Raw genomic sequence first — 139315 nt, forward strand, 5'->3', positions numbered from 1 at the left:
CTGACAACACAACCCTGCTTTATCAATGGAAAATGTTTGTTTCACACATGGAATTGTGAATAATTAGTTTGAGATCATAACCAGTTATAGAGTACTCTCGTCCCACACTTTCTCTGTAAAAGTCATGTCTAGACCAAAGTTTAATTTTGAGAGAAAAACTAACTGCATGAAGCCTAACCACACAGCTGATACAGCTCGCCCTCTTTCGCTACTACCGTCTCTCAGTCTTCACAGGTCAGCCAGCGCTGGAATATAATGACTCACATGTGTGTGAGAAGCATTTGTGAAAATACACGGAGATCGTATAAAAAACTCCAGGTTACCCATAATTTGGCTGACAATATGTTTACTTATGCGTCGAGACTCTACGTTGCCAAGCCCTGGACTGTAATTACAGCCTAAGCTGTAGGTTTTACCTATTTGAATAAAACTTGCAGTACATGCCTAGGAAAAGTGAATCTGAGGTTCACATAACCTACACACACACAGAGTCCTGCCACAGTGCGTTTTCACCAGTCATTGTTCTCCAGGTCTGGGGTTGGAAAGTGAGTCAGGCAATCTGCTGCTGACACCCTCCGCCACCTCCCCCACCTCAGCGGCCCCCACTGCCACTTCCTCCTCAGTTTACAAATATACAACCCTGTGGGTGTTTTCAAGAGCGGCTTCTTTGAACAAACAAAGTTGAAGGGAAAGCGCAACAGTGTCTGCATGAGAGATAAAAGTGAAAAAAAAGCGTCAAAGAGTGATAAGGCTTTTGTATAGCTCATGTCAGCATGCTTGTCACGATGGTGATGAATTGAAAACAATCTATGTCGTAAACAGTAAAGGAATATACTTATGTGAATGTAGAACAAATTACAGTATTACAGTAGGAACAAATTCTGTTTAAAGGTGGCTGACACACTGACACTATACTGTTATGTGTCACTGTGGCAATGAAGAAAAAAAAAAAAACCCTCCCTACAGTACGTGTCGTGTGGTTGGGCTGAGTGATTGAGACACTTGGCTGCTGTACTGAGACCACTCAGCAAAAGCTGCGTGGCCTCACCTGACACAAGTAAGCTCACTTTAGCTATGTAACTGAGAAACGGCTTGAGAAAACCGGCAGACTTTTCAATCAGCTGTTTATTTCGTTATGCTGTATACAATATTGTACATAAATATAACAGACTTAAAGACGTTTTGTCATTCCTTCTTTTGCTGAAGGACTAAATAAATAGTGAGCAGTTTATCTTACACCAAGAACAAAAAGAAACGTGCAACATTACAGTTTCTAATGTAATGTTACACAGTTTATTATGTTTTGATTTTTGCACAGTAGCAACATGAAAACTAGAAAGACTGAACAATGTACATTAATTTTTTTTATCCATCTATGACGAGACATTGTGTAACATTCAGAGATTGAATCTAAAGTAAAAATACAAGTAATCATATAAAAAGTCCCTGATTTGAAAAGCTGTTTTGCTATGCTGTTAAACATAATTTAAAAATTGTTTTCAACCAGTAAGAAAACCACTACCACAGCCCTGACCTTCATTATGCTCTGGGGCTGAAAGAGGCTTTCACATCTGCCTCTCTGACTGGTTATGGACCTGCTTTTGCAAAGCAAAGACAATCATTACTCCTCATGAAGATTATATAACATTTCTTATCCAATTTCATTTATTCTCACTCCAAACCTTCAGTTTCACGGTGGTGATGATGATGATCAGTGTGATATTTAGATCATATATGCACCAAAGATGTTCTCAAAGGATTTATGTCGATCGATTTTTGTGGTGTTGCTGACTTCCACATAAACAGCATCATTTTTGTAAAGATGAAACACTCCACCCAGGTAACTATTGGATCGTATTTTACTCGACTTTAGGGAGTATTTCCTGGACTGCAGGAGTGTAATTCTTCCCCCAGCGTACTTTTCAGTATGCATATTGACAGAATGGTGAAATACACCATTGTCTGTGAAGAAAACCTTAGAATAGACATAGTAATAACCCTCCTTCTGAATGATTAGTTTTCTGTCTTTGTAGTCCATTTCATAGAGGAGAGGGTCTGCATTCATGCTCCACGCCATAATCTTTTCTTCATGAATTACATCTTGTCCATCTGGAAAAAAAGCAAAAACAAACAAGACAATAGTAACAAGTACTTTACTATGTATCTTGATAATACACTGAGACTTACGGTAATTATTACAAAAGGAACGTTGGTCTCACCTGTCAGATGTGCAACTGGTTTGGAAGGAGGAATCTCATAACTTGGCTTTTTAGTGGGAGAAGTATCATCTTCACCTGTGTGAGAACGAGACACAATGTCTCTGATGTGGACTAAGCAACAGAAGATATTCATAGTTTGAGTAAAACATACTGAGACGTACCTCCGGTGTGCTTAGAGAATGACGCTGAGGGAGCCTGCAATGCAAACCGAAAGATTTAGTTCTTAGTTGTTTGTGTATGTGTGTTTGTGAGCGTGCACATGCAGATGCAAATGCATTGGTGGATGTGCAACAAAATTGTGAAAATAAGATGTGAAAGACTTGCAATCTTTACAAAGTACTGCACATCATAAAATCTAAACTGTGTTTAAGGACCACTTTTTGGTTCCTTTTTGGTTGTCTAAGGCTCAACTTTATGAAAAACAAAGTAGGACAGGTCTTTGTTTCTTGGAACGAGCAAAAGGTAGATCATAATCATGTCACAGGAAACAGACCACTTCCTTTCCTTCACCATCTCCTATTCAGTAAACAGAGTCAGACCACGAACGCTATGTCCTCGTCCCCCCCACCCCCAACCCCATGACTGGTGCCCTTACACAGAGCATCAAACAAGGACGGGAAACTGAGTCACGGAGATGCAACAGTGACCATTAGCCATCACGGAACATTAAGTCTGTAGTCCCCTGCCCCCCAGGGACGTCAGTGGAGTTCTCCATAACTGGGCCTGGTTTTAATGTACTTCTCTATCTGTACTCCGCTCTCTTCCCCATAATAGTGAAATTATTTCACCGTCAGCAGTTTTTGGAGAAAAACAATCATTCATATGATTGGAATAAATGTCACAAGGGTCCTTTGGTTTACTCACACACTACACACTGTTTTACAAAACCCGAACAAGATCCCCACATGTAAATGTGTAAAGAGAAGTTTTGAAGTGTGGGCCTGCTTTTGTCTCACGATATGCTAATGACATTATTTTTTTAAGCCCCACCATAACTCCATCATGACTCTATTAAATCTGCGATCAAAAACTGATTCCAGGACAAGAGATATTTCCACTTTGGTTATTGAAGTACAACATCAAAGCAGAACGGACAGCTTCCTAGCAGTAGCATGTGACTCTGTGAAATGCATTCTTTAAAGTTGTGTGAACAGTGGAAACTGCCCTTGCATTTCTAACTTGTATTGTACACTGTTGCCCATAAAGTTGGAAAAATTTTGTTTTCAAACACATTCATCTTTTTATTCCTATTTATGCACATCAGTAAACACATTGGAAGAGATTGATCAATAAAGTTTTGAGAAGATATACACTTAAATTACGTCGTCACAATCATTTCATGAGAAGAGGTAAAATATATTATATTCCGACTTTATGGACAGCAGTGTATGTGTAATTATTAAACTCACAAAGACATTCTTTTATGTTCCAAGGTCAATAATTTTAGTGTTTTTGCTATTTTTTGTTTTAGCATTTTACTTCAATAGTATCATTTTATATTTAATTTACTTCAAGTAATTACATTTGAGCATGAAAAAATCAAGTATAAATACATACGACTCTGGAAAATAGAGAGTTAGAGAGTTTTGGCTTGAGCGTGACAGAAAAATGTAAGAGAAAACTATTTAGAGTAAAAAAAAAGTGAAAGTGAGAGAAGGTGTTGAAGCAGAATGAGCACTTATAAGGACAGAGAGATTCAAAGGGGTAAAAAGGAACATGTAATGAAACAAAAAAAGAACAACTGTGACATTCATTTGATAAGAGATCATGGGACGAAATACAGTAAAGTATTGTAGACAGGTGTAGACTCAGAGATGAAGCTGATACTCACGGTGTCAAGTTGGTAGAGATGGTAGATCAAGCAGGCTTCAATGATCATGCCACACAACGCCACGCTGACCAGCATGAACAGCAGGGTCTGTGCCACCCCCATCCGGCACTGCCGCTGCCTCAGTTTGGGTGGTGGATGAGGCCAGTCGGCATGGCTGTCCACCACATACACAGAGGGATACTTATCACTGGCCATACCTAACGTGCTCTTTCGGCAACTGACAAACGATTCAGTGTGGAAATATCCTTCGGAGGTTGTCAGAGGGTGTTGCTTCAAAGGGGCTGTCGATGCAAACAGAGACTTGAGAGACAGAGAAGTGTGAAAAAGTAGCAAAATGGGTGGGCTCTCTTGTGGTTGGTTCAAGCGGAGCTGCTAGTCAGATAAAGAACATACTCAAACATAGAAGTCCTGAGATGTATCACCAAGACACCTTTGGAGGACATCATGCACCTGTCTAAGCTCAGCAACTGCAAACATGAAAATGATAATGTAAATTTGTCTAACTCAACTGCAGAACCTGACAAACATTCAGTTACGAAGCATCAAGGTAGAAGGCGACAATCAAAGTGGGAGACAAAGCAAAGAGCATTTAACCTCTCCTTCAAACCCTCCCTCTTCACTGTAATAGCAATGTTGAAATTCTCCGTTCACACTTCCTCTCTCGCTTACACACTCTCTGTGGCTTGTCTGTTTGTCTGATGGAGATCAAGATTCAAATCTTAACCACTTATTATTTTGTTATCAAAAAGGTTTACTTTTGCTGTTTGTTTCAGAGGATAGCGTGGAGCTGTGTGTCATAGACATATAAAAATATATACTAAAGCCACCAGACTTGCTGGGGTAGAGTGAAGGTGGAGTGGTGAGATTAGATGGTGTCAAACCCCTCTGCCGTTTGATTTAGCGAATGAATTGAAGAAGTATTTTATGGTGCAAATGCTCCTGTGAGCTTATGAGACAGATTATTCACCTCCTAAGAGAATTGTGTTGTAACGTGATAGATGGAACATAAGAAAAAAATGTTTTTTTGGAGTGAAGGCTTTGAAACAGGTCAGAGCTTACCTGTCAGATTACTGTGGACTTTATAATCTATTTGAGAAGTAATTCATAGCTACTGTTAGTCTTGTGAGGTGATGTGATGGTGAAGAGTCAGACCTCCAAGAAGTGGGGTGTCTGACTAAAGAGGACAGATACTCTGTTGTTGACTTCTGACCATCAAGTAGATTTCTCCTACAAAGATGAAAAAAAAAACCCAAACAAAACTATCAAGGCCATGGTCTGCTGTCTGTCCGCTGTTACCCACAGCTCCACCTATAGGATATAAGGGGACATGACAGGGTACAAAGTGTTAGAAGGAATTAATAGTTAAAAAGCGCTTTTTTTAAAAATTCTTGTTGAGAAGAAGAACAAGTATAAATCAGTATGAAAGTTTTTTTTTTAATGTGATGAATTAAAAGAGAAAGAAAGAAAAAGATGTACCTTTACAGTAACCGTGCAGGCCTATATACTCCCAGGTGTAAACAGAGCACATTGCACCTTGGTACTCCTCGGCTTTTCAGTTTTGCATGTGGCACTCTATTGGTTGACACAGATAGTGGCTCCACTCATTCAGCTGTGATCAGGGATCCAGTTACTAAAAGGCTCTTCTCCACCCGTCGGAGTATGAGAGAAAGAAAACACAGATATACACTGAAAGTATTTTATTGTGCACGTGTAACATAGGGCAGAGCTGGTGGAAGTGGAATAAATGGACTATGCACTGCGACAGGATGATGATGAATGTGTCTGCATGGCTCTGTTTGCTGACATATTTCATGCTGACTGTTGACTTGACTTTGGGTTTGGGGCCAAATCAAGACATGGAATTTACATTTCTGTTACCTGCTGGCAGCACTGAGTGTTTTTACCAAACCACCGTGAGGAATGACAGCATGGAGGTCGAATACCAGGTAAATGTAATTCTCTCCCTCTCTTTCTCTCTCGGTTTAGATTTTTTTTTTATATTGTGTCTCGTTTTGGATAGCTTTGTTAAAGTTTGTGAGTCATGTCTAACTGAAAAACAAAGCGAGTAGGCACTGGACTTTGGTCTTCCATGCTGAGAGATAAGGACATCCACTACTGCTTTTTTTAGAAGACGCCCAAGAGAATGCATAGAAGTAGACTAAAATATTTATCTGCTTACCCTTAAAAAAAATTTCAACAAAAAATGTTTTAAAGTATTCAGCATCCATTAGGAACAAGCACAAACACACAACAGTTACTGACAAGGTAGTGTTGTAAATACAACCAAAATATATGATGGCCAGCAAAATGAATATAAAATAAATGTCTCATATACACCAGAAATATTCTGCCGATTTTTTTTTTTTTTTCAAAAATACAGCTGCAATTTCAAAAGCACATCTGTTCTCAACTCAGTGATTATGTGTTGCTGGCCTTCAGTCGTTTTATGGTCATGACCTTTGCACTGCCTCACCTCCTGCCATCACACTGTAGTCATCATACTGCTTCTGCGCCCTGTGGCAGCCGCAGGACTGTGTTAGTGTGAAGATTTAGTCCTGACTGCCCCCATGTGACTCCTTCCTGTTGTTGCTGAGCGTGGAGTCAGAGTGTCTGGGGCATCGTCGCTGATGCAGTTGACGCTTGATGCTCTTAAGGCAGATGCGTGGATGATGGACGTCTCATTCTGTAACTCCTGTAAGGTCGAAGGCTGGTTCATGATGTGGAAGTGTACTTTTTGACACAACATTTTGACAAAGTTGCAGCATGCCCCCCCCAAAAAAAGATCGGGAAGTCTGTGAAGACTGTCAGTCATTTGTGTGGGTTTTCAGAGAATGATAAAAACAAAACCACACTAGTCAACTGGAGAGCACGATGGAGGCAGTGGTATGTAGTGACAAAAAGAATTTCCAGACAGATACCCAAACTGTTCTCTTATTTTCACTGTGATGTATTATGTGAGATAGGTTGCTGCTGTGTACCATAAGGAGCGTAATTTGAATGTCAGACAGCCGTTGACCACATAGGCTGATTAAAGCTCGCTGCATGTCTGGAATGAAAATGTGAAGATAACAGTGGATATGTGAGTGAATTCTGGGTATCCTGAATATTCTGCCTTACTAACCTCTTTCTCTGTGTTGTTCTCTACCACAGGTCATAGCCGGGTCGGGTCTGGATGTAGGCTTTGCCCTCATCTCACCCAGCGGACACCGACTGGTCTCTGACTTCAGGAGATCTGATGGCATCCACACGTGGGTCACCTTAAAGCTTTCCAACAATAGCCTCCTTTTGATATGATGCTCAGCCCCTGTAATCCTCCTCATTTGTATTTTTTCATACCATTTTTTTCCTGCAGGGTGGATCCCACAGAGGATGGAGACTACCGGCTGTGTTTCGACAACAGCTTCAGCAAACTGTCAGAGAAGATGGTGTTCTTTGAGGTGACCATTAATAGTCAGAGCAGCGCAGGTAGAGGCCGAGAGGAGTGGGCGAATGTGGCCACGACAGAGAGCATGGTAGAGTACAAACTGGAGGACATCAGGGTAAGAGGGAAATGCAGAGACCCATTACATCTGCTGCATCTGTGTTTTCCCTCCAAACAACACTTGAATTATCTGATGTCATTCTTTTTGTTCTCTTTCTTTCATCTCCTCCTTGTCTGCTCTTTCTTCCTCCACCAGACGAGGCTGGACTCTGTGTACCAGCACCTGGAGAGGAGCCGTCAGGTCCAGACGGTGCTGCGGGCCTTTGAGGCGAGGGACCGCTACCTTCTGGAGGACAACCTGTGGCGCGTGTCCTTCTGGTCCTGCCTCAACCTGCTGGTCATGTTCGCTGTCGCTGTCACACAAATCTACACCCTGCAACGTCTCTTTGACAACACCAGGCGGGTCTGCACATAGTTGCAACAAAACTGTTTCATTAACCTCCAGCCAACAGAGTGCAGAGCCTGAATTCTCTCACATTTGAAAGTTTGAAACTAAACCCACAACTGACATGTGCCTTTTGAGCTGATTTTAAAGGGGTAGTGCACACTTTTGGAAAACTGATTGATCATGCACTGGGAACTTTTTAATTACAGCCAAAACGTGTTTGCTTCAATGTTTTGTGAATTGTAGTTATACCAGCACCTGAAAATGAGATTTACAGTACTGTGTAGTATGCACACACACACAGACACACACTGTATATACATAAATAAACAGACACACTCACACACACAAAATACTTGTAACGCTGATATTTGTTAATAACGTCATCAGGGAAGCTTTAAAACCAAAGCTGTTCTCACTGGAATGTTGTTTTATTGAATTTGATATATTACATTTTACATCCACATTTATTACTCTAGCCTATTCTTTAGCAGATCAGAAGCTATAACCAAGCAAAATTATATCAGAAACCTCACCTCCTAAAACAAGTACATAGAAAAAGGCAGTTTTTTTTTTTTTACTAAGCCTCAAGCTGTTTAAAAAAACAAAAACAAAACTAAAATATTTACTATGATAAAAAGACAAAGACATGCAGTCCCCCGATCACTTTCTGGAGGTTAAATAGGCAGGAAGCAGTGAAGCCATGCAAATGGCAAGTTAGTTTTAATTCTCTTTGCCATGATCTGTTTGACGCAATTGCACTTTGTGGTAAAAACATACATAAAAGCAGCAGACATGACCTATTGTGTTTTCAAATCACTTCCACTATTTTTTTTACACCATTGTGGAACTGAGTGGGACATCTCTTCCTTCCTCAGCCAGCGAGAACATGTTCTGTCATATATCATATTCAGTGGTAACACTCCACCACTTGAAAGGCATTTTTCTTGTCATCACAGAAGAGGTGCTACAAAAATAAATTCTCACGCTGAACTGTTCATGTCTTGGTTCCGTATCTGGTAATTTATCTGTCAAAGTTAAATCATTCTGTATCGCAGATTGAAGTTTTTGTTGAAATTTATAATCAACAGTCTTCTGGGAAATTGTGCGGTATAAAATAGGGAATGAGAGATATCTGCATTGGATTTATGTGTGAAATTGCGAAATTATGTGTGCAGCTTTGCTCTAACCATTTGTGGAAACACTAAAATTTTCTAGTGCACAGAACTATTTAAGACATTCACTACAGGAAAATTAACTTACTTTGGTTTAAAGTTGGATGCCTCAGTACTTAATGTATATTTTACTGACAGTACCAGACTACTTATGTGGGCCTGTTAACATCATTGTTGGGGGTTTTTGAGTGACCTGAAAATAAGATATGTAGTTCTTCTGTAGTCCTGCTGTTGTCTGAGATTGAAGTCATTTCGTGTCCACTGCAGGCCGAGGTCGAGGTCACCACTGGTTTCGACGGGGAGCCGGGCGCCTGTTCAGGAACAATCAACCAACATTAATCTCTTAACCTTGTGACATGAACTCTTGACAGGTAACACTACAGCAGAGGTGTCCAAACTGTTCCACAAAGGGCCGTGTGGCAGGTTTTTGTTCCAACCAATCAAGAGCAAACAGTTTGACCAATCAACTGTCTGAAGACTGAGATCAATTGATTAAATGAGTCAAGTCTGGTGTGCTGCTGCTTGGTTGGAACAAAAACCTGCAGCCACACGGCCCTTTGTGGAACAGTTTGGACACCTCTGCACTACATGATCCAGTCATTAGAACAGGGGCATTTGAATGAGACAATCCCTGTTAGTGAGAAGGCTTAGAGACATCATCCTCCTCTTTCCACTCTGGAGAGTATGATTAGACACACTTATACTTGATGCAGTGACTCAGAGAATTACATTTAGGCAAAATGATACTGGGGGAGACAAAACCGTTTTATAGATGTTTGGTAAAAAAAAAAAAAAGGGGTAAACTCTATGTACAGTGCCTATAAAAACACTCAACCCCCTTGTAAGTTTATTCCACTTTCACCAGCTCTGCCCTATGCTTAATTGTTGTACAATACAGTTTTACATTGGCATTAGAAGGTCTTTTCCTGTTGTTCAGTGTCAAACGACACACATTAAATCAGCACTGATTAAATGCTGTAACAAAACATCCAAGGTGGAAGAATTCTTTTTGTAGGCACTGAGAATGTTGATTTAGTCCAAATACACAGAACAAAAGTCAATTACTATGACTACTGATTGTTTTTCTTCATCACTTTACATAACGTGAAAACGCATGTGCTGATTAACGGTGATCATTGTTTGAGCGATGCGTCTCTGCAGCAGACGGCCTGCCAGTACAAGGTTGCCATAGGAACATGTATTGGTTTAGATGTAGAAAGGCAAGTGAGGAGAGAAAACACAGGAGGGGGCTCTACGTTATCTGAGATGGAGAGTGAGAGTGGATCACACAGGACACAAGGAGACACCAACCACCAGAGCCAGTCCCTTTATTGTACACAACACCTCTTTATTTACTCTCCTTTCTAAATTAGTTCATTTTGTTTATTCAAATCAATTAATTGCTACAGAGGCACTTGACAAGGCTTTGCAAAACAAAAAGAAAAGAAATTTTTGCAAGTTGGTTTCCAACCCCTTCTACCAGATCCAGAAAGGGAAGGGAAAGAGGAAGGAGGCAGGGTACAACCTAATGTATCACAGGGCATTTACAGTCCTTGCTTCTCAAAGGCAGGCTGAAGTGACAGGCACAAGGGAATTGGCCAATAAGAAATGAATGAACCAAACTTTGTGAACCAGGGAAAGATCTAATGTGAAGGCTTTTCAATCTGAAGATTCAGGGCTGTTTTCTTAGAACATTTTAGCTTCTGGCACTGTCACTGAAAGCCAGACCTGCAGAGAAATGCACTGGGAGAAAAAGCACATTCTGTCTCAAGAGTCTGTGGTTTGGGAAATTCTATACAGCTTCTTTGTCTTGTCATACTGCCTGATTAAGTTTCTATCCTCTGTAGTGAGAATGGAGAACAGTCTAGACAGCTTCTCATGACAGGATGTGCCTTCATTCACCACAACTCCCACCACCCGCTCACCACCTCTACTGATCAAACCAAAAACAGAAAACATCCCAACATCACTCCCCACCTGACCGGTTTTCCCCTTAATACCGAAAAATGTTCCAGAAAAATTGGTTTTAAATGGTCAAAGAGCAATCAAAAGATCATTATCAAATAATCACAGCTGTATAAGTTCAGCCCCAAGTGCCCTCCCAACACACAACATGTTTAGACAGTAGCAGAACCCCAAATAACAGTCCAGTTGAATCTGGGAGGCTGAGTAGCATTTAGTTATACAGAGCTGACACAACTGCAGCCCAAAACATCAAAAGAAATAACAAATGCCCAGGTTATAAATAATGCATCAGAAGATGACCAATCTTTTTTTTCCCCTACATCCAAAGCTAATGAAATGACAGTGTTAGTGCTCCCGGTAAAGACACCTACAGCTGCATTTTAACATGTTGGGCGTTGGTTATAATAGCACGTTTTTGTGATCATCCCTGCGATTAAATGAAATACAAGTGCTAATTCCCCAGTCTAGCCCAGCTATATACAATGATATTTTTAATGCATGGAAGCAGAACTGAAAGCAATAATAAATGTCCAGAAAGAGATGTGCCAAATCCTCAATGCTAAATACCATCTTTGTACTCGAAATCACAGATCCGTCCTTATCGACACCCCCCCCCCCACCGCTTCACTGAGTTTTATCCTCTCTGAGAGGGAACTGTACTGTGTGCTCCGTTCTATATGAATCAGCTAATCCAGGAATGAACAAAGTCTAACCAAAGGCTGAAGGCCTCATTGGGGATCGACTGAGACTAAAGGGATTTAAATTCATGGCTTGAACAACTCAGAATTAGAGGAGAGAACGCTTCCTCTCCTGGGTTTTTGTGCATAGTGTCCTGCATCCCGTTATGTGTGGCTTGCTATAAGACTAGATGGTTAGAAGTGCTTGGATCATATAGGTCAGTCTGGCTGATGTCTTTTCATTGGGGAAGGATATTTTACAGAGGGGGAACTGAAGCTACTCTCTCAGTCTCGTGCCGCCCTGCCATGTGTCTTTTTATGCTTTGTTTTTGCTGAGATTGGGATTTCGTTTTTAAAGCTACATTTATGACGGTCATTAAAAAGGACAAAGTCACTCAAATAAAATAACATGGGAAAAAAAAATGTAATCGACACCACCAAAATAATAACAGTGATAATGAGCTATTGTTTCTCAGTATGAAATCAGTTTGGAAATGAAAACCCAGTAAAACATTAACAACAGGTTTAAGTGTGTATATTACACAGTGATCTAGACTTGGGCGTCAGGGCCAATCTAAAAAGGTGGAGGGAGGGGAGAGGAAAGCCAGCCTGTAACAGTTATTAAGTTATTTAGTGGGCAGCTCCAGGAATCTTGTCAGAGGAAATAAACCAGTTATTACAGTTAAAAAAAAAAAGCTCTTGGACTAAATTTGATACATCATCTCCAACTGATAGAAGCTAACGCATCCCACTGATGAGCTGTGTATTTATTTTGTATTACACAATTTCCACAGCAGTCAAATGCAATATTCAAGTGGTTAAGGGCTTTCTTTCGTTCATGTGCACTGATAAAGACGGTATTAGCAGCTTATTAACATTGCTTGAACAGACATGTATACGGCTGGACGATGCACTTTATGCACCGCTATGAGTTGGCCCCTCCCCTCGAGCCCCTGCCCTGCAGTGTGCAGATACACACACCCACACACAAACACACACACATGGGTGGGCTTGGCCACAGGTCTAGTCTAGCAGGGAGGGCTCAGCAGGGCGGATAATGGTGGGCCGGTGAGAAGGAGCGCCGGGGGGTCTTCGGCTGCAACGAGGAGAGAAGATACAGAACAAGGAGTGAGACGTTCTCACAAAGGGAAAGTGGAGAAACCAAAACAACCCGACAGAGAGGAGATAGGGAAGGTGAGGACAGAGGGAGAGTGAGAGAGAGAACTAAGAGTGAGAGGAGAGTGAATGCAAAGAGGTGATATTAAATACAGAGATGGGGAAACTGGTGTGTGTGAGAAATCACACAAACGATGCCTGTGACTCTTCAAAGACAGAAGATGATGTTAGTGACAAAAAAAAAATTACACAATAAACACAAAACACTGGTGTCCACATCGTCAAAGAAAGTCATACCTGGGTACACCTGGTGGGACACGGGCTGGCCGGGAGGGGATCTGTGGGGGTGCACTGAAGGGATCCTGGCTGCTGTTGAAGGCATTGATGGGCTGGCCTGGGCGAGAGGGAATTGGTGGTGCACCGAAGGCAGGAGAGGGGTTGAGTGGAGCTCCAAAGGCAGGGGAAGGGTTCAAGGGTGGTCCTGGTGTTGGGCCCCGAACAGCAGCCGGGCGGCTGGGTGGCTGGGCCGTTGAAGGAGGCGGCCTACGTTGAGGGGTTGGACTAAGAGGAGAATATGAGAAAATGAAGCACATACTGTGATATTCGCATAAACTGTCTGATTGATTCTCCTCTAGAGGTGGAGGTAGGAGAGTTGTATCTGTTGTTTGATCCTCTTGTTTGAAATAAGATAGATTGCAAATTCAGGATGCTGGGCATAACACTACAAGGTGAAAGATTCGTTTCTTTTTCATTTTTTAAAATATTTCATATGAAAATTGTGCTCACTGTGCAAAATTGGGTGTCTCATTATCTCATCTCATCTTTCTGCATTTTCCAGATGTTTCCAGCTTCCACCCAAAGCTCATCTAAATTCTGGTTACCCCTCTCACCTGGCTTCTTGGATCCAGGTGTCATTGACGGGTGGGGGCACTGGGGTGGAGATAGTGTTGGCGCTGATGTCACCAATGATGTGCAGCGCCTCCTTGAGCGCATGATACATGCGCAACATTTCGTCTCTGCGCTGGGCCTGGTCAGCTGACTCCTCCATCAAGCTGTTCTGATCCCCAGATGAGTAGAGGTAGGCCAGCAGCTCTGAGTGGATGAAATCCTTTGCCTAAATGGAAGTTTAGATTATTAAAGCACAAGATAGGGGCAACTTGCGCTGATTAACAATGAGAATGTGAAGCAGCAGTAGACAAATGGGAAACAATCACAATGTTCAGACACTGGAAAATATGGCTGAAAGAAGTGAAGAGCTAGGGACGGAAAAGGAACGGACTAATTAACCACAAGAGATAAACAGTTTATAGATTGGAGATACTTGCAAAATCTTGGCAAAGGAGATGCTAAGTGGACAGTGGTGCAAATATTGGTTGAACGTGTGTGTGTGTGTGTGTGTTGCATTGCTGGAACACATCAAGTGAGCTCACTACAATAATAAAACATAATAAATGGACAGGGGCCAAGTCGCTGTGCGCACGCATCATAAACTCGAACTAAAGACTATTCCTCAAAAATTTGTGGTACAATGACATTTAGGCCTAACTAAGAGGCGGCTCATGCAATCTGAGCTCAGTTTACTGGTTTAATCGGGTGCTTTGACAACTTTTATAGAAACGCACACTGCTGATCATGAGATGCATGATGGTCTTGGGCACGAGGTCTCTGATGGATTTGTTGATGATGCCGATGTAGGAATCCACCAGGTTGCGGATGGTTTCCACCTGTCGCTCTAACTGAGGGTCCATGGAGAATGTGTCTACAGGAGCAGCCTCTTCGTTCTCCGGCTGACAAGAAGAACAACACACACAGGAAGCAAAGGTGAGGTATAAATATAATCATACATACAGTACCAGTGAAACACAGAGGTGCATGTGTTAATGACCAATGTTAACTAGTTCACAGCTTTGAAAGACACACAAAGTAGCACCCACATACCTGGTCCTTCTCGGGATAAACTCCTGCCCTGAGGAAGGATGCTTTCCAGCTGTCCACATCCTCTTGAGAATCACAGGCCAGTTCTATTTGGCGAAGATCCTTATACACGTTCCTGCTCAGATAAACAATAGAAAAACACAAGTGCTTGTGAGTGTGTAGGCTAACCCAGGACACATAGATGTACATGCACACAAAAATAAGGTCGATGTTCACTCAGACTGGTCGAAAAACATATCTTCAGCAAACAACATAACCCTGACCTTTGTTCTGTGTTGAAGATTGCGAAGATGTGCTTTGTGGACATAAAGCCTTTCTCCACATCTCTGATCTTCAGATTATCCAAAGGCAGCATATACTTCTTTTCTTTTTCCTAACATGAGACACACAAAAGTATTTTGTATTTACAGCAGACACACAATGGAAAAAAAACCCTGAAACCTGTAACATGTAACAGAAAGAAGTTACTTCTTCACAAAGTGAGCTTCTGTTTGTATTTTGGTAATGCAGGAGAAAGCAGAGGACAGCAGTTCTGACACTTCTCCACCAATGAGCAGATACAATGGAATGCATTTCCTCTGTGTGGATGACCACCAAGCTGGTGAGATGGAGAAATCTATGATGACGAGGAGGAGGAGGAGAAGAGGAGGAAGAGGAGGAGCATAAGGGAGTTCTGGGGGGGGATGGGGTGCCAGCTTTCACTGCTGAGCAGAGACATCTGGAAGCATTTACGTCGGCACTAACACAGAGAGAGGCGCAGGCCCAACAGTTACATCACTCACAGTTCCCCACAATCCCCCACCCCTGCCACACACACAAACCCGCACGCACACACAAAAAGGGCCAAAAACTTAACTGCACGTGCAAAGACAAACAAACACGCATGAGCCTGAACGGACTGAACAAACACACATCGTAGGATTTGGGTGTGTGCATAAACACACACACTCATACAGACATGACCAACAGCCCAATCACTAAAAGATACAAGAGGACTCATGTGGACAAGCGCCTACAGACATGCACACTTTTACACACACAAACACACAACCCTCCCCCACCCCCACCCACCCCCCACCCCTCGGCCCCCGTAACCCAGTACGATTTCCTGCGAATTCCAAAGTCAGATCCCGGCTGGAACATTTCAGCCCGCCTGCCACGTCAGTTTGCCTCCACCATCCTCCCTCTCTACTTTCTTTCTTTCTTTTCGCTTTTTCGCAAAAGGCGACCGACATGAAAATGTACCGTTTCTAGTTGGGGTTTGGGCACACTGAGGCCACGGGACTGGAGTTAATCTTAAGCAATGGTTTGTAGTGATATCTTTTATTGGTCTTTTTATTTTGCAGAGGAATGGATATGACTGAGGCCTTGGGAAGAAGATCATACGGTAAGTAAGTATATTATAATGCTATTTCTGCATATCATGCATTTATGCTCACTGGAGGCAAATTTTAGTTTAGTTTAATCAGTGAATTTATGATCAGTAAAACTAGACCATTTGATTTTAGATCACGTAACCTTTATCCATCAGTGCATGTGTACTGAATGTTACTCTCCCAGTCCTTGAATAGAACCTTTGAAAAGGTCTAATATAAACAAACTGGAGAGCTAAGTTAGCTGAGTGTTCACTTACTGTAGTTAATTAGTCATGTCTAGATTTATTTACCCGAATCAGTTGAAAGTAATGTTATAAAGATGATATTTTTCATGTTAAGTTTTATTTATCAATATAAAGTAAAGAAGCATTGTGGTATTTCAGCAGTATTGGTCCCTGTCAAATGTGCAATTATTCCACTGAGGTAATGTTTGCTCTCTGTGCCCTCTGTACTACTGTCCTAGGGTAGCGACCTGCAGCTGCAATGACCTCAGGGTCCTTCCTCCCATCAGAGTCCTAACCCCCCCGTCTGCCCAGTGTTCAGACTACCTGTTCATCAGGCTACAGCTGAACAGTAGTCTGCACATTGGTTAGGCTGGGCTGGGACGCACACACCTCCAACCACAGTGGGTGATGACTCCAAATCTCCAAGTGGAATAGTTTATCCCAACTGTGCCAAACATAGTGTGTGTGTGTGTGTGTGTAATACAGTAGTGCTGTGCCATCTCATCTTAGCTAGCCATATCCCAGTGTGTCCAGTGAAAAGCAGCACTGGAACTGAAATTCCTCTCACCTCCTCATCTTTGTACCAGGACAGGGACTCAGCGGTCAGGACAAACCAGTACTCCTTGGATCCTCCCTTCATGATGCTGATGTTGATGGTTAGCCAGCCTTTCCTGATCACCTGCACAGCAAGGAAAATGTGTGGAAGAAAGAGAAGGGTGGTAGGGAGAGAGGGGTACCAGGAGGATGGAGGAAAACAGCTTTATCAATCAGGCTTATGCACTGGTGACACAAGGACCCCATTAATACTGGGAGTTGGCCGACGCTAGTAAAACCTTACCTGCTTACCTGCTAGGTCTCTGTGAATTTGGTTGGGGATTTTTTTTAATCCTTTTTACCATAATATTAAACACTTTTGCATCTGAGTCAGAAATTACTTAAATATGCACTACAACACAGAAGCATGGATTAAATCTGAAACTTGATAGTAATATGGCTAAATGTATACAAAAGCATCAGGAGGATTCTTCACTGAAGAAGGATGTATTCCTTATTCTTTTTCAGTCAACAGAAAAGAAATCTTTAAAATCAACAAACAGGACCAGATGGTGTCCAGACCATGCTAGCCTCAACACAGAGTGTAAGACCAAGGGTCGACGGTGGTATGTTAGTGCTAGCAAGTTAGTAAAAGCTAGACTATGTTATGCCGGTTAAAAAAGAGCAGGGTTAGTGGGTTAATTAGACTTAGCTATATGTGTGTATGTGTGTGTGTGTGTGTGGGGGGGGGGGGGGGGTACATGGATAAGTACAAGATGGGGAGAGATGAACGTTAAAGACAGGGGTAAAGGAGGAGAAAAGAACTGCAATTAAATGGAGAAGTTAGTAGACTGACAGAGAGGGTTCATGGAGGGACAGAAATCTAAACAGCAAAGTGAAAGTGGAGAGATGGAGAGGGAGGAAATACATCAGACCGAGAGGCCGGGTTGAGTGAACCACTCTAGGGAAAATAAGCCGTGAATTTTGGAGGAGCCCTCTTTGCTACTCTCTCTCCATTTTTTTTTTAAAAAGACTCCCATGTATTTCAAGTACAATGGGGGAAACTATCTGTGAAAAATGTGCTCTCATGCTAAGAAAAGCTAAGTGGAAATGTCAGTTTCAAAGCCTGCTTTAGACCTCTCTCCTGAACTCCCTCTTCATCCAGCAGAGGACTGGAGTGAGTTATGGAGAAAAAAAAAAAGGTTCATTAGCTCAAAAGTGCCAACATAAACATGGGAGAGGAGGCAAGAGCGTAGAAGCTAAACTGGTAGTTTGCCTTGGCGAGGAAATAACTTCTCAGGAACAAGGAGTTTTAATCCCCTGTATTCAAGTCAGTTAGAAATGTTATAACCAAATTGATATTAAGAAAGAGGAAATGACAAGATGTGAGAGTGTTTCAGATGAGATGCTTTTGATGTGATGCTTTTTGTTTCACTTTTTGTGCCAGTGGTAGACAACTGTGAGGTATAAGGTTCACTCCATTTCTGTACATGAAAGTGATGCTATGGTAAATTAAAGGTGTTAGATTACGTCTGAGATTTACTGAGGATTCAAAGCAAAGAAATTAAAAATGATTAGAATGAAACATGCTCTTTTAAATTTGTTTGGATGGCCAGTAAATTACGACTTTTGATTAAAACAGTGAAATACAACCCAAAGCCATGACCAGTCACCATATTAAAAAATAAGCAATTTTGATCATCTCTGAATACAAAAATTAGAGACTTGGAGAAAAGTGAGGGGTTTTTTTTGTAACAAAGACAAATTGGATATGAATGTACTTCCAACAGGAAAGTATTTTAACATGCATTTAAACTAGAAAAGGAGAAGAAAAAAACACTAGAAATCAAAGACAATTTCAAAGAATCATATAGTTTATGTGTTTTGTGGTTGCTGATTTGATCGCTCCCCATTCCCTCCCCATTTTGTCCCCAGTGATGTTTAGGATGATTCTCACAAGGCAAACTTTTGAGTCACCATGCACGAGGCAGCAGCAGAGGTATAAAACCAGAGACAAGTCAGAACTGATGCCGTCCACAGTCGCTGGTGGAAGATTTGCTATCTCCCTGTGGTTTTCTCACTGAAAACACATAGCGATGCTACAAAACAATCTTTGTCAAACAATCGCGGGGATGAAATTAATCATATCTTGTTTAAAATATTTGGCGGAAAAACAGTCAAATGTTAGTAGCAACCCAGATGTGTCTGATTAAAGACAATTACTGTCATATTATGATGAAACCAAGAATTATGAGAGAAAATGTGCCGAGTGTTACTGTAAAGACAGTCCAAATTACTGGCAACTGCGTGCTGACGCTCGAATTGTAACTGATATCAGTTTCATCAGTATGGAGACTCTACCTTCTCCTCGTGGACCTCTCCCAGTCCGCCAAGCTGCAGAGGAGTAGAACAACTTATTATGGTGAAAAGCATTGACTCCTGCATTTTCAGGAGTCGACTGTTTCTCCTGTTATCTCACAGCAGTCTGTCTTTTCCACCCTAACCATTTTGGCTGACCTGTGTGTGGATGGCCTCAGTCCCTCTGTGTGGCCTACCACTGCTGCCCCCTGGCAGGGTGTGGTTTAAATCTGTGGGGTACTTACCAGAATCTCACCCTGCAGTAATAGGAAGGTGGGGAGGGGGGGGGGGGGGGGGGGTTAAAGCAAAGGGGGAGTCGTGTAAAATCATAGCAAAAGAAATGAGAAAGCAAGCAAGCAAAGGTGGGGGACAGACAAGAAGTAGGAGGAAGGGGAGAGGAAAAAAGGGTGATAGGTGGAGGGTTGGAAGGAAAGAAGAGGTTGAAAAAAAGGTGGGCAAAACGGTAAGAATGACAGGTTTGAGGGAGGAAAAATAGGAGGAAACAGGAAATCCATAAGACAACCAGAGAAAGACAAGTTGAAGAGAGGAAGAGGAGAGAGGAAAAAGACAGAAAAGAGAGAGCAAGAGACAGAGAGAGAGAGAGACAGAGCAAGAGAGTTACATGCAATTAGAATTACTTCAAGTATACCACAATTTGGTTATGTCATATTTGTTGTTCAGTTGATAGGTGCGAGGTCCATGCACATTCTGAATTTCAATACAAAAGATGCTTGTGAGTTAATGGGACGGCAACAAAACAATCAACATAATTCTGTGATTAATTGTTTCTTTGCTGTGGAGCAACATGCCTGGGTCACATGCAAACAGCAATTAATAATAGCCATGGAAACAAATGCTCATTTCAGAAAAGCAGGGAAACAGGGTCTTCTTTAAGTTCACTTCGCCAACTCTCCCCTCACTGAGACTGCAATCTCTAAAGCCGATTAGCAGCATTATAATCGTGTTTGAAGATCTTACAAACACACTAAAATTCAACAAACTTGTTTAAATGTCAGTCTGAATAAAACAGAAGAGGACAAGTACCAGCTTTAAAACACTGTGGACAAAAGACTGGGTACAGTCAGCAGTTAAAATATTGCACAGGGGAGGTACTGTTAACAGTTAGGTCAAGACAGATTAAAGGCTGTGGGCCAAATCATTGCTGGAGTCAGTTATATTCCTATGGTTGATTAATAGGCTGGTAATGGGAGGCATCAGTCAAAGGAGATTAAATCTGGGATTGGTGAAAAGGCCAGAGCTGGGGGATAAAATGTACCTGGTTGGGTATGGCCCTCTTCTTGTTTGCAGCTGTGTTCCTCTGCTGGGCGCTGTCATTACACAGAGACGGAGAGATAAGACAATAAATATAGATGACAGCACACCGAACACAACCTGTTTAAAATATTCACACTCAATATTCATGTGCCACTTATGTTTCAGTAACATTCTATTTTTTCCAACATTATGTTTGATGATGTTTTATAGCCTTTATTATTTAAAGTAAATAAGCTGTCTGGTTTTAGATAAGTGCAAATTCCAAAATAAGTGCAACTGTCTCTCACAAACATACTGCCACACAACCCTACATCCTCTCTGTCAGCCCACCTGTTGTTGCCGTACCCTGGGGGGCTACCATCATCCAGCCTTCTGTAGTCAAGACTGAAAGTGACGTCATGAGAACCGTTAAACAGCCCTGGCTTACCTCTGACACATTACAGCAATCCATTTGCCATGCAGAGGCTCGGCATAAACCCTCACACACGCACACAGGGAGGTTTGCTTTGTTACTCAGTCAATGGCACGACCCACACAGAGGCAGGGAGCTCCACTCCATTCCACTACATGCTACTCTAGCTGCTACAACACAGGACTACGTGAATTCAACCACGGACTCAAAACCGCTTAGAGATATAGCACAAAAAAAAAAACAGTAAGTGCTTTGCAGTGTGCAAATGAGTTTCCAGTTATCAACAGCAGCTACAAGTGAAAGCAGTAAGACACTGTCACTGCACTGTCATCTGATACAGTAAACATTCTTTCTAGTGACAGTCAAACAGCCTGCAGCAGAGAGGAAGTTTATATGTCGTTTATAGGTCAATCAAGCATGCTTGATTGACCTTGTTTGAAGGGGAATTGTTGCATGCAGGGGGGAAGGGTTGGTAACTAATGCAACCTTCATCACTACGTCAGAGAGAAACATGCTCTGATGTGTCTGGACTGGCTGGATCATTAATTATCATGCTACATCACACTGATGCACCACAGCTTTTACAGCATGTGGCTAATTATAAGAAACACTTTGATTCAGTGTAGCAGTGAAGTGGTGGTGATTCTGTTAAGTTTCTGAGACGGCAGCTGGGTTCCACACATATTGATGGCTGAGAGTTATGGGATTACAGGGCTTTCCCTCTGTAAACCTACATAATCACAGGTACACCGCAGATAACAGGCAACATGTAGTTAATCGGGATAACAATGCCGGTGCTGAGACTGGGGTCCCCGGCAACAAGCTGTAAATCAGGCTAGAAAAGGTGGGGGTAGAAGGGGTACATACTTAGCAAAGCCTATGAAGTCCTCATGGTTGGTGTTGATGTAGGACAGCTCAATGTCAATCAGCAGCAGAACCTTAATTAGAAGATAATCATGATTAAAATGGAGAGGTCTCAATCAGACACCACTTACAGGAAGTCTCACTTCTGATATTTCACACTTGTGAAATGAACAAAAATAGCCCTGAGAGAGATAATGTGTAAAACTAAACATAGCTGTACCAATATCTCCTACCAAACCGATATAATCAGTGCTGCAAATTGCAAATGTGGTGGAGCTGAAGATATGATTTTACTCAAAAGTTTCGCTTCATTCAACCTGACTCACTTCCTGCCTGGCAGAGCTGTTACCAAACCGAGAACTCTCATTAGTCTTGGTTGGTATGGAATTAATGATGGTTACAAGGCTTCTCCATCCTGACAAGAACAAAGTTCTGAAATCACTTTTTCGAAGGGAAGAATGGTATGTTTTGTCTTATTTACATACTGAAAGTAGGAAACACCACTGTTCAGACTGAGGTCATAGATGTCTGATTAATTCCTCTTCTTGTTATGCCTTGAAATGCTTGAGTGATCTGTAATTTTATAGCTGGAAACTGCTGCTGTGTTATCTTTCACAGGACTTTGCTGTGTTGATGGAAGGACAGTGCTGTCAAAACTGTCCACGTAAACCTGAAACAAACTGAATAAATCATAGCATAACCACTTTTCTATCATGATCTTTAATTGTGCTTAGCTGTGCTTTATTGTAATAAAAGTGTTTTATTGAAACTGTATCAGAGAATAGAAAAAGCAGATAAGAATCTGACCAGATCAAACATCACTCAGACAAAAACCTACAGAACTGAGTAACTTGGTTCCTAGAAATAGCACTTTCAAGGTCATCCAAGGCCTTATTTAATTTTCTTAAATTTGCAAACTTGTATGTAGTTTCGAGGCTTATAGAAAACTTTGAATATGAATTCAAAAGCAAATAAACGTTTATCACTGAATGAAATCAATGATTCTGGGACGATGCAGTAAAATTACACAAAACTTAATCTAATAATATATTTTACAGTTTATAATGTTTTTGACAGCTGCTAGAGAAAGTGCATCTGATGCTTGGGAGGATCATACCATGCACATGTTTTTTGTCCTATTGTTGCAGATGGAAGATCAACAGATGCAGAAACTGACAATCCCAGATGACACGACACTCATTATGAAAGATAGAGGTGGGTGTTAAAGAGTCAAATTCATCTAAGGTTACATCTTAATACATTCCCCTTCCCCAATTAAACGATAACTCTGGAGCTGTGACTTTTTCAAAAACTAACCCTAACTGTATTTTTTCCTGTATATAGAAAAGGTTAACATCAAAGGCTGACCTGAGTGAGAACCATGGATCTATTTAATCAACTTATGCAACTCACCTGGTCCTTGGTCTTCCCTTCTCTCTCTCTGACGTGGGTGGTGACAATCCTCTCAGTTTCCTCTCTCAGTCTGGGGTAAGAATTGAGCTGAAAAGAAACACAACACACAACTGCAGCACTGAACGGAAACACACACACACACACACACTTACATGTGAGCTTGAGCTTAGTAAGACTTACCAATAAGTATCAGAGAGAAACAGGTGTGAGAAATGAGAGTAAGTAAAGAACAAAGAAAAGGGAAAGAGAGAGTCAAGTGACATTTCAGTGCCACAAATAACAACTACAAACCAACACGCACACAATCACTTTAAATACATAGTGATCGTCTGTTCTACAAGGTGGTAAGGCATTTACTATCAGCCAGGGATGACCTCATGAAAAAAGAATCAATGTGGTATAGTTAGCCATTGTCTTAATCATGCAATGTTTTTAGTATATCAAAAGGTAAATGGATTATAATTGAAAGGAACAGACCAATGTCCAAATCTGAAGACATTTCAATACAATACAACTGTCATCTCTAGCTGATGATAAAGTTTTGGTAGTATTTCAGATTAGTGAAGACTGGATGAGAAGGGAGAAGTGAAAGAATAACGTGAGGCAGAGGTAAACCTGAGAGACAGAGGGGAAGGATGGCTGGGTTCTGAGTTTATGTTGAATTACTTCATGGAGTGATGTGCCCTTCTCTGTCCACAAGGTGGCAGTGAAGCGCCGTTGCTATGGAAACACTTTCATTCAAGCTGCCACTGCACCCACAGAGACCGTGGGCTATTAGTATCATCTCACCCCTGTCACATCACTCCCCTTCCATCCGCTTCAACAGATAGCAGAATGTCAGTCTGCCACGTGGGTCAGTGAGGGAGCGTGGCTGGGCTCCGCTCTGCCCAGAATGACAGAGCAGGCAGGGTCTTGAGGAAGGATAGGGGGAGGATGAAATGTGGAGGTGGGGGAACAAACAAATGCTTTAATGAGCTGATGCTGAGATCAAACACCATGTGTGGGAGCTGGCTGGAGGAAATTTTAAGTTGTGCTTAAAATTTCAGACGTGATTTGTAAGTTGATGCTCAGTCTGAATGCTATGGGGAACACCAGAAACGGGTTGGGGTGGGACATTACACACATTTGAAGCAGTGAGCACGGATGGTGTAGTGGCAAGGGTTGGGTCTGATTTTACTGGGGTGACCATTGTACTGGGATGACAGACATACATATTTATAGAGAAAAGGAACCCCTTGTCTTTTCATGCTATCATCCCAGCAGCTTTATCCCTGGTTACCTTAACGGCACACTTCATGACGAGTGCGGTGAGTTCGCACACCACAAGGTCCACACATTTGAGGCTGGGCTCTTTGAGTTTGAGGATCTGCTTTTTGACTATCGCCTCGAAAGCCAGGTCAGGGGTGAAGAGCCCCGTTCTGAAGGGTCATGTGGTCAGAATGCATTTGGTTGTGGTGGCAGAGATACAGGGATAGGCAGACATTAAGAAAAGAGAGAAAGAGGACAGACATGAAGGAGAAAGAGAAGAAATAAAAAGACAAAAAGTCTTTGTTCAGTTAGTCATTTCTAGTTGTTGCCAGACAAATCAAGCAGTGGAGAAGGACAAGCCACAGGTTTTTCACATCCTCATCCCTGAATAGCCACTTCCTCTAAAGCAAGGTCAATATGGTAGAGTCTGAAAACACCTCAAATTCTAGACCAAATTAAGGCTAACAGCCCCCGCTCATGTTTTACTAGCTATGTGTACTGAGCTGTGAGCCCTGCAGCTTGTCCAGGAGAGACCAGAGATGCTCAGACAGGTTGAGTCCCTGAAACATCTCATATCCACGACGACACGTCACCCGTCACAACACTCCACAACACGACAGCGCTGCCTGCACACAGGGCACGGAGGGCTGGGCTGGGCTGAGGGCACAAACTGCACAGAACATCTCTCTCTTTCAATGCAAGAACTAAACTGATCCGTAGAGATGCTGCAGGAAGCAGCCAGCTACATTCTGTGTCAGCGTACCCTCTGCCACACCCACGGTTGCCCCTGCCCTATGTTTTGGCTCGGTCGGGAGATGCTGGACACCTGCAGTACCTTGTTGGTGCACTGCCTGACTGTGTTGATGAGCTCCTGAATGACCAGATCGATACATTTGAGACATGGCGTTTTCAGCTTAACGATCTGCTTTTTCACGATGACCTCAAACGCCAGGTCTGGAGTGAACAGCCCCGTTCTGAGGATTCACAGAGAAACAGAGGCACAGCGGCAGACAGATGGAACAATTAACAGACATGTAGGCCGAAAAAAAAAAACCAAACAGATGAATCAACAGATGATTGGGTACACAAAAAGACAACGGGTGACTGGAAAGATATGAGGTTAAGGAGAAAGGAAAGGAAACAGAAAATTAACATAATGACAACAACTACATGGGGATTAAAGATAAAGCGCCAAAGATGGCCAGGTGTAAATGTAATTATGCTCACAGCCACAAATGAGGTATGACAGACAGAGTATCAATGAGGGACACATGACAACAAACACGTGGTGGACAGATGCATGTAACACAAAACCTCACAATAATTGAATGTTCAGCAGACAGAAACAGAAAAGGAGTGGGTGGTGTTGCAGTGAAGAGATAAGGGGATAGGAAGAACAGTGAGGGAAAGTAGAATAGAGAAAATATTCACATACAGAAGAAGACACTTTATGAATACACCACACTTTTAGTCTGTGATGGCAAGGCTTGATTATAAATACTTAAATTATCGTAGAATAAAAGCTTTGATGAAGGGAGAAACGCGAAGCATGTGGGTGCAGGAGTATTTCATGTTAAAACAGAATACAGGTGTCTATTGAGTTCTGTGGGTGTCTGCTCTGGAAGAGGGATACGTCTTTTTTTTGTCTCTGCTACACTTGCCTGACGCCATGGACGTTCTTGATTGCGTGACTGATTTCTCGCCTTAGCTCCTTCTCATCAAACACAATCTGGAGGACAAGGGTAGAACATGCAAATGATAATTTAGAAACTCTAACAGTTCAATCTTTGCGAAGACTCTACATTGTACTTTCAAATCATTATATAACACCCAACGTGTCACTACTCTTGATGGAGAACTAACCTTGACCAGTTCGAAGGGGAAGCGTTCGTGGAAGATGCGGTTGATCTTGGCGCCACCTGAAAGCTCGTTGGTGTCCACCTGGTCGCCGGAGCCTTCAATGCACTTCTCAAAGTCCACACCAAATTGCTGCACCATCCTTGCAAAGGTGAAGCACAAAAGACATGAGGTTAATGGCTAATCAACACGCTACACACAGAATAAAAGTATTAGTCTATATTTTTAAGACTGAGAGTCAAATCTCTGTCTCTGGCACAGCTGCTGTAAATACTACATGTTTGTGGTATTTTTGTGAGGAGCGATTTTCAGATGCACTCACTGCAACAAGGCCTTGGTCTTGCGTGTTGGGTCATCTGGACGGAAGTTCTTGTACTCCTCCACCTCCTTCTCCAGGGAGAGGAGCTGGCTCTGCAGCTTACTGCGCAGACCAGGCAGGGTGTCTCTGATGTGGTTGGTCAATTGCTAGAGACAAACAGAGGAAGTAGAATTAATGACATTGGAGGGAGGAAATTACATTTTCCAGCTGAAAATTATACATAAATAGATAGTACAAAGGAGACCTGGTTGAGGGCCTTTTGTAGATGTGGCGTGCCCATACGCTCTGCCATGTGTCTGTAGGCAGGGTGGGACAGGAAGAACTTCCTCTCTGCAGCCAGCGCTGCGCGAATGTCCTTCTTCCCATCAATGTCTTTCTGACTGCGGTTCACCACACCAACGTAGCCTGCACACAGCAACACATACAGTCACTCCAGAGTCACAGGTAAAACCTGGAAAGGTGTCTTTGTGTGTGTGTGGGGGGACAATCCTCACCTCTACGCAGTGGCAGCAGTTTATTTTCAAGAATGTCCTTTGCATCAGTCCCTTCATCCATCAGGTCCAGTTTTGTTATAACACCAATGGTACGCAGACCTGCACAAAATTATAAACCATAACTGCATCACTTCACACACCTCTCACCATCTTTCACTACTTGCATCATTTCATGTAAAACAGAATACTACAGAAGATTAAATGAGAGGTAATGGATATAATAAGATGAAATATTTAACATGTAATGCCATTTTTTTCAGTTTCATGGGAGTTTATGGGCATGCTCTCTGACCCCCAAACAACTTGAAAGCTTCATACTTACCCTGTGGGTCCACCTCCTTGGCGATCTTCAGAGCATCTGAGTTGGCCAGGTCAGTGTTGGCAGGAGTGACAGCCAGGATCAGACAACTCTCCTTGGTGATGAACTGCATCAGCATCTCCCTGATCTGGTGCTCGATGTCGGCGGGCTGGTCTCCGACGGCAACCTTAGTCATTCCCGGGAGGTCAATCAGGGTCAGGTTCAGCACTAAACCACAAAAATGAGAGATGCAAGTAAGTTGTTCCATCCCTTTCCTACACATATCTCAACAATACATTGTTAGTCATCTAGGTAATGTGTTTCCATCACCTAAGCTGTTTATTTTCATTTAGCCTTTTTAATTTGACATGTCATTAACTTGACACGGCATTTGAATGGAAATTCAGGCAGTTGTTGAATGCGATATGGATGAAATAAATGTTTGGTTAATCAAGAGCATTCTCAATGAAAGGGCAATCACTGTGTGGAGAACACACACAGCCTATTCATAGTGTTGTTTATATGTTCTTTTACATGACAATCTGAAGTTAAATACAGTCCTGTGTTTTTATCCAAGTGTCAACTTCATTTTCCTTCTTATTCATAAAAACATCAGCAGACATCAACACTATCAGCCTCAAAACAAAAAAAAAGTTAATGGGTGTGTGTGGTGGGAGGGGAAGCTTTCATCTCACGAACAAGACACTTGAGTAGGCAGACTTTTGCTGTTGTAAAACTCAGTCTAATTTGCATTTTACCTCATAAAAAATGAACACCCTCTGATGTCTTATTACTTACACGTGTTAAATTTACTGAAAGTAATAAACATGAAAATGTCAAAATTTGACTGCGATGGCTCCAACACAGAGATGAATAGATGTTTGTGACAGCAATTCAGTGAATGTGTTAGAACATCACAGAAGCAACTTTTAACTTTTTAACTTTTTCTGCTGTCTTACAAGGGTCTTGTTTTGTAAACAGCTCGAAAATCTTGGTTGGCTGTTTGTATGTATGTGTGTTTTACAATGGGGCTTGTGTCCATTACCGTGTGGGGAGTAGACTCTCAGGTTAATTGGGACTGGAGAGATGCCTTTGTTGGAGCCTGTTATCCTGTCTGTCTCCGCCTCAATTTCCGCCCGCACTTCATCAAAATCGACAAACTTCTTCCCTTTGCAGTGCAGAAATTCAGCATATTCTACACAAATGGGGACAAGGTGACAGTTAGGACGGTAGGGTAGACGGAGAGAAAAGGACAAAGAGGAGGAAATAGCGAGGAAGAGAGAGAAAAGAGAATATTAAATTAAAGAGATGAAGGTAGCAAATAGCAGACAGGGTGCTTAGCTTGAGGCAGTGTGACAGAGAGGCCATACGCAGGGCAATGATAAAAGGAGACAGGGATGTGGCTGTGCATCCCTGTCCCTGTGGACCAGCACACTCACCTGCTTTATTGTTGACCAGCTGCAAAATGAGAGGTCTGCGGGTAACAATGCCTGATCCTCGTGGAAGAAAGTCCCTAAATGAGAGAGGGAGAAAAATAAACACCAGAATAGTCAGGAGTAAAAAAAAAAGGATGAAACATGTTGGGTAAAATGAGGGCAGTTTAGGAAGAGTTTGGGAAGATTGACAAAGCAACAGAGAAAGAAAGAAAAAAGAGTAAGAGATGGGGAGAATGTTCAATTATTCATTACACTCAATGTCCATTTCCTCGCAGCGTGCCCTCTAGTAAATTGATGGGCACAGGGGAATTTCACGCCTCCACTTTGTCTCACAACAAATCAAATGTGACAAAGTCATTTTCTCTCATCATTAGAGCTTTAAAGATCAATTCACACACGCCCACTCTTGGTGTTCTGGGGAAAATCCACCCTAAAATAGAATTCGCAGATGTTACATGTACACTATTCTACACTTCAGTTCACTTTTAGTTTATGTTTTTAAACAAGTCTCTCCTTAAACTGAAACAGACTGTAATGATAATGTCATGTAAGGACAAATCCTACAGCTACTCCACAGATAATGAATAATGGAACAACTCCTAGGACACTCTGACAGCACCAGTGGTGATTTTACTGGGATATGAATACATTTCTTCATTCACAGCTGAACGGCTCACATTCAGATGACACTCATTTTGATCTAATGTCTCAAACAAAACCGACGGGACCACAGACTCAATATCAACAGACCAACTACAAAGTGTCATTTCATGTCATCATTAGTTTTGACAAAGAGATCTCTTATTTGGGAAGAAAGCTATCCGTGTTTGTAAAGACTGATTTTACAGATCAAAGCGTCTGGAGAAACACAGTAAGAATTCTGTTTTAAGGTGGATTTATGTTTGCAATGATTCTGTAACGTGGTGTTTTTCGATAGATGGACTTGTTCTGTGCTGAGCAATTAAGTTTCTCGATTTACTGCCTATTTAAAGGACGGGCGAGGCCCATGGTTTCAGCTGGCCTCCCTTAGCTTTTGTGTGAACCCAGGCTGTGTCAACACAAGGGTTGTCACCTATAATAACAGCATAGCCACAACAGCCTCAGGCCTGACACTTGACGCTGTTTTGCTGTGTGTTTTCGACTACAAACTTAAATCATGCTTCTTAATTGAACAAGGTGGTGCTTTGCCCAAAGCATGAGATGACAGTAAACAAACAACATCAAGTGCTATCAGTGCACACCTCCTGTGCACCCCCTTCTGGCGTATTGAGACACAAGCCTACAGGAAACAATGAGAATTTTTTCACAGTTGGCTTGTTTGTTGCTCGTGAAGTGACATGGTACCTGAGGAATTTATCACAACGAGCTCAAAGTTGCTTAGTCAGCCCTCAGATGAGGCTCCTCCACCCAATCTTGTGCACTGCCCTCCCATTTCAGAAGGCCCCTCTGCTGCTCTGCAAACATGCTACATCTGGTGGTAATCACCAGCCCCGGCCCTGGAACAATCTTAGCAGGGCTGAGTGTGTCACTAACCCACATTCTCCCTTTTCTCCCTACAGCCAGACCTACAAGCCTGAGGGACTATGGCGGTGATCAGCCTGCCTGCTGACTTCAGACTGGAAGCAATATGGCAGCCACAGGACAGGGGAAAAGAGAGAAGCTGCCACACTACATACTGCCTCCTATTCCTAGGTTGTGTTCCTGTGGTGAAACAGTGGGGAACATTCTGGATGTTCCTTGCATCAGCAAAAATCAACAGGTCTGTGGTTCAGCACTGCTGCTGTGTCATGCAGGCATTTGTCCACATGGGCAGCAGTATGGAAAGCCCTGGATGAGGAATGGGAGCATGGGAGGGAGGGAGATAAAAAAAAAACAAAGCCACTATAGGCTGAGGGAAAGGACAGATAAATTAGACTGATTGTGGAGAATGCTGTTAATGTATTAATGTGTCTCTCCAGTTACAGGAGACTCTCGCTGGATTTTTAGCAGTCAAATGCTGCCTCACTGGCTCAACAAGTGGCTACTGGTAAGCAATCAATTCACAGCAATAACATAAAGCACAAATAAAGGTTAGGTGAAACACACATACTAAGAAGCTGTTTGTTTAAAATGCTCTTGTGCAGAGAGATAACATGAGGACAGAATTGAACAAGTCGGTCTTCATAGACAGAATTGGATAAACAGCAGTGGCATATTGAAAAGAAGCAAGGGGCCAGGATTCCATTATTGATGCTCTGTAAATGATAGACGAGGCTGAGCAGATTGTGTATCATTTCATGCATTATGGATGGCCGAGCAAAGAGCATCAGTCTGTGAGCCTCCCTCCCTCCAACACAAGAGAAAGCAAAGGGAAGAGAGAGTAGAGCAGGGAGAGAGCAAGAGAGCCAACTCCCCTCCCCCTGCCAGCCTGCCCCAATAGACTCTGCCTATTACAAACAGGCAGAGCAACTCTGATGAGCCATAGCCCACAGCTGATCCTCCTTTTCCTCCAGTCTACAGAGGCCTGGCAGGGGTTTCCAAACATGGGAACCGGTGTGTGAAACTCTTAGGTCATAGTATGGTCTCACTGGAGGGTGTAGTATACAGAAATGTGTTTGTGGTTAGGTGGGACACAACCCACGGGTCTATGGTGTGGCAACGAACGTATAATTTCGGCTACCCGCATACCCGCACCACAGCCTGTCACTGTGGGTATGAAGAGGCATCACTAGGCAGCAAAGCCTCTTCAAGCACTTCCAAAATCCAACTGCTTAGTGGAAAATCCCTTCTCTCTCTGCCACTCAGCTGTTTGTACTTCTTCCTCACAGGGATGTCCATGGTGCTACACACACACACATCTAAACTTGCAGACATTTCTATTCAAATTCCTTTATATAGCTATGCAGCCATCAGAGAGTAAGTCTGCTGCTACAAAAGTGGCATGGAATTAGAGCAAGGCTGTCACATTTAATTCTTTGTCAAGGTCAAACCAATTTTAATAATGATCTGGTACAGCTTACAACAACTGTTGAAACACTTCAAAAACTCCTGGTTTCTCAGGACTCTACTTGTCACAGATCTGATAACAACCTCCACCCAGGCCAGCTTGCAGAGCTAGATATGACGTCTCTCCTCTGAGACAATGATAATGAATTCTAAACTGAAAGTAAATTGTAACTTGGAACTGATGCAGGTATTTGACTGTGGAAAAGCCAGAAAAATAGCACTGAAGAGTTAAGCTAAATGAAATTCAGCATAAATAAGTTTACTAAAATCAAGTTCTTGCCTCTAGTAACAATTACTTTCATCATCTTGTAAACTTTCATTCGTCTTGTTTTCTATTCTTTTGGTGTCATTTAACAAGTTCATTAAGTGTAGACCAGTCGGGAGATTCTAACAAGCACTAAAGTGTACTTGTAGCAGTGGGTGGAGAAAGATAAGTGCTGGCTTATCTTTTATGATATCCATCCTGGACCTTTTCCATAGTGGATATTTTGACTTGTCATAGAAACAGCACAGGTATAAGGAACAACAACGATGATGGTTCTGGTCTATTTAACTGCATCAGCAAGCCATGCCAGTAAAGCAGCAGGTTATCGTTATTGTTAGTTATACAGGCATCTGTCCTTAGAAAGGTCTATTAAATCTCAAACACAGTTACCATAATGTACAGCTGATTTTAGAGAATATAATGTAATTAGTGTGTGTTTGTAGGTTGCCTTGACACAAACCTAAACAAGACAAAGACACATACACACCCACATCCCTACCCAAAGACAGAAACATTCACAAATCCGTGAGGCTGTTGAGCCAGCATGATTTGATTAGCTTCTGTCCAGCAAAGTATGCAGACCAGCCAGCCAATATGTGCTAGTCTCCATGAACAAACCTGGAGAGAACACAACCGCAAATCACATCAATAAGATGGGTCACACAGGAGAGCGAGCAATCTCAACCTCACGAGACCTACTAGAGCTGAAAATAAAAACTGTAACCAGTGAGAGACAGTAACTACATAGCTAATATGGTCCAGCCCTAATTTCCCCTTTCACTCCATCACAACCAGGAAATGTAAAGCAGAAACTCAATGTGCATGGTGATGAGAGTGCAATGAGAAACAGAAGCAGCACTAAGTGACTGCATTTCTATTGTCATTGGTGCCGCAGAAAGGGAAAGAGGGATTATTTTAATGCCTGGGGACACAGAGTTGAAGCCAGCGCTTCACACACAACTACTACTCACCAAAGAGTAGTAGTTAAAAAAAAAAAAAAAAAAACTTCAGCCACAGGAGAAACCACAGAGACAGTGACAAGTAGCTCAGCATTCATGGTTAAAGCCTTTTGTCACCAGAGAGACTTCTCCATTCAATTATCTTACAACACTTAACACTCATAGTTTTTTGCAACAGATGACATGGTAAAGGGTTTAGGTATTGGCCACTCCTGAGCTCAAACAAACCCTTAGATCAACAATGAGTCACCTCTACATGAACACGCCTGTTGCTATAGAGATGTGCAGCTTGCGACCTTGCAGCTATGAGTTTGACTTCTACTGTTCCACCTTGTTGTCCCTCAAGTTCACCTGCACGGCAGCAACAGGCATAAAGAGTAGCTGTTGTACTTTGTATTGTACAAAAACTATGGTAAACACTTAAGTGTACCACTCACATACTTCATAAGAGGATGAGACTGCACATGTTGTCATGCCACGGCATATCAGTAAAGTGCTTGTGTAACTTTTCAGCAAATGGATGTACGTCAGTTCTGTCAACAAGCAGAAAGTGGAAGGCCAGCACAGGTGTGAATCTGAGGTCACCATGAAATGTTTCATGTTAATTACAGCTGATATGTGTCAAGTGCTCTCACAGCGCAAAGTCCCACTCATCTGAATTAATGTGCACTGAGTGGCAGTCTAATCTGCATGTGTGTTCTTGCCTGACAGCAGTTACGACATGCTCTTGCAAGTGTGTTTATAGCGAAAGGCCTGTCTGCATGCCATCTTAATAGCCAATGTACTTCCTCTTCTCTGTCGGCTGGCCTGTGTGTGATTGTTTGATCACTGTGTGGGTTGGGTTACAGACACTCAGTGTCTCTCTGTGGAATGGAAACCCGCTAAACAAGCTCCTTTAGAGCGTGCTTGTTTTGTTTCTTTATCTGCAGGGTGATCTCACAATGCTGATGTGAGATAGGGCAACAGGACCAGCCTGTCGAGGAACGCTTTAGCTTAACCATCACACTACAGAGAATGGAGAGACTTCAAGCCTGTTTCCTTCATTTTTAAAAAGCAGCAACAAAAGAGCAAAAGAGGAAGATGATAAAGGAAGCTGTGTCTGCTAAATACGTAAGCTTGCAGTGGTTGAAATTTTTACTTGCTGCATCATATAAAAAGGCACTGAAGATAAATTCAGCTGCAAAAATCTGCATCCCCAAAGAAAGGAGGTGACTCATTCTACCTCCACTGCTTTACTCTACTGGATTTCCAAATAACAAATTTATAGTCCCGCATCCAAAAGAGCAAGCATGCTAAACAAGCAAGAAACTCTCATGTGATCCAATAAAATTCAAATCAACAGCTGCGAGCTGCAGACCAAATAACAATTACTGGTACAATCGCTGGTTTGCCACGTAAAGGGCGTATCTACGTCAAGTTGTTGAACCCGCAACCACGACCAAGGCAGCTTTACGACACTAACTTAAGATCGACGTTACGTACCGGTAGAGTACCTAACGTTAGCTTTGCTTTATGGGGAATGTCATTTCCACACCCACCGTGGCTGCTGGACAACGGAAAACACAGTTTGAAAATGCCACACCAGATTACCTATATAAATATGAGATCGTTGTAAAGCTTAACTTCATTAGCTTAACCATACTCACTCACCTGCCAACAAAATTTTCCAAGACTGAGCTTTTTCCAGCGCTCTGTCCACCGACCACAGCAATCTGGGGAAGGTCTAAATTGCAACTCTGGCCAATGGAGCTGAAAGCGTCTTGGAGCTTGTTGATCAGGGGAATCAGGTCTTCCATGCCCCGGTTCCCCATGGCTTCGTTAGCTCGGAGAGCCCCCTCAACACAACACAGACCGGAGACTAACGCTAGCCGCGCTAACTAGCTAGGTAATGTTAGCTTAGCAGCAAGGTGCTCTCGGGTTACTCTGTTGAGTTCCGCCGCTTCAAACAGCTTGGGCTTTTACTCTCTCTTGAACACTTGAGCGGTTACCGGTAATGCAGTTCACACTAATATCATTTCGTGTTCTTTTAAGTGCATCAGCTAAATATTCTGTCAATCGAAACGGACGGAAAACTCGCAAAACAAAACTTCCTCTACACAAACACCATCCGGTCAGGGGAGACGACATCCGATCGAAACCGGTGAGTATAGACCCGCCTCATGTCTGAAAATCCTACCAGACTATTGGCTAATTTTGTGCCTCTCCACCAAGATATATTTCTGATTGGATAAGTAAAAGGTGTGCGCTTCATTCTGATCAAATTGCTGATTTCGGATTGGTCAATGCTAATGTCAATTGCAGCCGATTACGTCACATGTTCACTGCAACATGGCTGCCTCTGTAGAGTGTGGAGTTGATTCAAATACTCCAGAAAACCACATGTCCCTAAAGAAAGCTCTGTCTGCAGGTGCTCCTCTCTCACTGCGAATCGTTGCTGAATGCTCAGTGACAAAAGCAAGAGCTTGTGATCTAATACTGCCACACTGCGCCGTCAGCACCCCGGTTTTCATGCCTGTCGGTACTCAGGGGACTCTGAAGGGAATCACTGTGGATCAGCTGGAGGGTCTTGGATGTCAGATTTGTCTTGGGAACACATACCACCTGGGCATGAGACCGGTAGGTGACACTATTATAACATCAGTCCCGCTTTTCTTATGATTTATTTGGCTTTAACTGTTGCTGTGCGAATTCACGACATCTATTTCTGTAGTAAATGTGTTTTTCAATTTCAACTCTGGACACAGGGACCTGATTTGATCGAGAAAGCCAATGGATTACATGGGTTCATGAACTGGAGGAGAAATCTTTTAACAGTGAGTGTGGCTTTTTTAAATAAATCATGAATGATGAAAGAGTTGAAAGCAACAGGAGATTTTTTTTTGTTTGTGTGTTCACAAAAGCACAAGTGGTCCTGTCTTGCTTTGTGCTGAAATCTTGTGTCTCACTTCCTTCATCTTACAGGACAGTGGAGGCTTTCAGATGGTGTCTCTTGTTGAACTCTCAGAGGTCACAGAGGAAGGGGTCAAGTTCAAGTCCCCCTATGATGGCAAAGAGATCCTTCTAACTCCAGAGAAATCCATCAGCATACAGAACAGTTTGGGTCAGCACGGAGTAAAATAATTTGAATCAGTGTTAAGTAACAAACAACAATTTGCCAGTGGCTAACAGGCTGCCTCTCCATGTTTCTCGGTGTTTTTCCAGGGTCAGACATCATGATGCAGCTGGACGATGTGGTCAGCAGTACTGTGACAGGACCGCGGGTAGAGGAGGCTATGCACAGATCCATTCGCTGGCTGGACCGCTGCATAGCAGCCAATAAAAATCCAGACAAACAGAACCTTTTTGCCATCATACAGGGAGGGTTGAATGCAGACCTGCGCAAGGCTTGTCTAGATGGTAAAAAAATCACCTACCTTTGTCACTGTAATTTGGAAAGTGGCCATAGAAAGGTTACATGACATGTTTCTCTGATCCATGTGTCCATGAATATAAATGAGCTTTTACATCCTGATCCAACAAGGAAGTATGTATGAATCAAACAAGTGGGAGGTAGCTTAGATAGTAACAGTCTTGTTCAAAGAGTCAGGATATGAAGAGGAATCCAGTAATACAGAACTGTTTACTGTCACATTTAAAGGCCGTAAACACTGTCCAAAGATACTGGCAGAATTGCATTTTGGCAAGCCCAACAGAAATTCACACAAATAGTTGTACTCTAGACTCTGATGATAAAAAGTGGAACTTGCACGGTAGATATCTTATGCCCTTCATGTAGAAATGACTCAGCGCGATGTTCCTGGTTTTGCCATCGGAGGCCTGAGTGGAGGAGAGGAGAAGGATGACTTCTGGAGGATGGTAACGCTAAGCACTGACCACCTGCCACGAGAAAAGCCTCGATACCTCATGGGTGTGGGGTACGTTTGCAGTAAAAGATACAGTACAATTCCCAATGAGAACTGTGCTGGCTATGATGTTATTAATTGACACAAGAATTTAACTCTGCAGGTATGCAGTGGATTTGGTGGTGTGTGTCGCTCTGGGATGTGATATGTTTGACTGCGTGTTCCCCACACGCACTGCAGTAAGCTCTCTTTACCCCACAGACTGATAAATCTCTTTTAAATTGTCATTTAATAGTTATAATTCCATATCAAGACCTGAGATTTTTTTTTTCCCCCTCAGAGGTTTGGTTCTGCCTTGGTGCCTTGGGGATCTCTCCAGGTAAAACATAAGCAGTATGCCAAGGACTTCCAGCCCATAGACCCAGACTGCCAGTGTCCCACCTGCAAGAGGTAAGTTGAGAACAAACAACAGATCATTGTGTCAACCTGGAGGTTTGTCTTACATGATAAGTCTTGCAGGTTGTTCTTCTTTGGTATATCAAAACATTTAAAAGTAAATAAAGGATGCTTTTTTTTTTATTTTTAATCTATGATTTTCAATGTATAATGTCTAATGACACTATGTAATAGACTTACAGGTACCTTAAATAACTGCTTTAATTTCACATGGTTGAAAATATTCTGACAATTTAAGAAGAGTGTGTTGTGAGAGAAGTATGTATATTTGCAGATAGGCATATTTTGTCAGTTCTGCACTTTGTTGGCAGTGAATGATGCCTGGTGTTAAGACATTTTGTACCATGGATATGTTGTGACACTGTATTACTGGAAGGCAGATGTGAATAATATTCTTGTTTTCTGTTTCAGACATAGTCGAGCTTACCTGCATGCTCTGTTTAAGAGTGACACTGCAGCCATGCATCACATCACCATCCATAACATTGCCTACCAGGTGAGTCTCAGAAAGGTTAATATAATTGCTTGATTCCAAAATGAACACAAAATGTATAAAATTCAACATAGAACATGTAGATGTGACACAGTACACTGAAATGGCTCAGTGGCCACTTTACTGGGTACACCTGTACAATATATTGCAATGTAATACATCATATCCTCCATAAATTGTACTTTTCTGAAGTTTTTTAATTTTCCGTATTTGATGACTTTATCAGAAATGTGTTTAATTCAATTATATGTTTGTCACTGTGTATGTTCTTGATGCTGATTATAACCACACTATTAATCCATTTGGCCAAATATATATATCTTTTTTTTTTTAACAATAAATTTACAAACAAACTATTTTGAAATGGTCTGCATTTGTGTTTTAAATTTATATACGTACATCAAATCACCACAGTTTTTTAAAAATATTTTTTAAAAATTATTTTCATATTTTCTTTAAAAGAGTTGATATATCTGAGAAACACTTCACAGATCAAGTGTGTTTTATCAGTTAATTCGTTTCCCGTGTGTGTGCCTCATATCAGCATATCAGTACTCTCTGTACCCCAAAATAGCACGAACTAGCTCTGCTGCTCTGGCATAATCAAAACACTGAAGCCGTTCTAGCAAGGGGGCTCTAGGGATGCCTGTGTTGGTTGGCCTGTGGGCCGTCACTCTGCCACTTCAGCACTGCTGTGCTAAATAGTAGCATGTAAACATTTTTACTGTGTGCTCTGAGGACGCTGGCCTGACCCGTGGCTGACTGATGCATGCATTATTATAATCAATATAATGTATCAATATACATTATTTTCCCTCTGTGCACCAAACATTTCTGTTTTTCAGCTCACCCTGATGCGCTCTGTGAGACAGAGCATTGTGGAGGGCCGCTTCCCCGAGTTTATACGGTCGTTCATGAAGCGGATGTTTCCCTCTCGTGACCAGTACCCCAGCTGGGCTGTGGACGCTTTTGCCTCTGTCAATGTCACATTGGAATAGAACTTGGAAGGAGACAGTTTTACTTTAAATGGACATAAATGTCAGTGACTGAAACATTTTGTATCTTTTAAATGACTTGTTTTTAAGGATGATTGTTTTCTACTCTTTGTTTATATTTGTATTTGCCTCGCCCGTTTTGTAGGCGGTGAAGCAAATGGCTTTTGATCCAAAGGGATAAAGCCTGATTGCCTTTTACAACAACCTTCTTTACTCAGCCTCTGAAAATTACAGAGTATATATTATGAAAATGTGAGACTGAATGGGGTTTAAATGAGGTTTGAAACACATGAACTATCTCCTCTGATATGCTCAGACACTTTTTGTTGTTACCATGGCTACACAGCTAGGCCCACCCACTTGAAATGAAATGTTTTTCCTTCCTGTCAACCTCTTTGTATTTTTTTTTTTTTTGTGCCTGAGCATATTACAGATAAATCTATGTGTATTCTGGTGTTTTAACCTACATCCTAACTGACTAGTTGTTGTCACCTAACTGTTTGATCACATAAATGAACCTAGCTCACAATAGATTGTGTGCTTGTATCATGATGACCACCAGAGGGCAAAATAGACAAAATCAGTGACAGTAAAACTGAATGATATTCAGTATAAATTTCCTAATAGAGCAAGCAGCAGTTCAGCTGTCTCTCGGTAAAAATAACATATGATTACAGTTAGATTAGGAATATGAGCTGAAATGTAGGAGGGTGCAAAAACACTGACAAAAGAATTATTCACAGTCCAAATTCTGCATCTATCTAAATAGAATCAAATCATTCTTAAGGCCCTTTGTTCTTTTTTTCCTCATCAATTCAATGGGCAATAATGCTTTCTGACCCTCTGAGTGAATGTCTTGTTTGGAGCTTACAGAGGTGCTGGTCTGTCAAGGCTCATTTGTGCGTGATTAATATTAATCATTGGAAGTTAATTTGAATAACACCTGTTGTCTGTGGCTTTGAGTCAACAGTGCTCTTAAGCACCATATTTGAATTTCATTATGGCTTCTGTTATGGCTACAGGCTCTACAAGATTAAACCTGTGACATGTACTGAGTGGCAGGCAAACTCATATGTAGCACAGCAGTGTAGTACCACAATACAAATACTGGGTTTGGTGCATAATGAGAGTAGTTTACAAGTGGTTAAGCCTTAAGTGTTTAGTAATTAGTCATAATATGAGTGGAATTAAATATTCATGAGAGGAAATATGCTATGATAATAGTAGGTCCAAATTGTGTTCTTACATTATAGCCCACATTCACTTTAACTTCTATTTGTGAATGCGATGATTGCATTGTTTTTAAACAGCTAATGGCATTTTGGTTCTTTTTCCTGAGAAGGGATGTTTTCCCTAGAACATCCTCAGCCTCAACTGTGTATTTTGATTATATTTAGCATATGGATGCTTAGTGAGAGAGCAACAGCACTCAGAGCTCAGTTGGCAAGCCGTGCAAAATCGTGTTAAGTGTCTGAAAATGAATGTAAACGACCAAAGCCTTGCTCTAAACAAATTGGATGTGTTCTCACACAATACTCAGCTTGTCATATGTGCTTCCTTAAACTGACTCTAAAAAGAACTACAACCCCATAATATTTAGTGGAAGTCTAGTTAAAATAAGGAAAACTACAGCTCTCCATGCAGAAATAATAAATGTACGTAAGCGTCGTTGTAGACTCACGACTGAGATACGCGCAGGTCTCCACAGAAGTATGATAGACATTTCTTGGGATCACGTGTGTATGTGTAACAATTATCATTCAGGATTGCAGAGAACAGTACTGTGTTCATAACGCAGCGCAGATGTTGATGGTTCATTATTCTGGATTTTTCTAGGGTATTATTGTTTTTTTTTTTTTATTATTGTCGCCTTTTTTTGTTATTTCTGAGATGAAAAGTCATCGCAACAGTACAGTATTCCTCAACGGCTGCTTGCACATTTGCTGTCAGTGCGTCCATGCGGAGCTCAGGCAGGGAGGATGCTGGTGTTGAGGGAGACAACCAGTTGCTCTCCAGCTGTCACAGTAAAAGTGGAGCCTCCCCCACGCACCGACGGATGAACAACCTCGACCTGTTGCCTCGGCTGAAAGAAAAGTAAAGCTGCATTGTGACGGGAGCCAGAAAAGAGAGAAGTTGATTTTTTTTTCTGTTTAGGAGGGAGGTCGAAAACGAAACCATGAGGTGTATCAATGTGTTCTTTATTAATCTACGTTTATAGCAGAAAGAAGAGGAACGGAGTTGGATTTGTGGGGTTCCACCTCCTCAGTGTGGAGGTGCGGTTTGCGGTGATATCAGCCTCTGTCTCTGGGCTCTGAGGAGGGAGACCATGGTCGAACTGGAGAAGGAGGTCCTCCCGCTGCCCCCTCGGTACCGGTTCCGAGACCTGTTGCTTGGGGACTGGCAGACCGACGACAGGTAAATACTTTCACCGTTTACGCACGGCGCACTGAATCCCTTTGCGCATCTGTGCGCCACGAGAGCACCCCATCACCTTGTGTAAAAAGTACTCATTTGTTCTGCGTTTGTATTTTCTCTCTGTCATCTCATGGATTCAGGTGTAATAATGTGTTGGGGTATTTTACTGTCAGCTGTGCAGCTCTGTTATGGATGCTGCAGCAGGTTTATTCGTTCCCCTGTGAGCGCAGAAGAGACTGTGGCTAACACTGATAATGCAATACTTTCACACCAAAAGCAATATACTCATTAGACCATATATATAGAAAAATACTCAAAAGAGATTGAAAGACTAAATATGAATTCAGGAATTTTTAGTTCATTTATTTTCAAACATTTGAAACATTTTTTTTAATCCTCTGGTGGCATCCACTAGGAAGGAAATGAAGACCTACGGTATGTCACCATATTTGTGTTACTCCTCATGCCATAATTCCTGAGATTTACAGTGAACTATCTGCCACCTGGACAGGCAATTTCGAGAGGGTGGTCTCCGTAACTGGCAATTAACCTTTGCTTACACTCTATTTACAGGACTGCAGATTTGACGTGCCATATGATATGCATTGCTTAATTTGGCTCTTTCATTATGCTGCCTAATGGAAAACCTTAACCCTCATTTCACGCGTGGTGTCTCCTGTTGCTAGGTGGAAATGTGGACAAAAATGCTTGTGAACTTGAGTGGGTGTTTCGAATCAGATAATAGGTGGAACCTGTTACTGAAAGCATGGAAGAGGTGACCTATTCAGTTTAAGCCGTTGCCAAGATTTATAACAGAGACAGTGCTGCTATATTGTACATTAAATATTGGCCCCGTCTGCCAATAGTGCTTATATTATTGAAACTATCAATGCTAAATCCCACAGTGCTGTCCTTTTATGTGATAAATCAAATTATTTTACGATGTATCTGTTTCCCTGACTTCTTAAAGGGTCTTACTCTGCACAGCTGAAGCCTAAACAGGCCTGCTCACCCTGGTCGTGCTCCTCAGGCCATCTGTAATTTGTCGGCTACTGCCCAAGGACTAATGTTTCCAAACCGGAGTGTAGTGTGATCTCAGTCACCTGATTACAGAGGTTCAGTGATGGGTGCGTGGGGGGGTTGCTGCTTTTTTCTGGGAAATCCATGAGACATAAAGGGACTTTTTATAGTCTACATCCTCTAAAGAAAGCGAACAAAAAACAATAACAGCTGGCAACACAGTGAATGATTTCACTAAATGAATGTCACAGAAGCAAAATAGGTGTACAGTGGCCATGTGGTTGTGATTTATTTGGTTGGTTTGAAGGCTGCTGAGACAATCGGAAGGGATGGTGTGTCAGTACCACAGATGTTCTGTAATACCCTCCAAACACATGTTTTTCGGGGATATCCTGTTATTGATCACTTTGAAAAGCTCTAGAAGGCTCAGAGGTTCCAATTAAACCAGTGTGTGGGTTGTGTATGTTATATTTATTTTGTCACATTGCAGAGCTGCAATGTTCAGCACAAACATGCCTGTTTCATAACCTAATTATGAGCATTTGTATCTAGCATAGTATTGTGCATCTGATGTGTGTAGTTTCAGTGTTAAATCTCTGAGTATGTGTCTAAGCATCGGTGTGCATGCATGCTTTCACATACAAACATCTAGACACTTGAGCGATTGAGCGATTGTCAGAGGGTAAAGGTGTTGATCTCAATGCCCATGGAGTATTACATGCAGTAAAATGGACTGATTCGAAGGAAAGAACTGTAATTGATTGTGACAGAAAGCTTAATTATGGCTGAATCACACAGTTTGTCTGCCATGGTCCATTAATCTAGGAGTAGCCTTTAAGTAACCCCCCCCCCCTTCCCAAGAACCAGATGCTCCCAATGGGCGCAGGGGTACAGACAGCACCATACAGTATGACTGCAATGGTCCCAGCTCAAACACACTCTCATACATAAGAATGTCAACATGTGTACGCATAAGTTATCTCCTTGACACATATGGCTGCAAACATATATTACTGAGCACCATAATCCCTCTTCTGTCACCCTCTGAGGGCCTTCTCCCTGCCCTCCACTCCTCTCCGCATGAATCCGTCTGGGTGTGTGTGTGCGTGCTTTTGTGTGTCTATACGTTGCCCTCCATTAACATCAACCCTCCACCCCCCACCCCTCCTCTGCATCTTAGTTCTGATTGAAGTGCCTCCAATACCATGTTTTTTACCCTTTCAAGAGCTCTCCTGTAATTCAGTGGAATACATTTTGCTGGAGCCGTTGAAAGGCTCTCAGGTGAGGCAATTTTCAGCACAGACTTTTAAAGATGGGAGTTGATTTGATAATTTTATTTCACACATAGGGATCTCCTGTCCTCCTGATTGTATTGTTGCTAGTATCCATAGTGCCTAAGGTTTGTATTTATTTATTTATTTTTAGTGGACCTGTGTCCTAGGGCATTGTGGTTTGTTTGGGTGGGGGATGCCCTGGCCCTCATGCGTATATTAATGAATATTTTACACTTTAATTTGACACTGCTCTTTATCTTTGAAAATCCAGCATACCAAAAATAAATTTTGCTCGGTTTACTGTGTACAGACTGAAATTTGAATAGGAGTCTGCCACTGAAACTTTGGTTACAACAGCCAATTATCCTTATCTGTGTAGTTCCCTTAATTTCAATCAAGGTTGTGCCTGTTAATTGATCAGTAAGTTAATGTGTGTCCTGCCGTTACAGAAATGTGTCAAGGACAGAGAAGTAGGAGCATTTTAATGCCACTGTTCCAGTTACACTGACACAAGTTATATTTTCTGGCAGTGAGTCAGAGGCTTCTGTTTTGAGGAAATGCCAGATGACTAAACAATTAAATACAGATATTTTGAAGACTGATGATGAGGCTTTTGCCAAAGTGCTTCTTGGTTTTCCCTAAAATGAACTTGATATCAAACCCTGAAATGGATTAATTTCTTTAAGCTGTTAAGCTGTTTAAGTTGTTGCTACTAGCATTAGTCTTATCACAGCCAGGTTAAATCTGTTAATCTGCTCCTACTGTCTATGAATCTTCTATACCGTCATATTGTCATATTGCTCTTTTTGTTCACAAATGAACCTGTTTTCATACATTTTGAGTAACTCATTTGAGTTTTTTAAAGTAATTATGGATGAATGCATAGCAGTTACTATGTTACAAAACATTTCAGAGCAATTTACCATTCTCTTCAAAGTCTATAGCATGTTCAGAACAGTCTATAAGTGCACACAAAATTTCCAGCACAGCTCCGCTTGTACATCTAATTTGTTAGAAGTGAAATGAAATACAGAGTCTTCATTGCTCCACAATAGACAGACTCAGCAGGGGCTTTCCTCAGAGCCCAGGATTACCATACAAATGACAGCCTTTTGTCCTTAAAACAATCTCTTATTGGCTGTCGCCTCCACATCTTCCCTCAATCAATCTCTGTCTCAGTCTACTCTCTGCCATCCTTTCTACCCATGCTCCTGCTCCCTTCGCCTTCTTTTTAATTCTTCCAGTCAAGCCTTAATCTACTAAGGCCAATGTGGAGCATGATCCATCAATACTGTCAATATTCATGGCAGTTTTACTATGACTACACTAAGAGTCAGAGTCAGTCCTTTAGGGAGACTTTCAGAGCCCATGTAAGTTTCAGTCATACCATTTAGAAGACAGGTTAGAAAGCTGATAGTAATCTCTGACAAGAATTGTAGAATTGAGGATGTATTATGCATCCTGTCTGGAGAGCCAGAGCTAGCATAAAGGGAGGTTATTAGCGATACAGATGACTTGTGTGATGAGAAGAGTCAGACTGTGAAAGGGTGATTTTATCAGATTTGAAGCTGGGGGAGAGAGAAGGGGTGACGAAGGTGCAGGCAAACCTCATAACTTCTTCCATGACTCTCGTGTATGTCCTCACAGACATGCACGGTATTCTGCAGGTAAACAGAGTTAGGTCAACTCAAAAACACCCAGTTGCTAATGAAAATTCATTGGAATGGGATCTGCATCCTGGAGGCCTGGAGTAGACTAATAAAACCACAGCATCAGGGCTGAAAAAGGTCCCTTTCTATTATTTAAAAAAATAATTCTGAACAACATTTTAATTAATATTGGCGAAGAGGAACGGTTGGCAGCAGGGCTGAACATCAAGGATAGATCTATCTGAGAACAAATGAGAGGGCATGGTGGGAGGATGAAGGGCTCATATACAGTCTGAGCATGATCCTGTTGCAAAGAATATTGTGGACATGATGCCTGGTGAACATGAGCAGCCGCTCTTTTTCGTGAGAAGGCTGTGTACAGTACAGACAAGACAGTACCTCAAGGCAGAGTGAGAGACACTTCAGTTTGGTCGTGCAGTCAGAGTTTATTAAATTTGGTTCTGTGTTCCTTGTACTCCAGCAACGCCTGCATCCTGTGGCAAGGTGTAGATAACCTAAAATACATATATATACAGTAAAAGGTACAGAATATATTGTATATATATTAGCTGTGTCCTTTTTCACTGTTGTTGTTGAGCGATAGCCCAAGGCTGTAGAGAGAACAGAGTCAGTGTAGGGTGTGTCTCTGCTGGTCATCTAGACTCATGGTTCTTTCATGCAATTTCCCCACTGAGGGACTAATAAAGGATTATCTTATCTTATCTTATCTTATCTTATCTTATCTTATCTTATCTTATCTTATCTTATCTTATCTTATTTTTAGAGATTTTTCTTTTGCTATCACTGGGCTTTAATAAGTTGGATACTGAATTCCCTATCCAGCCTTTCGGTTAGACGAGCACTGTCAACACTTAAGAGCCTTCCTGCTGTGGATACTAACACAGCCATGGGGCTGACTAGCATGTGTCTGAGTACTTTTGGGCTCTTGCGGTGTTTGATGTTGCTGGAAGGTCTTCGTGGCATCAGGATGGGGGCAAGGAGCTGCTGCGCCACACTGTTGTGGGGGGGAATCACAAACGCAGTTGTCCACTGATCGCAGCTCCCCTATTCCCAAACTGAGTTAGCTTAATATACCACAGGAGTTGTCTTTCAAATCCATGCAGCCCCAGAGACAAACAGGGACAGGCAATAGAGATAATTCCTCTCATGTTTCACTCCTTTTGAATTGCACATGTGATCCTCAAAGCAGTGATTTGAAGATGACTTTGAAGCAGATTGATATCATTTTGGTTTGATCAAATCTTAAATGTCTGTACACATCTGAGGATAATGTAATCGGAAGGGAGAGGGAGATAGAATATCATTGGATGGCTTTGAATAGAGTTGTGCACCAATTCAAGCCGTATTATATTTCAAGATATGGCAGATGAATGGGTCTTTTAAATTAGTTTGTAATGGGCCCAAGTAGTGCTTTTCTGTGATTTCAACATTTAAGGAGAATGCTTTGTCCTCCACTGAAGCCTCTTTGTTCTGTTCAACCTTCAGGTAAACAAAGGGGATTATGTGAATGTGTCAGCAGATCCTCCTATAAGCAATGAGTAGTGAATAATCACTTCAGGAAAGGATGAGGCAAGGCTGGTTACATCAGGGAGCAAAGGGGGAGGAATGACTGGAGCACTTCCACCAATGATGGATGGAAAGTTTTAATACACAGGAACCCAGAGGTTGTTCAGGAAATGCCTCTGAAAAAAATCTACAGGTCACGCTTACTTACTGTCATTTATTGTGGGTTACGTTGCATATTCCTTCAAAATAATGACTGTTATTTTCCTGCTGTGCTTTGGCCGGGCTACTGAGTCTAGAGGTGGAGTGATTGTTGGAGGCAATAGACCTGTATGTATACTCAGAAGATGAAACAGCAGATAAATCAGTCACGATATAGACTGAACACACACAAAGAGACAAGCAGAGAAAGTGAATCTTGAAAGGTCTCAGTCATCATTAAGCTATTATCAAAGTACTTGCTTGTTTCATTGGAGTGTTAAAATCAATTTTTGCGGCAGTGATGAGTGCTATTAAAGACATTTGATGTTTTTTGTTTCATCTGACTGCAGTCGGCATGAAAATGGGCCTCTTACCACAAGGAATGGATCTCTCTGTAGCGGGTGTATGTACACATATTCTCATTTTTCAGTTCTTTTTCTTTTGTATTCCTTCTCCACCTGCCATCAACACAGTAATGTGTCTGTGTATCTGGGTCAGGGACAAGCTGTCCTGTCGACCAATGGCTGAATGAAGCAGAGCACTCCTTGCCTCTCTTAAGCTGTTACAGCAGCCCTATGGTGATGTGCAATTTATTTGCCTCTTGCCATCCCATTGAATTTCCCCTGCTCTGATTTGTAGTCTGTATACATTTTTATTATATGTCTTTGTCTTCTTTTCCCATTCTTTGCTCTTTTATCTGTGCCCTGTTTTCACAGAGGATCCCCTTTTTTATCCATTCATCTTAAGCAGTACAGTACGCTGAGTAATAAACTTCAAACTGGTTTATGGCCAAGAGCAATTTTCCATGGAATGGTTCCTCTGAAGCTACACGTTTCTTACGGTCGATGGGACCAGCTTCTTAAAAAAAAAAAAAAAAAAAAATTCCACTGTTCGCTGATGTCAGTCTACTTTTATAGGTTAAAAATATTTTCATTCATCTTGGCTCTTGCCTTTTCCAGTCTGTAAATCTAAAAAGGTTTGTGAAATAAATGCCAGCACAGTCATTTGTCCTCGTTTCCACATCAAAGCAGTTAACATTTCACAGTATAGACCTGGCAGGAAGCCTCTAGCTGAATTTGTATCCATATTTATGATTTAGATTTTTCTCTTTTAATTGTGGCTATAGAGATTCATCCCTTCTCTTTTCTTACACTATGCTTTAATATTCATTACAGATTTTTTTTTCCAAAGGCTTGCTTGGTTTCCATTAATTAAACTGAATGAACCTTGATATCTTTGATTTTCCTGAGGTTGACCAGGTAGAATTTTTCTCTTAGTTACCTTATTTCTTGGTATGAATGCTATTTCTGAGTTTTGTATGGAGGTTGTGATGAGCTGGAGCGCAGTGCTGCGCTGCTGTGTATGCATAGAATTGGGTTTCTTTAGTCTCTTCCACTGTGTCATTAGATGGCCAGTGCTGTGTCATTATGGAGCACAGGCATGGGTGGAAGCAGCAGGAGAACAAGGTTCATCTCTCTCTCTCTCTTTCTCTCTCTCTCTCTCTCAAAGATCCTCCTCCGCATGTCTCCCTCTATCTGTCTGTCCATCTGTCCTCGTCTATAAATTTGTCTGTATTTTTGTCCTCTCTGACTTTCAGACTTCAACTCTCAGAGTGTACATGCAAATGCACAAATGCAAATTCCCTCCCTAGGCTCAGGTTTGAAATGTTACACCATGCCCCTTTCTTTGTGTACTCTTGTTTCCAGCTGTTAAACCTGCTGGTTTTGCTTTATTAAAGCCCATGAGAGGATCTTTGTTGCCTGGCTCAAAATAATTAGTTTGATAAACCTATATTTTGAATGAGGAGCAGGGGAGTGAGAGAGAGAGAGAGAGAGAGAGAGAGAGAGAGAGAGAGAGAGAGAGAGAGAGAGAGAGAGAGAGAGAGAGAGAGAGAGAGAGAGAGAGAGAGAGAGAGAGAGAGAGAGACCTCTTTGGTGTTATTCTCTCATGGTGACTCTTAAAAGATACACTGAAATGGTTGTTCCTTAATCCAGTGAGGTTTTTTTTTTTTTCAAAAGCAGATTTTTTAAACAATTACTTAATCATTTATTTTCCTTGTGCTTTTTGGAGACCCTTGGGGGGGCTGATATGTGGCGTTTGCCCAGAGGTGCCATCGTGATGTGCTTGTGTGTCTTTTGTTTTGAAATAATGCTCTTTATGAGTTTTTAATGTGTTTTTCTCCCCCATCCTCCCCTTAGATTAAAGATACCGACTCTCAATCTATCCCACAGCTCAACTCTTTATTGGGCTATATTTCCACTTTACTTTTCATCCTCTGTTGTACACTCAAGTGGAAAAGCTCTCGCTTAGAGAAACACATCAAGGGCAAAATGACCTCTGAAATTATCCTCTTCTCCTGGAAAGTTATCTTCTCACAGAGCTTGAAGGGGCTTTAAGGACTTTGATGAACAAAGAAATGCAGGGATGACTGGATTTAGGAACGTATGTCACTTTAAGTGTCCTAAGACGATAAAAAAATAAAATAAAAAGAGATTTGGCATAGGATCGAATAAACACTGTTATTGTTGGACATGGAGGTGCAGGGGCCTGATGGATTTGGTTGTAAAACAGGACATTATCTTGATGGAAATTGAACATTTAAGCATTTACTTTTTTTCTTATTTTTCTTTTCTTTTTTTTATGAGGATGATAATCCAAAACATGCCACACTGGAGCTTTTCACAAGAAGTCAACACATGAGCAATGATCACATCAGAGCCAATAGAGCTGTAGCATAGTATAGCTGTGGGAAATCTGACTAAATGCATATTTCTAGTTATAATATTGGAGGAAGTTTTCACCGACAGTCCTCTAGCCTTTCATTTGATTTAAATTTTTTTCCACCAATAAGTTTAAGTTGTTCTTGCTAAAAACTTCAAAGTAAGAAGGAAACAATATCCGTATCAAATCAGCCTTCTGTAAAGTTTTAACTGCCTGAACTTTTTCAAATCTTTTCTCATAGGATGAAAACCCATTTTTTCTCAGGTTACCTACTTTAATTTTTGCAAATAAATGATATAATGCCATTGCAAGTATTCTGTTACTTACCAATCCTGCTTTTTTAAATGGATGAGTAATAAAATTTCCTACAGAAACTGATGAGAATGGTACACTGTGCTCATTTCCACCATGATATTGGCTATTCAATTGCTCTGCGCATAAAAGAACTCATGCAGTCATATGGTCGATTAGCTCAGTACGACTCACCAGATACAGATGCACACACACCGACATATACACACACAATCTTCCCCTACTTTCCCCAGGGTCTATGACTGCAAATACTACAGGGCATCCCATCTCTCCAGCAATTCAAACAAAGTCATTTTCTAATCAAAAGGTGCAATTACACACCCTTGGGCTTTTTCAAGCCTGGGGAGCTGAGCGTATGTGCATGTTCTTCTGTTTTCCATCATGTGTGCAAAAGCATTATTGTCAGCAGGCTGCTCAGAGCGAAGGGAGCTGTCAACAAGTTGGAGCGGGGCTATCGGCTCCGATGGCTGAACACACTTTACTTGTGTTTGCTCACATCTGCTCATGTGAGAGGGAGGGAAAAGACAAGGAATCCTGTGTTGCCATGGCAACCCTGAGGAATAGTTACCCCCCACCCCCACCCCCAAATGTTGCTGGGAATGTAGTGCGTTTTGGTTTTGGTCTATGTGTGCCTGAACATGTGGGCTTCTATGGCGCCACTCCCAGGAACCCTGGGCAGATTCCCCCCCAACACACATACACACACACATACACAGACACACACCGTCACCTCTTCCTCTTCCTGCAGACAGGAGAATAGATTGCTGTTGTTCTGCCTCTCTTTCATCTGTTTTTGTGTTGTGAGGAGACCACCAGCGAGCCAGACCTGCCGTTTTTCATCTTCAACCTGAGTCATCCACTCTTCCCTCCATAGGATGAAAGGAGAGAATTCTCCCCCGAGGTGGTCAGACAGGAAATACAGTCACCTTCAATCTGTCTGCTTATGTGTCTGTCTCTACACATGTAAGAGCTGTCTGGAGAGTGTCTATTTGTCATTTTCATCATGTCTCTTCATGAGCGTCCATGTCAGATAGCTGTGTGAATGGTCTAATGAGCCTAATGACCTGGTTGCAGGTGTGTATTTTAGACCTGTGTGTGTACAGTAAGTGTGTGTGTGCATGTCCCTCTAACAGGAGGGTGCCAGAATGGAAAGGGAGAAAGAGCAGTAATTATGGCCTCCCATGTTCAGCAGAAACATCAGAGGGAAGTAATTTGTTGCTCTATATTTAATCAGTGGAGATAACGAGACTGACTGCAGCTGTCTGGGCCTATGGGCAGGTGGACAAGCAGGAGCACCATTTCCTCCAAAACCCATTAGTCTTTAATGCAACCAGCCAGTGTCTTATTTCCATAGTTTTCAGTGTTCAAATAACCATTATCACCCTTTCTATCTCCAATTTGCTCAACTGTACACTTTGTCTTCCTCACCTTTATTCTATTCTTTTATCTTCCAGCCTTCCACTTGTGTTCTTGCTTCTGTCCCTTGATTTGACTCCATAAAAGAAGTATTTTATCTCTTCAGTCACCTGCAGCGCCTCCTGTGCACATTTTCCTCTTTTGTCTCTTGTCCCCCTCTTTACCCCTAGCTCTCTCTTACTGTCTCTGCACATCTCTCCATTCCTTTTAGGGTGCAGGTAGAGTTCTATGTGAATGAGAACACTTTCAAGGAGCGCCTCAAGCTGTTCTTCATCAAAAACCAAAGATCCAGTGAGTTGCCTGTGTTTGGGTTCTTTGTCTGCAGTTATTTGGGTGAATTTCCTGTCTGCTGTCTTTTTTGTTTCCACATGAGTTGCTCTCATTTTTGATTGAAGAGACGTGTTTCATTTTAGTGCGTGATGTGCTGTCACTCTTGCGCTGCATTTCATCAGCAGTTGTTCAACTTGTCCACTCCTTGTGATTGTTTTATGTGTCTGTGTAGTGATTTAGATCATCTGAGGACTCGCTTATAGAAATGTCAGATGTTTTCTCTTGCATAAATAAATCAAGAAAATAGTTATTCCAAAAACCTTTAATTTGAAGTAGAAAAATGTTTACATCTTAGGTTTATTTTATAGTTAATTATAACCTTCAACATTTTTTCTTAAGGGCCTAATCACTGCTTAAATAACATACTGTAATAGTATCATAAACTGAGGTGTTAGGGATATAAGATTAACTTTCAGCAGACAAGACAAAAATTTCTGCTACATCAAACCAACCAGTGTCAGTCAACCATAGCTGCAAAGGCTTTATTGAGAAGCTGTGATGAGTCGTGTTTTGGAGAACAATCTGACTTTCTGGTAGTGGTGATAAATGGCTTATGAGCTGCTGTTTCGCTCCCCAGAGCTAATCTGTGTTTTCACCGTTTGTGTCGTGTCTTTTAAACCTTTTTGTCGTGACTTAGGTGCATGGAGCGCTAAACTATTTCTAAGAATCCTGCAGAGTTTTATTTAGCGTCACAATTTGGAACAATTGAAGAATATTAGAAACTATTAAATCATATTACATTTTTAATTAAAATTTTGTCTTTTATAAATTCAGCTGCTGATATTTCTTTTTAATGACTGATTATCTTCTTTTTGCATTGCAGGTCTGCGGGTGCGAATGTTTAACTTTGCTCTGAAAGTGCTGAGCTGCCTCCTTTACATTGTCAGAGTCCTACTGGACAACCCGCAAGAGCAAAGGCAGGACTGGTGAGAGAAATGGTGATAACAGGGGCTTAATGAGGTGACACAAAGTCCCTGTGAGTGTGGAGGCCTGATAGTAGAAACAAGTGCACCAGGTCAATAGATGAGATAACAGTGTGTATAGAGTAGCCCGTAAAAGGATTGAGTGTGAGATTATGGTGGGAGAAGAGGGTGGAGATGCAATCAGGAAAGTAAACTGATATTTGGACCAAGCAGAGGGTCAGTCCAGTTTTGGTGAGAGGAGCTAGACAAGAAGTTACTCTCTTAGCCATTTTGTGTTTTTCTTTCCCCCCCTGCAGCGTCAGCGGAGTAAACTGCACCAAGCAAAATACATCATCCCGTCCCTGGAGTGAGTTTGACTGGTAAGCATGTGAGTCTCTAATTAGGAGTGATGGCTTTGGCCTGCAGACAAGGACCATGAAACCACATACCCTGGAGGACTGGCATCTCCAACACCGGCCCACCGGTCGGAAATGTTGTATAACGCAATCAATGCAACTTCACTTAACTGATGCAATTCACAATGCTGATATTGAGCATGACAGATCCACATTCATTTGTCACAATGCAACTCTATGGATTAGCTGTCAACATAATATATATGTAGTGCCTGTGCAGCCTAATCAACAGTGATCTAGTGGAGATAAAGTATGTAATATACAACAACAGAGAGGGGGAGAGAAACCAGGAAGTGAACATTTACTTCGGTCTACGCCATGTCTCCTGCTCAGGGACCTATTGATCTAATTGGTGGCTGGTGACACTGGCTAAGCTCTGGCTCCAAATGAATAAGGAGCCTGACAGAGTGAGCTCAGGAAAGGGATGGGCCACCTCCTGCTCCAGGCAGCAGACTCGTAGGAGCAAATCAGAGCGCAGGCAGGCAAGCAGCCAAGCAGCCATGATAAGCCCCAGGGTGTCTTTGAAAAAAAGGAAAAAGCGCCTTTCTCTCACAATAACGCTGTAAATTTCCATTTGACTGTGTGAATATTACTTTTCTCCTGCAATATGAGTGTGTTGGCAGCTGTGCACTCCACTGCTGTTCAGTTGTAAACAGCATAATTAAATTTAATGTAGTGGCGTGAGTTGTGGTTATGGTCCCTGTTGAGTTCTATTGTGTTGGGCAGAACAGAATTTTAATATCTTGTCCATTTTAGCGACCACTGTCTAATTTTGGTCTTTCTTTGCCTCGTTTCTCTCCTCTCTATTCCTTTCCTTTTCCGCTCTATAGGAAGCTGATCATCTGGGTGGATAGACCTCTACCGCTGTGGGCACTGCAGGTCAGATATGTCAGTACACTCTTGTGTAAACAAGGCCTCCATCTGTTTACACACATTTGTGCACACATGAATGCGCACACAGGTGCATGGCAAAATTTCTGCACTCCTTTCATTGGTCTATGGGCAATTAATTCACTCCACATCGTTTCAGGGCTTGAATACATGAAATGAGATCATTGCACTTGACATGTATTTACGCTTAAAGTATGATTACAGGCACACATATATGTACACAATCAGACACCAGGCTGTCTCTTGCTTCACTTAAACCTGTTCCCTCTGAAGCTCAATCATCAGCACTCCTACTCATTCCTCCCACGCTCTCCTCTTCCATCTCTGCGACTCCTAATTTCTCTCTGCTCTGGTCTCTCTCTGACTACCTCGTCTCCTCTCCGCTCTCCCTCTCTTTCTGTTTCTCTCTTACTCTTCCCCTCTCTCTCTTTTCACAGGTGCTTGTGGCTTTCATCAGCTTTTCAGAAACTATGTTGCTCGTGTATCTAAGCTACAAGGTGAGTTACGTGTGGCCCCCAAAGGCCAGTCTGAAGCCTTTTGTGATGTCTACACGTGCGGCGTGTGTGTGTGTGTGTGGGCATGCATGTGTGTGATAGGCCTGAGGAGGGTGTTTGTCCTCTTTGCACTTCTCTGCTGCGTGTTCTCTCTGTTAAACTGAAGTTTTTTTTTGTCCTCCCCTGATGCTGCTCCTTCTCTCTTCCATTTTGGAAGGCACCTCAGCAGGCCTCGAGGCTTCCTCAGCACCGTCCTGTTATTGATACATCAGAAAGACTTTAGGGGAGGCCCCTGTGTTGCTGCAGTGGGGGGCCGATCCAGCAACGGGTTGCCCTGCCTTTGATGTACTTGACACTATAAGCCTATGAAGGGGTCTCTCTGCAGATTACTCTGGAGGCTAGAGGCCTTAGCATTTAGAGCTGACTGATTCCTGTGGACATACCCCGTGCCTGTCCACCTACGCTAGTCAGATTCAGGTCAGCCATACGCAGGCGGCAGACACATAAAAACAGCCATGGCTGACATCTTAATTGAACGGCAAAGCTTAGTGGAAACTGAGTAATGCTGCTTCTTCTCTCAAAGGGCACAAGGGAGTTGTATAACCCTTATGCATCCCGATCTATTCTATGGCACAAAAGCAGATCAATTTCTCCCCGCCTTCTCTCTGCAACTTGGCCTGTTATGTGGTAATCCCCTAAGGTCGCCATGACAATAGAGGTTCCTGACCCTTGTGTGTGGTTTATGTTTCCAGGGCAACGTTTGGGAGCAAGTATTACGTGTCCCCTTCATTCTGGAGATGATCAGCGCCGTTCCCTTCATGATCACTGTGAGTGGAAGGATATGCGTTACTGAGCACTGACAGCACGGGGAGTCTCTCAGGCAGCCATTTGTTTTTGGCTCTCACTCGCCACCACCCCCACCCCCCCACTACCGCACTTCACACGTTTAATACCTGCTACAGTGATACAGAAAGGATATCACAACAGACACATGCTCACACAGTCCCATTCCTTGTGAGAGATCCTGTATACAGCATATTAAAAAAGTGATGAGACATGGAGCCAAGAAGACTGAAGCTTTCTCCTCTTGACAGGTGATTTTACCCTCCTTCAGAAATCTCTTCATCCCCGTATTTCTCAATTGCTGGTTGGCCAAACACGCTCTGGAGAACATGATAGTGAGTGAAGCACTTTCTTCCTATCCAATTTTTCCATTACTTTCGTCTCAGCATCTCTGTTATGTTATTTTGTTGGCATGCGATCGCCCCTCTCTGTCTCTGCCATTTCAGCTCACCAGCTTTATCTTAAACATTCTGCCATACAGGTAAATCAGTCACAACATATTTAAACTTGCAACATGGGTTAGATAATGAAGTTTTTCACATCCTCGGCTTCCATCTGTTCCATCACATCCAGCCATGTTCACCTACTTTTCTTTTTTCCTAATATCCATCAACCACATTTTATCCTCATTTTGCACTTTAACAATACAGCACTTAGGTTGTTGCCGTTACCACACATTTCCACATACGTGTCTCTCTGTCTGTCTCTCTGTCTGCAGAATGATCTCCACAGGGCGATCCAGCGGACGCACTCAGCCATGTTTAACCAGGTGGTGATACTCATCAGCACGCTGGTCTGTCTCATGTTTACATGGTTGGTATCCTAGCTGCTGATGCTGAACTGAGAGGGGTGGGGGGCATCAAGGAAAGAAAGGAGTGAAAAGAGAGACATTAAATGGATGTTGGACAGGAAGTGAAGGGCATTACAGCCATGGACAGGATGCAGAAAAGAGAGAAAGGATGAGATGGACAAGCAATAGTGTGATTCAAGAGAGTAAAAAAAAATGCTGCTTCTGGAGCTAAGAGAGAAGAAGACAGAGAGCGGGAAGGTAATCAGTAACTGTGAGAGTGAGATAGGGCTCTGAAATGACAACTGGCGATTGCTTCAGCACAGTGGAGGATGTGTCAGCTCACTGCATATCTGGTGTGAAAGCTTGAGCTAATCCAGAAGATCCTACACACAGCATGAATTAAGTTCTCTGACCATTTCAGGGTTGACATTTGCCTGCTGATTCATCTGTCCCTTAAAGATCACCATAACATGCACAGCTTGAGCTTGCACACCTATATATATACAAATATACAGTGTCCCACAAAGACGCTCAAGCATGCATCCACCCCCATCTCCACACATACAAAGTCACACATATATATGCACAAGCGTGAAAGTGAGCTCTCCATGCATAGTTGCCCCCACAAGGCAGCTATACTTCACCCAGCATTTCTCACTGATGCTTACTTCCTTTTCTTACTTTCTCCATCTCCCCCAACCTGTTGACCTCCTTCAGCATCTGCGGCATCCAACACCTTGAACGGGCGGGCAACAACTTGACCCTGTTCGACTCGCTGTACTTCTGCGTGGTCACCTTCTCCACAGTGGGCTTTGGAGATGTCACCCCTCAGATCTGGCCCTCGCAGCTCCTGGTGGTCATCATGATCTTTGTGGCGCTCATCGTGCTTCCCATCCAGGTGAGAAACAACAATGATAACCTTTAATATAAGAACAAACAAGCAGATGATAAATGGTGGTTGATGGTTTGACAAGTTGAGGATCCCTGAAGGACCCAGTTTTATTTTCAATTTAACTTCTGGAGCAGCCAACAGTGCACTACCAAGCGCTCCTCCAGCTTATATGGAGGTAGAAAAATCTCAGATAAACTAAGCGCCGACACACCTATAAAGTGATCAATAAAATCTCAAAATCAATCCTAAACTAACAGATGGGCTGTCTTTGCAAGCCACAAAAAACAATTTGTTTTCTTTGGTAAACTGGTTGCAGAAAAGTTTTCTCATTTAGATTAATAATTCTTGTGTTTCCCCCCTTGCACAATAATGTGATGACTCATCTCATCCCACGTAGATTTACAACACTATTTTTATTCAAAGACCAGTGAGAGTATCTTCCTTATTCGCTCAATTCCCCAAATCCCTCTCCTGTCATTTAGCTGCTCCACAGAGGGAAGCTCGTGACGGAGAACTACAGGAACCGTTTACACGCACACGCACAAACACAAACGCCTTGACAAAGTTTCAGTTCCACTGTATCTAAATGGTTGTTCCTCATATTTGTGTAAACCTTTTATCCCTGAGGTAGCTGGAGTACCTGTGTGTCTAACAAAAGATGTGGAGGTGCTAACGGTGGGATTGTCCTCCATGTGTGCAGTTAGATGAGGGTCTCGCTGGGCAGCAAATCACACAAACACACACACACACACACACACACACCACTCATGAACAATTCACAGGTGATTTGGTTTACTGCCAATCTTGTTTGGTGTAAATTGGATTTCCTTTGCGATGACGCTACACAGCTTTGATAGCTTTTTGTTTTTTAATTGTGTCACATAAGCAGTAGGTGTAGGGCTGCATCCTACACACGCCTGATCGACCCGCTATTGAACACATTCTCACTGTCTTTGTTTTTTTTTTCTCCATCAGCTGTGGCCAGGTGGTGGCAAAAAGAAAAACCTTCACACAGATACTTTCGCTGAACTTTCATGAGTTGACTCATAAAGAAATGGCGATCGGCGCATCACCAACATGGATGCCATGTCATCCTCCCCGCTCCCTCTCCCCATCTTTCATCCATAAATACCCCTTGACATTTAGAAACTGGCCCCCCTTAGCCCCAACCCCAACCCCCACTCTGTGTGTTTGTGTGTATCTGTGTGTGTGTGTGTGTGTGTGTGTGTGTGTGTGTGTTTGTGTATGAATGTGTTCGTCTGTCTGACTCTGAGTCCTGCCATGACCAGTCTCCAGGCTGCACAGGGGAGCCACAGAGCACATCAGGATTCAGCTGCCGTCTTTTTTTTTTATTGTTGTCTCTATTGGTTTTCCTGAAACTGACCACAACACACTGCAGCACTAGAGGAAATGTACCTCTTGGAGTCATTTCTGTGTAATTTTGAACCTTAAAAGGATATCGATTTGAAAGTAAGATGAAAAGCCAACCATTTAGGTAAATTCTTGTTTTCAATTCATTTTCATCAGTTTGGAGACTTTCCTTAAAACAAATTGCGATGCACTAAAAATAGAGGTCTGATTGTTGTGTCACAAGTCTGCCACAGTTTGTGCCATTGAGAACTGGCTGCTTACATATGATGGTTTTATACAGACGGATGTGTATGGCCTGATGATGTTTTCCAGCTTAAATGACCTAACATTATGTCTTCACTAAATTCATGAAATTTATCTTGGGCAAAATTATTATGAACTGCGTGTACTGAACTCTGTCGCTATGGCTGAGGTATATATTTAGGAGCATCATCAGTCATTCATCACAGGAGCTCCATTACAGCTGGCAGAGAGTTCAGCTCGTCACCTCTTTTGTACTGGGGAAAAAAATTGTTGAAAATTAGCAAGATGTGTGTAATATGACCAACTAAAGTCTCAACACCACTTTTGTATGAAAGAGGTAAGTTTGGGGTTTTTGGGAAACTGTACTTTTCCTGCTTACACGAGGTGAGATGAAGTTGCATCATGATGGTTCTTGCCGACCAGCCAAAACAACAATGGAAAAAGAGGAGCAAGAGGAGGACATAAACTTTTAAAAACAAGTTTTTACTTTCAGTTTTAATGAAGATTCAGAGAGCAAACTATGAGTAGCCTCTGCCACTGAGTGAAATTTTAACTGTAACTAGGGCTGATAATTTCACCTAATCATCAAAGCCTTGATAGTAAAACTGGGGTAAAAATCTTTTCGTTTTTTGTTTTGTTTTGTTTTTCATTTTCTCAGCATTTTTGTTGCTCAAAAATCTTGTGAGCTCTGTTTGTTGGAAAGACACATTGTTCACTGTAAACTACAGTGATCAGGATCTTTCTGCAGCAGTAAGTACAACAGAATTTGTGCTGATATTTAGCTTAAACTAATGTATTATCTGGGTATTTTCAGTGAAGATCTGTGAAAAAAAGTCTGACTCTTTCTGGCACATGTTCATCTGTAAAATTAAAACACTTCTCACCACCCATCTATCCACCTGGCCCTCGCCAGCACTTTAAAAAAAAATCAGTGCAGTTCTGCCCAGGCCTTAAATTATTTCCATAGTCTGCCTTCCTCTGTTAATCTCTGCTATCACATTCCATTTAGCCACATCCTGAACCAAATCTCCACTTATCTTAATTCCATCAAAACACTCTCCCTAATCAAACAGAAACACCATACAGTACAAGGCAATGTTTTCCTTTCATATGCCACCTGGCTCCTCACTGTATTTCAGCTGACTTAATCCAATTTCCATCTGTTGAATGTGATGGATGTCGTCCTGAATGCAGTTCGAGCAGCTGGCCTTTCTGTGGATGGAGCGGCAGAAGTCTGGGGGGAACTACAGCCGCTACAGGGCACAGACGGAGAAACACGTGGTGCTGTGTGTCAGCTGCCTCAAGATCGACCTCCTCATGGACTTCTTGAATGAGTTCTTCGCTCACCCCCGACTACAGGTCTCTCCAAATGGTTATAAGTAGGGCAAGAGGGTGTTGGGGGAGGTCTTTGTGTGCGTTTCTTTGTTTGTAATCATTGCCAGGAGCCCAAGCAGCTGAGGTTAAAGCAGAGGATTAATTCAGCGATAGCGCGGATCAAACTACTATGTTATTCATGTGAGCGCAGATGTGTGTGTTTGCGTAAGGGTGCACCCATGTGTGCATATTTACTTGTTCAGTAATAGTGTGTGTGTGTGTGTGTGTGTGTGTGTGAATGTGTGGGGCATTTTGATTGGTCCTTATCACTTTTGTTGTTGTTGCCAATTCAGTTCTACCCCTTGACTTGGAAACTTGGTGTTCACTTGTATATAACTAAGTATATAACTTTGTCTCTGTTCAAAGGTCCTTTTTTTTCTTTGGTTTTTTAGTATTTAAATAATCTTGTTAAGGCAGGAGTTAAGGTTAGTTAACCAACCTTTTGAGGCCTATCAGCCAATCAAGTTCTCTTCTGTTATTTATTTTAAAAAAACATGCTTAGGTCTTGCTTGTGGTTAAATCTTCCTCAATACAAATTGTTTGTTTGTGTTTGTGTAGGACTACTATGTGGTGATCCTGTGCCCAGCAGAGATGGATGTCCAAGTTAGGCGGGTCCTTCATGTCCCTCTGTGGGCCCAGAGAGTCATTTACCTGCAGGGCTCTGCCCTCAAAGACCAAGACCTGATGAGGGCCAAGTAAGTCCCTGTGTCCAAAAATAAGAAGACTCAAGAATCCAGCATTAAGACATCTGTTTGATTTTATACATGTATTTTAGTATTACTCTATCTATCTATCTATCTGTGTCAGTCTCTCTCTGTGTCTGTTTCTCTCTCTCTACAAATCCATTAGAGGTCTCATTGTCACAAATTGAGCCCTGAAAAACCCCAGTAAAGACCCGAGATAAGACACCTAAAAATGAAAGGCCTCACATGTAGAAGCCGTTCATAATTAATACCTATCAAGCACCTACAGCCTTGAAGTAACGGCTGTAATTACAGTTTGAGTCATATTGCTTATTGTTTACCCCCTGGCTTCTGATAATACAGCCGCAGCACCTTAGGCTAGCTTTGTCACAGGGAACGAAAGGGAGCGAAAGCCTGTTTGTTTAATCTCACTGTCTCCTCGCCTCCTACTATCTCATCCATAAATGGCGTAGGCTTGAAAGACACATTGGTCTGTTTGTTGTTCTATTGTCCTGCTTTTTTCTCTTTTGTCCTGTCCCTCAATAACATGACAACAGCCTCCTTTCTGTGTCTTTTCTCCTCATTGCTTCCCTGATTCTCTCTCTCACTCTCTCTTTCTCTTTTTCCCTCTCCTTATTTATTTATCTATCTCTCTTGCTCCCATGGTCACATGCTGTACTAACCGCCTGCAGGATGGACGATGCTGAGGCCTGCTTTATCCTCAGTAACCGGTTTGAAGTGGACCGCATAGCTGCTGTACGTTCCTCCCTGCTACCTTGTATCGCCATGACTCCTCACACAGCAAAACATCCATATTAAGTCTTCTTGCCTTGTTATGCCTGGTCTTAATATTTTGTTTTTCTCAAAACGAATGAACCAAAAAATCTTGTAGTTTGCTTGTAATATTTGTGTAGAGTGAACAGTTTTTTTCAGAACATCACTTCTTAGAAATTCAGTAAAGCAGCATTTGATAAAGGCGGCTGCACTGGCTGAAAATGTTCTGTACAACTGAAACTTAGAGTAAAAGAAACACAGGTATGATATTAAAATGACACTATGAATAGGCATGTGTGAAAAACACAGGAAACAACGGTTTTATAGGTGGCGTGTTATACAGCAGTGAGAGAAACAAATTAAACATTATTAGGGAACCAAAACTGGTTTATTATCAGAAAGCTGAGATATTTTTACTTGATCTTTTGTCTAAGCCTTGCTGGTAATGGTAACAGCATGGCCCTATCAATGGCAGTGTCAGTCAGTCAATCCATGCTGTTGTCCACCTTTTAAATATCTCAACAACTACAAGATGAATCCCAACGAAATTTAGTACAGACATTCATGTTTGCAAGACAATGAATCCTACTGGCCCAGTGACCCCATGATTCATCTAGCACCACTGAGGTTGACATTTGTCCAATACTTTTGACACCTACGTACTAAAGTATTGACATTGCCATCAGCTGTACTTCTAGCAAATGCTAGGGTGCTAACATACTAAATTAAAATGGTAAACAGCTAAACATCAACGTTTTAGAAGTGCTGCCGTGAGCTTGTTGGCACCTGACGTAAGCCTCACAGGGCCAACAGCATGACTGTGGACTCTAAGTCTTGTTTTTCCCTTAAATGAGTTTTCAGTGCCAGTTTTACTCAGTTCACTCTCCATGGCCTCGCCACATGTTTTGTGCAGCCCTGACTACTTCTCCAAAGAAAGATGTCAGAATTGCATTACTCTGAGAGGCTGCGAGGGCTATTCAATTGCTCTGTGCAGTCAGCAGTTTAAGAGCCTTATTAAAGAGGAGCTGGAATCTGAGGCTGCTAATGATGGGGTTCTACCTCTCTTTCTCTCTGTGCCACACTTTTCCTCTCTTTCTCTCTCCCTTGTTTTCACTCCATCCATCTCACACCATTCCGTCTCCAATTTTTTTTTTCAGGATCATCAGACTATACTCCGAGCCTGGGCAGTGAAAGACTTCGCTCCAAACTGCCCTCTGTACGTCCAGATTCTCAAGCCAGAGAACAAGTTCCACGTCAAATTTGCAGGTAGGCAGTGGGTGTAAAGTCAAATACACTGGCAGTGACTTGACGTGTCAGCTAAAGGTGTGTGTGTTGTTTGGATGCAACTACTGTTGCTTGATCACATCAGGATGCAGGAAATAATGGGATGACACCTACTAAAAAAAAAAAATACATCTTCCCGGCTCAGTTTGACAGGTTATTTTGCTCAGCCTGTGACCAGAATTGTGCTGTCACTAGTCATGATACATAACAATGCCGAAGATGGGTGATTAGGTAAGCAATTTTATTTTTCTACTGCAGGTCTGCATTGCAGTGACAAGGGGAACTGAGCTTTCCTGCCTGCACTTTATTTCCAGTGTGTGTCATCAGCTGTCATGTCCCATTTCCTACCTGAGTTTGTCCGCCTGATTTGTGAGCCTTAAAGATGTCGCTTCTATCAGCGTTCCTGTGCAGCCGCAGCAGCAGGCCTCTCTGTCCTCCCAGCTCTGAAAAAGTGCTGGACAGATTGGCTCGGCTTGGCTGTAAGCCTTCTGAGGGTTTCTGTGAGTTTTTACTTTGCCTTTTGGAGAGCTTCCCTTCTTCTCCTGCTCAACAGAAGACGCCAGTCAATCATCTGCGAGTGAAAGAAGAGGAAATAAAAACCCTCTCTCACCCTTTCCTCTCTCTCACACATCCCTCTGCCTACAGCCCTGGAGAACGTCAAACTCAATTCTAGCTCGCCGCCCTCATCCCAGCTGTCTCTATCGATGATTAACGTTTTACTTTGCTACCTCTGCAAAGAAAATCCCCGTCTTTTGATGAGTTCTGCTGTTGCGCTAACCTGGCAGTCAGGCTCTCCCCGCTGGCAATCCTCCTTTGCCCTGACACTGCTGTTTAAACACCTCACTGCCACAGCCAGGCGGAGGCCTTTGTTATTAGGGAGGCAGGAATGTTCATCCATGATAACTCTGTCTATATTATACGATTATCAGTTAGCCCCGTGGGGCGAAGCTCGTGGTCTTGTGCTGGGAATCAGACAGCTGTAACGTGTATGTGAATTGCATGGTGTTGAATGCAGCCGTACTGTGCTGGGCAGCAATGTGGATATTGTTTCTTATGAAATACCCCACAGCCATTCCCTCGCTGACGTAACAGCTTCTCAGTTCTGAGCAAGAAATTCCCTGTAGAACTATGAAGAAAAGCAAAGTACCCCTTTAATCACATAAAACACATGAGCCTGAACAAAGCAAGAAGAGCAAGAGCCCTAATCAACTGACTTTAATGTCCCCCTAATCCTGAAGTCACCATAGGTAGATTCAGAGAGCAAGTCGGCATGTAGCCAGTCACACGGGCATTACTGTAAGTACAGATGCCATGTTTTGACACTACTTGGAATACATTCTCTGAGTGCCAGTGTGGGAGGCATTAATGAGCAAGAGATACAAGATTTAATTTGATCCGCAGGAATAGCTTAATAACAGCTCAACGTTCATTAGAAAAGATCTGTCGGTATGATGGTGCAGCAGGGCAGGAAACCCTGAGGCATTTTTGTTACCAAACTGAAATGGGTACAGAGTGTAGATTGATTTTCTCCCTAGTTTATGTTTTGAATGACAACAGCCAGTCGCCTTCCTCAGCTCAGCTCATTGTGGCCACGTCGTGTTGATAGCAGCTCACTCATTGAAACAATAAGGGGCCTACTGATTTAATTAGCTCAACCGGTGGACCTGTGGTCAGGTTGTAATTGCACTCCGCAGAGTGTGCAAATAACCACATCTGCACAGAAGTACACACTCTTATTCACACTGACAGGATTACACCTTTAATACCAGTCTGTGATAGAAAACATCACACAGCTTGAAGAAATGGGTCCAAAAACCCAGATCTTTTAAGCAAGGGCGACAAAAAGTGTGTGTGTGTGTGTGCGTGCGTGCACGCGCGCGCGCACAGTGTGGCAAGATCGGTAATTGGTTTCTCTCCTGGTCTGGGTCCAGGCACCTGAAGGATTGAGAGCAGGATGGAGGGCTGGGGTGAAGGGTAAGCAGAAAAGAAGATGGGAAGTAAAGGAATCACAGTGGTGAAGAGAGGAGCAAGAAGGACATTGGAAATTGGATATTGGGGAAAAGAAAGACACAGTTTGGTGTGTGACTACTGTGCCTGTGCTCTGGGAGTTAGGGATATGTGTGTGTGTGTGTGTCAGTGAGTGTGTAAGAGACAGAGAGAGTGGAATATGTGTGTTACAATAATGAATGCTGTTGCTCCGTAGATACGGCATTGATGTTTTTGTCTTTTCCTCTGCAAGCTTCAGATGCCCAATGCAAGCGTCTGCTTTGACAGAAATTCACAGGCTGAATAGCAAGAGGCTACTGTGTGTGTGTGTGTGTGTGTGTTGCATTATGATGTACTGTTCTGAGCCAAAAGAACATTGGTACTTCAACACAAGATCCACAATCAGGAGTCTTAATTGTCATGTCTCTCACCTGCTCAGCTTCAGCACACACGGATTTGACCAGTTTCTGAAAACCTGCATTTACATCTCAGTTGGCCTCGTGTTACTCAGACTGGCAGCTGATTAAGTTTGATTATTCATGTTAAGCTCTGACATTTGTTCTTCTATTGTTCTTCTAGGACCTCGCTCAAGCCCTAATATGCTTGTGTGTTCATCACTTAAGATAATGCAATCAGGAGTTACAGCAGCAGGGGAAATGGATGCTCCCTGATTCACTGATTGGCTTACTACAAACATTAATCGCTCTCTATTGGTTTTTCCTTTCAAAGACAAGGCTGTGTGGCAACAGGTAAACGAGAGACTGTCATCTGTGTTGTTTCAGAGTGGTTTGGTTGGCTCACAGGCAAGGCTGTGTTAAGCGTTCGATGATGTGAGTGAAAGGTGGTTCAATAAAGCTGACACCGAATCACTGGCCCATTGCTAGGTCTTCCTATCACACCTGAAAACTGTGGGGTGAAGCCACAGCGGTGACGGAGACCTGATCCCATGGGCGGAAACAGGGAATGTGTCGACACAGGGGCAGGAGGGTGATGGAGGATTTTTTTGTCACAGCGAGTCTGTTTGACTCAGCTGTGTTAGATAAACATCCAGTGACATGTAGGCATTTACCAACATGAAACAGTGACACATTTGATTTTGTGTGTGCGTGTGTCTTTTAGCACTAAGCACAGAGCCAAATTAACACAGTTTAATAAATTAAATGCATGAGCCACCGTTGTGAGCCACAACAGTGACAGATTTTCTTGGGAATATTCCTTCAGAAGAAAGTGGTTACCGGGAAAACAGTCCACATTATGGATTCTTCAGAGAAACTGGGACATTGACTATGGAAGGGCATGTTGCTGTTGAGTTTTTCAGTGCTTTAAGCTACTGATGAAACATGCAGGTAATTAACTGATAGTCGATTAGCAGAAAATTTACCAATATCAATTTTGATAATTACTCTTTGTGGTATACGAAGCAAAAATGGCAATTAGTCACAGTTTCCAGCTCTGCAAATGTGCCGTTTTTCCGCTGTTTTTTTATAATTGTTAATTGAACATCTTTGGCTTTACACTGCTATTTTTCTTTTTTTTTTTGACAAAATAAATGAATCAAAAATTTAATGAAAAAAAAAGTAATTGCAGCCCCACTTTGAGCACCACAGATGAAATTCTGTTTCATCTCTTCATGGCCAGACACTGCTGGGAGTAAATGAAAAAATGAGGGGGGGGGGTTTGTGTGTGTGATCTTTGTGAATTGACCCTTGAGGGACTTAATTAATCTTAGGCCCTGACCCACTGATTTAGGTTACACTTGGATTAATGAAGTGACATTTGAGAAAAAACGATCAGCTTCTGTCACTCAAACACACACATACACACATGCATACTGACCAAGGCCAGCAAAATGTTTTCCAGCTGCACATTTGTGGAGCACGATGCGAGTGTTTGTGTTTCACTGAGGTATATGTGACCTTGGTCTGTGTGAACCTCTTGTTTCCTGTGTGTGCAGATCACGTGGTGTGTGAAGAGGAGTTTAAGTATGCCATGCTGGCTTTAAACTGTGTGTGTCCTGGTACCTCGACACTCATCACCCTATTAATCCACTCCTCCAGAGGACAGTGAGTACACTCGCTTTCTTTCTCCTCATCACTCTCTCTATGTCTTGGAGTCAAATATAAAGTAGATACAATGAAAAGAACTGAGTTGCTTCTTGTCTCCTCTCTGTCACTCCTTTTTGTTTTGTTTTTTTTTTCCTTTCTCAGAACGGCACCCCAAGAGGCCTTCAAGCAACGTGTAGGAGCCTTCCAAGCCCTCAACAGGTAGGATGCATCTTATCTGTATTCTCACCCAAATCTTATGTCAACTTCCACAGTTTGCATGCTGGTCTGTGTGATTCTGTGAGGAGGTTTAGGGGAAAAAAGAAAAAGAAGCTTGTTATTTTGAAATTGTGGTTAGAAGGTTTTCATATGATGAACCATTACGGTTGTTTGAAATATCTGAATTCAAACACATAGAAATTAGGGCATGTGACATCAGTAAACTGCACACAGCATGTTATGTGCGTGAAGCTTTTCAAAGATCTGTGCAAGAGAGGCAAAAGATTAAGTATGAGTGCATCCATGTTTTATTAATCACTTCACGCAGGAGTGACCGTAATCAGCACCAGAATTTTATCTGGAAAGACTCTTTGATGCACAAGGTCTTACTGAGTTAGTTACACCTTTTGATGTTCATGGCCTGATAGAATAAATATACCTGTGATTAAAAATTTGTTCTAATTTAAAATAGATTTTAATAGAATTTATAATATAATAATAAATATAAATATATATAAATATATATAATAAAATAAAATAAAATATTAGATAATAAAATAAGATTTTTGTTGTGGTTAGAAAATTGAGAACAGGTACTGTCCAACAATAAAACAGAAATTATCTTTTTTACTGTAACCTTTCTTTGGGTAGCATCTTACATACCAATGTAAACAAGTCAAGCATTCAAGTCGTAGGTTGGAGAAGATAAACAGCAACCTAATCTATGTCAATACTGTTTCCATTATTAAAGAACTCTTAGTGAATTATGGATAGCTGAGAAACATACACTTATATGTAAAGAATACTAAATGAAATACTTCAGAATTGGTAATGAGTTCAACATTTAAAAGCAGGGTGTTTCATAAGTATGTTTCTATATCTGGACCTGGTGCCATTTGGTTTATTGGCTGTGACAATGCAACATGACGAGGATCTGTCCTCCTCCTCCCCTGCCTTGCACTTTGTTCCTGTAAACTGCAAATTTGCTACAACACTTGTTTATATAATGCAGTCTTTGTCGCAGGCCACCCACATTCACACTGCCCCCACAACCTTGTTTCCTGTTATCACCTCTTGAGCCTCCGCGTCTAAAGCCATATTCCCCTGAGAAAACTGTTGTCCACTTAACTGTGTGAATGTGTACATCTGGGACCTATTGATCAGATGGGCTTGGGTGTCCTTGCCTACATCCGTGTGCTGATTGAAGTATTGACCAGCAGCTCTGACAGAGATGTAAGACGTTACCTCTGCAACCTTGAGTGGAAAAATCTTCTGATGTGGCCCTGGTGCTGAACTGGAAGCTTTGCATTATGTGTTTTAAAGGTCAGTGGCCACATAGCCAGTCAATCCTCTTTTTCTGTGTCAGGGATGGCGGGGCATGTTCAGCAGACCAATGGCACCGAACCTACCGCCGCTGCTCAGCCAATGAGGTGCACCACATCCGCCTGGAGGAAAGTAAATTCTTCGGGGAATACCAGGGCAAGAGTTTCACCTTTGCCTCCTTTCATGCTCACAAAAAGTAAGTCATGACATGAAAAAGACAAGAAATGAGAACACGCACCGACCTGCACAGTTCAGAGCTGATCTCTTCTCTGTGGTTGCAGGTATGGAGTGTGTTTGATTGGAGTACGCAGACTGGACACCACCAACATCCTGCTGAACCCTGGTCCCTGCCACATCATGGGGGCCTCTGACACATGCTTTTACATCAATATCTCCAAAGAGGAGAACTCTGCATTTGTCAGGGGCCAGAGAGAGCCATCATGGGGCGGCACAGGGGGAAATGCCAGGGGAGTACATCAAACCATCTACCATGGACTCACCCGCCTGCCAGTCCACAGTATCATCGCCAGCATGGGTCAGTTAGATGGTCACAGCACAAATACTGTGTAACATTTACCCACTGACCTTCTTTTTGCAGTTTTCCATGTTGGTCAAACATGCAAACCTGTCACTAAACGCAGCAGCATGGTCAAAGCTGCTAGAATTATGCGGTTCTCAGGTTTATAACCTATCTGGGTGACTGAAAATATTCATAGCTTTGCCGAGGAATTAACATGTATCTGATTATAAGTCACACCTGATAAGCAGCCAAATGAACTGAAATGTCAGATACTATGGTTTTACAAACATACCACCTGGTGGACAACAATGAAACTGTTCAGCTCACTGCTCTTCAAAGCTCTCACTACTGTGTGGTTTTCTCAGATTTGTGCGGATACGCAATGTTCTGTGTTTGAACCCTCAGCTTGATCTCTGCCTTGATAATCACTGTGGCTGTGTGTGTGTTTCAGGCACGGTGGCCATCGACCTGCAGGACTCCAGTGACAGCAGCCCAGAAGGCCAGGACCCGGGGAGCACGGGGATGGGCAGCGGAAGAGGCAGCAGGAGCAGCTCCAGGACAGAGATGAGTGGTGCTAACACCTTGGCCCTGCCTGCCATGGGGGACTCAGCCGAGGAGCGACGGCACAGCATTGCCCCCGTCCTGGAGCTGGTAGATGGGGTTAACAATCCCACCTTTGACCTGCTAGGAGACCAGTCGGAAGACGAGGGAGGGGAGGAGGGCAAGGAGGACAGTGACAGAGACGAGAGTGCCCACTGGTGGGGTCGACAGTGCGAGTAAGTACTGAGGATGCTGTCAGAATCTGTGTTCACTGGGATGTTGAAATGTAAACTTATTCAGAGGTAACTGTGGGCTTGTGCTGCAGGTGGGTGAAGGGCTACCCGCTGAACTCTCCATACATCGGCAGCTCGCCTGCACTGTGCCACCTTCTCCAGGAAAAGATGCCTTTCTGCTGCCTGCGTATGGACAAGGTACAGGATTTAAATGGTTTGCTAACTTTATTTCATAAGTTCACATTACTGTCATCTTCTGCTTTCTGTTTCTCCAAGGCCTGTCACCATATCCCTTTTGAGGATGCCCGCTCTTACGGCTTCAAAAACAAATTGATCATTGTGTCTGCGGAGAGTGCAGGGAACGGCCTCTATAACTTCATTGTGCCTCTACGGGCCTACTACCGACCCAGGAAGGAGCTCAACCCCATTGTGCTGCTGCTGGAGAGCATGTAAGGACACATCTAGATTATCTGATGTGATGCGGTGGCCATGCCCGGTACACCCAGCATCAGTAGGTTACATGTTATTGCTGCCAAAAAATTGCTGCTGTGAGCATGAGAGCTGCAATACAAATCTAGGTTGTGCAGCATGGTAAAATGGGTTCCTCCTTAAATAGCCAGTGGAGGAGGAAAAACTGAGCTATTTAAGGTCACAGTAAACATGATTTGTGAAATGCGGACTGCTTTCAGGACAACGCGCTCCACAATCCTGTGTCGTTTCTTTGCGGCCGGTACACAAACGTAGTCAGCCAAATGAGAGTGGAATCCAATAAAAAGGCAATAAAATGCTGAGTCACTCCAGTGTAGTGCTGATATTTTCAGCTTTCTCTGCAGGCAGTTTGGCTGTGTTGTATTTCTCAGGCTGAGGTGTGTGCTCCCCGTGTTAGCTTTTCATCATGGCACGTATAAATCTCTACTGGTGGGAATCTCAAATCTCATTTGTGTTTTGATTGGTCCAGACCTGAAGCAGACTTCCTGGAGGCAATCTGTTGGTTCCCCATGGTGTTCTACACAGTGGGCTCCATCGACAAGTAAGACAGGCAGAAGCTTCAAAGCTCCAGCCCAAAGTTGTTTTTATTATTCACCTTCCTCTTTTTCATCTTTTAGCAGTTTCATAATCTTTATTCATTGAATTGCTTCTTCTTTACCTCTCAAATTACTTAGATTGCTCTTTGATTTATTCTTCCCTCATCATGCCCCCCCCCCCCTTTGCTCTGTCTGGTTGTCAGTCTGGATAGTTTGCTTCGATGTGGAGTGACTTTTGCAGACACCATGGTGGTGGTTGACAAGGAGAGCTCCATGATTGCAGAGGAGGATTACATGGCTGATGCAAAGACTATCGTCAACGTCCAGACCCTCTTCAGGTCAGCTTTGCCCAAACTTGCTCTGCAATCTCACACACTGGTTTAAAGTGAGTGGGTTTTTTTTCACTCGTAATCTCTGTGCTTCTTCTTCTTCTTCTTCTTCTCAGACTATTCCCAGCTCTTAGTATCATCACAGAGCTCACACACCCGGCGAACATGCGCTTCATGCAGTTCAAAGTCAAAGACCACTACTCTCTGGCTCTGTCCAAACTGGAAAAGGTAAAAGCTTCACACCTTCAAACTGCCACTTTATTTCTCTCTTATTTCCCTCAACCCAGACTTCAGAAGTCCTATTTAGAAAAACTATGTGGACTCACTCACTCTTAAAACCTGGACCAAACTAAACCTTAATTCTCCTGCTAGTCTTGTGCAGTGGATATTGTCACATAGAAAATTTTTCTACGCTAAAAAAAAATATATATAATAAAAGAAAGAAAGAACTATAAACAAACAGTGAATGAGTGCAAACTCAGTTTTGCGTTATGAAAGTCATTCCTCATTTAGCATTCTGAGTGGATTTAGAAATACATCCATCGAATGGCTGCTAATGTTTTGCTTTGTTTTAACATAATAAGCTGCAAAGATCTTTTTTCACAGCCATTGTAAAGTTTCTAGAGAGCATTTGTGACTGATTATAGCCTTGTAGTTTTTATTCTTTTCACCCCATTGCTACTTCCCCTTTTTAATGGCTGTTGTTGTTAATGTTGTTCTCTGTGCGGCAGCTAATGAATTCTCCCCCTGGGCATCAATAACATTTATCAACAAATCAGTAAATTAGTCACTGCTTGACATCGCGTCTGGAAATACATTTCAATCTGGTATTGAAATGTATTTCCACAGAGGATGACTTGTGGATCCTCATCTACCAAAGGTCCTTCCTGCTGCAAGGAAACACTGCTATACATTTCAAAAGGAGTTATAGCAGCATTTCCTTGCGGCAGGGAGGACCTTTGGTGGATTTCTAGCCTTTTCCTTATTTTAGCTTTTTGTAATCATGTGTGTTTTCTTGGGGTTTTATGGTTTAATCCCACATTGCAAGCACATGCAAGTCAGATGCTATGGGAACTCTGGACTGGCTGTGAGAATGAAGGTCTTCCCTTCAGCTCAGTGCATGCTGGGAAAGGCTTGATCCCTTGACTTTGTAAATTAACAGGTTCCTAAACCTGCATGCAGGTTTCTTGATGATGCTTGCAAACTGTGTACGTTTGAAAATCACACTTACAACACATCAACTCCACTATCTCCATTACATTATCTCATCTCCTCGAGGGCTAGTGTAATCCCGAAAATGTGTGTGTGCGTGTGTGTGTGTGTTTGTATGTGTCTGATTGATCTGCAGAAGGAAAGGGAGAAGGGGTCCAACCTGGTGTTTATGTTCCGCTTGCCCTTCGCTGCAGGGAAGGTGTTCAGTGTCAGCATGCTGGACACCCTACTCTACCAGGTGCCTCAAACACGCTCTCACTGAATGACAGAAATCCGTCTCCGGAGTATTGGAAAATGCCAAATGTGATCTATTCGTGCTGACTTGTTTGCTGTGTTCTCCCTCCAGTCATTTGTGAAAGACTACATGATCTCCATCACCAGGCTGCTGCTGGGTTTAGACTCCATGCCTGGCTCAGGTTTCCTCTGTGCAGTAAGTAGCTGAACACAAACAGCTTGAATCCAGTCTGTTTGGACAGCAAAGGGCCTCTGAGGCTGATTATTGTGTTGTTTGTTTTCATAGATGAAAATCACAGAGGATGACTTGTGGATCCGCACCTACGGCAGGCTCTACCAGAAACTGTGCTCCTCCACTGGAGACATACCCATAGGCATCTACCGGACAGAAGCCCACAAGCTTCCGGTCTCTGAGGTCAGCTGCTGCTGCTTCAGATTTTTGGCCTTAAAACCCCTGATTAAAGTCACTGGACTAGCTGAGATAATTGAGCTGGACACTTAAATTAGCAGGTCCCTAGAGGCTACGATGTTCATCACACCGCACAAAAAGAGGGAACTGACGATTTTTGTCAAACCTTACCAGCAGTGCATCTAAAAAATATAAAGAGAGAAAAGGCCACAAGGTTCATTAAATCTCCCATAATTAATAGACTCTGGATATTTCATTAACTATGATTTATTATACAGAAAATTGTTTTTTTTAAACTAAAAAAAGATAAAGACAAAGATTTTCTCAGCTGTAAAAACTTGACTTTCACAAATCACAATTTCTTTAATTAACTACAATAAAATTACTGTACGATACAAAAAAGGATTCATTTAAATTGAGTCTTTTCTCCAAATCCTGTGTCAATTTGTTCATGTTTTGCCAAAAAACGGGTGCATGGCTTTGAAGACACAGTCAGATATGAAGACAGTCAGGTCTTAGTTTTGACGTTTGAGCTAGCTCAGCTCCATGTGTTAAAATAAAATAAATAAATAAATAAATAAATACAAAAACAACTTGCACAGTCAGAAAAAAATCATATCATATGTTAAGCATGGTGCAGTGACAACAGTTTTCCAATTGTGGAATTAATATTAATTAAAAAAAAAGAGAACAAAGGAGCCGCAATGGTTCTTTTGGTTACACAAAAGATACTTAAGAGTGTTGGACTATTCAGACTATGCAGCAGAGTGGATCTTGTTCATCATTCATTTCTACTGTGATAAGAAAGTATTAATTCCTCTTCATTGTAAGAAATCAGAGACAGCACTGGGGAGGAACTGATTTAATAAAATCGGGGTGATAAAGGGTTGATTGCACTGCTTGAGGAAATGAAGGGTTTGTGTTTGTGAATGTGTGGTCGTGTGTGTTTCAGTCCCAGGTGTCCATCACAGTGGAAGACTACGAGGACACCAGAGAACCCAGAGAACCCCTGTTGTCCCGGTCCGGTGCACATCGTAACTCCACCTCATCAGAGCCCATCTCCACCTCCTCCCACTCCTCGGATCACCCGCTGCTCAGGAGGAAGAGCATGCAGTGGGCACGGCGGCTGAGCAGGAAGGGGGGTCGGGGGTCCAGCGGGGCCAAGGGGGGTCCGGGTAGTGCGGCAGAAAGGATCAGCCAGCAGAGACTGACCCTGTTCAGGCGCTCAGAGAGGCAGGAACTCAACGCCCTGGTGCGAACGAGAATGAAACATTTGGGCCTTTCTCCAACTGGGTTCAGTAAGTCTAAATCACTTTGTGTATGATAACATTCTGCTTCTGATCTCAAGTACAGATCTATATACAAATATTTGTGCAGCAGAACTTTTCTTTCCTTTCCTACCCCTTTAATAACCCCAGGGGACCCGACCCCTAGATTAGGAACCACTGGACTAAAGCATCTAACTGTATTTCAAGCAGTTAATCTACAACAATAAATAGCTGCTTACAAATTAATGTATGAATACTAATATTATAGTAGCGATCGCATTTTACTTTTGGTACTTGAAGTGCATTCTACTTTTTGAATCACAGGACCTTTATTTGAAATGGAGTATTTCTTACATCTGCTTTTGTACTTTTACTTAAGTGAAGGATCTGAGTACTTCTTCCACCACTCTTTGTTTACCGTCTCTTACTCTCTACGTGCTCTGCCTGTGTCCATTTTTATCTTAATTTGCCTTCCTGTCTTGTGACTAAACTAAAAACGTAGCCCTCTATTCAGTATGTACGGATGTAGCTCAGCCTGCTGTATATCCTGTGCCTATTTTATTTCCTGCCTCACTCACCTCTTTTCTTCCTGTGTCAGATGGGATGACAGACCAAGGGAACAGACTGTCGTACATCCTCATCAACCCTTCTCCAGACACCAGACTGGAGCTTCACGATGTTGTGTGAGTACACAACGCCAAATGTAATCGATAGCACTGTAAAAGGAACACAACTTGGAAACTACAAATATTACAGGATGCTATTTGTCGCCCCTTTTTGTGCCCCATGTGCAGGTACCTGATCAGACCAGACCCTCTCTCTCTGGTGCCCAATCAGGGGAGCAGCAGGAAGTGCAGCGCCGGTCTCTCAGAGAGCCACAGGTTTGATACGCAGGACAGCACCCATCTGTGAGAGACAAAAAAAAAAAAAAAACTCTCAAAGCACTGCCAGGGAGAGGAGAAATAACAACACACTCTTGAGGGAGAAGCAGAAATCAAGAACTGGTTAGATGGAGTGGGATGCAGCCAGATGGCACATAGCCCTCATGTTTTCTCCACATTCAGTCTAGTTGAACTCACAGGTGCCCGGACATGCATGGACCTTTTCTATAACGATGGGAATGTTTTATTTATGCACCTTCCTATTTTCAAAGCAGAGAGCTGCGGACACAGAAGTGCATTTAATGAAAAACTGTATGTATTTATATCTGTGTATGTGCATGTTATGTACCACATCATGAATGTGCAGTGTGTATGTATGTTTGTGCTGTATGTATCTGCAAGTGCGTGAATGAATGTGTATGTTTGCTTCTTATGGACCAAGAGCAAGACACTGCCAATTTTATCTGGACAGCCAAAGGAATCTGCTGCCAAATGAAAGTCAAGGGATGTATTTTTTGTGTCCTTCTCCATGTCGTAGGTGTGTTTCGTCACACTTAATGTTGTTCGACGTATCTGAAAGTGATGCTACAGTGCATAAACCCTGTGAGGTTTTCTCTTTTTTTTTTTCATTTGGTCTTCATAAAGCCTTTTTGAAACTTTTTACCTGTTGCTTACACCCTCAAACGCACACATTAATTTTACCAGCAGTGGAGGAACCCAAAGAGCACCAATCCCGATAATGGACACAATCAGACAGTGAGCGCACATGGTCAGCGCAGGGCATTTTTCTTAAAGTCCCGCTTTCTCTGCTTCTGTCAGTCGGCGTGAGCCATCCAGCCACCAGCTTGCTTTTGCTGACATGCATGTTAGAGATGCAGGGGGCAGACAAAATAATATAAAAGTAATATCCTGTAATATCATGCTATCCACTACAGTAGCCCTTCAGTAAATACCACCTTTGTAAAGCTTATAATGCACCATTTTTGAGACAATGTCAGAGAGGTGGTGGCTCAGCTCTGAAGCCCTGCTATAGGCTTTACAAGTAAATATTTGCCATATTTATTGCGCACTGCTATAAATATCCACTTTAACAAGTAAGTAGTTTTCTAATTTAGTGTAAAAATATTTAATAAAATTTAGTTTTCAGTCATTGAAAGTCTTGTTTCTCTGAAAAGATCATTCTGCTTGTTTATCAGCCCTTATTTCACAGATTCTTTCAGTTGTTTAAAGAAACATGAGATTTCACTATGTTATTAATTATTCACTATGTTATTAATATTACAGAAAATCACTTGTTAGGGTGGACATTTATGCTATTTGTTCTACCAAGGATTTGCAAGCCTCTGTAAATCTTTTGTAAGAGATTCTTTAAAGTACCGTTTCCCACAGAAATGGTGCAGCCACATGGTGGGTATGCTAACCGACACCCCTGCCGGACACCACTACCACTGCTGTAGCTTCAGTGCCATTAAAACAGATGAAAACATGTATATATTAAAGTCAGTCATTATAGCTTGTCATCGCTTTATTGCTGTTTTGGTGTCAATCTGTGCAGCTGTAAGTGGAATCTTTTCAGACCAATTCAGTCATTAGATTCATGGTTTCACGTACAGGTTGTCACATGCGAAACCACTTGACATCAAACTAGTCACATTATTTTAATTTCTAAATGAATCACTTGATTGTGTGACACAGTATGTCTTTTGTGTGGTTTACCAAGCTCACTTTACTGAGCTATTTTTGATTCTACATCAGCACTGCGTATGACTCACACTAAATGGCTCTAATTCATCTACTGTAATGTGGCCCACCTCACCAAAGACCACAGGGTACTGCAACATGTGTGACATCAGTTAGTCTTTGCACACGTGGCTTAAACAAGCAAAGTCTAAAATGACTGTCCACACGTGTACTGTTAGGTAAGATTGTGTCAAAAAAAAGGAGGGTGTGTTTTCAACCAGCTCACTGGACTTTTCCTTTGCTGTTGGTGTGTCTTTGCACCCTGGTCCTCAGAGAAAAAATCAAACGAACCACACTCCTTCACTTCATCTAGCACGTTTAAAATTCACCACTTACCACCAACATCATATTTACTTCTTTTATTTGTTGCCAAGAGAGATCTTTTGTCCGCTGGAAGTTTATTTCACTTCATTTTATGGACAGGCTTCTTCTAGTGCGCAGCTCCACAAATGCCTGACTTGTCACAGTGACTTGCATAATTTTGAAATGAAGTAGAGCGGAAGATAGAATAAACAGTGCAACGAGAAAACCTGGGTGTGGCCAAGCTAAAGAATAAACACCGAACAGAGGCTGAATGTAGAGCTCAGACGGAGAACTGAAGCAAACTGAGGCAGAGGAAATGGCCACTCTACCAGTCAGCGTGCTAATCACAGGAGCCAACAGAGGCCTGGGTCTGGAGATGGTTAAGCAAATGATGGAGGCCCCCCATCCAGTGAGAAAACTGTTTGCCTGTTGCAGGGACCCAGATGGACCCAGGGCTGAGGTGAGAGTCTTAACTTTCTCTCTGACTCAGTAAGCTCAGCATTGCAACTCCCTAAATTATGCATAGTAAAAGAAAAAAAAGTTTTAAAATGATCTTACAGATGACAAATTTGCTGGGATTTGTTTGAATTACAAGAAGCAAGAATCCTGCAGGGATAAAAGTGAGTACAAGTATGTGGAATTTGTCTTTGCCTCTTCTGGATGATGAGACTGTTTTCCCTGTATTTACAGGCATTGAAAACGCTGGCAAAGAAGCATCCTAACAACATCTTCATCATCCGTCTGGGTACGATCTCTGTTCCGCTGCTGTATTTTGTTAAACCCTCTATCCCACTCCCATGTCCAGGAATGCACTGGCCTCAACTCTATGAGGTGCCCTGTGTTATGATACTTATCTGTCTGCTATTGACCTCCTTTCTTTCTCTCTCTGTCAGACGCCACTGACCTTTGTAGCATAAAACAGTCTGCCCAGCAAGTGGGCGCTCTGCTGGGGACGGGAGGTCTCAACCTGCTGATTAACAATGCAGGGTTCCTGGCCAGAGGCACCCTGCAGGACACCAGTCCTGAGGACATGCAGACCACCTTCAACATCAATGTCATGGGCCCTATGAACATCATTAAAGTGAGGAAAGAGGAGGACAGAGCTGTAATACTGCATTTTTTCAAAATAAAAGAAGGAAATTGGGTGGCGTCATCCCACTGAACACTGAAACTTTTCTGTTTCCCCTCGCCGACTTTCTCTCTTCCTCCCGGTGGTCATCATAAGGAGTTCCTGCCGCTCCTTCGTGCAGCGGCAAAGGCCAGTGATATGCCTGGGATGTCCAGCTGCAAAGCTGCCGTCATCAACATCTCCTCCTATCTGGGTTCATTGGAGGCCGTAAAACACTCATATGCCGCCTTAGCTGCCATCTCCTATCGCATCAGCAAGGTAAGCGACAGCCTACTGTCACCTGCTACTTCATCTTGCATTTATTCACCCGTCACCTCAACTGCTCTGTCACTGCCTCTTTTTTGTGTCCCCTCCTTTTCCTGCCACTCTTCTCCTCACAGACAAGCTTGAACATGCTGACACTTTGTGCTTCAGAGGAGCTGAAGAAGGACGAGATCCTGTTTTCTGCGTTGCACCCTGGCTGGGTGCGCACCGACATGGGTGGAGAGGAGGTGAGTCAGCAAGTTTCCACTGACCTCACGGGTTCGTCCATGAAATATACAGTGAAACAATGAGGAGGAACCCGGAGTTGACTCTGAATGTTTAGTTTATTAACTGAGAAGCACAATATTAACATCATGTTGTATGATTTCAAATTTCACACACAATGGTTGAATGTTTATGCAATCACTGTGTGAGTTCTGAAAATAGCAAAGGAACAGCTGCAGTAGTTATTCTTGAATCAACACAAAACACAAATAAAAATCACAAAACCGTACAGTTCTCATGGTGACAGATCTTGTGGGCCTCATTCACATTAAAGGATTTTGGTATTCAATTAAGAATTTTTCCAAAGAAAAGATTTTTTGATTAGAGTTTACTCTCCTAATGCATTCAATATCTCATATCAGTCTGAACAGATTATCCAGATTTTTGTAACAGTACCAAAGAGGTTAGACAAAGCAAGATTATCAAGTGAGACAGGTAAATGTATTGATATGTACCTACAATAATCAATGTACAGTGTCTGCCAGAATTTCAATTTACAAAGATTTAGCAGAACTACGTATTTAGCCAAATGTATTGTGCTGATTTTCTTATTCTGCTTTGTGAAATAAACTGGGAAAACCTGCTGGTGTCATCACACAGCACCAGTGTCTCATAAAAGGGATCTACGACATTTAGTTTAAATTTAGTTTGAAGTCTTCAAACTTTGCAGTTCCATCATGCTCACAATATTCCTGCGAGCCTGCACTGACACCTCTCTTTTCTTTTTTATTGAGATGGCATTTTAAATAATTTTGCAGTCTTATATTTCACCATCCCTCAAATGAACCACTGTGACTGCAGCTGCCAACACAGTGACTACAACACTGCATCATTTCTGACGGTTAAGACTGGTGTTGTATTGCCACAAATCAGGCCAAAGTCAGAACTGAAAATGTGCAATTGAGTGTGATTTGGTTTTTTTCTGTTTACACTGAAAACAAGAAAACAATCAGATTTGAACCATATTTATCATTTGGATTTTGAATCTAACTGTAGATGTAAAGTTATAACTGGTCTGCACTCAGAAAACAGACGTCAGTGAGATGAATTCAGCTCCCGTGTGAGTCCTCATAGTAACTGTGCTGTGTGTTTGTGACCACCAGGGGGAGATTGATGCTCCGGAGAGTGTGCAGGGGATGCTTAGCGTGATGGCCTCCCTGACTGAGAAGCAGAATGGAGCCTTCCTGGATTATAAGGGCAAGTCCATCCCCTGGTAGCTTCAAACAGCTGCTTTGTGCTTCATTAACTGCCACTCAGTCACTAAATGAACCACAGTGAAATAAACCCATTATTGTTCTAATCACTCTCCTTGTGTAATTTTACACACAAACATGTACAGACATCATCTGCTCAAATGATCTGATTTTCACTTGGGTAATTTGCTTTTCAGTACACTAATGTTCTGTGTGAGGTGATCTCAAATCACCACGTCGCACTGTTCCACACAGCAACTTTGGCAGGGCAGATCTTAAGGGGGCTGGGGTTATTTCCATTGATGTTGGCTCCGGGGCAGAAGAAGGGGTACATCTTCTCAGTGAAGAAGTCGACGAAGGTGTAGATGGGCGTCATGCTGACAGGGTTGGAGAAGGTCACCTCTCCGGAGTCGAAGTCCAGCTGCACCCTGACTCGGGTCAGCTTCCCCTCCAGGTGGAGAGGAGTGCTGGGCCTCGTCATGGCCGAGTACTCGCCCTCGTAGTGCGAGATCATCCAAAAGCCGCCCTCGGGACAGCCCGAGATGCGGCCTTTCCTGTCGATGGACTCCTTGACCACCCCAAGCATCCAGTCCACTTTGTCGCCCACCTCCACCTCCCAGGCGTGGCGGCCCGAAGTGAAGCCCTCTGAGCCCAGCACGAACACAAAGTGGCCAAAACGTTCCGGGTTATCTGGGAGCTGCTGCAGGGATCCACCGTTGGCCACACTGGTCAGGTCTGGGGAGAGGGACAGCCAGGAGTAGGCAGTGTTGGGGTCCAGGGTGATAGGCGCTGAAAGGAAAAGAGAGAAAAAAAACAGATGGTGATTTAGTAATTTACACACAAGAGGGGATGAAGTCCTCACACTGTTCTTTTTTAAAACTTTACATTAGCAAATTTCACACAGTCAGCTGAGAGCTTACTGTACTGAACCAGCTCCGCCATCTTCTCCCACACGTGGTATCTGAGGGAGCTGATATGCTTGGCCACATTTATCAGAGCACCTGACACTTTTTCTGGATCCTTCTGTGGGATCTGTGCTCTGAGAGGAAAGTGACATGCAGGAGTGTAACTAGTAAGCTGAATCTAGTATGAACAGACATTGCAGAGGATTAAAAGTTTCTTACCTTTTCTTTGTGGCAGTATAATTCTGAAATCAAAAGAGAAGGTATTATAAATGCTGTTTGCGAGATCAGATGAATTCAGAGAGGAAAACTTTTTAAATCCTCTCACCTGGAGAAAGAGAGCATCGCTGGAAGCGATCTCGTTCTCGACGGCGATGATAGCATGAGAGAAAGTGAGTATATCTCTTGTGAGGCCCTCGGCCTTCTTCTTCACCAGCTGTTTCCTCTCCTCGTCCTCCTGCTGCAGGGCAGCGAGTCGTGCTGCCTCCTCCTTCTGCAGAAACTCATGGAGCTGCTCAAACTCCTCTTTGATCTGCTTCTCTGTGGCCTGAGTCTGATTCTAGCACAGGAGGAGATAAGGGTCATCATGAAAATACTGTAGTCTGTTATCTCAGATTTTTCAAAAATGCATTATCTCTGTTAACTTCTGCTTATCTACATCTCATCCTTTAGGATGGGAGTGATAAGTGATCATTACTTATACTTTCAATTTTTAGATTATGTCTTGAAAAGCAAGTGTCCTTGATATTTTGTAGATTAAATGTATTCCCAGTCCACAAATAATAATCACAATAACCCTAATGTAACTCTTTTAGGATCCTGTACTTTCCTTCATTTACTGCAAATATCTCTAAAGGCATAAATATGATTTGAGTGACAAACCTGCTATCTTTGTGTTATTGTTTTTTGAAACAAACACAAAATTACAAATACTGTAGCTCTGACTACTCTGCCCGAAAAACATTTCTTAACTTGAACTTAAAAGCAGCCTAAAAGAAAACTGGGTGGCTTTTCTAACACCTTGGCTGACGTGTTTACACACTAACAGTGTGCGGCTCAACTTCAGCGATGATGCAGGTCCTCTAGTGTTTCGTGGATCTTTGTGTTTATTGATACCTTGATGTGGACAGTTGTGTCATCACACTCCTGCTTGGCCTCATAGAGGTGACGCAGGTTTTTCTTCAGAGGAATCAGCTCTTTCTTCAGCTCTGCCTGAGGGATGAGGGCAGAGAAAGTGTCAAAATGTCAGAGAACATGTACCCTACAGTTAAATTTGGTAGCGGAAAATGATCCTAAGATCATCTTGACACTGAGCCTGATAATGGGAACCATTTTCGAAGCTCCTGACTTTGCAGAGATACTTCAAAGGGGCATCAAGATTAACTGCTTCTTGGAATTTCAAAGCAGTGGTTTGAAATTTTAGAAAGTGGACGGTTAATGATTGTAAGAAGGTAGTCTGTTTAAAACCACGACAAACCGCAGATAAACAAGATCACATTACCTTGAGGTCCTGAGCTCCCTCTTCCAAGGGACACACTCGATGTCCCTGGTGCTTCTTGGAGGTGTGACACACACAGCACAAGACCTCGAAGTCATCTAGGCAGAAGAGCTTGAGAATTTCCCCGTGTATGATGCACTTCACCTCCACCATCCCTACTTCCTCCCCTGTCCCGCCGGCCCATGCCCCCGTCCCAGCTGTGGCCGTCTTGCGTTCCTGCTCCCTCAGGAAGGTGTCGGCCACGTTCTTCAGCGCCAGGCTGACCGTGGGCTCCGTCAGGGAGCATTTCCTCCTGCAGACGGGACACTCGCGCCTGGCCTTCTTCTTGTTCCAGAACTGCTGCAGGCACGCCCTGCAGAAGCTGTGGCTGCACTTGAGCACCACAGGTTCCTTGAAGATCTCACAGCAAACAGGACAGGACAGCTCCTCTTCCAGCATGGAGCCTGAGCGCGAGGAAGCAGCCCGTGGCCGAAGGGCTGAAGCTACCTTGGGACTCTGGAAGAAGGAAAGTTTTCCAGGCTGAGAGGAAGCTCGTGGGCGCAACGCCATGGTGGGTTCCTGTTGGCGGGAGGCCGCTGTTATAGCTGTGGCTCTTTGTTAGTGAAAGTGCACTCTGTTAGGAAAAAAACAGTGCTCCTCTCTGACTGCAGTCCACAGAATAATCTGGACACAGTTTATGAGCAACCAGGGTTATAGATCAACTGGGACTTGAAGAACTGGTTTACTTCACTTCTAGTAAATACAGGACATGTCATCACCCCTCATCTGCCAGTCACAGCAGGGCTCTGTGGAGCAGGGCAGATTCCAGCTGAGTCAAAAGTTTTTCTTCTTCTTCTTCTTCACAGAAAAGAAGAAAGTGCTCGAGCAGTTTTTAGTCTATTTTTGAGTGAAAAGAACAGCAAATGCAGGAGGTACAGTTTAGCAGGACACTGGGGGTTGTAGAAGGTAAAGAGAACTAAACACAGCTGAATAAAACTTAGCTGTTACAATTTTAGAATGTAAACATACAACAGATATATTCTGTGTTGGACTGGGACAGATCTCTTCAGTTTGCCACCTTCCTTGATTTACACGTGAGGCCTGAAAATGACCCCACTGAGCTTGAGCAGCACTATCAAGTTTACCAGAGTAGATCTTATTACATTACCTGTGATGGTCTGCTAACACTCAAAGTGATTTCGCTGTCTAGTTAAATGTCATATATATTTCAGGAGGAGAAGTGTGAGAAGAAACACACAAACACCCTTGGGGACAGTTGCTGTGAAAGCTGGAAAACATTCCAGCAGATCACAGCATCGACTCTCCTTCTTTTTAGCAGCCGAAAACAGCTTAAACCTCATCAGAATAAATGTTTTTACAGACCAAACCAGTGCGATATCTGAATGCCCTCCCAGCTTCAAACTGCAGAGCACTGTGCTGCATTTAGGAAAGACCAGACAGAAGGAAAACTGCCATGTCGATGTTATTATTGCATTATAATTGGACAATGACAACAGTGTAATACAAAGCCATTAAAATAGCGTGTTCTTCTCAGTGTTAGTGTTCTAGCATCAGTTTCATTACATAACCCCATGTAGATATTTATTAACTCTAAAGAAACAAAACTACAAAATAGCTTCATAGGTTTGGATACACTGAAAAGGTTAACACCAAAGGTTTTTTTAAGACGTGTGTTTACCTATGCTGAGTAGTTGGTGCAACATTGCCTTTTTTTTTTTCTCTCTATGAACACAAGTCACTGCGGCACGCCATGTAATTAGTTTGGTATCATTCTGCTCCAATGACAATATACTTGTTTTTTCAGCACCATGCACCAGAATGCATACTTATAACAAAATGTATAAAATGCATGAAATGAGAGGAAATGAAGGCATTTTGTTCTTAACATCCATTTTTTTTTCTTTACAGACAACTAGTCCATCTTACGACTCTCTTCTTTAATACTGTTCTCTGTAATGCTTCAAAAACAATAAAGTAGTTCCAACACAAGATCAAATTCATCTGTTCCACAAACCTTGTTTTAAAATAGACATCACATCACTTTATATAAAAACACTAGCTATAAAAAAAATAATAATAACAAGTCAACACAATCCACAAGCCCCGGAAACCAATCTGTTTCTCATTCCCACATAATGACCTTCAATAAAAGGCTAAATTAACACTGATTCTTTTTAACACTGTCAAATGTATGAAAGTAAGACAGGAATGTGCTGCTGTCTGCACAGCTGCCTTCATTACAGCATGGAGTGTCTTAACACTGAAGTTTTAGTCAGGAGCTACAGTTTTACACTATGACCCTTCTGCAACCACATTTTTTTTTCTTTTATCAAAGAAACAAAGAAACAAAAAAAAACTTAAACCCAGCAGAATTTGTGATGAAGATAAAAATATAACAGCACATGCTTGTAGAACTGATCCATAACAGTAACATCGAGTGGTTCAGGACAGCACTGTACTGTATTTCAGGGAGCCCGATGCCTTGTACTGTGCAATAACTGTGCCGCTCACCAGGTGAGGTACAGTGCAATCTCCGTTCACTTCTATTGTTGGTTTACAGCGCAGTGCAACACAGTGCAATGTGGGGAAAAAAAATCACATTTTCTTTGCTAGTATCAAATATCTACTTTTTTGTTAGCCGTAGTCTTTCATTTCTCCCATATTAGAGACTTGTGCTGTACTTGTTCCACTGCCAGCAACTACAACAATGACATGCAGGTTCATGTGATGCGGTCAAAGGGAATGCTCATCTGCGTGCTTGTAGTTTCTGGATAAAGCCGGAAGACAAATAAAAGCACTTGTGAAGTCATCACAGTCACCTTCTTCTCCCATTAACTGGCATGATCCTCTTTGTCTAAGCAGAGTCTCCCAGAAGGGTACACTCTAAATTAAAAATAGTAGAAGTATACACTGGAATAAAAACAAACTCATGACGGTAGTGTTGTGTTTCCTAGTAGTGCTGAATGTTGTGAGCGTCACGCACACAGAAGTCGTTCTGCTCCATTAGTTTCTGTGGTTACACCCGCCCGACCTTAGCGTCGCCTATGGCACCCCAAACATCGAAAACAAATTCGTCTGGGAAGGCAAAATCTCCCAGGGTTTCATCTAAAGCCTCTGCAAACTCATCAGGGTTCTTTTTGTCCTTTCCCAGCTCCACCATGGTAGCCGCTGAGGAGATAGAGAGAGATCAGAGAACATTTAGTGAACATAAAAGAGAAAATGGCATAATTCTGACACCAGCAGAGCAAACACACACTTACCCAGCTCGCTGTCTCTGATGCCCATGTAGCTCTCTAGCAGGTCATCCACCTTCTCAATGGCCTTTTCCTCAAATGCAGAAGGCTGGAGGGAAAACAAGACGACTGAAACTCAGGCAATACAACAAAATTACATTTACTAATCGGTACACAGATCTGCTATTACTCAACGGGTGCTGTAAATACACTCACCAGTTCCTCCACAGTAGCAGGACCTTTAGAGCGCAGCCGAAGGGTTCCCCTGCCGGTCCCCAGCTGAACCCCTGATGCCGACCTGGACCCTCCAGACCGCTGGCTGATCATATCTACACAAAGAATAAACATCAAACTGAAAGGAACATCATACATCAACTCAGTTGTGTTTCTTCCTCCCACACCTACCAAAGGCCTTGAGAGGCTCGACCAGCTTGATGGTGAAATCCTTCCCTTTGGGCAGCTCCTTCAGCATCTTGGCCACCTCGTAGTGTCGACAGCCAATCAGGCGATGGCCATTGATCGACTCGATCATATCGCCCACGTTGATGACCTGGATCTGGTGGATGACGCTCCCCTCACGGATTCTCTGACGACAGCGAATATCAAATGAATACTTCAATACTCAATCCAGCTTGTAGAACAAAGGTGATTTATTCTCATTTTATGTGCAACAATTATTTCTATACTTAGTCCGCGGTCATGTCTTTCCCTGTGGATACTTTAGTCAAAGGAAATCAATTTTCTCAGACATTTTAATGTTCCTCACCTTGATGAAAGCGTAGCCAGCTCCATTATCAGTGATCGTCAACCCTAGTGCATCCTCCCCTTTGTACACCTCTATTTCCTTTTTCTGGCCTTTAATGTGGGCAAAAATAAAGTCCTCTAGCCCAATCTGACCTCCCAACAGTTTATCCATGTCCACCTTGTGAGTGTTCAGTGTGCAAAACATAACCTGTGGAAGGGACACAACAAACAAATGAGATTTACCCAGTGAACCGAAGCAAACCTATTTTTCCTCACTGTTTTAGCCATCGTCAACAGACTGATTCACCTCTGACGGCGGTATCCCAAAGGCCTCACCAATCTTGGCATAGAGCTCTCGCACGTTGCTGAAACCCTCGATACGGCCTGTGGGACTGCCATGAGCCAGCTGGGTGTGGAAGATGAGGCGAGGTCTCATGCTGCTGGGTGGAGGAGGCAGACCTTCAGAGGTGGCACCCTCTCCCAGCCCAACCACACCACCATCCAGACCATCCATGCCTGGCACATTGAGACCTGCACGGATGGGCTCCGCTTCCTCGTTCTCCACTAACGGGGATGCCTTCTTCCTTCTTCCCAGACCCAGAGGCATAGTTGTCCTACAGTAAGAGCAGAGGGAGTGGAGGGAGGGAGGCTGCTCTGGGGAGTTACGGTACGATCCAGGCCAACATACACCTGTTCAGCCTAATCAGCTGCAGGTCAGACCAATAGTATGGTCCTCCAGACCAATTAATAAGCTGTCTTAACCAGGCACTATATAAATTTTCACATCTACACATCAGAGCAGCTCACATAACTGGGTCTGTCAGGTTCAGCAGCCGGCGGTGGGGGTCTTCAGCTGTAAAACAGGAACAGAAACTCTTCAATATTCATACATCTGCCAAAGCATTGACATCTCGGTTGAACGAGCAGACATACTACACTGTGCCTTTACATCAAAATAATATGTAATGCTGCTAACGTTAATGAAATATGATAATTAGCACTGTCAGCACAGCTCTTCCTTAAGATTATACCTTGCTAATGTTAGCTAGTAGCTCTGAGACACATATCTTTCACTTCTAGAAACACAGACAACTCTGATGTAGCCAGCAACTTAGCATTTAGCTACTAAAAACGGAAGCTAAATCACTGTCTATTGATCCCTCTTTGTAGGAAGTTATATCGTTACTATATCTGACGTGTAGGGGTTAGTTAGCTTGATTAACTGTGATCGATCAACATGGACAACAGGGAGTAAACACGACAGGCCAGTCCTTCTTACCGGAGCAGGAGTTTTAGCCAACTGTCGTTATAGCTACCTCTTCCTGCTAGCTTAGCCTGCTAACGGTGCTGCTGTGAGTTGTTAAAAATGACGCTACGCTGACAGAGAAAGCCCAGTATCTTTTGTTGCCCCGCTCCAGAGAGGTTAGCTCGTCCTGGGGCAGATTGTAGGGTAAGCGGAGTATGTTAGTGTGTCGGTATGCAGGGGTAGATTTATCTTTCTGCCTGCCCAGCAGGGGTGGAACACTGTCGCGTTCAGGGTTCCTCGTAAATCGCAGAGTCCCAGTGCAACGATTGCTCAGAAGCCGCAACGGAGGTGGAAAAGGATTCTTAAATAAAAGTACTAACATTACACTGTAAAGTACTCCATGATAAGTAATATCTTATCTTAGAAAATGTTAAAAGAAAAAGAAAATGTACTATCAAAAGCAGAAGTATTCAGTGGAGGAAAAATGGCCCTCGTGATTGTTTTACTATTATTAAATCATTAGATTATTACCAATCATGTATTCATGTGTTAACTTTTTTTTGTTGCAGCTGGTTTAGGTAGAGGTTCTCATTTTCAATTAATCTCCTGATTTTATCCTCGATTAATGAGTTGACCAGTTGGTTCATATAAATTTATAAAATAGTTAGAATTGCGTTATCGCAGTTACCCAACCAAATTAGTATTTCTTTTTAATAATTAAAAGGAAAAACAAAATCCTCACGTTTGAGAAATGTTTTGCTTTTTTTGCATGAAGATGACTTAATTGATTATCAAACTAGCTGATAATTAATTTTCTGTTAGTTGACAAGTTGATTTGTCAAATAATGGTTTCAGGTTTACTTTATATTGTTGGTGTTCACAAAGTGTGTGTGCAATTGTGATAGTGGTTAGTATACACTGCCCTCTGGTGGTCCCGGTGCGTAACTACAACCGACTTTTGTAAAAGTTTTATTTTGAAATATGTAGCCAGAAGCGCATTCTGACACACTCTGTTTCTATTTTCAATTACTGATATTAAACTCTAGGTTTCATGAAGTCAGTCGTGAATAGTTGTAGTTACGAGTTTTCAGGCCCTCCTGTAATTTCAATGGAAGTAGTGTCCCCGCTGACATAATGGCACAGTCTAACTTCCGGTTAAAACCTTAAAAAATAAAACCATGACCATCAGAGGGCACAGATTCCGCATGAAAAATCACAAAATCATTCAATGTTCATGAAAATTCAAATTCTCAATTTTCATTCAAGTTTGCATATTGCATTCACGTCATTATGACGCGTTGCTCCGCCCTACACAAAAGTAGATAAGCTGCTTTTCTGAGTAAAAAAGTATTGATACTGGTGTCGGTAGCAGCAGTACTGGCCCTGTATTTATCGGATCATACCAAACTTTGCAGTATCGCACACCCCTATTGGTTTCTATGTTTTGTTTCCTAATGCATTACCTGAGATATAATGGTCTGGCCCAATTATCACTGGCCAATCCTTAGCCAATCAGAGATGACGACCCACCTGGTTGTTAGAGGGGTGGGACTTAAAAAGGGCAGGTGAAGGCCGCGGGAACTTTTGAATGAAGGGGACGCGGAGACGCTGTTTGTGTGTTCATTCAAATCTGTGAAACACTGTTGTTCATCAGGTGAAGACCCGAGGCTTTGAGTCAAAACGTAACCTGATAAAACCGGACGCTGAACCGTGTGTTGGAGCTGGTTTCAGCTCGTAGTTCAGCTGAACCATGTTACCGCTGTGACCACCAAGCGGTGTCCGCCATTATCGCGCCGGTTTGGAGGAGAGGAGAGCGCGTGTGCGCGGAACGCAGACTTCTACCGAGTTTCTGAGTGAGTATGGAGACAGTGTGAGCACACTGAGGGAAACAGACCAGGTGTATCAAACCAGGTGTATCAGCCTGTTAATCTTTTTGCTTCAGATGCTGAAACAGAGGCGCCAGGGGCATTTCCACTGCGTGAGCCACAGATGCCACAGACGCCACTTTGTGCTCACGCCCGCGCACACGCTCGCGCACACAGCTTCAGTGCGCGTATCTGCATCGCACCGTTCACCTTGGACAGACGGCTTGGAAACGGCTTTCTGAACTTTCTACGAAAAGTGAGTACACACAACATTTCAGTCCACGATTTCAGACGAGGCCCAACAAGCGCGCTAACTATACGGTTCCGAAAACAGTCACAGTTTACGGCGCCATGGTGCGCTGGTGCCGCTCGCTCTGACCTGCAGACTCAGACTGAGCTGATTCATCTTCTTCTTTCAGGTTCACAAACAGATCAGCATGAGAATAAATCAACTAATTGTAAGTGAAGTTTTTATTCTGCTGCTGGTGTGTGTGTGTGTGTCTCTCTTGCACACACACACACACACACACACACATACATACACACACACACACACACATACATACACACACACACACACACGGCCACTGTGCCAATCTGTCTCACCCTCTTTTTCTTTCTGTGTCACTCACTGCTGCCATGCCATAATAATTAATGCCCGCCCGACCGTTTGCCTGTTTGTCACTCTCTCACTTGCACACTCACTTGCACTCTAACCCTAACCCTAACCTTTTCAGCATTGTAGCGTCGATTTTGACTACGTGGGATGAAGAGGCTATACGAGGTATAAGTTTAGTTTCTTTGCTGCTGGGATGTCTGGCCGCCGTGCCATAACTTTTCCTCCTAGAGAATTTGTTCCTGTCCATCCAGTGTGGCTGCCATCGGTCATCGGTCTGTTGGTCGGGCGGTTGTATAGTTGTTGTATGTTTGTTGTATGTTTTTTTTTATGCTCGTCGATTTTGACTACGTGGGAAGAAGAGGCCATACGAGGTATAAGTTTCATTTCTCTGATGCTGGGATGTCTGGCCGCCGCGCCATAACTTTTCCTCCTAGAGAATTTGTTCCTGTCTATCCTTCCAACCTGGCTGCTGTCCGTCAGTCCGTCCATCGTGTCTGTCCAGTCTTCAAGAGGTATTTGGTATCTAGTGTTTGTTTGGCCACAGTGCCATCACCTTACCTTGTCTCGACTGCTGTGCCAGTCTCTGTCCTTAATCTGTCTCTCACACACACATACACACAGACTCACACTCACACCTCTGTCTCTCTCCCTCCCTCCCTCCCTCTAATCAGCCTGCTAGGGGTTGATGTGGGGGCCCAGCATTGGGGCTGTTTAGGGCCCGTCTCTCTCTCTCTAATATGGTCGATTTTGACCTCCCCCCATTAGTTTTATTGGCATATTAAATCAACCTAAACACCAAATTTCCAAAGCAGACAGATGATTGGCAGAATATATAGTGATATGTCAGCAGTTATGTCACATGACAAAATGCTTCAAATAAGGCAAATTAAATTGAATTTGTGACCATAGTCGCAAGCGTGTAAGGACATATAACACTGGCAGCTGTTTAAAAAGAAAAAAAAGAAAAAAAAGAATCGGGCATTTTGATAAGTCAGACCCTCCTTTCAACTTTCAGTTTGGATAGTTAAGGCTAGGTTAGGGTAAGGAGCTATGGCATTGTTCTTCAGTGTGTCCTCACAACTGAAGTAAGACAAGAATGTGTGTCAGGTCTACTGTATTTAGAAGTGATTACTGTTGAGGTGAAAGGTAGAGTGTGAGCAAGGAGGCATCTACAGCCGCCATGTTGGTGTGCTGGCCATAATCTTATGCTCTGATGGCGTTTCCTCCAAGTAGGTGCTGTATTTTAGTTTAACCAGAATCTGAATGTTTGAATGAACTTTTTATTTTTTATTTTATTTAATTTTGTAATTTTTTATTTTTTACTGTCTCCACATGTGCTTCTTTGTAATTTTTTTTTTCTGTTGATTAACCTTGTTAATTCCTGGTGATAACTTCTCTAAGATAATCAGAACTGATTAGGACCAGTACTTTGACTTGCCTGTATTTTGACTGGTCTAAATCGAATTATTGATAGAACATTGCTATTCTGATCTGGTTGTAAATGTTTTTCTGATGTTGTCTTTCTCAAGCAGTTATTCAGCCCATGGACGATGTTTTATTTAAAATCTGTAGTGGCATCTGAGACACATTTGTAATCACGTTTTGATATTGACTACAATCATTGTTAGGTCCGTAAGTTAAGTTTTCCATCATTAAACACGACAGATCTGATGTCGATCGATTGGGGATACTCCAAAGTAAGGCTTGTTTTTTGTTTTTGTTTTTTTAATAGTATTCAGCCTGTGTCCTGAGTATAGTTGCACTGCTGTCCATCATCACCACCCAAATTTTGATAGAAGCTTTATTGTACAGGGAGGGTGAGTTGACTTTGAGGTCAAACACTGGCTCGTCTCCCTCTGCCAAGTTTCGTTCCAAGGGGAGACTGGAGTAGGGCCTGTCTGGGTTGATGTAGGTGTAGTGAGGAAAAGTTTTACAGTTAGGTTTTTTTGGCGTCGGCACAAAGGGAGGCCTCCCGACGGGGGAATTTTTTCCCACCCCTGTAAAGTTCTACGCACTGTAAATCGCGGACAAGATTCACTGCAATATCAAGCGCGTGGGGTTATTTGGGTTAGGTTTAAGTGTAGGTGGGTTTGTACTCTTCTTCTTCTTCTTCTTCTTCTTTTTTTTTTTTTTTTTTTAAATTGCGTGGTGGACAGGGTAAGGAAAGGAAGCCTGGCAGAGAGACGACAGATAGCTCTGACGACTGTACCCAGTTTGGGTATATTTACTTCATTTCCCATCTAGTGATAATGATGAACGCAGTGACCACTGTGAAATCCTAGTAATTGTGTCAAATCTACCAGGTTGAACAGTAATGATATTTTACTCCTACTGAGCTACATGAAATGAGACATTGTCATGGGCTGAATTGAAGAGAAAGTAAGGATAACAGGCTTTGTATTGAAGTAGAATTGCTAATCTTTATAAACAAATGTGAACAGAGTGACAGCCGTTTCAGAAGACAAACCTGAAAAGATGTTTACAGATGGTAGAGAAACTTTCACTATGTTTTAGAAACCATGTCAAGAACACTAGAGGGGGAGACACAGTTAAGGCCTCGTTCCCGTGCTTGAAGGAACAGAGTCAGGAAGACATGTTGAAGTTTGGACAGACTATAAGTTGTGCTTAAATTACTGTGTATCTGATGTAGTTTTATTATGAGTTAACTGAGGCCTTATGCTGTGGCTGAACCTCCAGTGATGGTGTTACTCTTTATCCATGCTGTTTACTTTTACATTGTCAGTTTTCTGTCTTTTAACACCTTTTCATATACTTGTCATTTTATTATTTTAGTTTAACTTTACGTTTATGTGTATGTTTTTTGTTTCTTTGTTTCTTTTTGTTTTGTTTCTTTTCATAGTTCTCCTTTTTCTTAAATTTGTCATTGTGAATTTTTTTTACTTCTTACTTTACATTTGGACTTTTCTTTCTCTGAGCCCAAAACACGGAGCTGTCAACCTGTTGATGTTAGTCTGCAAAAGGTGTAAAGTGCAGTAGGAGACAATAGCATCTTCTCAGACTGTCTCCATGTACATCCGGACATTGGACTTGCTAATTACTGCTGAGCCTTTGTGGAAAGGTTTGCAAAGATCACAAGACCACGGCAGAACATGCTGAAGAGGAGTTCCACAGGCAATACAGAACTGGAACGTGATGAAGTTTTGAGTTAATGAACTGATGGATAGATGACTTCGGAGACTCCCAGCAGACTTTCCACACTGCAGGGATGGATGCACTGGACTGTTCCACAACAGTCTGTGAAAGCAACAGACACCAGAGTCAGGAGAAGTGAGAGAGCAGCAACTAAAGGTAAGATCTGAGGTCATGTCAAAGGTTTGCTTTAGTCTGTTTGATTTTTACTTATTGCTAATGATTGGGATTGCTTTTTTTTCTGTGTTTGAGTCACATGTCCAACCTTAAGGACGGCTGGAAGGGGAATGTTGTGGCCTGACCTGATCCACCAAGTCCTGGACACTGCCTCGATCTCTGGATCTCATCTCTGAAGGACTGTTGCAGCCCACATCGCACAAGTCTGCAAGCTGCTCTTCAAACTACAGGACATGACCAGGAAGTGAATCTGCTGCATCTAGGAGGTGGATGGGCTGATTTTCTGCGTAGTGAAGCTCAAGTGCTGATTAAGCACAGACTGCGACCATTTATTTACTCTGTTGTTGGAACTGAAGTTTTACCAGCTCTTCACTGTTCCACAACAGTCTGTGAAAGCAGCAGACACCAGAGTCAGGAGAAGTGAGAGAGCGGCAACCAAAGGTAAGATCTGAGGTCACCTTGAAGGTTTGCTTTAGTCTGTTTGCTTTTTACTGATGGCTAATGGTTTTTTTTTTCCACTGTTCAGGTCATATGTCCAACCTTAAGGAAGCCTGGAAGGGGAACGTTGCGGCCTGACCTGATCCACCAAGCCCTGGACACCACCTACATCCGTGTTGTTGGAACTGATTTTCTGCGTAGTGAAGCGCAAGTGCTGATTAAGCACAGACTGCAACCATTTATTTACTCTGTTGTTGGAACTGAAGTTTTACCACCTCTTCACTTGTGATGTCTCAAGAGGACACGGCCTCAGGAAAGTTCAAACGAAACACAGCTGATTCTGTGATGTTGGCTTTCTCAAGTAGTTACTCAGCCCATGGATGATGTTTTGTGAATGCATTTAAAATCTGTATTGGCATCTTAGATACATTTGTGATCACATTTTTTGATATTGAATAAAATCATTGTTAGGTCAGTATTTGGTTAGTTTTCCATCATTAAATGGTGGAGATACACAGGAAGGTTGATCGATTGGTCAGCCTGAGCATAGTTGCATTGCTGTCCATCATCATCACCTAAATTTTGATAGAAGCTTTATTGTAAAGTGAGGGTGAGTTGGACTTTAAGGTCAAACACTGGCTCGTCTCACTCTGCCAAGTTTCGTTCCAAGGGGAGACTGGAATAGGTCCTTTCTTGGTTGAAGTAGGTGTGGTGAGGAAAAGCTTTGCGAGTCTTACGTTTTTTGGCGTCGGCACAAAGGGAGGCCTCCCGGCAGGGGACTTTTTTTCACCCCTGTAAAGCACTACGTACGGTCAATCGTGAACAAGATTCACTTCAGAATCAAGCGACGTGGGGTTATTTGGGTCAGGTTTAAGTGTAGGTGGGTTTGTACCTTTCATTTTTTTATTGCATGGTGGGCAGGGTAAGGGAAGGAAGCCTGGCAGAGAGACGACTCAGATAGCTCAGATGACTGTAAAGATGCACCCAGTTTGGGTATGTTTGCTTAATTTTCCATCTAGTGGTGATGATGAACGCAGTGACCACTGTGAAAACCTAATAGATGTGTCAAGATCACCAGGTTGAACAATGATGATTAATTTGCACCTACTGAACTACATGCTATTGACATACTTAAAATGAGACATTGTCATGGGCTGAATTGAAGAGAAAGTCTTCAGGATAACAGGCTTTGTCTTGAAGTAGAACTGCTAATCTTTATAAACAAATGTGAACAGAGTGACAGCCATTTCAGAACACAAACCTGAAACGATGTTTACAGATGGTAGAGAAACCTTTCTATATTTTAAAAACATGCTGAAGACACAGTTAAGGCCTCGTTCCAGTGCTTGAAGGAACAGAGTGAGGAAGACATGTCGAAGTTTGGACAGACCATAAGTTCTGCTTAAATGGTTTTGTAGCTGCTGTAGTGCAGTTATGAATGAACTGAGACGTTAATATGTGGCTGAACTTCCAGTGATGGCGTTACTCTCTTTGTCCATGCTTCTTACTTTTACATTGTTGCACACATTGCTCCCTTGCTGTCAGTTTTCTGTTCTTTAGCACCTTTTTCATATACTTGTCATGTTATTTATTTTAGTTTAACTTTACCTATGTGTATGGGGTTTTTTTTTATTCTTTTATCTTCATAGTTATCCTTTTTCATACATTTTTTGTTATTGTGAATTTATTTAACCTTGTCACCTGGATGAAGAAAACCTTGTTCTTTGTAGTGCTTGATCCTTTGTGTTTTGGGTTATGTGTTTTTGTCTTTTTTTTAACTTCTTACTTCACATTTGGACTTTTCTGTTCTTTTTTTCTGAGCCCAAGACATGGAGCTGTCAACCTGTTGATGTTAGTCTGCAAAAGGTGTAAAGTGCAGTAGAAGACAAGAGTGTCTTCTCAGACTGTCTCCATGTATGCCAGGACATTGGACTTGCTAATTACTGCTGAGCCTCTGTGGAAGGGTTTGCAAAGATCACAAGACCACTGCAGAACATGCTGAAGAGGAGTTCCACAGGCAATACAGAACTGGAACGTGATGAAGTTTTGAGTTAATGGACTGATGGATAGATGACTTCGGAGACTCCCAGCAGACTTTCCACACTGCAGGGATGGATGCACTGGACTGTTCCACAACAGTCTGTGAATGCACCAGAGTCAGGGGAAGCGAGAGAGCGGCAACCAAAGGTAAGATCTGAGGTCATGTCGAAGGTTTGCTTTAGTCTGTTTGCTTTTTACTTACTTTTTTTCCTCTGTTCAGGTCACATGTCCAACCTTAAGGAAGGCTGGAAGGTGAATATTATGGCCTGACCTGATCCACCAAGCCCTGGACACCGCCTCGATCTCTGGATCTCATCTCTGAAGGACTGTTGCAGCCCACATCGCACAAGTCTGCAAGCTGCTCTTCAAACTACAGGACATGACCAGGAAGTGAATCTGCTGCATCTAGGAGGTGGATGGGCTGATTTTCTGCGTAGTGAAGCTCAAGTGCTGATTAAGCACAGACTGCGACCATTTATTTACTCTGTTGTTGGAACTGAAGTTTTACCAGCTCTTCACTGTTCCACAACAGTCTGTGAAAGCAGCAGACACCAGAGTCAGGAGAAGTGAGAGAGCGGCAACCAAAGGTAAGATCTGAGGTCACTTTGAAGGTTTGCTTTAGTCTGTTTGCTTTTTACTGATGGCTAATGGTTTTTTTTTTTTTTTTTTTTCCACTGTTCAGGTCATATGTCCAACCTTAAGGAAGCCTGGAAGGGGAACGTTGCGGCCTGACCTGATCCACCAAGCCCTGGACACCACCTACATCCGTGTTGTTGGAACTGATTTTCTGCGTAGTGAAGCACGAGTGCTGATTAAGCACAGACTGCAACCATTTATTTACTCTGTTGTTGGAACTGAAGTTTTACCACCTCTTCACTTGTGATGTCTCAAGAGGACACGGTCTCAGGAAAGTTCAAACGAAACACAGCTGATTCTGTGATGTTGGCTTTCTCAAGTAGTTACTCAGCCCATGGATGATGTTTTGTGAATGCATTTAAAATCTGTATTGGCATCTTAGATACATTTATGATCACATTTTTTGATATTGAATAAAATCATTGTTAGGTCAGTATTTAGTTAGTTTTCCATCATTAAATGGTGGGGATACACAGGAAGGTTGATCGATTGGTCAGCCTGAGCATAGTTGCATTGCTGTCCATCATCACCACCCAAATTTTGATAGAAGCTTTATTGTAAAGGGAGGGTGAGTTGGACTTTGAGGTCAAACACTGGCTCGTCTCACTCTGCCAAGTTTCGTTCCAAGGGGAGACTGGAATAGGTCCTTTCTTGGTTGAAGTAGGTGTGGTGAGGAAAAGCTTTGCGAGTCTTACGTTTTTTGGCGTTGGCACAAAGGGAGGCCTCCCGGCAGGGGACTTTTTTCCACCCCTGTAAAGCGCTACGTACGGTCAATCGTGAACAAGATTTACTTCAGAATCAAGCGACGTGGGGTTATTTGGGTCAGGTTTAAGTGTAGGTGGGTTTGTACCTTTCTTTTTTTTTTATTGCATGGTGGACAGGGTAAGGGAAGGAAGCCTGGCAGAGAGACGACTCAGATAGCTCAGATGACTGTAAAGATGCACCCAGTTTGGGTATGTTTGCTTAATTTTCCATCTAGTGGTGATGATGAACCCAGTGACCACTGTGAAAACCTAATAGATGTGTTAAGATCACCAGGTTGAACAATGATGATTAATTTGCACCTACTGAACTACATGTTATTGACATACTTGAAATGAGACATTGTCATGGGCTGAATTGAAGAGAAAGTCTTCAGGATAACAGGCTTTGTCTTGAAGTAGAACTGCTAATCTTTATAAACAAATGTGAACAGAGTGACAGCCATTTCAGAAAACAAACCTGAAACAATTTTTACAGATGGTAGAGAAACCTTTCTATATTTTAAAAACATGCTAAAGACACAGTTAAGGCCTCGTTCCAGTGCTTGAAGGAACAGAGTGAGGAAGACATGTTGAAGTTTGGACAGACCATAAGTTGTGCTTAAATGATTTTGTAGCTGCTGTAGTGCAATTATGAACTGAACTGAGACTTTAATATGTGGCTGAACTTCCAGTGATGGCGTTACTCTCTTTGTCCATGCTTCTTACTTTTACATTGTCTGTTGCACACATTGCTCCCTTGCTGTCAGTTTTCTGTCCTTTAGCACCTTTTTCATATATTTGTCATGTTATTTATTTTAGTTTAACTTTACCTATGTGTATGGGGTTTTTTTTTTATTCTTTTATCTTCATAGTTATCCTTTTTCATACATTTTTTGTTATTGTGAATTTATTTAACCTTGTCACCTGGATGAAGAAAACCTTGTTCTTTGTAGTGCTTGATCCTTTGTGTTTTGGGTTGTGTGTTTTTGTCTTTTTTTTAACTTCTTACTTCACATTTGGACTTTTCTGTTCTTTTTTTCTGAGCCCAAGACATGGAGCTGTCAACCTGTTGATGTTAGTCTGCAAAAGGTGAAAAGTGCAGTAGAAGACAAGAGTGTCTTCTCAGACTGTCTCCATGTATGCCAGGACATTGGACTTGCTACTTACTGCTGAGCCTCTGTGGAAAGGTTTGCAAAGATTTGCAAAGATCACAAGACCACTGCAGAACATGCTGAAGAGGAGTTCTACAGGCAATACAGAACTGGAACGTGATGAAGTTTTGAGTTAATGGACTGATGGATAGATGACTTCGGAGACTCCCAGCAGACTTTCCACACTGCAGGGATGGATGCACTGGACTGTTCCACAACAGTCTGTGAAAGCACCAGAGTCAGGGGAAGCGAGAGAGCGGCAACCAAAGGTAAGATCTGAGGTCATGTCAAAGGTTTGCTTTAGTCTGTTTGCTTTTTACTTACTTACTTTTTTTCCTCTGTTCAGGTCATATGTCCAACCTTAAGGAAGGCTGGAAGGGGAATGTTGTGGCCTGACCTGATCCACCAAGCCCTGGACACCGCCTAGATCTCCGGACCTCACTTCTGAGGGACTGTTGCAGCCCACATCGCACAAGTCTGCTAGCTGCTTTTCAAACTACAGGACACGACCAGGAAGTGAATCTGCTGCATCTAGGAGGTGGATGGGCTGATTTTCTGCGTAGTGAAGCTCAAGTGCTGATTAAGCACAGACTGTGACCATTTATTAACTCTGTTGTTGGAACCGAAGTTTTACCACCTCTTCACTTGTGATGCCTCAAGAGGACACGGTCTCAGGAAAGTTCAAATGAAACACAGCTGAATCTGAGATGTTGGCTTTCTCAAGTAGTTACTCAGCCCATGGACAACGTTTTATGAATGCATTTAAAATCTGTATTGGCATCTTAGATACATTTGTGATCGCATTTTTTGATATTGACTGAAATCATTGTTAGGTCAGTATTTGGTTAGTTTTCCATTGTTAAATGGTGGAGATACACAGGAAGGTTGATCGATTGGTCAGCCTGAGCATAGTTGCATTGCTGTCCATCATCACCACACAAATTTTGATAGAAGTAAAGTGAGGGTGAGTTGGACTTTGAGGCCAAACACTGGCTCGTCTCGCTCTGCCAGGTTTCGTTCCAAGGGGAGACTGGAGTAGGACCTCTCCAGCTTGAAGTAGGTGTGGTGAGGAAAAGTTTTGCGATTCTTACGTTTTTTTGGCGTCGGCACAAAGGGAGGCCTCCCGGCGGGGGATTTTTTCCTGCCCCTGTAAAGCGCTACGTACGGTCAATCGCGGACAAGATTCACTCCAGTATCAAGCGGCGTGGGGTTATTTGGGTCAGGTTTAAGTGTAGGTGGGTTCATGATGGACAGGGTAAGGGAAGGAAGCCTGGCAGAGAGACGACTCAGATAGCTCTGATGACTGTAAAGTTGCACCCAGTTTGGGTATATTTGCTTAATTTTCCATCTAGTGGTGATGATGAACACAGTGAGATGTGTCAAGTTTACCAGGTTGAACAATAATGATTAATTTGCTCCTTCTGAGCTACATGCTATTGACATACTTGAAGTTGAACACCAGAATCCAAGCCCTGGAGAAACTGAACACGTGCTAGCATATGTGTTTTTAAAAGAAATTGTATCTTTAAAAAAAAAAAAAAAAAAAATGTACAGGTTGAAGTTAAAGGATTTCTTTGTCCCTTTTCTTGTGTTCTTAATTTTGTCACTTGGATGAAGAAAACTTGTACTTTATAGTGTTTAATTCTTTGTATTGTCTTTTGTTTAGTGCTCACATTTTGGCAGTAATTTGGTGTCATTAACAGGATTCAATTAGTCAGAACTTCTCCATTATATACTGCATAAGGTCAAACTGAGTCGACTCATATGACATAAGATGTGATACTAATATGGTGCAGTTGTAAGAAATTATTGTTCATTTAGACTGTTGCTGACTCTGTCTTAAAGCTGCATTTTTACCAAGTGAGTGATTTTATTAATGAATTTCAAATCTGTATTGGCATCTGAATTGTGTGTATGTTTAACAGAAGAAACCGTAGCAAATTATTGTTTTAACTTTAGGTTCTTATGATATGGGATATTGATGCTCTGTGTCATTTCCAGTCTCTGGTCTGTGTTGGACTGCGATAAGTATGTTCATGATATAACTGAGTGTGATGTAATTAGAGGCCGGAAGTAATTTGTTCATATTGTATTTAATTTTAATTAAATGACACACACAGACAGACACACACTACTATCAACATTCTTCCATTCTTTATCCTCCCTAACTCCTCTTAAAATCTCCTATTCATTTTTATCTCTTTTCCTCTTTCCTAACCCCTCTGTGCCCCCATCCCCATCTATCCATCCTTTCTGTATTCTTCTTCTACCCTCCCTTCCTTCTTTCCTTCCTACAGTGATTTTCCATACTAGCCCATTTTTTTTTTTTTATCATTCCTCTCCCCTCTGTGAATCGGACCCTTTTCTATCTGTCCTACGCTCCCTCTCTTCTTCTTCTCCCACCCTCTCTTTTATCATTCTTTCATTTACAAAGGTCATGAATATATCTTGGTTACTGCTTTACAGTAATAGTACAGACAGTGAATGGGACAGCACAGCACACTGGACCACTCCCGTGGTTTCCCACAGGGGAATTGTCTAGTTGTTGTCATCCATAATTAAAACAGTCCATAATCAATTAGATATTTGCCAGTTTCTTTAATGTGGAAATGCAGATTATCACACCATAGGAAATATCTATTAAAAATTTTCATCCCATTATCAATTCATAAAAGCTTTGTAGTGAAAAATAATAACATCCTGAATCGCGTCCTGAAAAATTCCAAAACTACATAGAGGTAAAACAAAAAGAATGCTTAAACTTTTTTCCCTTCAAAAGGAAGACATTTGTGAGAAAAAAAAAATCCTTTTTTAAAACAAAAAAGGTAAACATTACAGAGATTACACATCTCTACATTCATGTTAAACCACATGTTTGTGTCAATTAGAAACTTAAAACTCCAGCAGGAGCAGGATGAGGCAAGTAAGGACCATCACGAAATTTGCTTTGGTCCTTCTGACAGTCACATTAACACTAATAATACTTAATGTGCAAATTAAACCAACTGGTCAACTGACTTCCATCATCACTGCAGTCAAAGCTGCACAGGGTTAAATGAAACACAGAGTTCAACAGTTTTTGTTTTCCTTCTGCACTGTCAAACTAAATATTTCCCAGATTGGAGAGAATGCTGTCTGGTAAGAGCTATAAGAGAAGGCATGATATAAGACAGAATAATCAAACAAAAATATATTCTGCAGGCCTTTAAATTGGGGGCTCAAACTTATTTTCACATCTCAATCCCTGCATTATTTATCCTGATACTACGGTAATGTACCAGGGTCACACCATGTCGCATAAAAAAGGAAAAAAAACAAGAAGAAGAAGAAAAAAAAATTCACTGGCTTTAGATTAAATAAGCAATAGGAGTAATAACACGAGGACAAACTGAAATATCATACATACGTTGTGCATCTTCAGAAGATACGAATGAAGTAAATAGCTTTTGGTAATTTGTCAGTCACACGTGACAGGACACCCACATGCTGTCGACATACTTTTACACACACATACATACACATAATTACATGGGGACAATTATTTGGCACAAAAAGTCAAATATTTTACATTATAAAGTGTGTATTCCTGGTTAAAGTAAACATTTTGCAAGATGTGCTATCTTAAACACCAGGGACACATTGATGCGTTAACTCACTCTGCTGATAAAGAGTATCAATCTGATAGAAGTGCTCCCTAAATTTAAAATTTGTATAATGCTACATTGCTGTGTGGAACTGACTGGGATCATTCATGTGTAAGGTTACGTAACTGAAACTTTACACTGCTATATTACAACTGGAAATGTCCACACACCAGCATTTTTAGGCTTCTGTGTATTTTTAGTATATTTTTTCCAGACAGTTTATAAGAGTGTAGCCGTACAAATATTGTAACTGAACGCTGAAACTGATTTTTATAATGACTTTAACAATGAAACTGTATTTAATGCTGCTTTGTCACATCTGGCTACTGCTGATCTGCTTACTAAGGATAGTGTTAGCGCTGATACCACTGATCAGATCAGTGCATCCACATTTAAAAAAAACATTTAAGTTTTCACTTCTCAAGCTCCAAAGTATTTAAGTCTTTGTTTTACCTAACAGCAACCAAAATATCTTGCTGATTAATGTAGTTATAGCTACATTCAAGCATGCGCCAATGCACCTGAGGTATTGTTAATTAGCCAGCTGCGTGCTACCTTAAAGCACTCCCCACAAACTGCTGCAGTAAAACCAAATCCTGTGGTACTAAACTCAAATTTCAAGTGGTACAATTCAGTGAACTCTAAACACCACTCATGGTTTCTCTGGTTTGACTCCTGCTTGCAGCCAAACCATAACCCATCGCTTGACACACTGTACGATTATCTATATATAAATCTTTTCTCACTTGAATCTGATATTGAGGCAGGCTGTTACTTAATACTGTTACTCAAAGTCAGCTGAATGCACAAACAAACCAAAATGTCAGCTGTTCTGTCTGTTTCCAAGTCTTAAGACACTCATTAAACTGACTGGATATTAGGTAAGAATGTGGATTTGGTGTTCAGACAGTAAAATTAAACCCAGCCAGAACCATATCTGCCTTTGCCTCAACTGTCCAGGCTGAAATGCGATGATACACAGGAGAGTGTCACTGTACATGTAGACCTGTTATATTTTTGAGCGAACTTTTCATCATTTCAAGTCATGGTGGAAGGATCTGCTTGAGTGCATCACGTGTATTTTGGCCTAGTTTGTCAGGGAATTTGACAGAGAAGTCCAGGATCATGTCACCCCTCTTCTCAGGGTACTTGGATAGCGGCAGCCCTTCTCCAACAATGCGCTTTTTCATTCCAGGTTTGACAACATCTCTGGAGGTCACAGTGATGGTCCGGCCATCCAGTGTCGGGGCGTTGACTGTGCAGCCACATAATGCCTGGAGAGAGAAAGAATCGGGAAACACGGCAATCAGACAGATAAAACCACCAATGTTTGGTTTGGTTAGGAAACAGGTAATATTTTTTGTCTTTTTTTCCTGTGCATTCAAAGAAAAAAATTCATGTCTTGAGTGTTAAGTTCTGATCTCCTCGTTCACTTACCTCTCTGAGTGATATTTTTGCAGGGTAAATTATATCTGAGCCCTCTCTTCTGAACACCGGGTGGGGTTTATCTTTGACCACAAACACCACATCTGCAGGAATGTTGGTGGGAGTTTCATCCCCCTCCCTGGGAAAGGTGATTTTTGTCCCTTCCTTCCAGCCTCGTTTGATGTCGACTGTTAAAATCTTGTCCTCGTTACGCATGGTGCAGCCGTCCGGGTTCAGTCTCTTGCGTGAAATCTTCATCTTTTTGGTGCAGCCTGAGAAAACCTCCTCGAGGCTCACTTTCAGCTCGTGCACCACGGGCGGGTCCTTCTTCTTCTCATGTGCTCTGTGAGGGCCTCCAGGGTGGGATTTAAAGGACCTGTGAAACCCACCCAAGCCACCCATTCCTCCCATGCCAAATGCTGTAAAGGGGTCATTGATGTCCATATCATCCTCCCCATTCTGTGCGAAGAAGTGATCGAACGGGCTGCGGCCTCCAAAGAACTCAGCGAAGATTACATGAGGGTCCCCATGGAAGGTGTAGTTGTAACTTGGACCGCTGTGTCCTCCACCTCCACCACCAGCTGAACCCTTTAATCCTAAAGAGAAAAGAGACATGGAGAAACATCAGAGCTCAGGGACCGTATGCTTAAACTTGAAAATGACTATTTGGTGACTATTTGTTGGCTGATGAGTAATAAAAAGTCAATAGTAGTTGCATCTTAATTGCAAAGTTTACCAATTTAACCTTTTATCAGTTAAATGTCCAGCTCAGTACATATCTGTTTCACAATTGTTTAGTCATCAAATTTAAAAGATCTAGGGCTGCAACTAATGATTATTTTCATTTTTGATACATCTGTAGATTACTTTCTCAATTAATCAATGAATCATTTAGTCCATATAATGTCAAAATTGTAAAAACAAAACTTGCAGGCAGTTGGGATGATAACATTAACATGCTCACTTGTGTTTAAGTTTATTAACTATTTATTAATCCAAACATAATCAGAATCATTAAAACAAAAGAACTTATAATGACAATATTTATTGGTTCCAAGACTAGAAATGACCATGCTGCAAGAACCAGAAGTTCACTTAGAAGATCACAGCCTAAAGGCACAAATCTGTGCATTTTTTAACTGGTTAAACTGGAACTATCACTCCAGTGACAGACTGAAAGGACAGGCAAGAACTCGTCGTTTCCAGTAAATTCTCCAGCTCCCTACCTATTGTACACACACACACACACCCCTTTTTATTGTCTGGCTACTGGTGCAGAAAGATGCCAGAAACAGCAGTGACCTGCCAGGAGGATGATGCACGGATGTATCAGCAAGATGCAAGAGAATTAGAAATTAAGGAAAGCCAATGCAGGGTTTGCTGAAGGTAACAGTAACAACACGAGTTGTATGAAAAGTAGTGACACAAACTACAAAACCATAACCAAGTTATGAGGAGGTGAGTTCAGTTACCTTCTTCTCCAAAGCGATCATAAATGTCCTTTTTCTTGCCATCACTGAGGACATCATAGGCTTCAGCAATCTCCTTGAATTTATCTTCTGCTCCGGGAGACTTGTTCTTGTCGGGATGGTAGCGCAGGGCCTGTTTTCTGTACGCCTTTTTTATCTCTTCTTCGGACGCACCTTTGGCTATCCCCAACACTTTGTAGTAATCTTTACCCATTACAGTGACCGGTTTGCTCTTCTACCACTTCATAAGAACATCATCAACGCAGGCGCTTCAGTTTCTGCTCAGTGCCAGCAACACTTCCAGCGTGTGTCCCCGCTTCGCCGCCGCAGCTGTCACTGCTGCGTGCAGTAGCTGGCTAGATATAACGGTCAAGGTTAGCGTCCCTCACTTGTCGCAATGACAGTAGACAGCTTTCTGCTCTGCACCGAGACGAGGAGAAAAAAAAATGTCACTTGACTTAAACCACACAACGCAAAGCAACGTCCTCACACAGAAGTGTCCGCGCGTTGCCGCCGAGCTGCAAACCGTGCAGAGAAACTTCTGGAACAAGCTGGTGCGGCTGATGTGTGTCATCACTACCGAGCCGAGAGCATTCACTCCCAGCAACTTCCGGCTTCGCTTCAGCCACACTGGACCTCAAAAAGAGACCAGAGCTGTCTATACATCAAATGCTTGAAAAAAATGTACTCAGCAGGGGCTTATTGGAATGAAAATATTCTTGCCTGATTGTCTAGATTAAATCAATTGCTGTGTGCATCGACTATCGACCCTTCTAGTCGTTTTTAATTTGAGTAGGCATGCGCATGCGCAAACACAAGCACAAGCACAAACGCTCTGCCCCACTCACAATGCTTCTTTTGCTGTCATGCAGCCAGGACCTTCTCACAAGGATCAGCAGTATGACTGAATCAGCAATAAAGTGCACTGGCTGCTTTATAGTATTTATATGGCTGAAACAGAATGTAAGTTATGTTCAGCAGTTGGTTTTAATTTAGGATCCGTCATTTCCAAATAGTCTCCTTAGAAGTTGCTGGGAAAGAACCACATAATTTGGCACTAATGATAGATAAAAGAGAGAGTGATCACTACACTTTTTCTAATGAAAAGCTGGCACAACCTTAGGACTTTTATTCAAAGGATAGCAGGTGAACTACACATGCAAAATGTGAAACCACAGCTTGTATACAAAAAGCAATCCGTTCAGCATAAATAAGGAACAAAGTTTCCATTAACACGTGAATAAGTAGTAAATAGGATTTGCAGAAACTGGACTTGTTACTGGTTGTTCACAAGTTGTACAGGTTGTAAAGTGCTCTATAGCGCCCACCGGAGGGGACAGGTTAAAATAAGTTATGTCCAGAGTGTGAGTGGTCTACAATAATTATACTTATTGCATGTCTTTTAAATAAAAAAAATATGTATACATGTATCTGCAAACCAAGTTAGAAAATGATAATAATTATGGAAAATTGTAAATGTATAAACTTGCATCCAGAATTTCTCTCATTACATTTATCTCTTCTCTTAAACTCAAATTTTTAAGTACATTAAGAATATTAGGTCCTTTCGAAGAATCTTCACGTGTCAGTGTATGTTGTAAAAGTGACTGTTCCTCTAACCACTGCACTCTGAGGGTCACTGATCCCATGGAACCCCCTGTTATAGCATTCCTCTCGTCAGACCTGAGGGTTAGGACCTTTGAAAAAGAAGCAGGTGCAGCTCAGCATATATTTGAGATATTTTCTTTATGCATTTTAGAGTTTCTGATAATCTCTATATAAAAGATCAGTGTTTAAAAAATAATAAAATAGTACTTGTAGTGCAAACAGTGATACAACTGCTTGCTGCTGGCTTGGACTGCTAGTTATAAATAGACCATAGAATATAGATATGCAGTTGGCTATGTGCAATGATTGAGCTGACCCTGTGCGATGAAAGGCATCTGTGATCTTCTCCCAATCAGCATTTTCTGTACCCTCCCCCACCACCACCACCACCACCACCACAAACCTCCTTGGTGATATTTTGCAAATGATTTTTGCTCATTCACAGCGCACAAACCTTGAGCCGCGCATGGCACTGAAATAAACATGCTTGTCTTTGGTGTGGAGGTCAGGAAGCGAAAAGAATACCGGCCTCACAGGTGGTATGGGTGAGGGGGAGGAGGTGTTGGCATGTGGAGGTCTTTCATCTCATGGATCAGGCTTTTAATGGGGCCCGTCACTGTGTAACCAAGTGAGGAGCAGAGCAGACAGGAGATGTGTCTTATAGGTCTAATGAGAGCACACTGGCATGTGACACTGGGGTAGGGCTCTATGTGGCTTCCCAAGGTTACCAAGCCAGTTGCAGAACAAATCAGGCGACTTATATTTAGCCTCGCAAATGGCACGCTATGGATTATGTCTTGAGGCTCTCCGGTTTCGTCTTCAGTGCGTTTTGATGCATGAAAGTTGGTGCTGGTGGTGGCGGCGAAGAGGAGAGGGAGGGGGAGGGCGGATCATGAAGAGGCTACCATTCAGGTGAGGTGCAGGTTCACTTCATGTTCCCGCAGCGTTCCTTCCACGTCTCTTTTCTGCTCACTTAACATTCACCAAACATCCATACACTCCATCTGAGGGGCGGAAAAGGTGTTTATGGTCTCGCATATTTCCGTCACTCTTCCTGTGGAGGTGGAAGGCTATTCCGAGAGTCTAAGAGACACCAAAGAAGAAGCCACGCTTCAGTAGTGAGTGGCAGTTCTGCTGGGGAGGGGAGGGGAGGGGAAGGGAGGGGGAGCTGGAGAGCTGCTGCACTGCTCTGACCAGTAAAGGACAAGCAGCGTTAACAGATTATTTCAACAGGCTACTGAGGTTTGGGATCAGACATTATCATGGATGTACTCGCCTTGGAGGCAAAGAATGTGAATGGGGCAGAACCCGAGAAGAAATCTGCACCAAGGCCAAAACCTAAAGCTCCCAAAAAGGCCAAAAGGACTGTTCACTTTGAGGTGGAGATCGTGGACTTAAAGACCAAGGAGAAACTCTTACTGCTGGATAAGGTGGGTGTCTCTGATTACACTTGCCTTTTATATTGACCATAATGACTTTACAATACTTTCTGATCATTTATTTTTAAAGTCGTGTACAGAAGTCACACACAAAAAAGTGCTTGAGAACTCTTAGCGTGCTTCAGATGTTAGGATCAATTACTGCACTTTATCACCTGCCAGGGATTTCTTTTTAAAGTTTCCTGATTGTAAACATCTAAAGGTCTGCGCTTAAAAGCAGCATTTAAGCACAGATTACTTTGCAGTGAGGTCAGAGGAAAGGTGTTAGTTTTAGCTTCAGAACTACGGAGTCATCACTGTTTAAGCAGACGGGTAATTTTACAGATAATCATCCACTTCACAGACGACCTGGTCAAGTGTGCAGCCATTATCGGTTACGTTTCTATTGAGCCAGGGTTGCGGTTAGGAGGTGAGAATTCCCTCTTCATCTGAATGGAATTTTCTGTCCCAGCTATGGTGCATGTCCCTGCTGCACCGGGCCAACAGCGAGCGGGCAAGCAGGCAGACACTTAATCATTAGCAGTTTAAGTTAATGTGCAGAGTCGTGTCAAAAAAACAAGAGGGATCGCATTGCAGATGAAAATGGCAAAATGCAAGTGTGACAAATTCCAAAAGAGATGAAAACTTCTGCAATAAAGACAGCAGCACTGATGACTTCTGCTGCTGTATTTTTAGTACTCAGTGTCCTGTAAATTGATTTGTAAATGTCAGTATGGCAATCTGAACACCAGTGTTGCTGATAATGAGACTTTGAGTATGGTTTATTTCTTACATTTTGCACTGATTGCAGGTGGAGCCAACTGCCACTGTTTTGGATATTAAATCTTTGTTTCACAAATCGTGTAAGTAAGTTCAAGAAATTAGGACAACATATTCATTTTCTAACACTTGGTTGATCTTAGTTTACAAGAAATAATCTCTCTAGCACGCCAAGAGTAAAGTCCCTTTCCATTTCGACAGATCCAAAGTGGTATCCAGCCAGACAGTCCCTGCGTTTGGATCCAAGTATGTGCGCTTTTTGCAATAAATTCTGCAGATATCCAGCTCTGCTGAGGGATAAGTGTGGTTATGAAGTTAATGTGGTGCTATCTGGTCTTATCGGTTGTGTCTCTCAGAGGCCAAGTGTCTCAGGGATGAGGAAATTCTCCAGACGCTTCCTGTGGGAACCACAGCCAGCTTTTACTTCAGTGACCTAGGACCCCAGGTCACATGGGGAACCGTGAGTGCATTATTAGAACCCTACAGTGGTGTTGCATGTTTTAGCCAGTGTTTTACATTACTGTGATTTATTTCCACCTTCCTTTGGTGCCCACTCATGAAAATCAACTTGCCCATGCCAAGATTTTCGTGTAGAAACTCAGTCTGTGCCTGTTGCTGTTTTCAAGGATGCTTCAATGTTCAAGATCTGTGTGATTACACAAGGTCCTTTTTGCATGTTTGTTTCCTTGGTACAATTTATCTACAGCAAACTAGCACATGAATACCTTTTTTATTATCAGCTTACTATCAGGGAAAGAGGATTGCTTTCCAAAATGGTCTGCAAAGTATTCATGATTTGCACTCAGTGGATTAAAAGCATGCCAAACCACAGGTATGGTCTTTAATGATTCTTATGTTTTAAATATAAACACACACTCTCTCACCCAGTCCATAACTCTTGAATATAAATATCAATGCACAGTGACACATAGAGGTGATTTGCTGTGGTTTGTTTTTCTCTCACCTCCTGCACTGCCTGACCTCTGTCCTAGGATATACAATCTCATGGCCCCATTTCTCCCAAAGGTGTTTATCCCCCCTCCCCCGTCCTCTCACTAGCCTTTCACTGCACGCCTTTACTCACCCTTGCCCACACACACTCTCTACATTCTCTGTCCTCACCAAACCTGACACAACCCCCACTGTGCCCTGCTGATGCCATTGTGGGTGGAGAAGCATGAAGTGCTCCAACAGAGACCACCAGTAGCTATTGGTCAGGCATGCTGAGCCAGGGCTCTGCTCGAGGTGCTGATTCAGGGATCGATTTCACTGTCAGCTGTGCTACTTCGCTTGATCGTATCATTTGTGGAAAGCTGGTATTACAAGCTGTCTTAGTGTCTCACTTGCTCTCTGGGCACATGTTGAATACTATTATTGTTACACTGAATAGTTGGCAGTGCTGAGCAGACGTAGATTGACTGTTTTAGATTGAAGATGGCTTTGACAAGCGGGTTGTTAGAGAAGCCAGAGACCTGCTGGTGTCAGTTGCATGGTCTCTCATGTTTGCAGAAGGTTTCAACTGGTCCAATAGGGAGAAATTATTTAGTTTATTTTATTTTAGAGAAGTTAATCTAATAGAGCTGATTACTGTAATGCCATTGACAGGTTCATTCACTGATGTTTTGTGTTCCTTTTTTCCTGTTTTTTTGCAAATTTTTGCACTTGCTGCAAATCAAGAAAACAAAGTTTAAAGCACTGCTATCTTTTCTTTGCTCACTTCAGGTGTTCCTGACAGAGTGTGCAGGTCCACTGATCCTCTACTTAATGTTCTACTTCCGCCTTCCCTTCATCTACTCTCCAAAATATGACTTCACCAGCAGCAAGCAGTGGGTCGTACAGTGAGTGTCAGTTTGCTTATGTTTTCAGGGATCTGTTGTGATGTTGCTGCAGAGTATCACACAATCCCAGGCTTTGCACAGACCCCCACCCCCCAACATGACAAACGGTCATGAGGCATATTGCTATGTTGACACTGAGTCAGGGCCAAGTGTAATGGACTGCAGCCAGGCAATGTACTAATCACAGCTAAATAAGTGTGTGTGTCCTGTTGCAGCTTGGCCTGCATGTGTCACTCCCTACACTACATCAAGAGGATTTTGGAGACGCTGTTTGTCCATCGTATCTCCCATGGGACCATGCCTCTGAGAAACATATTTAAGGTGACTGAGTTGCATACTTTGACCTTTGAACATGATATTTATTATTTAGTGCTGTGCTCTTATTCTTTGAAATCTGAATCAACTGTGTGTGCAGCCTTATCTTGACAGTTTGACTTATTATAGCCCACTTTCCATTCCAGAACTGTGGCTATTACTGGTGCTCTGCAGCTTGGATGGCGTACTACATCAACCATCCTCTCTACACCCCTCCTTGTAAGTGCTGACCACTGCTACTCTCACTTTAACTCATCAGTTGCAGTTGACTTCCATCTTAATGTGTTTTTCTGTGAAATGTCGACAGATTATGGGCAGCAGCAGGTGAATATAGGACTTTACATTTTCTTGGTAAGTTTGACTTTCGTAGAAGTTGTATTTTTCAGCCGCAGGGAAATTTCTCCCCAGATATTAAACCCAATGAGTCATGGTTATGCCAATGCTCATTTTTGGATGTCTTTATTCTCACAGTTCTGTCAAGTGGGGAATTTTTCCATCCACGTCGCACTCCGTAACCTCAAATCTCCAGGTGAGCATTTTGTGACAGTGCTATATGGTGTGAATCTACACTTTTAGGTCAGCGATATCCCAGTTTAAGAAAAAGAAGTCAACATTTCAGGGCAGTGCAGTGTTTAATTTGTGTTTCCCTATCTCAGGTTCAAAAACCAAAAAGATTCCTTACCCAACGAAAAATCCATTCACATGGATTTTTTGGCTGGTCTCTTGTCCCAACTACACATATGAGGTGAGCAGATACACAGACATACTCATGCATAATTTTTAGAAAAATGCGTACAATAATTTTTGAAATATCTTAAAAGTGTTATATAGTGAGTAATATTTTACATTTTTGTACTGAAAAACTGAAGCCAACTGCTCAGCATTGTATGTAACCCTACCCTGTATGTAGCCTACAGTGTGTTTTATCTTTTTAATTCAAGGTGCACTTTTGCTGCCATCTACTGGTTACATCCTACACTTTTACCATAAATCTCAATGCACTGGGCGTGTGTATGTCTCTGTCTGTATGTGTGTAAACTTTTTGGTCACAGCTGGGCTCCTGGATCGGCTTCACGGTGATGACCCAGTGTGTGCCTGTGGCTTTCTTCACTCTTGTGGCCTTCATCCAGATGACTGTGTGGGCCAAAGGCAAACACCGCAGCTACTTAAAGGAGTTCAGAGATTATCCAAGCCTGCGCTCCTCCATACTCCCCTTCATCCTGTAGAGCCTGGCAAAGAAAACAAAGGCTTCTACACACATCCAGCTCCTCTTGATTGGGTCTTTTTTTAGGGACCCCTACATCCGTTTGGATGACAGAAAGTGTGTGCTGAGGTTAACAGCATGGATGCATTTTGGTCACATGAACTGCATGTAACATTTTCTTGCATGCTACTCCATAACAAGGAGTGACAGTTACAGTTTCTCCGAGTATTGGACTGGTGAATGCAGGATTGTTACTGACAAAGGAAGCCTTCAGAGTTAAATACAGCAAAGTCTTAAATTGATGTATGTGATCTCGAAGAGAAAGATCAAAAAATGTCCTTTTTATTTTGCTACTTTGATAAGTTGTCAAATATTTGATGTAGAGTGCTGTTTAGTTGTCAAGAAAATTAATTATCTTCATAGCTCTTGGCAGCCTGATCAGTGACGTTTCCCACAGAGCTGGGAAACGAAAGGGCTAATCTGCATTGTCAAACTATGCAGCCTGGACCTGACAATAGTGTGGCCACATACAGCTCACTACTGGTCTGACTGTTCCAAGTGACCTTTACACTATGGCAGTGCAGTTGGATCTGGATTAGAAATTATATTCAGATTCCCATGTTTTCCACCATGGGTGAGGAAAACACTTTTCTTTTTGTCTGTACATGGATCAAGTGTATTTCTGGCATAGGAAAAACTAATAGAGAGAAAAAAGTTGCTGATAGCCTGCACAGACATGTCCTTCAAAAATACACCTCTTAGTTACACAAGCTGATTATACTGCAAAAGGTATTCAGCTGAAAAAGGTACATTTTTGTTACATAATTGTGTAGTGAGTGCTTTTCCCCCAATCTGTTATTTTTGTGACCATTTGTACAGCTACAAAGCAGTTGAATATCTTTTTGGTGTTTCAAAAAACTGGATACAGGACATTGGAAAGATACAACCGAAACACAAACCACCATTTCTATTCCATTTTTTGAATGTGTATTTCACAGAAGGCTGCATCGACTGCACCTTCAGAATAAATGGGGAGGTTTGGTGTTATACTCCTGCTGAAATGTTTGTATGAAGAAAGCATTGAGTCTTGAGCAGGAATTGTATCTGCTGTGGAAAGTCTGCTTACAATATTTGATTGAGACTGAAAGGGCCACCAGACACTCCCCTGCTGAAACAACTGCTTTTAGGTGAACTGTTGATCCAAGGGCAATAAACTGTATCACAAAACAAACGTGACTGAACAGAGAGACACGAGCTTTATTTGTGACTCTGGAAGAAGTGTCAATGTTACAGATAAAAAGGGGAGGAAATACATTGGAAGTTTAGACTATATAATATGGAATGTTACAATTCAAGTGGCTGGCATAGATCAAAACACAAAGAGACACTGGACAAATTATAAATGGATGATAACATAAAATATTGCATTTGATCAAGATATCTGCTCTGTAAACAGGCACTGAGCAGCTGTATTGAATTCAATATTACAATTCCATTTCCCACAAGTTTTTTACTTTATTTTGCTTATGTATAAAAGCAAACTCCATGAGGCTGCACATCGTCTGGTCATCTGAAATTGTTCCCCACAATGCAGCTGTATTAACTTGGACCACAGTCATTTCTAAATAAGATAAAACAAGAAAAAAAAAACACATTGCCTTGCCAGCAAGTAGTAGTATATCATATTGGTTATATCTCAGTTTTACAGAGATACTGAAGACATAATCCAACAACAGCAGCTATTGGTAACATGATAAGTCAGGAATCAGACTCTATTAACTTTTGATGCAGATATGTAGATAGTCTGATTTCCCCAGCACTTTGATGACCTTTAAATCGACTCATCATATGAGTAAACAAACACGTACAACAGATGTGCTCTGTGTTTATCAGTGTGATTTTTTGGACTAACAGAAAGTACCGTAATAGACAGAAGGAGAACACAGGGAGAAATTTCAGAACCCCAACAAACCAGCATTTTCTTATGGACCCAAACTTGTGACAGTACTTTGCTACAGCACTATGCAGTCTTGTCTGTGTGAGTATTTTAGCCCATAGGTGGTGCACTTGGTGCAAGGTTGAGTCCTCTTCACTGGCTGCATTATCCATCTTTCACTTCAGCGGAAAGGTCACTGCTCCTCCTCTTTAAAAGATACTCTGATTGTAGCAGTCTGTTCCTTTCACAATGTGGTCACATGAGTGAAATGACAACTATTTTAAAACCAAAGACCATTATGAGAGGTAGGATGACTGTCTTTCAGTTTCTGGTCATTCTCACAGTGAAAGTTTTTTCCACCGCAGCCTTTCCCCCTCCACTCACCCTCTATATACTGTATATGAAGGTGGGTGGCAGGATCCAGATGGGAGAGGGCACTGCATGCATGTTTGGATCAATGCAGCATTGTCTGCCTATCGTGTGAATCAACCCTTCAGAGGTCTTCGCATTCCAGGAAGTGGGTCCTCTGCAGCACCTTTACGTGGCGCTCGTAGATTTTAAGGGCAGGGCCGAGTCGGATAGACAAACCGGTCAACACATCACTGCGCTGCATTAGGAGAAGGGACTTCCCATCAATTTCCTGTAGGTGAGAGAGACGTTTTTTTTTTTTTCTCAGTTGATGTCACACTTGGGTTTCTAAAGGGGTGTACTGGGTGCTGTGTGAAAGTGAAATTAGCTACTGAACTCCTAGAATCATGTGGGAGGTTTTCTAACAACTTCAAGACAGTTTTCCTGCAGTCTTTACCATGCAGCTTGATTTGCACAAATAAGATGATACTGGTCATAAAATACAGTATACTTTTGGACAGTGCAATCCACTACATATTAACTGCCTCTAAAAATGCAATCAGTGATGGAATGCAAGTTTGATTTTAAGTGCACATGCAGCGCCCTCTGTGGCAGCTTGTGGTGGTGCACTAACCTGTGTTCGAAAGGCCACAGCCTGCTCAGGAAAGCCTGCAGCTGAGAAGTAACTGGCCACATCTGCCACAGTCCACTGCAACAAGTTCTGGCTCATCTTCTCCTTCTTCACAGAGCTAGATGAAAACAAGGTAAAAAAGAGGCAGAAACAATGACCACAGAGCAATTTTTCATTAGTAGGTTATTTCTCACTCTATTATTGTCTTTTCAAGGCTTTAAGTGGCCCTCTGTGTAGTTAACTCTAACTATTTAAAGTGTTATGTCCCAGAAGTAAGTAGATGTACTATTTAAGAGAGGAACTAAAGGACAAAGGTTGATAAAGGTGTGTGAATCCACTGTGGAGAGGGTAGGGGGACACAATCTGATGAATTTGCTAAAATGCATGTCTAGTAGAGAATGTAATGACTTCTTAGATAAAAAAGATACTCACACTTCATCACCTTTGCTGCCATTCAGAAGACCATCTTCAGCTGGCGTAAAGGGCACTATATCTATCTTCTTTTTAAGTGTACCTGCAATGAAAATGGAAGCTAAATCATTATAAATAATATAGTCAAACTACTTTCAGACCCAACACAGGTAAAGCACACAGTGAAATAGTACTTGTGCAGTGGTAAAGGTATTATAGTGTCAGTCTGTTTGTGTTGTGCCATATTAGTCATTTGCTTGGAAATCTCTTGTTAATGCCCCACTAAGGAACTAAGGAGGGAAAATCTATAACCACTTCTCTCGCATTAAAAGTTAGCATGTCACATTTCTTTTATTTTCAACAAAGAAACAAACTCTGTAGGCAGCCCACGTCAAACACAACAAATTGTGCTCATTGGTATAAACAAACAAGTTAGAGTTTTTTGTTTAAGTATTGCACAAGGGTAAGATGTTTAGAGTGACAACTTTTAACAGTCAAGGTGAGCACCACCTGGATGGAAGGCAGGACGACAAGCTTGTGAAGCATTCAAAAAATCCTGAGGAAGCCTTGAGGCAAACACTAGTACTAAATGCAGAATAACAACTAGAATGGTCTTTGAAACATAAGCTGTCATTAGTTAATTCCTTTAACATGTGTGTTTTATTAGAAACCATTTTCCAAAATGAGAGAGCAGTCAAGCAATCTATTTGTTTTCTGCAAAACAGATGCAAGCTACACCACAACGTTATAAAATTAAAAAAGGGAAACTATGTAACTCACAGTTGTCAGATGGCAAAGACACAGTTGGTGGTCTTCCATCCGATACATTCGTGGTCTCATCCTGTAGGCCAAACAAAACAGAACAAATGAAACATGAACATTTCTGGTAGAATGCAGGGAGATCAAAGAAGCAAGAGGTATACAGGCAGTGTTGTTTGTCACAAAGGGAATACAGGAACAATTACCAGTCGTGCTGCATAGTCTGGTACCAACTGGTCAGATGAAAGGCTGCTATCCTCCACCTTGCCCCCATCTTGTTTCTTTGTGTTGTTCTTTAAAGCACAGGGGCTGGTAGTTACAGAGTGGATTGCTGGCTTCATGGTTGCTGCTAACACAGAGTGAACCATTTAGATCACACACTGATATCATCCAAACTGTCTGTGTCCACACCTGACTTTAGGTATTTGGTTTAAATGTACCTGAATGATTTATTTCATAATTAAAAAACTGGCAACTGACAGTTCTTTCATATGCCTTTTTGACAGTGCTCATTTAACCTCAAAAACTGGTACAATCAAGTCAATGGATTACTCACTTCCTGGAGGAAGGTATTGCTAAGCCATGGACTTGTGTTATTTTCTCCAGCAACTCTGTGTTTAGCTTACCTAGGTGATAGCTAAGGCATTTCTACTGTCAACAACTATGTCAACACCCAATTAATCACCTAGGTGGTTAAAAGCTTCCATCTCTTATTTCATATCCAGTGCAAAACTAAGCATCCAGCTTGCACACAAAACAATATTAGAGTGCTCCATGATGCTGGGTGTGCATATTAGACTGTGTCTAGCAGTGTGAATACCTTTGTCTCTCTGCATTCCTGGGTGCTGGCGCTCCGCTGGGCAGACAGCAGAATCATAAGCCCAGTCATTGTGTGTGAGGGCCCTGGGGCTGGAGGGGGGCAAGGAGCTGGGCCTCTCACCAGCCTTCTGGAAAGAGACACAGTCCAGCCCCGAGCCAGGGCCGCAGCCGGGGCCGGGGCCAGGCCTGGTGCCAGAGGGAGAGCAGGGGGCAGAGACGGCTCGCACAGAGGCACAGTGCACCGTGGCATCTTCAAACGTGCGGCCAGGAGAGGGCCCGTCCTGCCCATCACGGCTCTCATCAGCCCCCTCCTCATCTGCATTACTGTCTGTGTCCATGGCCATAGAGGTATCAGCCTGCAAAACAGAAGTATAGGTGCAACATGTAATGTCCAAACATACTGTACATCAAGTATGCCCTAATCCTTGCTTGGATCAATGCGGAATAAGCTTCAGAGGATAGGGGACATTTCATTCGGTCCTTTATAAACAATTAAGTTAATTATTTAACAGAAACTTAAAAAGCTAGAAAACATATTAAGGGTAAAATGGATTGTTATCCTGATACTAATTGTAGGTTGAACGTGTCATATGAAAACACGCACATACAAATGTCGCAATTTGACCGCTGTGGTGGTAAATTATTGCCTCTGAATGCCTCCGTCCCTTTCCGCGGTGCAGTGTACACTCCGCAGACAGTCTGTAAACCTTGCCACCACGAACATATTTCCACGCAATTACACAAATTTACACACCCTAATGTTATCAGACGGCATACAACTAGTTTTAACATAGTCACTCATTCCTTTCGTTGGAGGAGGGGAGGGGAGAGGGGGGGTTCTCGACGGCGCCCTGAGTGAAAAATTACCTTGTGTGCGACTGCGTGTCCAAGACCCAGCAGTCGAGCACAAGCGCGCACTAAAGCCCGCCCCGCTCCTGTGAAAAGAGACGCTTGTACGGCATTCACCCATCGCACTGCATTTCACATAACTTTCACTAAGACACGGTCACAAAAAAAAACACGATGCCCCCGAGGATCTCGATCCAACATGATTTTTCACCTCGGCTCACAAACACTGCCGACGTGCTCGCTGCGCCCCTGTCTTTAGAGGCCTTATGACTGATCATTCTAACACACGGGAGAATGGGCCGATGGGAGGCGTTTTTTTTTGTTTTTCTCAAATTTCCTCCAAAGTGCGCATGGAGTTGGGGAGCAGCGGTAAAGACCTCGCCATTGTGTCTGTGCTCTTTAACGGAGCGCTTTCCGGGGCCGAGCCGCGGCAAAGCGGACCGGAGATTACAGGGGGGAAAAAAAGAAAAGGATATTTAACTCGACAGGCAAATCAATGCAGCACTACGAGCACAGCGAGCCCCAGTCGCCTCGATTACAGTCTACTTTGACTTTGCACCGGGTCAACGATTTACAGTACAAGCGACAGAACAGAGAGAGTAACGCAAATGAGTCCGTTATCGGACACGTCACTGTCTACATCTGACCCCCGTATTAGGGTAAAACCTGGATAACAAGCCCCGAAAAGCAGTCTTTTCGAAGTAATCAAGCATTCGTTTTTTGCAGCGACACACACGCCTTTCAGGGAACAAAGTCAATTTGATCTCAGCTTAACCCAAATCGGACAGGCGCATCCGCCATCTAGAGCTGGACGAACAGTTTGCGGTCGCTTTACGTTAGAGTTCAGGTCTCACACATTGTTACCGGCTGCTATGTCTCGTTACTTTGCGACGCCGTGGTTCGTTTTAAAATGCTGTCAACAAATAGCTGAAAGCATTTTAAGACTACGAGGAAGATGGGCTATTGTTGTACGGGACGAGAGAGGCCATAACAACAGCTAACACCAAGCATTAGACGTGACCGGGCTTGGCAGCGTGTCCGACAATGGATCTAGGGGTTCGACTTTATGCACTGCGTCGGCAATCGTCCATCATTCGAAAAATAGACGCAGTTTGCACAAATGAACGGAATATATGTTCATTAGGAGTACTTTGGCACCGATAATCATTGATTTTCTTGCTGTTTTACGGGACAAAATATAGTGATGGGCATATTTTAAAGTCCAGACGGAAGGGGTGACATCTCGTCATGCTCAGACGAAATACACATGCGTCTGGACATGGCTCCTAGTGACATTAGGTATTTCGCCTAGAATGGCTGTCCTCGTTTTCCCCAGGAAAAACACAACAGCCCAACAATGTCCCAACATCCCCCAGTAGGCTCCTACATCCGCGGTGTTTCAGACTTTTTTTCCTTCACCCACTCCCACATTGACAAGTGACTGAGAATGAAGACACGTATTTCCAACTCCAGCTTTTGAAATAAAACTCTTACGGCGAAAGCGTGTTTTGACGCTCTTACTTTGAAAGTATCTTCCGGCCTCAGTCGACTCGTTTCTTGTGAGCTTGTTACCCCCCACCCACCCCCTCCTCCCCTTCGCTCAACGCCGAGTTTGGGGCTTGAAAAGCGCTTTCTGCTACTGATAATGGTGGCTCGATCGGGTTGTTGCGGACGGACAGGACGGTGCAACTTTTCCTATCTTCATTTTGCCCGTCTGCATCGTCCGTCCAAAGTGCGTTACAACCGGCGCTATGTAAAACGTGCCACACTCTGACTTCACGCGCACCTTCTGTTTTTTTCCCCCTTCTCCACCTCGGTAGCGCTCGAGCGAGGTCCAACCGCCGCTCCCCGTCTGCGGCAGTTTTGGGTGCACTTGCAAATCACTCCCCTCACCACTCCCCGTGTACAGACAAAAAAAGAGACATTTTGCAAACCACACATAGCCCATGTCGTGCTTTTATCGCCACCTGTTAATTTGCTATGATGTGATATGACAATGAGATGTGAGCACGTTAAACATGTCTCCTCCCATCAAGCTCAACATACCTCCAAATCCTCCTCGTCCTGGTCAACAGGACCGAAAGCGCTGTCCCCGTTGCTCAAGTCAGAATGACTGGCTTCTTCCACCGCGTTCCTCCTCGCAGCCGTCGTTAACGTTACATCGTCTTTTTTTCTGCTTCTCCGCTGAACCTTAGCGGCGTTCCGGTATGAAATAGAGCCCTTGTAGTTAACTTTCAACACGGTCTGTTCCTGAATCAGTTTCTCCAGTTCTGCGCAGGTTCGGTCGGGCTCGGACCCGTGTCGTCTCCGGACCATTCGGCAAATCCTCTCTAAGTCCGGCCGGGCTTTCCGCGACCGCAGCGAGTCGATAGTGTCCAGGATCCACTCGCGGTACTTGGATTCAGACATCTTTTTCTTTGCTCGGTTGGCTGCTTTTTTTTCCTCCTTTTTCTTACCTTAGTGCGTCAACCTTGTACGTTACACACGGTGTTTTTCGTGAGCCGCGGTCCGAGCCCAACTGAGAAGCGGAAACCTCGCTGTACGCCTCCTGCGTTTGCGTGTGCGCTTAAGGTGGACCGATGGATTACAACGAAAAGTTTCACTCGAGAGGGGTTTTAAGGTGGAATGTACAGTCCTGGACGGGAACGTGCGCGCGTACTCAGCCCATGCGCGCCCTAATGTGGGCATAAGGTGGCATTTTACTTAAAAAAAAAAAAAAAAGTAGAAGAAAAAAGGTTGAGGTAGTAACTGAAGCTAGTTCACACGTGGTTTTTTTTTCTTTCTCAGCGTTACGAAATCAGATTTAAAAACCAGAGTCCATATGCTGCCCCATCACAAGATTAAACCAAGAATTAATTAAATGGACAGTGACAGAGATATAGATAAAACACAAAAAATAAGTTTAAAAAATACTGCAACTACTGTCCTTTCTTTGTTGTAGTTTTTAAAAACTAAATTACAAATTATATTAAAGCTGCAAGCAGCGATGACGGGCCCTCGCACCCCTTGCGACCCGTGGGAGTCGCAGCCAGCGCAGCCATGCACAAGAGTCCTCCTATGTCCTCTCCTCTCTCCTGCTCTTCTCCCCAGAGAAGCACAGCAGTATACAGCAACAGAAAAAACATGGGCCCCTCCCAACAGGGGGCGCTATGAGTGTATCATCATCATATGAGCATATAAATGAAGTTGATGTACACAGGTGTTATTAAAACACATTTAAACAGTTCTAGCTTTGGCATAGTTGAGATATGATGCAGAACAGAGATATGTTGCAGTCTTTTTTACCTGTTTTTCTGAACTTATATTTTTATATGTACTGTGTTTTTATTGCTCGAGCACAACAGAGCTATGGTGCATTTTCTATATTTCTACTGTGTTTGTGTGCTCTTTATACGTCCAAATCCTTTGCTTTCTCTACTTTCTCAACAATTAAGAACTATTTCAAATCATATACAGTCATGTACTTCAACACTTAACCACAGATGTAACGCAAAAATACATAACACATTATAGATTATGTCATAAATCCATGTTTTGATTCTATAGCAGTAATACCTACATATATGTCATATACATTATTCAAAGTAAGGTTTTCTTTCCTACATTACAACATTTCCAAAAATGCCATATCTCATTCTAACTAGATATGTTGATAACACAATATTTAAGAAATGCTGTTGAAATATAGATTTTGCTTTACCTTTACATCATTCAAAAAGCAAAAGGCACTGGTTATGGTACACCTAGTACACTAGGGTGGGGTTCAATTCCCTGCAGTGCACTGCTAAGAGATTGATGATGTAAGATCCACACAAAATCCTAAATCTACACAGCTTGTGATGACAACTCCATGATAACACATCTAAGTAAAATGTATGTATTTCCATTATATAACTCACGTCACACTGACATAAACAGACATTTATGGCTCCAAGTAAAAGGAACTAAACTGCACCAATGCCTCCACTATCTTCTCTTCTTTCCAACAGCTTTAATCTCATCTGCTCTCCAGATATACATCATATAAAGTCATATTTTTTTTGACCTCAAAATGTCATAAAAATGGTCATAGTAAAGTATGGCGTCAAAATCGGCCAAAAAAAGTCAAAATTTTTTTGGACCTCAAAATGTCATAAAAAACGTCATAGTATAGTATGGGGTTTTTTTCGGGCGAAAAAAGTCAAAATTTTTTTGACCTCTAAATGTCATAAAAAACGTCATAGTATAGTAAGGCGTCAAAATTGGACAAAAAAAGTCAAATTTTTTTTTGACCTCAAAATGTCATAAAAAACGTCATAGTATAGTATGCCGTTTTTTTCGGGCAAAAAAAGTCAAAATTTTTTTGGACCTCAAAATGTCATAAAAAACGTCATAGTATAGTATGGCGTTTTTTTCGGCCGAAAAAAGTCAAAATTTTTTTGGACCTCAAAATGTCATAAAAAACGTCATAGTATAGTAAGGCGTCAAAATTGGACAAAAAAAGTCAAAATTTTTTTTGACCTCAAAATGTCATAAAAAACGTCATAGTATAGTAAGGCGTCAAAATTGGACAAAAAAAGTCAAAAAATTTTTTGACCTCAAAATGTCATAAAAAACGTCATAGTATAGTATGGCGTTTTTTTCGGGCGAAAAAAGTCAAAATTTTTTTGACCTCAAAATGTCATAAAAAACGTCATAGTATAGTATGGCGTTTTTTTCGGGCGAAAAAAGTCAAAAAAATTTTTGACCTCAAGATGTCATAAAAAACGTCATAGTATAGTAAGGCGTCAAAATTGGACGAAAAAAGTCAAAAAAATTTTTGACCTCAAAATGTCATAAAAAACGTTATAGTATAGTATGGCGTTTTTTTCGGGCAAAAAAAGTCAACATTTTTTTTTACCTCAAAATGTCATAAAAAGCGTCATAGTATAGTAAGGCGTCAAAATTGGACGAAAAAAGTCAAAAATTTTTTTGACCTCAAAATGTCATAAAAAACGTCATAGTATAGTATGGCGTTTTTTTTCGTGCGAAAAAAGTCAAAAATTTTTTTGACCTCAAAATGTCATAAAAAACATCATAGTATAGTATGGCGTTTTTTTCGGGCGAAAAAAGTCAAAATTTTTTTTGACCTCAAAATGTCATAAAAAACGTCATATTATAGTAAGGCGTCAAAATTGGACAAAAAAAGTCAAAATTTTTTTTGACCTCAAAATGTCATAAAAAACGTCATAGTATAGTATGGCGTTTTTTTCGGGCGAAAAAAGTCAACATTTTTTTTGACCTCAAAATGTCATAAAAAACGTCATAGTATAGTATGGCGTTTTTTTCGGGCAAAAAAAGTCAACATTTTTTTGACCTCAAAATGTCATAAAAAACGTCATAGTATACTATGGCGTTTTTTTCGGGCGAAAAAAGTCAAAAAATTTTTTGACCTCAAAATGTCATAAAAAACGTCATAGTATACTATGGCGTTTTTTTCGGGCGAAAAAAGTCAAAAATTTTTTTGACCTCAAAATGTCATAAAAAACGTCATAGTATAGTATGGCGTTTTTTTCGGCCGAAAAAAGTCAAAAAAATTTTTGACCTCAAAATGTCATAAAAAACGTCATAGTATAGTAAGGCGTCAAAATTGGACAAAAAAAGTCAAAAATTTTTTTGACCTCAAAATGTCATAAAAAACGTCATAGTACAGTATGGCGTTTTTTTCGGGAGAAAAAAGTCAAAATTTTTTTTGACCTCAAAATGTCATAAAAAACGTCATAGTATAGTATGGCGTTTTTTTCGGGCGAAAAAAGTCAAAATTTTTTTTGACCTCAAAATGTCAAAAAACGTCATAGTATAGTATGGCGTTTTTTTCGGCCGAAAAAAGTCAAAAATTTTTTTGACCTCAAAATGTCATAAAAAACGCCATAGTATAGTAAGGCGTCAAAATTGGACAAAAAAAGTCAAAATTTTTTTTGACCTCAAAATGTCATAAAAAACGTCATAGTATAGTAAGGCGTCAAAATTGGACAAAAAAAGTCAAAATTTTTTTTGACCTCAAAATGTCATAAAAAACGTCATAGTATAGTATGGCGTTTTTTTCGGGCGAAAAAAGTCAAACATTTTTTTGACCTCAAAATGTCATAAAAAACGTCATAGTATAGTATGGCGTTTTTTTCGGGCGAAAAAAGTCAAAAATTTTTTTGACCTCAAAATGTCATAAAAAACGTCATAGTATAGTATGGCGTTTTTTTCGGCCGAAAAAAGTCAAAATTTTTTTTGACCTCAAAATGTCATAAAAAACGTCATAGTATAGTAAGGCGTCAAAATTGGACAAAAAAAGTCAAAAATTTTTTTGACCTCAAAATGTCATAAAAAACGTCATAGTATAGTATGGCGTTTTTTTCGGGCGAAAAAGTCAAAAAATTTTTTGACCTCAAAATGTCATAAAAAACGTCATAGTATAGTATGGCGTTTTTTTCGGGCGAAAAAAGTCAAAATTTTTTTGACCTCAAAATGTCAAAAAACGTCATAGTATAGTATGGCGTTTTTTTCGGGCGAAAAAAGTCAAAAAATTTTTTGACCTCAAAATGTCATAAAAAACGTTATAGTATACTATGGCGTTTTTTTCGGGCGAAAAAAGTCAAAATTTTTTTTGACCTCAAAATGTCATAAAAAACGTCATAGTATAGTATGGCGTTTTTTTCGGCCGAAAAAAGTCAAAAAAATTTTTGACCTCAAAATGTCATAAAAACGTCATAGTATAGTAAGGCGTCAAAATTGGACAAAAAAAGTCAAAATTTTTTTTGACCTCAAAATGTCATAAAAAACGTCATAGTATAGTATGGCGTTTTTTTCGGGCGAAAAAAGTCAAACATTTTTTTGACCTCAAAATGTCATAAAAAACGTCATAGTATAGTATGGCGTTTTTTTCGGGCGAAAAAAGTCAACATTTTTTTTGACCTGAAAATGTCATAAAAAACGTCATAGTATAGTATGGCGTTTTTTTCGGGCAAAAAAAGTCAACATTTTTTTGACCTCAAAATGTCATAAAAAACGTCATAGTATACTATGGCGTTTTTTTCGGGCGAAAAAAGTCAAAAATTTTTTTGACCTCAAAATGTCATAAAAAACGTCATAGTATACTATGGCGTTTTTTTCGGGCGAAAAAAGTCAAAAAAATTTTTGACCTCAAAATGTCATAAAAAACGTTATAGTATACTATGGCGTTTTTTTCGGGCGAAAAAAGTCAAAATTTTTTTTGACCTCAAAATGTCATAAAAAACGTCATAGTATAGTATGGCGTTTTTTTCGGCCGAAAAAAGTCAAAAAAATTTTTGACCTCAAAATGTCATAAAAAACGTCATAGTATAGTAAGGCGTCAAAATTGGACAAAAAAAGTCAAAATTTTTTTTGACCTCAAAATGTCATAAAAAACGTCATAGTATAGTATGGCGTTTTTTTCGGGCGAAAAAAGTCAAACATTTTTTTGACCTCAAAATGTCATAAAAAACGTCATAGTATAGTATGGCGTTTTTTTCGGGCGAAAAAAGTCAACATTTTTTTTGACCTGAAAATGTCATAAAAAACGTCATAGTATAGTATGGCGTTTTTTTCGGGCAAAAAAAGTCAACATTTTTTTGACCTCAAAATGTCATAAAAAACGTCATAGTATACTATGGCGTTTTTTTCGGGCGAAAAAAGTCAAAAATTTTTTTGACCTCAAAATGTCATAAAAAACGTCATAGTATACTATGGCGTTTTTTTCGGGCGAAAAAAGTCAAAAAATTTTTTGACCTCAAAATGTCATAAAAAACGTTATAGTATACTATGGCGTTTTTTTCGGGCGAAAAAAGTCAAAATTTTTTTTGACCTCAAAATGTCATAAAAAACGTCATAGTATAGTATGGCGTTTTTTTCGGCCGAAAAAAGTCAAAAAAATTTTTGACCTCAAAATGTCATAAAAAACGTCATAGTATAGTAAGGCGTCAAAATTGGACAAAAAAAGTCAAAATTTTTTTTGACCTCAAAATGTCATAAAAAATGTCATAGTATAGTATGGCGTTTTTTTCGGGCGAAAAAAGTCAAAATTTTTTTTGACCTCAAAATGTCATAAAAAACGTCATAGTATAGTAAGGCGTCAAAATTGGACAAAAAAAGTCAAAAAATTTTTTGACCTCAAAATGTCATAAAAAACGTCATAGTATAGTATGGCGTTTTTTTCGGGCGAAAAAAGTCAAAATTTTTTTTGACCTCAAAATGTCATAAAAAACGTCATAGTATAGTATGGCGTTTTTTTCGGGCGAAAAAAGTCAAAAAATTTTTTAACCTCAAAATGTCATAAAAAACGTCATAGTATAGTATGGCGTTTTTTTCGGGCGAAAAAAGTCAAAAATTTTTTTGACCTCAAAATGTCATAAAAAACGTCATAGTATAGTATGGCGTTTTTTTCGGGCGAAAAAAGTCAAAAATTTTTTTGACCTCAAAATGTCATAAAAAACGCCATAGTATAGTAAGGCGTCAAAATTGGACAAAAAAAGTCAAAATTTTTTTTGACCTCAAAATGTCATAAAAAACGTCATAGTATAGTATGGCGTTTTTTTCGGGCGAAAAAAGTCAAACATTTTTTTGACCTCAAAATGTCATAAAAAACGTCATAGTATAGTATGGCGTTTTTTTCGGGCGAAAAAAGTCAAAATTTTTTTTGACCTCAAAATGTCATAAAAAACGTCATAGTATAGTATGGCGTTTTTTTCGGGCGAAAAAAGTCAAAAAATTTTTTAACCTCAAAATGTCATAAAAAACGTCATAGTATAGTATGGCGGTTTTTTCGGGCGAAAAAAGTCAAAAATTTTTTTGACCTCAAAATGTCATAAAAAACGTCATAGTATAGTATGGCGTTTTTTTCGGGCGAAAAAAGTCAAAATTTTTTTTGACCTCAAAATGTCATAAAAAACGTCATAGTATAGTATGGCGTTTTTTTCGGGCGAAAAAAGTCAAAAATTTTTTTGACCTCAAAATGTCATAAAAAACGTCATAGTATAGTATGGCGTTTTTTTCGGGCGAAAAAAGTCAAAATTTTTTTTGACCTCAAAATGTCATAAAAAACGTCATAGTATAGTATGGGGTTTTTTTCGGGCGAAAAAAGTCAAAATTTTTTTTGACCTCAAAATGTCATAAAAAACGTCATAGTATAGTAAGCCGTCAAAATTGGACAAAAAAAGTCAAAATTTTTTTTGACCTCAAAATGTCATAAAAAACGTCATAGTATAGTATGGCGTTTTTTTCGGGCGAAAAAAGTCAAAAAATTTTTTGACCTCAAAATGTCATAAAAAACGTCATAGTATAGTATGGCGTTTTTTTCGGGCGAAAAAAGTCAAAATTTTTTTTGACCTCAAAATGTCAAAAAACGTCATAGTATAGTATGGCGTTTTTTTCGGGCGAAAAAAGTCAAACTTTTTTTTGACCTCAAAATGTCATAAAAAACGTCATAGTATAGTAAGGCGTCAAAATTGGACAAAAAAAGTCAAAAATTTTTTTGACCTCAAAATGTCATAAAAAACGTCATATTATAGTAAGGCGTCAAAATTGGACAAAAAAAGTCAACATTTTTTTTGACCTCAAAATGTCATAAAAAACGTCATAGTATAGTATGGCGTTTTTTTCGGGCGAAAAAAGTCAAAATTTTTTTTGACCTCAAAATGTCATAAAAAACGTCATAGTATAGTATGGCGTTTTTTTCGGGCGAAAAAAGTCAAAAAATTTTTTAACCCCAAAATGTCATAAAAAACGTCATAGTATAGTATGGCGTTTTTTTCGGGCGAAAAAAGTCAAAATTTTTTTTGACCTCAAAATGTCATAAAAAACGCCATAGTATAGTAAGGCGTCAAAATTGGACAAAAAAAGTCAAAATTTTTTTTGACCTCAAAATGTCATAAAAAACGTCATAGTATAGTATGGCGTTTTTTTCGGGCGAAAAAAGTCAAAAAATTTTTTGACCTCAAAATGTCATAAAAAACGTCATATTATAGTAAGGCGTCAAAATTGGACAAAAAAAGTCAACATTTTTTTTGACCTCAAAATGTCATAAAAAACGTCATAGTATAGTATGGCGTTTTTTTCGGGCGAAAAAAGTCAAAATTTTTTTTGACCTCAAAATGTCATAAAAAACGCCATAGTATAGTAAGGCGTCAAAATTGGACAAAAAAAGTCAAAATTTTTTTTGACCTCAAAATGTCATAAAAAACGTCATAGTATAGTATGGCGTTTTTTTCGGGCTAAAAAAGTCTAACATTTTTTTGACCTCAAAATGTCATAAAAAACGTCATAGTATAGTATGGCGTTTTTTTGGGGCGAAAAAAGTCAAAATTTTTTTTGACCTCAAAATGTCATAAAAAACGCCATAGTATAGTAAGGCGTCAAAATTGGACAAAAAAAGTCAAAATTTTTTTTGACCTCAAAATGTCATAAAAAACGTCATAGTATAGTATGGCGTTTTTTTCGGGCGAAAAAAGTCAAAAAATTTTTTAACCTCAAAATGTCATAAAAAACGTCATAGTATAGTATGGCGGTTTTTTCGGGCGAAAAAAGTCAAAAATTTTTTTGACCTCAAAATGTCATAAAAAACGTCATAGTATAGTATGGCGTTTTTTTCGGGCGAAAAAAGTCAAAATTTTTTTGACCTCAAAATGTCATAAAAAACGTCATAGTATAGTATGGCGTTTTTTTCGGGCGAAAAAAGTCAACATTTTTTTTGACCTGAAAATGTCATAAAAAACGTCATAGTATAGTATGGCGTTTTTTTCGGGCAAAAAAAGTCAACATTTTTTTGACCTCAAAATGTCATAAAAAACGTCATAGTATACTATGGCGTTTTTTTCGGGCGAAAAAAGTCAAAAATTTTTTTGACCTCAAAATGTCATAAAAAACGTCATAGTATACTATGGCGTTTTTTTCGGGCGAAAAAAGTCAAAAAATTTTTTGACCTCAAAATGTCATAAAAAACGTTATAGTATACTATGGCGTTTTTTTCGGGCGAAAAAAGTCAAAATTTTTTTTGACCTCAAAATGTCATAAAAAACGTCATAGTATAGTATGGCGTTTTTTTCGGCCGAAAAAAGTCAAAAAAATTTTTGACCTCAAAATGTCATAAAAAACGTCATAGTATAGTAAGGCGTCAAAATTGGACAAAAAAAGTCAAAATTTTTTTTGACCTCAAAATGTCATAAAAAATGTCATAGTATAGTATGGCGTTTTTTTCGGGCGAAAAAAGTCAAAATTTTTTTTGACCTCAAAATGTCATAAAAAACGTCATAGTATAGTAAGGCGTCAAAATTGGACAAAAAAAGTCAAAAAATTTTTTGACCTCAAAATGTCATAAAAAACGTCATAGTATAGTATGGCGTTTTTTTCGGGCGAAAAAAGTCAAAATTTTTTTTGACCTCAAAATGTCATAAAAAACGTCATAGTATAGTATGGCGTTTTTTTCGGGCGAAAAAAGTCAAAAAATTTTTTAACCTCAAAATGTCATAAAAAACGTCATAGTATAGTATGGCGTTTTTTTCGGGCGAAAAAAGTCAAAAATTTTTTTGACCTCAAAATGTCATAAAAAACGTCATAGTATAGTATGGCGTTTTTTTCGGGCGAAAAAAGTCAAAAATTTTTTTGACCTCAAAATGTCATAAAAAACGCCATAGTATAGTAAGGCGTCAAAATTGGACAAAAAAAGTCAAAATTTTTTTTGACCTCAAAATGTCATAAAAAACGTCATAGTATAGTATGGCGTTTTTTTCGGGCGAAAAAAGTCAAAAAATTTTTTAACCCCAAAATGTCATAAAAAACGTCATAGTATAGTATGGCGTTTTTTTCGGGCGAAAAAAGTCAAAATTTTTTTTGACCTCAAAATGTCATAAAAAACGCCATAGTATAGTAAGGCGTCAAAATTGGACAAAAAAAGTCAAAATTTTTTTTGACCTCAAAATGTCATAAAAAACGTCATAGTATAGTATGGCGTTTTTTTCGGGCGAAAAAAGTCAAAAAATTTTTTGACCTCAAAATGTCATAAAAAACGTCATAGTATAGTATGGCGTTTTTTTCGGGCGAAAAAAGTCAAAAAATTTTTTAACCTCAAAATGTCATAAAAAACGTCATAGTATAGTATGGCGTTTTTTTCGGGCGAAAAAAGTCAAAATTTTTTTTGACCTCAAAATGTCATAAAAAACGTCATAGTATAGTATGGCGTTTTTTTCGGGCGAAAAAAGTCAAAATTTTTTTTGACCTCAAAATGTCAAAAAACGTCATAGTATAGTATGGCGTTTTTTTCGGGCGAAAAAAGTCAAAAATTTTTTTGACCTCAAAATGTCATAAAAAACGTCATAGTATAGTATGGCGTTTTTTTCGGGCGAAAAAAGTCAAAATTTTTTTTGACCTCAAAATGTCATAAAAAACGTCATAGTATAGTATGGCGTTTTTTTCGGGCGAAAAAAGTCAAAAAATTTTTTGACCTCAAAATGTCATAAAAAACGTCATAGTATACTATGGCGTTTTTTTCGGGCGAAAAAAGTCAAAAAATTTTTTGACCTCAAAATGTCATAAAAAACGTTATAGTATACTATGGCGTTTTTTTCGGGCGAAAAAAGTCAAAAATTTTTTTGACCTCAAAATGTCATAAAAAACGTCATAGTATAGTATGGCGTTTTTTTCGGCCGAAAAAAGTCAAAAAAATTTTTGACCTCAAAATGTCATAAAAAACGTCATAGTATAGTAAGGCGTCAAAATTGGACAAAAAAAGTCAAAATTTTTTTTGACCTCAAAATGTCATAAAAAACGTCATAGTATAGTATGGCGTTTTTTTCGGGCGAAAAAAGTCAAACATTTTTTTGACCTCAAAATGTCATAAAAAACGTCATAGTATAGTATGGCGTTTTTTTCGGGCGAAAAAAGTCAACATTTTTTTTGACCTGAAAATGTCATAAAAAACGTCATAGTATAGTATGGCGTTTTTTTCGGGCGAAAAAAGTCAACATTTTTTTGACCTCAAAATGTCATAAAAAACGTCATAGTATACTATGGCGTTTTTTTCGGGCGAAAAAAGTCAAAAAATTTTTTGACCTCAAAATGTCATAAAAAACGTCATAGTATACTATGGCGTTTTTTTCGGGCGAAAAAAGTCAAAAAAATTTTTGACCTCAAAATGTCATAAAAAACGTCATAGTATACTATGGCGTTTTTTTCGGGCGAAAAAAGTCAAAATTTTTTTTGACCTCAAAATGTCATAAAAAACGTCATAGTATAGTATGGCGTTTTTTTCGGCCGAAAAAAGTCAAAAAAATTTTTGACCTCAAAATGTCATAAAAAACGTCATAGTATAGTAAGGCGTCAAAATTGGACAAAAAAAGTCAAAAATTTTTTTGACCTCAAAATGTCATAAAAAATGTCATAGTATAGTATGGCGTTTTTTTCGGGCAAAAAAAGTCAAAATTTTTTTTGACCTCAAAATGTCATAAAAAACGTCATAGTATAGTAAGGCGTCAAAATTGGACAAAAAAAGTCAAAAATTTTTTTGACCTCAAAATGTCATAAAAAACGTCATAGTATAGTATGGCGTTTTTTTCGGGCGAAAAAAGTCAACATTTTTTTTGACCTGAAAATGTCATAAAAAACGTCATAGTATAGTATGGCGTTTTTTTCGGCCAAAAAAAGTCAACATTTTTTTGACCTCAAAATGTCATAAAAAACGTCATAGTATAGTAAGGCGTCAAAATTGGACAAAAAAAGTCAAAAATTTTTTTGACCTCAAAATGTCATAAAAAACGTCATAGTATAGTATGGCGTTTTTTTCGGGCGAAAAAAGTCAAAATTTTTTTTGACCTCAAAATGTCATAAAAAACGTCATAGTATAGTATGGCGTTTTTTTCGGGCGAAAAAAGTCAAAATTTTTTTTGACCTCAAAATGTCATAAAAAACGTCATAGTATAGTATGGCGTTTTTTTTCGGGCGAAAAAAGTCAAAATTTTTTTTGACCTCAAAATGTCATAAAAAACGTCATAGTATAGTATGGCGTCTTTTTCGGGCGAAAAAAGTCAAAAAATTTTTTAACCTCAAAATGTCATAAAAAACGTCATAGTATAGTATGGCGTTTTTTTCGGGCGAAAAAAGTCAAAAATTTTTTTGACCTCAAAATGTCATAAAAAACGTCATAGTATAGTAAGGCGTCAAAATTGGACAAAAAAAGTCAAAAATTTTTTTGACCTCAAAATGTCATAAAAAACGTCATAGTATAGTATGGCGTTTTTTTCGGGCGAAAAAAGTCAAAAAATTTTTTGACCTCAAAATGTCATAAAAAACGCCATAGTATAGTAAGGCGTCAAAATTGGACAAAAAAAGTCAAAATTTTTTTTGACCTCAAAATGTCATAAAAAACGTCATAGTATAGTAAGGCGTCAAAATTGGACAAAAAAAGTCAAAATTTTTTTTGACCTCAAAATGTCATAAAAAACGTCATAGTATAGTATGGCGTTTTTTTCGGGCGAAAAAAGTCAAAAAATTTTTTGACCTCAAAATGTCATAAAAAACGCCATAGTATAGTAAGGCGTCAAAATTGGACAAAAAAAGTCAAAATTTTTTTTGACCTCAAAATGTCATAAAAAACGTCATAGTATAGTATGGCGTTTTTTTCGGGTGAAAAAAGTCAAACATTTTTTTGACCTCAAAATGTCATAAAAAACGTCATAGTATAGTATGGCGTTTTTTTCGGGCGAAAAAAGTCAAAATTTTTTTTGACCTCAAAATGTCATAAAAAACGTCATAGTATAGTATGGCGTTTTTTTCGGGCGAAAAAAGTCAAAAAATTTTTTAACCTCAAAATGTCATAAAAAACGTCATAGTATAGTATGGCGGTTTTTTCGGGCGAAAAAAGTCAAAAATTTTTTTGACCTCAAATGTCATAAAAAACGTCATAGTATAGTATGGCGTTTTTTTCGGGCGAAAAAAGTCAAAATTTTTTTTGACCTCAAAATGTCATAAAAAACGTCATAGTATAGTATGGCGTTTTTTTCGGGCGAAAAAAGTCAAAAATTTTTTTGACCTCAAAATGTCATAAAAAACGTCATAGTATAGTATGGCGTTTTTTTCGGGCGAAAAAAGTCAAAATTTTTTTTGACCTCAAAATGTCATAAAAAACGTCATAGTATAGTATGGGGTTTTTTTCGGGCGAAAAAAGTCAAAATTTTTTTTGACCTCAAAATGTCATAAAAAACGTCATAGTATAGTAAGCCGTCAAAATTGGACAAAAAAAGTCAAAATTTTTTTTGACCTCAAAATGTCATAAAAAACGTCATAGTATAGTATGGCGTTTTTTTCGGGCGAAAAAAGTCAAAAAATTTTTTGACCTCAAAATGTCATAAAAAACGTCATAGTATAGTATGGCGTTTTTTTCGGGCGAAAAAAGTCAAAATTTTTTTTGACCTCAAAATGTCAAAAAACGTCATAGTATAGTATGGCGTTTTTTTCGGGCGAAAAAAGTCAAACTTTTTTTTGACCTCAAAATGTCATAAAAAACGTCATAGTATAGTAAGGCGTCAAAATTGGACAAAAAAAGTCAAAAATTTTTTTGACCTCAAAATGTCATAAAAAACGTCATATTACAGTAAGGCGTCAAAATTGGACAAAAAAAGTCAACATTTTTTTTGACCTCAAAATGTCATAAAAAACGTCATAGTATAGTATGGCGTTTTTTTCGGGCGAAAAAAGTCAAAATTTTTTTTGACCTCAAAATGTCATAAAAAACGTCATAGTATAGTATGGCGTTTTTTTCGGGCGAAAAAAGTCAAAAAATTTTTTAACCCCAAAATGTCATAAAAAACGTCATAGTATAGTATGGCGTTTTTTTCGGGCGAAAAAAGTCAAAATTTTTTTTGACCTCAAAATGTCATAAAAAACGCCATAGTATAGTAAGGCGTCAAAATTGGACAAAAAAAGTCAAAATTTTTTTTGACCTCAAAATGTCATAAAAAACGTCATAGTATAGTATGGCGTTTTTTTCGGGCGAAAAAAGTCAAAAAATTTTTTGACCTCAAAATGTCATAAAAAACATCATAGTATAGTATGGCGTTTTTTTCGGGCGAAAAAAGTCAAAAAAATTTTTAACCTCAAAATGTCATAAAAAACGTCATAGTATAGTAAGGCGTCAAAATTGGACAAAAAAAGTCAAAAATTTTTTTGACCTCAAAGTGTCATAAAAAACGTCATAGTATAGTATGGCGTTTTTTTCGGGCGAAAAAAGTCAAAAAATTTTTTGACCTCAAACTGTCATAAAAAACGTCATAGTATAGTATGGCGTTTTTTTCGGGCGAAAAAAGTCAAAAAATTTTTTAACCTCAAAATGTCATAAAAAACGTCATAGTATAGTATGGCGTTTTTTTCGGGCGAAAAAAGTCAAAATTTTTTTTGACCTCAAAATGTCATAAAAAACGTCATAGTATAGTATGGCGTTTTTTTCGGGCGAAAAAAGTCAAAATTTTTTTTGACCTCAAAATGTCAAAAAACGTCATAGTATAGTATGGCGTTTTTTTCGGGCGAAAAAAGTCAAAAATTTTTTTGACCTCAAAATGTCATAAAAAACGTCATAGTATAGTATGGCGTTTTTTTCGGGCGAAAAAAGTCAAAATTTTTTTTGACCTCAAAATGTCATAAAAAACGTCATAGTATAGTATGGCGTTTTTTTCGGGCGAAAAAAGTCAAAAAATTTTTTGACCTCAAAATGTCATAAAAAACGTCATAGTATACTATGGCGTTTTTTTCGGGCGAAAAAAGTCAAAAAATTTTTTGACCTCAAAATGTCATAAAAAACGTTATAGTATACTATGGCGTTTTTTTCGGGCGAAAAAAGTCAAAAATTTTTTTGACCTCAAAATGTCATAAAAAACGTCATAGTATAGTATGGCGTTTTTTTCGGCCGAAAAAAGTCAAAAAAATTTTTGACCTCAAAATGTCATAAAAAACGTCATAGTATAGTAAGGCGTCAAAATTGGACAAAAAAAGTCAAAATTTTTTTTGACCTCAAAATGTCATAAAAAACGTCATAGTATAGTATGGCGTTTTTTTCGGGCGAAAAAAGTCAAACATTTTTTTGACCTCAAAATGTCATAAAAAACGTCATAGTATAGTATGGCGTTTTTTTCGGGCGAAAAAAGTCAACATTTTTTTTGACCTGAAAATGTCATAAAAAACGTCATAGTATAGTATGGCGTTTTTTTCGGGCGAAAAAAGTCAACATTTTTTTGACCTCAAAATGTCATAAAAAACGTCATAGTATACTATGGCGTTTTTTTCGGGCGAAAAAAGTCAAAAAATTTTTTGACCTCAAAATGTCATAAAAAACGTCATAGTATACTATGGCGTTTTTTTCGGGCGAAAAAAGTCAAAAAAATTTTTGACCTCAAAATGTCATAAAAAACGTCATAGTATACTATGGCGTTTTTTTCGGGCGAAAAAAGTCAAAATTTTTTTTGACCTCAAAATGTCATAAAAAACGTCATAGTATAGTATGGCGTTTTTTTCGGCCGAAAAAAGTCAAAAAAATTTTTGACCTCAAAATGTCATAAAAAACGTCATAGTATAGTAAGGCGTCAAAATTGGACAAAAAAAGTCAAAATTTTTTTTGACCTCAAAATGTCATAAAAAATGTCATAGTATAGTATGGCGTTTTTTTCGGGCAAAAAAAGTCAAAATTTTTTTTGACCTCAAAATGTCATAAAAAACGTCATAGTATAGTAAGGCGTCAAAATTGGACAAAAAAAGTCAAAAATTTTTTTGACCTCAAAATGTCATAAAAAACGTCATAGTATAGTATGGCGTTTTTTTCGGGCGAAAAAAGTCAACATTTTTTTTGACCTGAAAATGTCATAAAAAACGTCATAGTATAGTATGGCGTTTTTTTCGGCCAAAAAAAGTCAACATTTTTTTGACCTCAAAATGTCATAAAAAACGTCATAGTATAGTAAGGCGTCAAAATTGGACAAAAAAAGTCAAAAATTTTTTTGACCTCAAAATGTCATAAAAAACGTCATAGTATAGTATGGCGTTTTTTTCGGGCGAAAAAAGTCAAAATTTTTTTTGACCTCAAAATGTCATAAAAAACGTCATAGTATAGTATGGCGTTTTTTTCGGGCGAAAAAAGTCAAAATTTTTTTTGACCTCAAAATGTCATAAAAAACGTCATAGTATAGTATGGCGTTTTTTTCGGGCGAAAAAAGTCAAAATTTTTTTTGACCTCAAAATGTCATAAAAAACGTCATAGTATAGTATGGCGTCTTTTTCGGGCGAAAAAAGTCAAAAAATTTTTTAACCTCAAAATGTCATAAAAAACGTCATAGTATAGTATGGCGTTTTTTTCGGGCGAAAAAAGTCAAAAATTTTTTTGACCTCAAAATGTCATAAAAAACGTCATAGTATAGTAAGGCGTCAAAATTGGACAAAAAAAGTCAAAAATTTTTTTGACCTCAAAATGTCATAAAAAACGTCATAGTATAGTATGGCGTTTTTTTCGGGCGAAAAAAGTCAAAAAATTTTTTGACCTCAAAATGTCATAAAAAACGCCATAGTATAGTAAGGCGTCAAAATTGGACAAAAAAAGTCAAAATTTTTTTTGACCTCAAAATGTCATAAAAAACGTCATAGTATAGTAAGGCGTCAAAATTGGACAAAAAAAGTCAAAATTTTTTTTGACCTCAAAATGTCATAAAAAACGTCATAGTATAGTATGGCGTTTTTTTCGGGCGAAAAAAGTCAAAAAATTTTTTGACCTCAAAATGTCATAAAAAACGCCATAGTATAGTAAGGCGTCAAAATTGGACAAAAAAAGTCAAAATTTTTTTTGACCTCAAAATGTCATAAAAAACGTCATAGTATAGTATGGCGTTTTTTTCGGGTGAAAAAAGTCAAACATTTTTTTGACCTCAAAATGTCATAAAAAACGTCATAGTATAGTATGGCGTTTTTTTCGGGCGAAAAAAGTCAAAATTTTTTTTGACCTCAAAATGTCATAAAAAACGTCATAGTATAGTATGGCGTTTTTTTCGGGCGAAAAAAGTCAAAAAATTTTTTAACCTCAAAATGTCATAAAAAACGTCATAGTATAGTATGGCGGTTTTTTCGGGCGAAAAAAGTCAAAAATTTTTTTGACCTCAAATGTCATAAAAAACGTCATAGTATAGTATGGCGTTTTTTTTCGGGCGAAAAAAGTCAAAATTTTTTTTGACCTCAAAATGTCATAAAAAACGTCATAGTATAGTATGGCGTTTTTTTCGGGCGAAAAAAGTCAAAAATTTTTTTGACCTCAAAATGTCATAAAAAACGTCATAGTATAGTATGGCGTTTTTTTCGGGCGAAAAAAGTCAAAATTTTTTTTGACCTCAAAATGTCATAAAAAACGTCATAGTATAGTATGGGGTTTTTTTCGGGCGAAAAAAGTCAAAATTTTTTTTGACCTCAAAATGTCATAAAAAACGTCATAGTATAGTAAGCCGTCAAAATTGGACAAAAAAAGTCAAAATTTTTTTTGACCTCAAAATGTCATAAAAAACGTCATAGTATAGTATGGCGTTTTTTTCGGGCGAAAAAAGTCAAAAAATTTTTTGACCTCAAAATGTCATAAAAAACGTCATAGTATAGTATGGCGTTTTTTTCGGGCGAAAAAAGTCAAAATTTTTTTTGACCTCAAAATGTCAAAAAACGTCATAGTATAGTATGGCGTTTTTTTCGGGCGAAAAAAGTCAAACTTTTTTTTGACCTCAAAATGTCATAAAAAACGTCATAGTATAGTAAGGCGTCAAAATTGGACAAAAAAAGTCAAAAATTTTTTTGACCTCAAAATGTCATAAAAAACGTCATATTACAGTAAGGCGTCAAAATTGGACAAAAAAAGTCAACATTTTTTTTGACCTCAAAATGTCATAAAAAACGTCATAGTATAGTATGGCGTTTTTTTTCGGGCGAAAAAAGTCAAAATTTTTTTTGACCTCAAAATGTCATAAAAAACGTCATAGTATAGTATGGCGTTTTTTTCGGGCGAAAAAAGTCAAAAAATTTTTTAACCCCAAAATGTCATAAAAAACGTCATAGTATAGTATGGCGTTTTTTTCGGGCGAAAAAAGTCAAAATTTTTTTTGACCTCAAAATGTCATAAAAAACGCCATAGTATAGTAAGGCGTCAAAATTGGACAAAAAAAGTCAAAATTTTTTTTGACCTCAAAATGTCATAAAAAACGTCATAGTATAGTATGGCGTTTTTTTCGGGCGAAAAAAGTCAAAAAATTTTTTGACCTCAAAATGTCATAAAAAACGTCATATTATAGTAAGGCGTCAAAATTGGACAAAAAAAGTCAACATTTTTTTTGACCTCAAAATGTCATAAAAAACGTCATAGTATAGTATGGCGTTTTTTTCGGGCGAAAAAAGTCAAAAATTTTTTTGACCTCAAAATGTCATAAAAAACGCCATAGTATAGTAAGGCGTCAAAATTGGACAAAAAAAGTCAAAATTTTTTTTGACCTCAAAATGTCATAAAAAACGTCATAGTATAGTATGGCGTTTTTTTCGGGCGAAAAAAGTCAAAAAATTTTTTGACCTCAAAATGTCATAAAAACGTCATAGTATAGTATGGCGTTTTTTTCGGGCGAAAAAAGTCAACATTTTTTTTGACCTCAAAATGTCATAAAAAACGTCATAGTATAGTATGGCGTTTTTTTCGGCCGAAAAAAGTCAAAATTTTTTTTGACCTCAAAATGTCATAAAAAACGCCATAGTATAGTAAGGCGTCAAAATTGGACAAAAAAAGTCAAAATTTTTTTTGACCTCAAAATGTCATAAAAAACGTCATAGTATAGTATGGCGTTTTTTTCGGGCGAAAAAAGTCAAAAAATTTTTTGACCTCAAAATGTCATAAAAAACATCATAGTATAGTATGGCGTTTTTTTCGGGCGAAAAAAGTCAAAAAATTTTTTAACCTCAAAATGTCATAAAAAACGTCATAGTATAGTATGGCGTTTTTTTCGGGCGAAAAAAGTCAAAATTTTTTTTGACCTCAAAATGTCATAAAAAACGTCATAGTATAGTATGGCGTTTTTTTCGGGCGAAAAAAGTCAAAATTTTTTTTGACCTCAAAATGTCAAAAAACGTCATAGTATAGTATGGCGTTTTTTTCGGGCGAAAAAAGTCAAAAATTTTTTTGACCTCAAAATGTCATAAAAAACGTCATAGTATAGTATGGCGTTTTTTTCGGCCGAAAAAAGTCAAAAAAATTTTTGACCTCAAAATGTCATAAAAAACGTCATAGTATAGTATGGCGTTTTTTTCGGGCGAAAAAAGTCAAAATTTTTTTTGACCTCAAAATGTCATAAAAAACGTCATAGTATAGTATGGCGTTTTTTTTCGGGCGAAAAAAGTCAAAATTTTTTTTGACCTCAAAATGTCAAAAAACGTCATAGTATAGTATGGCGTTTTTTTCGGGCGAAAAAAGTCAAAAATTTTTTTGACCTCAAAATGTCATAAAAAACGTCATAGTATAGTATGGCGTTTTTTTCGGGCGAAAAAAGTCAAAATTTTTTTTGACCTCAAAATGTCATAAAAAACGTCATAGT

The 139315-nt window shown here is 40.8% G+C and overlaps 11 protein-coding genes across 18 annotated transcripts; 5 read left to right on the plus strand and 6 right to left on the minus strand.

The window, feature by feature from the left end:
- Positions 1–1107: 1107 nt before the first annotated feature.
- On the minus strand, positions 1108–4585 carry tnfsf14 (TNF superfamily member 14). Its single transcript, XM_041062768.1, has 4 exons — positions 4051–4585; positions 2381–2414; positions 2220–2294; positions 1108–2109 (listed from the first exon to the last, which is right to left on the minus strand). The coding sequence occupies exons 1-4, from the start codon at positions 4243–4245 to the stop codon at positions 1724–1726; spliced, it is 690 nt and encodes a 229-aa protein (XP_040918702.1). The 5' UTR covers positions 4246–4585; the 3' UTR covers positions 1108–1723.
- Positions 4586–5672: 1087 nt separating this feature from the next.
- Positions 5673–8187, plus strand: tmed1a (transmembrane p24 trafficking protein 1a). Of its 2 annotated transcripts, none has more exons than XM_041062766.1 (4): positions 5673–5996; positions 7201–7298; positions 7403–7589; positions 7728–8187. In XM_041062766.1, exons 1-4 carry the CDS (start codon positions 5802–5804, stop codon positions 7944–7946), a joined length of 699 nt encoding a protein of 232 aa, XP_040918700.1. In that variant the 5' UTR covers positions 5673–5801; the 3' UTR covers positions 7947–8187. The 2 variants fall into 2 exon arrangements, with proteins under 2 accessions (XP_040918700.1, XP_040918701.1); XM_041062767.1 differs by having other exon boundaries at positions 7403–7487.
- A 139-nt stretch (positions 8188–8326) lies between these two features.
- dnm2a (dynamin 2a) lies at positions 8327–34912 on the minus strand. 5 transcript variants are annotated; one of them, XM_041062761.1, is made up of 21 exons: positions 34752–34912; positions 28896–28969; positions 28502–28651; positions 27481–27684; positions 27159–27257; positions 26909–27069; positions 26668–26810; positions 26352–26487; positions 26150–26217; positions 25324–25462; positions 23241–23327; positions 21831–21901; positions 20553–20604; positions 19522–19533; positions 16953–17063; positions 15048–15157; positions 14788–14899; positions 14472–14636; positions 13740–13963; positions 13147–13410; positions 8327–9402 (listed from the first exon to the last, which is right to left on the minus strand). In XM_041062761.1, exons 1-21 carry the CDS (start codon positions 34910–34912, stop codon positions 9372–9374), a joined length of 2574 nt encoding a protein of 857 aa, XP_040918695.1. In that variant the 3' UTR covers positions 8327–9371. The 5 variants fall into 5 exon arrangements, with proteins under 5 accessions (XP_040918695.1, XP_040918697.1, XP_040918693.1 ...); XM_041062763.1 differs by lacking the exons at positions 8327–9402; positions 19522–19533 and adding exons at positions 10415–12829; positions 19280–19312; XM_041062759.1 differs by lacking the exon at positions 8327–9402 and adding an exon at positions 10415–12829.
- A 206-nt stretch (positions 34913–35118) lies between these two features.
- qtrt1 (queuine tRNA-ribosyltransferase 1) lies at positions 35119–39841 on the plus strand. Of its 2 annotated transcripts, XM_041062765.1 has the most exons (10): positions 35119–35241; positions 35509–35717; positions 35846–35914; positions 36063–36201; positions 36303–36497; positions 36877–37015; positions 37107–37182; positions 37284–37393; positions 37811–37895; positions 38738–39841. In XM_041062765.1, the coding sequence occupies exons 2-10, from the start codon at positions 35610–35612 to the stop codon at positions 38888–38890; spliced, it is 1074 nt and encodes a 357-aa protein (XP_040918699.1). In that variant the 5' UTR covers positions 35119–35241; positions 35509–35609; the 3' UTR covers positions 38891–39841. The 2 variants fall into 2 exon arrangements, with proteins under 2 accessions (XP_040918699.1, XP_040918698.1); XM_041062764.1 differs by lacking the exon at positions 35119–35241 and having other exon boundaries at positions 35423–35717.
- A 1372-nt stretch (positions 39842–41213) lies between these two features.
- LOC121198265 (potassium channel subfamily T member 2) lies at positions 41214–74965 on the plus strand. The gene is made up of 28 exons (XM_041062263.1): positions 41214–41302; positions 51631–51710; positions 52573–52675; positions 53898–53946; positions 54396–54455; positions 55205–55279; positions 55547–55630; positions 56014–56108; positions 56803–56983; positions 59786–59950; positions 60524–60660; positions 61341–61404; positions 62580–62688; positions 66647–66755; positions 68320–68472; positions 68558–68811; positions 69248–69572; positions 69662–69767; positions 69846–70018; positions 70528–70599; positions 70798–70932; positions 71040–71151; positions 72272–72373; positions 72482–72565; positions 72656–72784; positions 73731–74076; positions 74645–74729; positions 74841–74965. Exons 1-28 carry the CDS (start codon positions 41214–41216, stop codon positions 74956–74958), a joined length of 3594 nt encoding a protein of 1197 aa, XP_040918197.1. The 3' UTR covers positions 74959–74965.
- A 2277-nt stretch (positions 74966–77242) lies between these two features.
- LOC121198250 (C-factor-like) lies at positions 77243–79867 on the plus strand. Its single transcript, XM_041062244.1, has 6 exons — positions 77243–77430; positions 77661–77715; positions 77864–78051; positions 78196–78357; positions 78480–78590; positions 79731–79867. The coding sequence occupies exons 1-6, from the start codon at positions 77287–77289 to the stop codon at positions 79842–79844; spliced, it is 774 nt and encodes a 257-aa protein (XP_040918178.1). The 5' UTR covers positions 77243–77286; the 3' UTR covers positions 79845–79867.
- On the minus strand, positions 78668–82870 carry trim35-12 (tripartite motif containing 35-12). Its single transcript, XM_041062242.1, has 6 exons — positions 82224–82870; positions 81839–81934; positions 81051–81281; positions 80945–80967; positions 80741–80859; positions 78668–80609 (listed from the first exon to the last, which is right to left on the minus strand). The coding sequence occupies exons 1-6, from the start codon at positions 82767–82769 to the stop codon at positions 80050–80052; spliced, it is 1575 nt and encodes a 524-aa protein (XP_040918176.1). The 5' UTR covers positions 82770–82870; the 3' UTR covers positions 78668–80049.
- A 1048-nt stretch (positions 82871–83918) lies between these two features.
- Positions 83919–87717, minus strand: gipc1 (GIPC PDZ domain containing family, member 1). Its single transcript, XM_041062243.1, has 7 exons — positions 87477–87717; positions 86505–87050; positions 86220–86405; positions 85859–86039; positions 85670–85782; positions 85481–85562; positions 83919–85388 (listed from the first exon to the last, which is right to left on the minus strand). The coding sequence occupies exons 2-7, from the start codon at positions 86802–86804 to the stop codon at positions 85237–85239; spliced, it is 1014 nt and encodes a 337-aa protein (XP_040918177.1). The 5' UTR covers positions 86805–87050; positions 87477–87717; the 3' UTR covers positions 83919–85236.
- A 13128-nt stretch (positions 87718–100845) lies between these two features.
- Positions 100846–105364, minus strand: dnajb1a (DnaJ heat shock protein family (Hsp40) member B1a). The gene is made up of 3 exons (XM_041063337.1): positions 104804–105364; positions 103344–103927; positions 100846–103180 (listed from the first exon to the last, which is right to left on the minus strand). Exons 1-3 carry the CDS (start codon positions 105012–105014, stop codon positions 102950–102952), a joined length of 1026 nt encoding a protein of 341 aa, XP_040919271.1. The 5' UTR covers positions 105015–105364; the 3' UTR covers positions 100846–102949.
- Positions 105365–107281: 1917 nt separating this feature from the next.
- On the plus strand, positions 107282–113199 carry LOC121198814 (very-long-chain enoyl-CoA reductase-like). Its single transcript, XM_041063143.1, has 11 exons — positions 107282–107838; positions 108638–108689; positions 108808–108852; positions 108963–109066; positions 110329–110444; positions 110660–110765; positions 110906–110978; positions 111067–111110; positions 111231–111288; positions 111416–111504; positions 111812–113199. The coding sequence occupies exons 1-11, from the start codon at positions 107671–107673 to the stop codon at positions 111983–111985; spliced, it is 1029 nt and encodes a 342-aa protein (XP_040919077.1). The 5' UTR covers positions 107282–107670; the 3' UTR covers positions 111986–113199.
- A 25-nt stretch (positions 113200–113224) lies between these two features.
- Positions 113225–120219, minus strand: samd1a (sterile alpha motif domain containing 1a). 2 transcript variants are annotated; one of them, XM_041063141.1, is made up of 7 exons: positions 119763–120219; positions 116869–117223; positions 116255–116394; positions 116070–116130; positions 115311–115392; positions 114882–114996; positions 113225–114539 (listed from the first exon to the last, which is right to left on the minus strand). In XM_041063141.1, the coding sequence occupies exons 1-7, from the start codon at positions 120123–120125 to the stop codon at positions 114393–114395; spliced, it is 1263 nt and encodes a 420-aa protein (XP_040919075.1). In that variant the 5' UTR covers positions 120126–120219; the 3' UTR covers positions 113225–114392. The 2 variants fall into 2 exon arrangements, with proteins under 2 accessions (XP_040919075.1, XP_040919074.1); XM_041063140.1 differs by having other exon boundaries at positions 116255–116397.
- Between the last annotated feature and the right edge of the window lie 19096 nt (positions 120220–139315).

This window comes from Toxotes jaculatrix, chromosome 18 (assembly GCF_017976425.1).
Source record: "Toxotes jaculatrix isolate fToxJac2 chromosome 18, fToxJac2.pri, whole genome shotgun sequence".
In the NCBI taxonomy this organism is placed as follows: Eukaryota; Metazoa; Chordata; class Actinopteri; family Toxotidae; genus Toxotes; species Toxotes jaculatrix.

Excerpts from the sequence above, each read along its gene's own strand:
- tnfsf14 (XM_041062768.1), bottom strand. The coding sequence starts at position 4,245 with ATGGCCAGTGATAAGTATCCCTCTGTGTATGTGGTGGACAGCCATGCC. Across the intron at positions 2,415-4,050 it reads ATCTCTACCAACTTGACACC|GCTCCCTCAGCGTCATTCTC; the intron begins GTGAGTATCAGC and ends TTTGCATTGCAG. Across the intron at positions 2,110-2,219 it reads ACCAGTTGCACATCTGACAG|ATGGACAAGATGTAATTCAT; the intron begins GTGAGACCAACG and ends CTTTTTTTCCAG.
- tmed1a (XM_041062766.1), top strand. The coding sequence starts at position 5,802 with ATGCACTGCGACAGGATGATGATGAATGTGTCTGCATGGCTCTGTTTG. Across the intron at positions 7,299-7,402 it reads AGATCTGATGGCATCCACAC|GGTGGATCCCACAGAGGATG; the intron begins GTGGGTCACCTT and ends TTTTTCCTGCAG. Across the intron at positions 7,590-7,727 it reads ACAAACTGGAGGACATCAGG|ACGAGGCTGGACTCTGTGTA; the intron begins GTAAGAGGGAAA and ends TTCCTCCACCAG.
- dnm2a (XM_041062763.1), bottom strand. The coding sequence starts at position 34,912 with ATGGGGAACCGGGGCATGGAAGACCTGATTCCCCTGATCAACAAGCTC. Across the intron at positions 19,313-20,552 it reads AGAGGGCCATACCCAACCAG|CTTGGCGGACTGGGAGAGGT; the intron begins GTACATTTTATC and ends ACTCCTCTGCAG. Across the intron at positions 17,064-19,279 it reads GAGAGGTCCACGAGGAGAAG|GTGATCAGGAAAGGCTGGCT; the intron begins GTAGAGTCTCCA and ends CTTGCTGTGCAG.
- qtrt1 (XM_041062764.1), top strand. The coding sequence starts at position 35,430 with ATGGCTGCCTCTGTAGAGTGTGGAGTTGATTCAAATACTCCAGAAAAC. Across the intron at positions 37,016-37,106 it reads CGATACCTCATGGGTGTGGG|GTATGCAGTGGATTTGGTGG; the intron begins GTACGTTTGCAG and ends TTAACTCTGCAG. Across the intron at positions 37,896-38,737 it reads TCCATAACATTGCCTACCAG|CTCACCCTGATGCGCTCTGT; the intron begins GTGAGTCTCAGA and ends TCTGTTTTTCAG.
- LOC121198265 (XM_041062263.1), top strand. The coding sequence starts at position 41,214 with ATGGTCGAACTGGAGAAGGAGGTCCTCCCGCTGCCCCCTCGGTACCGG. Across the intron at positions 55,280-55,546 it reads CCGTTCCCTTCATGATCACT|GTGATTTTACCCTCCTTCAG; the intron begins GTGAGTGGAAGG and ends TCCTCTTGACAG. Across the intron at positions 66,756-68,319 it reads ATCCACTCCTCCAGAGGACA|GGATGGCGGGGCATGTTCAG; the intron begins GTGAGTACACTC and ends TTTCTGTGTCAG.
- LOC121198250 (XM_041062244.1), top strand. The coding sequence starts at position 77,287 with ATGGCCACTCTACCAGTCAGCGTGCTAATCACAGGAGCCAACAGAGGC. Across the intron at positions 78,358-78,479 it reads TCTCCTATCGCATCAGCAAG|ACAAGCTTGAACATGCTGAC; the intron begins GTAAGCGACAGC and ends TTCTCCTCACAG. Across the intron at positions 78,591-79,730 it reads CCGACATGGGTGGAGAGGAG|GGGGAGATTGATGCTCCGGA; the intron begins GTGAGTCAGCAA and ends TGTGACCACCAG.
- trim35-12 (XM_041062242.1), bottom strand. The coding sequence starts at position 82,769 with ATGGCGTTGCGCCCACGAGCTTCCTCTCAGCCTGGAAAACTTTCCTTC. Across the intron at positions 80,968-81,050 it reads GCGATGCTCTCTTTCTCCAG|AATTATACTGCCACAAAGAA; the intron begins GTGAGAGGATTT and ends TTTTGATTTCAG. Across the intron at positions 80,860-80,944 it reads TATACTGCCACAAAGAAAAG|AGCACAGATCCCACAGAAGG; the intron begins GTAAGAAACTTT and ends CTTTCCTCTCAG.
- gipc1 (XM_041062243.1), bottom strand. The coding sequence starts at position 86,804 with ATGCCTCTGGGTCTGGGAAGAAGGAAGAAGGCATCCCCGTTAGTGGAG. Across the intron at positions 86,406-86,504 it reads TTGGGATACCGCCGTCAGAG|GTTATGTTTTGCACACTGAA; the intron begins GTGAATCAGTCT and ends TCCCTTCCACAG. Across the intron at positions 85,563-85,669 it reads CTGCTACTGTGGAGGAACTG|CCTTCTGCATTTGAGGAAAA; the intron begins GTGAGTGTATTT and ends TTTTCCCTCCAG.
- dnajb1a (XM_041063337.1), bottom strand. The coding sequence starts at position 105,014 with ATGGGTAAAGATTACTACAAAGTGTTGGGGATAGCCAAAGGTGCGTCC. Across the intron at positions 103,928-104,803 it reads TGATCGCTTTGGAGAAGAAG|GATTAAAGGGTTCAGCTGGT; the intron begins GTAACTGAACTC and ends TTTTCTCTTTAG. Across the intron at positions 103,181-103,343 it reads CAAAAATATCACTCAGAGAG|GCATTATGTGGCTGCACAGT; the intron begins GTAAGTGAACGA and ends TTCTCTCTCCAG.
- LOC121198814 (XM_041063143.1), top strand. The coding sequence starts at position 107,671 with ATGGATGTACTCGCCTTGGAGGCAAAGAATGTGAATGGGGCAGAACCC. Across the intron at positions 107,839-108,637 it reads AACTCTTACTGCTGGATAAG|GTGGAGCCAACTGCCACTGT; the intron begins GTGGGTGTCTCT and ends CACTGATTGCAG. Across the intron at positions 108,690-108,807 it reads ATCTTTGTTTCACAAATCGT|ATCCAAAGTGGTATCCAGCC; the intron begins GTAAGTAAGTTC and ends CCATTTCGACAG.
- samd1a (XM_041063140.1), bottom strand. The coding sequence starts at position 120,125 with ATGTCTGAATCCAAGTACCGCGAGTGGATCCTGGACACTATCGACTCG. Across the intron at positions 116,398-116,868 it reads AGGAATGCAGAGAGACAAAG|CAGCAACCATGAAGCCAGCA; the intron begins GTATTCACACTG and ends ACTCTGTGTTAG. Across the intron at positions 114,540-114,881 it reads CTGTGGCCTTTCGAACACAG|GAAATTGATGGGAAGTCCCT; the intron begins GTTAGTGCACCA and ends TCTCACCTACAG.